The sequence below is a fragment of the Geotrypetes seraphini genome, chromosome 2 (assembly GCF_902459505.1).
Source record: "Geotrypetes seraphini chromosome 2, aGeoSer1.1, whole genome shotgun sequence".
Lineage (NCBI taxonomy): Eukaryota > Metazoa > Chordata > Amphibia > Gymnophiona > Dermophiidae > Geotrypetes > Geotrypetes seraphini.
This window is the reverse complement of record NC_047085.1, coordinates 518,977,803-519,092,757: the sequence shown is the minus strand read 5'-3', so window position 1 is coordinate 519,092,757 and position 114,955 is coordinate 518,977,803. Positions and strand designations below refer to the sequence as shown.

The following is a 114,955-nucleotide window of genomic DNA, read 5'->3' as shown; positions in this document are numbered from 1 at the left end:
ATATCCCCTCTACTATCAAGAAAACTGAACAAGCCAAATTATTACAGAATGCTACACAGAAATATGCTAACAGAATACTGCAGTCATACATGACAGGAATAGAGTTAGGGGAGTGCCCCCTGGTCAGAGAGAGCCCTAAGCCAGCTGGAAGCTAAAGATGCACTGCTTGGGCTTTGCAATCCCCAGTTATGTCTCTAGCAGGATATATATTTCAAATCTGATATATTGTAATGACAAAATAGAAATAAAATGATTTTTTTCTACCTTTTGTGGACTCTGCTTTCATCTTCTTTCCACTCTTCCTTCCAGCGTCTGCCCGTTCCATCCACTGTCTGGCCTCTCCCCCTTCCATATGTATCTGACTTCTTTCTATTCCCTTCTCCCCTTTCCATCCAGCCTGTGCCTCCTCTCTCCTTTTTACATCATTCATTCCAGCTTCACTGCTTTCTTCATTTTTATCTCTCCTACACCAGATCTAGCAGCTTTATCCCTCTCTCATTTCTCTGCTGACCCCATTTCCAGCATCAATCTCTCTCTACTTTCTCATTCCTGTCTCTCCCCTTTCCCTCCTCTAATCTCCCTGCCAGCTGTTTCCTTCCTTTTTACCTTCTCCCTTCCCTCCTCCCCCCTATCCAACAGTAGCTCTCTTCCCATCTCTTTCCCTCTTCCCCTCCCAGCAGCATCTCTCTTTCTACCTCTCTCCAGGTGCAGTAGCAGCTCTCCCTTTATCCATCAGCTTCCCAGCCTCCAGCAGTGGCTTCCTCTCCTTTCAGCAGCTCTCAGTACTTGCCTGCAGCAGTGATTTCCTTAGGCAGCCTTGAGTCTGTTGCCGCCTCTGAGGAAAGGGGAAGTTGCCAAAGTGAATCACTGCCCTGGTAAGTACAGAGCTGCTAGGAGAGGAGACAGCCACTGTGCAAGGCTCCCCATGATCTTACTCCTGCTGTGCCCTGCACATTCGCAACCCCCCCCCCCCCCAAGCCGGGAAAAACAGCTTTGCACCGCAGGCCCTGCCGGCCAAGATGAGCCGGAGGCCCCTACCCGCCGCATCCTGCACGTGGGCAGACTCTCAGCACAAACGCTGCTGATGGCCCCAATTGACCTCTCCTCTCTGCCTGCACTTTACCCGCGGCCCTCTTCGGCGGCTCGGCAGGGGCAGCGATCAAGACAGGCTGCCAATATCGGGATCTTTCCTCTCTGAGTCCCGCTTATTTTGTTTCAACTTCCTATTTCCGCATAGGCGAGACTCACAGAGGGAATGGCCAACGTCGGCAGCCTGTCTTGATCGCCCGAAGCTGGGAGGAACAGAAGATTTCTGCAAACACCACCGGGGCAGGAAATTTAACGGCGTCCATCTCGCCGGTCCTGTGTGGACCGGCAGGAATTTTCTGTGGACCGGCACCGGTCCGCGGACCGGCGGTTGAAGAACTGTGATGTAGAGGGTTCATAGTCATTCGTGCGTCGACATTGCAGCGCCGACAATTCGGCGCAAGACACCAGCGTGCCGGCTAAAAAGTGACTTTTAAAGAGCTCCGACGCGGGGTGTGAGTGGGGAACCCCCCCCAGTTTACTTCATACTCATTGCGCTGCCGTTGGGGGGGGTTGGAACTCTCCATTATAGAGTAAACTTAACTTTTTCCCAACTTTTTTAGGAAAAAAGTTAAGTTTTCTCTATAATATAGAAACATAGAAAAATGACGGCAGAAAAGGGCCAAAGCCCATCAAGTCTGCCCCCTCCAGTGACCCTTCCCCCATGAGTTTGCTCACCAACCTCCTGCCCTTACCTCATTAGAGATCCCACATGAATATCCCATTTATTTTTGAAATCTGCCACGCTGTTGGCCTCAATCACCTGCACCCCCACACTCCCCCCCCAATGGCAGTACGAACAGTCTGAAGTAAAGTGGGGGGGTTCCCCCCCACACCCCCATCAGAGCTCTTTAAAAGTCACTTTTTAGGCGGCATGCTGGTGTCTTGCGTCGAATTGTCGGCGCTGAAATCTCGCGCGCTTTTGTCCCATCACCGAAGTAGAGGCACCTGTAGCAACAGGCTCCAACAAATTGTTCTGCTCAAACAGTAACTAAACAGTACTATTAACCACTAACATAGGTTCCAAAGGAACTCAGAAACCACTCCCCAATAAATGGAAACATATATACAAATTCTTCCCAGCCGCAAAGGGCTGTCAGGCATCCAAGAATCAGCTTGGAGAAGCATAAACAGACTGAAAACTGTAAGGCACAGTAAAGACATGACAGGAGTCTAGAATGTCTCACCTATCTACTGGAAAATAGCTTACCAGGGTAAGTATATCATCTCCTTTTCCAGTGCAATAGGTGAGACATTCTAGACAGTTGGGAGATACAAAAGGAATCCCCTAAAAAATAGGGCAGGCTTGCTGTGCTAACCCAAAGTCAGAATCTTATCTTGCCGCCACGTCCACTCTGCAGAACTTGGCAAATGTGTGAAGAGAAGACCATGATGCCTCTCTGCAAATCTCCACATGAGAGACAGATCTAGCTTCGGCCCACAAAGAAGCCACACTCCTGGTCAAATGCGTCCTGATGGAAACAGGAGACTATTTCCCCAAAAGCATGTAAGCTGATGAAATGGCCCTACGGGTTCCATCTGGAAATTGTGGCCTTGAAAGCGGGATCACCCCGCTTAACTGATTGAGTCAGAACAAACAAGTGGTCAGAGAGATGAAACTCATGGGTGACCTCCAAATAATGCAGAAGAAATCTGCGCACATTCAGTTTCTTCCTGTGTCTTGGAACCTGTTGGTTGAAAGGCAGGCAAACATACTTCCTGATTGATATGGAAAGCCAAAACTACCTTCAACAGGAGAGCTGGCCCCCTATCCGCAGAGGGGCATCTATCAGCCTGACATTATTGAGTCTTTCTGGCAGAGGGTGCAGAACAGGAGGTGGAAGACTGGGAATGCCTGTAGCTAATGTATCGTCATCGGGAGCCCTGCGACATGGCATTTGCATACGGTCTGGAATGCTGGGAGCCACGAAAATTGGAGCGACCAGAACCCCTGGAGAGTCTGGGTCTACTATTGGGCAGAGTCTTAGGGCGATGGTCTATCACTGAATCCATAAGGTCGTCCAGTCCTTTGCCAAACAATAACTGCCCCTTAAAAGGCAGCCTGGCCAAGGTAGCTTTGGAAGTGGAATCACCAGCCCATTGTCAAACCCACAACATCCATCGGGCAGAGATGGAGTACGCTGATACCTTTGCCAAAACTCTGAGTTCATACAATGCATCTGACATATAATCTGTCCCAGCCATCAGCAGTTGAGGGGGATCCACTGCCTCGTTCTCCAGGGTGTGCAGGTGAGAAAAACAGGTGCGTGCCAGAAATGTTGCCGCAGCAGCTTTGATACCTAAAGTAGCTGCATCAAAAAGTTTTCCGAGGACCACATCCACTCGGCAATCCTGCATGTCCTTTAACACTGGGGAAAGAAGTGCGCCACCAAAGAATCTACCCTGAGCTGCCCCAAAAGCTGCTGACACTCCTGTGTCACAGGATACAAAAGAGACATAGCCCTAGCAATCTTCAGAGAGTCAAACCGCTCCGAGACCAAAACACTCATATCAGGGTGCCAAGGGAAGGTAGCTGACTGAGAGCACACATCCCAAAGGGAGGACGAAGTAGACAGAGCCACCTGCAAGACTATATTCCAAGGGTCCCCAAAGTCCCTCCTTGAAGGCCTAATCCAGTCGGGTTTTCAGGATTTCCCCAATGAATATGCATTAAAAGCAGTGCATGCACATAGATCTCATGCATATTCATTGGGGAAATCCTGAAAACCCAACTGGATTCGGCCTTCAAGGAGGGACTTCGGGGACCCCTGCTATATTCGATTCCCGCAATGACTCAGAAATAAGGTCTGGCAGGGCCACAAACTTAATTAAGTGCAAGACAGTAGAATCATCTACAGGATCTGCAAGTGCCGACTGGGATCCGCAGATCCGGCACCCAGCCCCAGATCTCCCGCTCTGGGACTTGCTGTACCTGCAAACAATGGATCAGTAAGGGTAACATCAGCATCTTGGTCCCCCTGATCAGGTAGCACAAAAGCCATAGCAGGCTGAGACAAGGACATGCCCAAAGGCACCATGCCACTAAGAGATTCCTCGGAGGCGGCTCGAGACTGTTCAGGGGGAGAACACTTGGTCTGAAACTCCGCCCATAAACATTTCAATAAATTTAGAAAAGGTTTCTACCTCCTGGGGTGGAAAATCACTCTTAGAGGACTTGCATTTACAGATGCCAGCTGCCTCGAGCCCCAAAAACAACGACGGGTACCCTGCCGGGCTAGCTGAGCTTTTGGTCACCTGCTTCATCAGGTGAGAATGAGTGATCATGCAGAAAATTAGACGAGAGCGCCTGAAGGGGCAAAAATGAGGATGCCCTGAACCCCTGGAAAGGCAGGCAGTGACCTGGACACTGGTCACAAGGTCATCCAAACCCTGGCTGAACAGCAGCTGTCCCTTAACCTTTTCCTATCGTAATAAATTTTACGTTACGCTGGTTCCAATTGTAATTATTTTAGCAAAGTTTTGTATTCACCGTTATCATTTACGGCTATTGTAAACATAATGTAAATAAGTCATAAGTCTGTAAATTCAAATATTTTGTGTTCCTGTCGTGTACTGTATGTCCCATGCCATGGGACATACGATGGCAACGACATTTTTGGAATGTCCCGTCATCCGGGACACACGATAAGAAAAGGTTAAAGGGCAAGCGGCCCAAGGTCGCCTTAGAAGAAGAATCGCCAAACCACTGCCGGATCCAGAGCATTTTTCGAGCTGTTGAAACGTAATAGGCAGCAAGCTTAGCAAAAACTTTCACGATGTCATACAAGGCATTAGCTATATAATCCACCCTGGAGATGAGAAAATCCAAGTGGCGAAGAACACAGTGTCAGGATCATGGTGCGGGAATGGCACGCCTGAGGCACGAAAGAAGAGGCCAATGCCACCTTAACACCAGCAGTGGCCGAATCAGATGTTTAAGGACAAAATCCACATGCCGGTCCTGAACATCCTGCAGGACCACTCCCCCTACACCGGGGAAGTGCGCTTAGTGACCTGTGCCACTGAGGCATGGGAGTAAGTATTGTAGGAGGTGGTGGTTTGTTTTTTCTAATGTGCACTTTACGCAGGACAAGGCAGTTCAGACAAGACTGTGTTTGCATGTATGTGTATTTGTGCTTTTTGCTATGTATATGTTTTTGGAACCCGCTTTGTATAAAGCGGGATATAAATAAAAACCATAACCCATAATCCACTTTCAGGGAAGCAAAGAACTTGTTAAAGGCATCCGCACGAGCACATTTCAAGGGACCCTCAGGAGTCTCCCAGATGTCCGTAAGAATCCAAACGAGGTCAGGATGATCAGGAAAAGAGGCAGATTATGGCCTCTGGTCACTCACATGGAAACATTCTGCAGTGACAGGCTGCTGAGACTGTAGCTTCAATTCCTGGAGAGATTCAGAGATCAAATCTACAAGGTGGGTGTGCTTGAAAAATCTGTGCACAGTGGGATCCTCCCCCAAATTGGGCTCCGCACTGATCCGGATCCTGGAGATCCACCAAATTTGCCACATCTGCAACTGCCGCAATGCCTCCCAGTGAAAGTAGCACCCCTAAAGGGAGACAAGAGAAAAGAATCCTGGTCCACCGGAGCAGGGACCTTTGTGATTGGCACAGAGGCCAAAGGAAGGGAAACAGGCAGAAACTTTTTAACTAAGTATGCCTGATAAAGCATATTAACAAAATCTGGGATAAACCCATCCTCCACGGCGGGAGCCGACCTCTGCACGTTAGCTTTTGACTGGAGGATTTACGAGGTTTATCGCCAGAGATGTGCTTGCGTTTCGCCGAAACATCGAAACTAGCGCACTCCCCAGGGACCCCCAACACCATTTTCACAGGAGTCAGGGCGGAAGGCGTTAGGAAACCCTCCTTGGAGGTCGAAGGCACCAAATTTGGACAGGCCGCTGCGCATGTGGGACACGGCTGCGCATCTGACAGCCCCTCCACCGCAAATAAGGCATGAATCCATCCCATCCTGCCCTGGGGAGGCCATCTATGTGGTTTTCTTTAAAAAATGAAACTTGGCAATATAAGAAATAAGTTTAAATTAAAATTTGGACAAATCCAAGATGACTGCTGTGGGTGCCAATTTTCACTAAAAAAAAGCCCAGGAAAATCAAGGAGAATCCTCAAAAATGGCAACTTTGGGATTTTAGAGGTGAGGAGGGGTAGGGCATGAAGGGAAACCACCCAAACCCCTCTTTTTAAGAACCCTCCCCCCCAATCACTGATTCAGGCTGTCAACCTGTACTCACTGTGACATGTGCTGAATGGAAAACACTGCAGACAGAGCTGAAACAGCTCACAGGGAGATCCACTGCTTCAGATAACTGGAAATCTGGATTTCAAATCTTCTGATTGCCCCACAGGCCTGATCTCCATGACCAGATACCTCTGCTATTCTCAGACATATTGTGCAGATGCCTGGCGGAGGAAGGCAGTCTGACTCCTATCCCAGGTGCACCTCCACGCAGCCTGCACTCTACCCACTAGCAGACGAACCTGGGGAAAGCAAACTCCCAAGGGAACTGACAAGCAAGGACACCCCCCCAACAGACTTTTCCATAGGTCTGCGATCTCCCGCAGTCAGGGATGTCCCCGCAGGGAAACCCCCCCCCCCCCCAATGAGGGCAAAAACCTTGAACGTAAAAATTGAAACGAGTCAGGGCTGCAGTAGCTGGAAAGCCCGAGCTGATATCTGTCCCATCTGGACTTTTGCCGTTGGGATTATTTCAAATATGCAGAGGCAACAGAGCTGCTTCAGGAAATTGGATTTCTGTCAGACTTATTTGACTTTGTTTTTCATTTTATTTTTCCAGTTTATGAATTATTTTAATTTTTTTTTTGCAAATCATTTTTATTAAAGTATTTTAAATTTTATTCCATTATTTTACCCCTATTCTTTTTATTTTATTAATTTAATTTCCCTGAATTCTATTGTTTATTGGTTCCTCCCTTCTATTCCTTTTTATATATTCCTTGAATTCATTTCGATATCATTTACATCAGGGGTGTCAAAGTTCCTCCTTGAGGGCCGCAACCCAGTTGAGGTTTCAGGATTTTCTCAATGAATATGCATGAGATCTATTTGCATGCACTGCTTTCATTGTATGCTAATAGATCTCATGCATATTCATTGGGGAAATCCTGAAAACCTGACTGGATTGCGGCCTTGAGGAGGGACTTTGTCATCCCGATTTACATTGATGGTGCTTCTATCTGTAAAGTTAGGAATTTCTATGAAATATTCGACATGCTTCTCTCCTCTCCACTCCTTCCTGCCCTCCAGGGTCCTCCCTACCCTCTTCTAACCCCTTCCTCTGTAGTGTCGCCTAGAGCAGTGATTCCCAACCCTGTCCTGGAGGAACACCAGGCCAATCAGGTTTTCAGGCTAGCCCTAATGAATATGCATGAGAGAGATTTGCATATGATGGAAGTGATAGGCATGCAAATTTGCTTCATGCATATTCATTAGGGCTAGCCTGAAAACCCAATTGGCCTGGTGTTCCTCCAGGACAGGGTTGGGAACCACTGACCTAGAGCAGTGGTTCTCAACCCTGTCCTGGGGACCCCCCTGCCAGTCGGGTTTTTGAGATATCCCTAATGAATATGCATAATTCAAATTCTTAAAACCAGCTATTAAATATTTAATACAAACAAGTATTATCTGAATCGATTCAATTTTAATCTTATCTCCCACAGTTCATTTCATTACAGTACTTTTACAACTTACCAATACTTAATTTATTAATAAATATCAGACTAATTTAGCCAGTGAATCTAATCCCCATCACTCACACTCACACTCACTTCCCAACTTTCACACACATACTACAGTCATTGTGATTATTTTTATCCAAAACTGGATCTTGGTTAGTTTATGAGTTCATTAGTCCATGATCATCTCTTATGCATATTCATTGATGTTTCAGTTCCTGTTTAGCTAATTCAGAGAGAGGTCCTGGTTTGGAGTTGTCTCAATGGTGTGAGGCTTATATATAATGTATAATGAATGACAAGAACATGTCTTAAAACTGAAGCTGAGAACAATCTAAAGCCCCTGACGCCGCTGAAGGGTGAAACACAGACTTGTGTTGTGTGTGTTTATTCAGATTTTTGAAGAAAAATGCAGTATGATGCATGAAGAAGGACATAGGCACGAAGGAGTGGAAGAGTCCAAATGAAAGACTAGTGAACTCCAGATATTTCACAAACACCCTTCCTTTATCTACTATAATAAAACGCTAAGCGCGCGTGCGCACTATTACCTGCGTGATCCGTGATCCGTAGGCCCCTGGTCGGCAGGAGTGTGAATGTGCGCTTAGCTGTGCCAATGGCCACCAGACATCTCCACCTCGCGCAGTTCTCCATCCAGGAAATACAGTCCTACCGGCCGAAGTTTATTTTTAACTTAAAAGCCGCTGCGGCGGCTCCTCTCACAAGCTGCACCTTCGTCGGAGAAGACTTCTGACATAGGCGGCGATCGTGAGATGATCCACTGTGGCACCTTTAAACTTAAAAATAAACTCCGACTAGGACAAGTTGAACTAATCCTGCAGGCTAGACCAAGGGAAGGGGAGGGGGGTGCGGCAAGGGACTAAGGGAGCAGGCCAGACCACGGGAAGGGAAAGAGGGGGAGGAGGAAATGCTGCTGCTGCTGCTGCTGCTGCACAGGGACGTGGAGGGGAAGAGAAATACTGCTGCTGCACAGAGAAGTGGAGGGGGAGGGAAATACTGCTGCTGTTGCTGCACAGGTAAGTGGGGTGGGTGGAGGGAAATGCTGCTGCTGCTGTTGCACAGGGATGTGGAGGGGAAGGGAAATACTGCTGCTGCTGCTGCACAGAGAAGTGGAGGGGAGGGAAATACTGCTGCTGTTGCTGCACAGGTAAGTGGGGTGGGGGAGGGAAATGCTGCTGCACAGGGAAATGGAAGGGGAGGGAATGCTGCTGCGGCTTCTGCACAGGGAAGTGGGGAGGAAAATGCTGTTGCTGCTGCACAGGGAAGTGGGTGGGGGAAGGAAATGCTGCTGCACAGGAAAATGGAGGGGGAGGGAATGCTGCAGCAGCTGCTGCACAGGGAAGTGGGGGAGAGGGAAATGCTGCTGCACAGGGAAATGGAGGGGGAGTGAATGCTGCTGTGGCTGCTGCACAGGGAAGTGGGGGAAAGAAATGCTCCTGCTGCATACGGGGCAGGGAGAGAGACAGATATAAATAAAGACAGACAGTGGGAGAGAGGGAGACAGAAAGAAAGGAAGAAAGACACAGGGGTAGGGAGAGAGACAGACAGACAAAGGGGGCCAGGGAGAGAGACAGACAGAAAGAAAGACAGCGGGAGGGAGAGAGACAGAAAGAAAGACAGACAGACATATATTCTAGCACCCGTTAATGTAACGGGCTTAAAGATTAGTTTTTCAATAAAACACAGACTCGACATGAGCATGTTTTGGCCAGACGACCTGCCGCAGGAGTCTCAACGGTTTGTGTAAAAGTGAACGGATTCACATCTGATGGTTACTTCAACCTCAAACTAGTAGATCAAAAGGAATACAATATAGATCCTGCTGTGAAAGACGTCACCATTAGCGATCTGCATACATGAAGAAGGACTACATCAGAAAGAATACAACCGACAAAGGAAATTTGATACAGTATTGAAGATAGAGTAGTAAATTATAAGAATAGTGTTGCGCTTTAAGAATGAACTTTTAGTGAGGAGTTTGGGCAGATTGTGCATGTTTTAATATATTTATTAGGTATGATTTGTAAGTACATAGGTTGCTGTATTGTAAGTTAAAAAAAAGTTAATAAATTTGTGAACACATTATTTTGGCAAGTGGCAATAGTTATAACATTTATGCTAACTGTATAGCTCTTTCTATTTATGGAATTATGTATATTCATTAGGGATATTTTGAAAACTGGACTGGCCAGGGGACAGGGTTGAGAACCACTGGCCTAGAGCTTGTATAGGTATGTGTGACGCACAAATGGAAGAAATAAAATAAATGACGTGAAATGAAACATGAGCAGAATAGACAAGCTCTGGCTTGTAGGGACAAAGACTGGGGTAGTGATGAGGTAAGAGGGGGGAGGGGTTTAGGTCTCTGAAGTTTGAGGATTCCACTGGTCCCGGAATAAAGTGAGATTATACAAGAAGCCAGTATTCTTTGGTGAGGGACAAGAAACTTTGGGAAATGAAGGGGGGTGACCTCCCCTAATTTATTTATACAATTTTCTATACCGTTCTCCCCAGGGAGCTCAGAACGGTTTACATGAATGTATTCAGGTACTCAAGCATTTTTCCCTGTCTGCCTCCAGCTCTAGCTCCTCCCTCCCATGACATCACAAAGGGGAGACGGAGCTTTAGAGTCCTTTCTTCTTGGTTCTATTCCTTCTAGTGCTGATTGGTCAGAATGGTCCCTGGGAGCAGGAAGAGTTTGAGTTGGAACTTCTGCTGGAAGGGAGGGAGGAGCCCTGGAGGGGAAGAGCAGCAAGTGGGCAGCAGTCTCCCCCATCAGGTTGGACAGACTGGATGGACCTTTTGGGTCTTTATTTGCCGTCATCCACTATGTATATGTACTGTCCCAGTGGGCTCACTATTTAATGTACCTAGGGCAATGGGGGGATTAAGTGACTTGCCCAGGGTCACAAGGAGCAGTGTGTGTTTGCACCTACAACCCCAGAGTGCTGAGGCTGCAGCTTTCACCACTACGCCACACACTCCCCTCCTCAAAAATAGCACCTCTGGAAGCAGATGTGAATCCAGATGTTGACATAATTTTGTATTTATGGTCAGAGAAGGTGGGTGAAAAAAGCCCCAAACTGCCCCTCAGGAGGGAGCCAGGGCTGGAGATCACCTGAGGGGGGAGACTGCTGCCCACTTGCTGCCCTGCTCCTCCCTCCCTCCCAGCAGAAGCTCCAACTCCTCTTCCTCTTCTGCCTCCAGAAACATTCTGACCAATCAGCACTAGAAGGGATAGAACCAAGAAGAAAGGACTCTGAAGCTCCGCCTCCCCTTTGTGATGTTATGGGAGGGAGGAGCTAGAGCTGGAGATCACCTGAGGGGGGATACTGCTGCCCACTTGCTGCCCTTCTCCTCCAGGGCTCCTCCTTCTCTCCCAGCAGACGCTCCAACTCCTCCTCTTCCTGCCCCTAGGGGCCATTCTGACCAATCAGCACTAAAAGGGATAGAACCAAGAAGAAAGGGACTCTGAAGCTCCGCCTCCCCTTTGTGATGTCATGGGAGGGAGGAGCTAGAACTGGAGGCGGTGCTGTGGAGATGTGCAACGAGAAAGGACAAACTCCTCCTCTTCCAACCTCCAGGATCATTCTGACCAATGAGTAGCAGACCGAGCCGAAGCTCCTCCTTTTTCCCCCTCCCTCCCCCAATCAGGGCTAGATGGCGGACCTTTGCACAACTCTCCCCGCCCCTCGTCCATTCTGACCAATCAGAACTGTGCGTCTCTCAGTAGCTTCAATTGTGAGAAGCTCCTTTTGTGACGTCATCAGCCTGCGCCGACCAGGAGTCCTCATGTTTCCTTCCTCCTTTGTTCCCGTCGTCCGCAGAGGAAGCGCAGATCTCCGGCTCCCGACCTCGCTTTCGGCCCTTCTCTCCCTCCCTCCAGCGCCGCAGGAGACAAATCCTGCCAGGAAGGAAAATGGCTGCAGGCGCTTCAGAGCAGGTAGGAGGAGTCGGGCCCGCCATGGTCTCATCTGGGCCCCCCAGGGCTGGACTCTGGCACTTGGGGACCTTCCTGGGAGATGGTGGAACTGCTGAGACTCTGAATCTTAGACACACACAAAGCTCTCCCTAGGCTCAGCCTAAATACACACAGAAACTGGTCCCTCTGCTGATCCCAGCTGGGAAGTCTCTTCCCAAAGTAATCTCACCCTAGGCTCAGCCTAAATACACATAGAAACCGGTCCCTCTGCTGATCCCAGCTGGGAAGTCTCTTCCCAAAGAAATCTCACCCTAGGCTGAGCCTAAATAAACACAGAAACCGGTCCCTCTGCTGATCCCGGCTGGGAAGTCTCTTCCCAAAGAAATCTGACCCTACTCTAAGCCTAAATACACAAAGAAACCGGTCCCTCTGCTGATCCCAGCTGGGAAGTCTCTTCCCAAAGAAATCTGACCCTATTCTGAGCCTAAATAAACACAGAAACCGGTCCCTCTGCTGATCCCGGCTGGGAAGTCTCTTCCCAAAGAAATCTCACCCTAGGCTGAGCCTAAATACACACAGAAACCGGTCCCTCTGCTGATCCCGGCTGGGAAGTCTCTTCCCAAAGAAATCTCACCCTAGGCTGAGCCTAAATACACACAGAAACCTGTCCCTCTGCTGATTCCGGATGGGAAGTCTCTTCCCAAAGAAATCTCACCCTAGGCTGAGCCTAAATACACACAGAAACCGGACCCTCTGCTGATCCCGGCTGGGAAGTCTCTTTCCAAAGAAATCTCACCCTAGGCTGAGCCTAAATACACACAGAAACCGGTCCCTCTGCTGATCCCAGCTGGGAAGTCTCTTCCCAAAGAAATCTGACCCTACTCTGAGCCTAAATAAACACAGAAACCGGTCCCTCTGCTGATTCCGGATGGGAAGTCTCTTTCCAAAGAAATCTGACCCTACTCTGAGCCTAAATAAACACAGAAACCGGTCCCTCTGCTGATTCCGGATGGGAAGTCTCTTCCCAAAGAAATCTGACCCTACTCTGAGCCTAAATAAACACAGAACCGGTCCCTCTGCTGATCCCAGCTGGGAAGTCTCTTCCCAAAGAAATCTGACCTTATTCTGAGCCTAAATAAACACAGAAACCGGTCCCTCTGCTGATCCCGGCTGGGAAGTCTCTTCCCAAAGAAATCTCACCCTAGTCTCAGCCTAAATACACACAGAAACCGGTCCCTCTGCTGATCCCAGCTGGGAAGTCTCTTCCCAAAGAAATCTGACCCTACTCTGAGCCTAAATAAACACAGAAACCGGTCCCTCTGCTGATCCCAGCTGGGAAGTCTCTTCCCAAAGAAATCTGACCCTACTCTGAGCCTAAATAAACACAGAAACCGGTCCCTCTGCTGATCCCGGTTGAGAAGTCTCTTCCCAAAGAAATCTGACCCTACTCTGAGCCTAAATACATTCAGAAACCGGTCCATTTGCTGATCCCAGCTGGGAAGTCTCTTCCCAAAGAAATCTCACCCTAGGCTGAGCCTAAATACACACAGAAACCTGTCCCTCTGCTGATCCCGACTGGGAAGTCTCTTCCCAAAGAAATCTGACCCTACTCTGAGCCTAAATACACACAGAAACCGGTCCCTCTGCTGATACCGACTGGAAAGTCTCTTCCCAAAGAAATCTGACCCTACTCTGGGCCTAAATACACACAGAAACCGGTCCCTCTGCTGATCCCGGCTGGGAAGTCTCTTTCCAAAGAAATCTCACCCTAGGCTGAGCCTAAATACACACAGAAACCTCTCTCTCTGCTGATCCCGGTTGAGAAGTCTCTTCCCAAAGAAATCTGACCCTACTCTCAGCCTAAATAAACACAGAAACCGGTCCCTCTGCTGATTCCGAATGGGAAGTTCCTTCCCAAAGAAATCTGACCCTACTCTGGGCCTAAATACACACAGAAACCGGTCCCTCTGCTGATCCCGGCTGGGAAGTCTCTTTCCAAAGAAATCTCACCCTAGGCTGAGCCTAAATACACATAGAAACCGGTCCCTCTGCTGATCCCGGCTGGGAAGTCTCTTTCCAAAGAAATCTCACCCTAGGCTGAGCCTAAATACACACAGAAACCTCTCTCTCTGCTGATCCCGGTTGAGAAGTCTCTTCCCAAAGAAATCTGACCCTACTCTGAGCCTAAATACATTCAGAAACCGGTCCATTTGCTGATCCCAGCTGGGAAGTCTCTTCCCAAAGAAATCTCACCCTAGGCTGAGCCTAAATACACACAGAAACTGGTCCCTCTGCTGATCCCGACTGGGAAGTCTCTTCCCAAAGAAATCTGACCCTACTCTGGGCTTAAATACACACAGAAACCGGTCCCTCTGCTGATCCTGACTGGGAAGTCTCTTCCCAAAGAAATCTGACCCTACTCTGGGCCTAAATACTCACAGAAACCTCTCTCTCTGCTGATCCCGGTTGAGAAGTCTCTTCCCAAAGAAATCTGATCCTACTCTGGGCCTAAATACACACAGAAACCGGTCCCTCTGCTGATTCCAGCTGGGAAGTCTCTTCTCATATAAATCTAACCCTACTCTGGGCCTAAATACACACACAGAAACCTGTCCCTCTGCTGATCCCGGCTGGGAAGTCTCTTCCCAAAGAAATCTGAGTCTACTCTGGACCTAAATACACACACGGGAACCTGTCCCTCTGCTGATCCCGGCTGGGAAGTCTCTTCCCAAAGAAATCTGAGTCTACTCTGGACCTAAATACACACACGGGAACCTGTCCCTCTGCTGATCCCGGCTGGGAAGTCTGTCTTGTCTTTCAAAATAAATCTGAGCCTAAATCCACACACAGAAACCAGTCCCTCTGCTCTGCTGAGCTCCAGCACCAACCAAGGAGACAGTCACCTCTGCACAAATAGCAACAGAACCCAATGGAGCAAAGCAAGACCCAGGCTGGCTCTGTTCTGAATTATAACCCCATTGTGTGACTGTGTCTTATGTGATTCTAAATTGGGTACACACAGCAAACCTTTTCCCTGCACCAGTGGACGCCAACATTGGATGATCTTTTGATCTCTGCGATTCAGAAGATTCTGAGTGTATTTCATGTATGTGTTTTCAGATGCGGGTGACGTTTGAAGACATTGCTGTCTCTTTCTCCCAGGAGGAGTGGGAGTATTTAGATGAAGAGCAGAGGGAGCTTTACAGGGAGGTGATGAAGGAGAATTATCAGACTCTGATCTCACTGGGTAAGGGATAATTTCACTTTTTTTAAGCACTATTGAGACATCAATAAAGCTGAAAAGATCACATAGCAGAACAAAAATATATTAATACTTAAAGATAATGTTGTGTAGAGGCACTCTTAGTTGATCAGCAATTGACAGTCTCCCATCATAAACTGCCACCTTCAATCTCAGATTTAAAAAAAATACGCCCTTTGTTAATTCTGTTAAACATGTTACATATATTAAAGGAAAATGTCTTCTCATGATAGTGCTTTAAACGATATAAATAGTGAAAATACTTTTAAACCCAGCTTTGTTCATAAGAACATAAGCAATGCCTCTGCTGGGTCAGACCTAAGGTCCATCGCGCCCAGCAGTCCGCACACGTGGCGGCCCCAACAGGTCCAGGACCTGTGCAGTGATCCTTTATCTATACCCCTCTATCCCCTTTTCCAGCAGGAAATTGTCCAATCCTTTCTTGAACTCCAGTACCGTACTCTGCCCTATTACGCCCTCTGGAAGCGCATTCCAGGTGTCCACCATACGTTGGGTAAAGAAGAACTTCCTAGCATTCGTTTTGAACCTGTCCCCTTTCAACTTTTCTAAATGCCCTCTTGTTCTTTTATTATTCGAAAGTTTGAAGAATCTGTCCTTCTCTACTCTCTCTATGCCCTTCATGATCTTGTAAGTCTCTATCATATCCCCTCTAAGTCTCCTCTTCTCCAGGGAAAAGAGTCCCAGTTTTCCCAATCTCTCAGCGAAAGAAAGGTATTCCAAACCTTTTATCAGACGCGTCGCTCTCCTCTGAACGCTCTCAAGTAACACCATGTCCTTCTTAAGGTACGGCGACCAATATTGGACACAGTACTCCAGATGCGGATGCACCATCGCCCGACACCACGGCAGGATAACTTCTTTCGTTCTGGTTGTAATACCCTTCTTGATTATACCTAGCATTCTATTCGCTCTCTTAGCAGCCGTTGCGCACTGTGCCGTCGGCTTCATTGTCATGTCCACCATTACCCCCAAGTCCCTTTTTTGGGTACTCTGGTTCAATAACATCCCTCCCATCGTATAGTTGTACCTCGGGTTTCTGTTTCCCATATGTAATACTTTACATTTCTCAACGTTGAAAAATCAAAATACAGGTTAGGATTGGGGTGCCCTGGATGGAACTATGCTATGCTATGCTAAGGGGGTCTTATATACCGTTTTATCGCCTTCTGGATTCGGAGCCGTTTACAATCAGATGATTGGATATACAGTATGTCTGATTTCCATTTATGGGCAAAATGCTCTTCAGAAAAATGCCCATTGTGACGCAGCCAGGGGTAAGCCTAGCGCTGGCAACCCGGCTCCCGCCCCAGGCGCAAGTATTAGCGCTCTTTGGAGGACCACTCTGGAAAAAGCACAGCAGTGGAAATAAAACCTTCCACCAATAATTGCCAGTTTCGAGTTTTATTATCCAGTTCAATTGCACTGGTTCTAATACAGCCACACCGGCTGATGATGCTTGGAAAAGATTGATCACAAAGTTCTCCTTTATAGCCACTTTTTGCATCAATCGGAAAAGAGAAAACCCCTCCCCAAAAACAATTCCCTTTTAAACCAGGTTTCTTTCTCGCAGTTCTGCTGCCGTGCTTTGCACAGTTCTGGGCAGCATTCTGGTTTCAAGAACTAATATACAAGAGCCCCTGTGGACCAGCTGGCCCTGGGTAGAGAATGACACGGGGCGAAAACCTGTCCCCATCACTGCCCTGTCCCCTTCACCGCCCCATCCCCGCAGCATCCACCCTTCCCTCTCACCACCCTTCAGCGGCCCGAGAATCTCCCTCCCCTGTCCCTTACCTTCGCGGCACTTTAGTAAAGAAACGTACTGAAGCCGGCAAAGCCGGCCTGCCTGCAGTTGCGTGTGTGTGGGCGGAAGCTTCTCCTCTGATGCAACCAGAAGTTGCGTCGGAGGAGAAGCTTCCGCCCACACACACGCAACTGCAGGCAGGCTTCGCCGGCTTCAATAAGTTTCTTTACTAAAGCGCCGCAAAGGTAAGGGGGAAGGAGGGAGATAGATTTAGCCAGAGGGAGGGAGGTAGGGGGCTGCGCCCACCTTCCCTCCCTTAACTGCAGGCACAGGGCCATTCACTGCTCCATGGAGCGGTGGATGGCCTTGTCCCCGTGCCCGCAGTGAGCACTTCTTTCCCCCCCACCGTTTTGGCGGGTTACCTGCGGCTAGCGGGTAACTGCCACCATGTCATTCTCTAGCCCTGGGCTTGAGCTCCATGCCTTCTAGGCTTGGCACAATTACTGTATTGAGCCCACTGTGTTTCTTCAGGAAGTTCTCCCCACCTGACTACCTGAATTATAAATACCCCCACTGACCCTTCTTATTTGTGGGCAGGGAACCATCCATCCTTGTATTAATGGGCAGGGATGTGAAATGTCAGGTCACTGAACCAACTCAGGGCTTTATTTCTCTTAGCATTAGCATTAGCCCATCCCCCACTCATTATGCTTTGCTTGCATACAGGGGAGGAAGGTGGGTTGCGAGAATATCTGCCTGCTGTCCCTGGTTAACACCTGTTACGGTAAGTAACTGTGCTTTATCCCGGGACAAGCAGGTAGCATATTCTCACATGTGGGATTCCCTAGTTTACTGCAATGGGATGGAGGGAGTGTTGGCCATTAAGAAAATACATTTTGGAATACTCTTTGGCCGAATTGATCATCCCATCATTCCAGACAGTAGTGAGATGTGAATGTGTGAACTGAGGACAACGTAGCAACTTTACAGATCTAATCAATGGGAGTGGAAGCTGCTATAGCTCAGATCTTAAGTGCTGTTACACGAGAGAGATCCACAGTGCATCTCTCCCACTCCCTCTACTGCCATATCCAACATTTTTCCCTCTCTCATCCCCCGGATCATGTGCGGCATTTTTTACTATTGCCCACCAGCCCCATGCCCAACATTTCTCCTTCTATCACCCCTCTCCAGCACCATGCCACACCTCTCCCTACATCACTTTGTCCAACATTCCTCCCCCTTGCATCACCTTCAATCTTTTCCTCTGTTCCCTCTCCACCACCATATCCAACATTTCTCTCCCTCATCCTTCTCTTCCCCATGTATCTCTACCTCATTCCTCTCTCTCTCTATGCCCAACAGTTTTCCTCTTTCACAGTCAACTTTCCCCAATCTCAACGTCAACCCTCTCAGACTCTTCAATTCATAGAAGCCCTGCTAGACACAATTTAACCCAGGGCGTTTCTACCTCAGCAAAGACAATTTGATTTAACTTTGCAATCAAGTTTATTATCTTTCGCCTATGGACTGGTGTCCTCCCCTCCCTGCCTGCCAACCTTTGTCCGTTTGGAATTATAGAGGGAATGATAAGACAGATAAGACCACCGATCTCGATGAGCCTGAAACAATAGGACCTCATTAGGCTGAAGAGTTGGCTGTTCTGTAGACCAGTGTTTCTCAACACGCGGTACATGTACCCTTGGGGGTATGTGGCATGGCTGCCGGGGATCCCTTCCTACCTGCTGCTGAAGCCATCTCCCTCCCTGTATGCCCGTCTGCTGCACCACCTCACACCCCCAAAGCCAACCCTGTTACTTTGTCGGAGCTGGACTGGCTCCCTTCTCTACCAGCAGCACTCCATGCAGGGACGTAGGCACAACTCACACTTTGCGTAGCTGACCCGTAACTTTCTCTCCAACATCAGAATTGACGTCAGAGGGAAGGATTGTGGGCCAGCCACCTGAAGCATGTGAGTCGCTGCATGTGTCGTCCCTGCAAGGAGTTGCTGCTGGGTGAGGATGACCCCCCCCCAGGACATAACTTCCGGTTTCAGAGGGAAGAGAAGGGAAGCCGGTACAAGCACATGTTAGCCCCCGAGCATAAATTCTCCAAGCCGGTTTTTTTTTGTTTTTTTTTAAATGTTGAGCAGCGGAGGAAGCAGCAGAATTCAGGAGCAGGCCAGTCAGGAGGGGAAAAAAGAGAAGGGAAGAAGGGAACCCGCTCTGCGATCGACTGGGGTCGCCTGAGCGAGCGACCTGTCGATCGCGATCGACGTGTTGGGCACCCCTGCTTTAAACAATATAGAGACCACCACCTTCTGAACCAATGACTCAAATAGTATGTATTAGGACATTTAAGGTATGTCTCTCACTCTAATATTACATCTGCAGGTCCTGTTTTTCAAGAATAAAAGATTCCCGAGTCTGATACTCCTGCTAATGGGTTTCTAGGCCTGTCAGCACCTCAGCATGTATTATTTCCTCTACATGGTGACCTAGTTCATGAATTTCCCTGCAGAGGTCTGCCGCCAGGACTTCCAATTTTGACCATACAACCTCGGTGTCCATTTTAATTTCATATTGCTGTTTGCTTTCCCCTCCATAAAATTATGCCAGCTCAAAAGATTCCTCGACAAAACCTTCGCCTTCCAGGCGGCTAGCCCAAATGATGCTCGAGGCCCCGACCTACCTTGACTTCAGAAAACTTCTCAAAACATACCTTTTCCACAAACAGGACCCTTAACCCTTATTCCCCTGCAACAAACCAACTCCTGCCCCACCCCCTCCTTTCTCTCCCCCTCCCCTCCCTTGGTTCCCTTCTCCCTCCCTCGTCTCTTCCAATCCAACTATGATAAACTTCTGCTAAAACCCCAATACTTCCTTCCTCGTTGCTTGTAATTCCTACAAAATGTTGTAAATCCGTGTTCAGACCGGATCCTAATTTAATTGATGTGAACTGCCTAGAACTCTTTGGGTATGGCGGTATATAAGAACTTAATAATAATAATAATACTCCATAACCCCTCTCCTCTTGTAGCTCTGGAATTAGTTTAAAGAAATGACTGGCACTTAGGAAATTGTGTTGTCTTTAATTTGAGGGAATCAAACAGTAAATTATTTTGGGAGATCTAATGCAATTTGCTTTCCCCAGGAACAGGCTTTCCTACCATCACTCCTGATATTATATCCCACATTGAACGAGGGGAAGAGCCGTACGTCAGGGATAAGCCAGGATCAGAGGAAAGAGAAACCGGGAGAAGCAACTGCTCAGGTGAGTGCAGAATAAGAGGGACTGGGGTAAAACTGCTGAGACGAAGGGTGAAACTGTAACTTTAATTTCCAAACCTGACTCATCTTTATCTTAGCACACAGTGCTGGATCGGGGCCTATTACAACTAAGTTGCTTTTTCTGCATGCTCAGATGGTGCTGTGGAACTTTGACATTGTGTGTTCCTTTGAGGTTTGGGTGAAGCTGAAGATTCTAGTTGTTAACTGCTCCATCCAAAATTACAAAGACTAGGGGCCACTCGAAGTTACAGGGAAATACTTTTAAAACCAATAGCAGGAAATTTTTTTCACTCAGAGAATAGTTAAGCTCTGGAACGCATTGCCAGAGGATGTGGTAAGCGGATAGCGTAGCTGGTTTTAAGAAAGGTTTGGACACGTTCCTGGAGGAAATGTTCCTAGTCTGTTACTGAGAAATACACGGGAAGCTACTGCTTGCCATGGATCGGTAGCATGGAATATTGCTACTGTTTGGGGTTCTAGAATCTTTTGTTACTCTTTGGGGTTCTAGAATCTTGTTATTCTCTGGAATTCCAGAATCTTGCTATTCTTTGGAATTCTGTATGGAATGTTGCTCCTCCTTGGGTTTTGGCCAGGTATTAGTGACCTGGATTGGCCACCGTGAGAACGGGCTACTGGGTTTGATGAACCATTGGTCTGACCTAGTAAGGCTATTCTTATTTTCTTAAATGTGTGGAGTTTTTTTTAAGATCCATGAAGCTGAACTGAAGTCTTTTTTTTTCTTCACATTTAAATTGTTGTTTTTCCCCCTTGTGAATGGTGGATTGGGTTTAAACGTTAACTGATGGTTGCAACGTTGATGTGATGAGCTTCCCCAACATTGACTGGATAAATGTTATGCTAGGGAATGCTAGAAAATTAAAATTCCTAGATGTCATAAATGACCGCAGCTTGGAGCAACTGGTCCAGGAACCAAACAAGAGGGGGATATATTTTAGATTTGGTCCTTAGTGGAATGTTGGGTCCGCTGAGAAACGGTTATCAATCACAACATGATCAAATTTGAGCTGATATCTGGAGTTTGTTTATGTTTATTGGTATATATAGACGGCTGTTCGATACATCGCCAAAGAAATCTACTGTGGCGGCATTTAATTTTTGAAAGGGCAACTTTGATGAAATTAGAAAAATGGTTAAAAAGAAGCAAAAAGGATCAGTTGCAAAAGTTAGGACTGTAAAGCAGTCATGGATGTTATTTAAAAATACCATTGTGGAAGCCCAGACCAAATGTATTCCACTTATTAACAAAGGTGGAAAGAAGAGAAAATGAGAGCTGGCATGGTTAAAAGGTGAAGTGAAAGAGGCTATTAGAACTAAAAAGTCATCATTTAAAGAATATGAAGAGAAACTTGCCAAAGAGGCAAAAATTCATAATAACATTTTTTAGGTACATCAGAAGCAGAAAACCTGTAAGGGAATCCATGGAACTGTTGGATGATTAAGGAGCAAAAGGGGCGCTCAGGGAGGATAAGAGCATAGCAGAGAGACTGCGACCAGGATTCTCAAAAAAAAAAAACGCGTTAAAAAGCAATGATCTGCTAATGCAGCCGTTTTGATAGCAAATCTAAGAAACCGAGACATTCTCAAAAAATCACACATGCAAATGAGGTCGGCAGACAGCAGCAAAGATTCGCTAAATTGACATGTGCCCATTGCTTGTGATAGTGAGGGGCACATGTGCGGAAAAAACGCTGTCAAGTAAAACAAACAAACAAAGCAAAAACACAACGGGATCGCCCTCCTCTCTCACTGCCCTAAAAACCCTGCCATGACCAGCCCTATGACCTCTAGAAGCAAAAGTTCTTCATCATCCCAGAAGACAGTTGCCATGACTTTGCCTGTAGATTTTTCTGTTTTGAACTTTTTTGGCATGGGGGATGACTTGTGCTTCCACTGCATTGACTCCATTTTGGACTCAGGAACTTTGTGATAGACCCAAGTCACCAAACAATTAAAAAAATTTCACTTGGTCTTCATAGAGAATCTCCAAATTCTCCAAACAGCACTGGAGCCTCGTGACCTCTGACATGGCGACAGCATTCTTGGAACCCATCTTGCACTAACCTTGGGCTTGCCCAACTTTTCATGAATTATTTTCCAAACTGTACCTGCTGAGATGCCCATTTCTTCAGCTATTCAGGAAACCTTAATTTGTCTGTCTGACAAAATCAAAATCCTCTACTTTCTTGCACGTTTCTGTGGAAGTTGCTTTCACAGGCCATCCAGTGTGAGGGTCATTTTTAATGGACTCTCTTCCCCACTTAAACTACTTACTCCAAATTTTTTTACTCTTTAGGATGATGGGGCAGACTCTCCATAAACTGCAGTCATGGATTTCCCTTGGCTTTTCCCCTTCTTTTGTGAGAAATTTTTATCTCTGAATGGTGCTCCAAATCTAGCAGTTTCTTACTTGATTCAAACAAGGACTCTCTTGACGTCCTATCCTTTGGAATGTTAGACTTGCACTGAGCTGCAACTGTGCATGAGTAACCTTGAGGCATGTCCACAACATACACAGACTTGTTTCAACACGCTTGCTACTGTCGTTCATATTCAGGTAGATAAATTATTGAATGCCCCTCGTATAAGAGCTGAAGGTAATTATATGACATTTAGGAGCCTGCTAAAAACATATTTAAAATTTTTCTGACTAACTGATGTACAAATTGTTCGATGGTTAATTGTTTAACTGGGTCTGTTCCTACTGAAGTGTTATTTTTGTAATCCGCCATGAGCTCTTTAGAGGTGGAATATAAATCATTAAGTAATATAATGTAATTCTTAAGGAGCTTATCATCCCAAATTTTCAGGCTTAAATTCCTGCAAAACTTTATCAAAAGCATTCACGATTATCAAACCATAAATGCGTTACTTGCAATCACATTATGATCACACACAAATAGAGAATTCAGAGAAGCCATCACCCCCCCCCCCACCCCATGACTACATAGCAATCCCTGGAGATCTATTGGTGTAGTCGGGGCAAGAGCAGGAGTGATCCCCAGTCATTATTGCTCATATTTGCTCAATTCTCAAAATGGCTGTCATGATCTTTTTGATAATTTCATGAGATTGAATTGGATTTTTAGGTATTTTGAGCTACCCTCTCTGTCCCGAACGGGCTCACAATTTAATTAAAGTACCCAAGAGAAGACATCACTTATATAACAGAGATAATATATTAAGAAGGAAGGAAAGAAGAAAATATAGAATATGGGTAACAAAGAACCCCAAAAGATCCAAGAAAATAAAATATTATGGTTACATTGTAAGGAAAAATAGAATAATTAACACGATGAATTTATAAATATCAGCATCAGAAAAACAGAAAAGATTAAAAAATTAAACTAAAGTAAACTCTGATCGGTTTCTAGGTCCAAGCTTCATTCCGGTCCAGTAAACAGAACATACACTTCAGATTGCTACGAGAGGTCATGGCAGCCATTTTGAGAGCATAGCCAATGCCTATACCCCTAGACCACCAGAGATTGTTAGATAGGCCCAAGGGGAGTGAGGGGAGAAGCAACTCCTGTTCAGAGGGGAGAGGGACGGTTGGAGCAGGGCAAAGCCCAAATTTTGGCTTCCACTGTAAACACATGGTCAATTTCAGCTGAAACTGAAACCATTGCCCTAGCCTTTGGCTGAAACCAGTAATGGGCGGAAAAAGGATTTTGGTCAGCTTCTACTTATGCCATTTCGAAGGAACATCTCGTCATTTCAGAAACCTGCTATGTGTGGAGAAAAAGGGATAGAAATCGAATTAAATAAATAAATATATTTTAACAATGGTTTGCAATTAAGAAATGGACCAATTCTTAAGCTACACATAGAAAATCCCAGTGTAAGTTACTTACCTGTAACAGGTGTTATCCAGGGTCAGCAGGCCGCTATTCTCACAGATGGGTGATGTCATCCACGGAGCCATATACGGACAATGCAAAAGTGTACTGTCACTAACTGCTTAGAAGTTTGACGACTGCCCGGTACGGATGGTCTAAAAGTGTAGTATCACTTTAACTCTTTAGAAGTCTCAAAATGGTCCATACTGTACATGCATGAGTGTCTTCCCGCCTGACGTTGACTTGGCGGGATCATCAGTTCAGTAAAAAAGCTGAGAAGCCAACTAGGGGAGGTGGGAGGGATTGTGACAATATCTGCCTGCTGTCCTTGAATAACACCTGTTACAGGTAAGTAACTATGCTTTATCCCAGGACAAGCAGGCAGCATATTCTCACAGATGGGACTCCCTTGCTATAAAGGATGGGATGGAGGGGGTGACCCGTGAAAAGAGCGCCAGACGAAAGCGTGCTGACAATCCCGTGCAGGACTTATGCACTCTGCCATAAAACAGTCCCTGTTTGCTCTCTGAGGGAGAGTGTGTGTGTGTGGGGGGGAACCCCACTAAACTTACAAGTGTTCGCACTCCCGTTGGGTGTGTGTGTGGGGGGAACTGCCAAATACCCAAAAACGAAGGAAACGGCAGTTTCCACTGTAATGGGGAGCCCTCCCCCACCCACTCCCAACAGAAGAACAAACACTTGTAAGTTTACTGGGGGGGGGGGTCCCCCCCACACACCCTCAGAGCACTAACAGGAACTGTTTTAAGTCCTGTGCGGGATTGTCAGCGCGTTTTTGTCTGGTGCGCTTTAGTTACGATACCGATGGAGGGAGTTGGCTATGTAATAGTGTTTTTATGTTTGTATTTTATAATTTATTATTTTTTTTTTTAACTGTGTGGCCGAACCAATAATCCCATCTGGAATAAGGCTCCTGACAACAAGGAATGGGAAATATGAAGAGGGGACTTAAGAATCTACTGCAGAAGATGCTAAGAAGAGAATGAAATGGGGGTAACGCTGGTAAAACAGGTGTTGGTTTATTTCTGCTCAGTGGGATCCTAGCCAGAGGATTGCAGCAGGAGTTGAGGTGCCTTTAGCATGGGAAGAACTACCTTTGGACATAGAAAACTATCTCGCCTGTTGAGATTGAATAAAGTAGAAGATGAGGTGTTGTGCAGACAAGGCATAGTGCAATGTAGGCCAGCAGTTAGAGCAAGTATCTCGGAACCTAGAGGATAATATGGCATGGCGAAGACTAGTGCCATTATAGAGGAAATGATGTGGATACGGGAGGGTACTTCTCGCAAAGTGAAAAAATTTGTGAAAAGAACCGTGTGTTGAAAAAGGAAGAGGAAAAAAATGGAACATGTGTGAGAAAAATACATATCTAGTCTTCGAGCCCATAGGAAATATTTACGATTGTGCAATAGTATTGATGTATGGTGCACTGAGTGCCCAGAATGAAATCCAGTGAAGCATCATGCTGTAGAGCAAAGGCCAGAAGCGGGGGAAAAATGGGAAGATTCACTGTGGAAGAAGATTACCAGTAGGGAAGAAGTAATTGGAAAAAGGTAGAGATGAGATTGAGATACCCTGAAGTTCTTGTGGAAGTTGAAGAAGGTATGGACAAACATCCCAACTGAAGGTGTTCCTAGACAGCTATAAAGAACCGATAAAAGGGAAGATAGGCGGGTTCTGGCATTGCTAAATAATGACTTATTAAATGTATCGCAGCAAAAGTCAGCATTTTGACTGGGATCATAACTGTTTCTTGTGGAGTCCTGGTCTGTAGACAATAGCAGTGGGGGTAACTGCTTCCACTGGAAACGAGAGAAGTGAACGAGTTGACGAAGCAATAAGGTCTCGCATGCAGTAAATGATATGTAACTAGTAGTAATGAAGTGGTAATGAAAGATAAGAATAATGGAGACCAGAATATAAATATAGAAAACTGCAGTTGTTGGTAGAGAGGAGGAGTGTTCAATGCATTGATCCTGGATGGAAGCAGATAAGGGAAAAACCTGCCGTAATAGAGGAATCCAAGGAAAAGTAAAAGTAGAGTATGTAAGTATACTTACAACTGTGAAGAAGAGGGTTGTAGCCCTGCCGGACAATAGGATAAGGGTTTATAGCACCCTGGCAGATAAGACAGCAATTGAGTAGTAGAAATGCGAAGAGCAATATGTTGATAGGTTTTTGGATAGTAGCTCATAGCCAACATGATGGAGTCATATCCTGAAGTTTTGAAGATATGGGATATGAAAACAAAGTTTTGAATATGTTGCCTAAGTTTTTTGAAACAGAATAGACGCTTAGGAAGTGCTTAGCATAGGAAGAACTGAAGAAAGGCGGAAAAGTAGAGGAAAATATTGTTTTCTGAATGATTTAACGAAGAGAATGAGTTGAGATTAGATCTCTTGGATCTGCTATGGGGATGTGGTAGTGGCCTCCTCCAACTCCCCTACGGCCATTCCCTGTCCTCCATACGAGTTGTTGTTAAAGAATGGAGGTGCGTGTAGAGATGTATGAAATAATCTGCAGATAGGCAGGTCGAACACAACTAAGATGGTAAGGAGATTTATCCTGTGTTGTGGAAGGGGAGTAGAACATATGGAAAAGCTGAACAAGAAACCACTGCGTTAGTGTTTCAGTGGTAGTAGAGTTGGGGGTAGCAAAACCTCATTAAAGTAGCATTTCAGGAGCGACTAGACACATTGGCAGTTCAGTGGTAACTGTTGAGTTGTGGCTCTCATATGGACCAAGTAAAAAGTCAATGAACAGATATTCAGTGGTAGCATTTTAGAGGCAAAGAGTGTGCTGGAGGCTACCATACCAATGAATTTGAAAATCCCATAAAATATATAGAAACGTTGGTAGTTCAGTGGCCATTGTACAACTGGACACAGCAGCCTTGTGAACAGAGAAGAATAGAACGTTTCTGACAAACCTCTTCCACATAAGCTACCTTTCAATCCCATCTATAAAATGTTCTTGGGAGCTTAGCACTGTGAAGTGTTACAGTTCTGAGCGGACAACTATGAATAAAGTTTTGATTTATTGCACATTGTTGATACCCAGCTTCTCAATTTGTATGTTTTCCACATACTCTGGACCCCTGAGGAAGGAGTGTTTCATATACGAGAACCACGATTGTGAATATCACAATGCATTTGCTTCAACAAAGGATCCTGCACTTTGTACATCACTTCTGCAGCTTTTTTCTTTTGTTGTTCATCGGTTGACTTTCAACTGCAGAACCGTTGGGTTGCTCTTGTTGTTTTGCTCTGGGCTAAACGATCCTGGACAGCTGGATCTAAGTCTGAGATGTGCAGACATTGCTGTAGACAATGCTTCGGCTGTCAGGTTAAATGCATCAAAGACTGATCTGGTCATGTATGTTGTAGTCAACATAAAGTTGTGGGTGATTTGTTGAAATTCCGGAAGATGAGCTGCCAGGATATACTGTTGAAGTTGAATAAGATGTTGTACCAGCTGTTTAAAATAAAACGTCATATGAAAATTATAATTCAAAACACGACTGGTGAGCATGGCGTTCTGAAAGAGGCGGTGGCCAAATCTATCCTAAGTTTGCCCTTCTCTACCCAGTGGTGCACTTGTGTGTGATCTTGAACTGGAAGCCTTTTTAAGCGCGGATTCCATAAGGAAGGACTGGTGCTGAAGTTGAGGCTGATGGAATCCAGGACAGGATTGTAGCCTATAGAGTGAGCCAGGGTGTCCAGGAGCCACTGGAATATGTAGAGAGATCTCCCAATTCTTTAACATAGTGTCCTGCAAAAGAGAATGAAATGGAAGTTTGAAGAGGGCTCTAAATCCAGAGCTTCAAGCAAGGCAGCTCTTGGGTCAGTGTCAGATTCTAGATTGACTGTAAAACTTGGCCCATCTGTTTAATAAATACCATAACGAATAAACTGGTTGAGATTGTCTAGTAGGAGGCAGAGAAGGGTCTGTAGGAATTCCGTAAAATTCTGCGGCCATTAAATCTGTTTCAGACCCAGTATGCATCAACAGATGGGGGTCCAGATAGCCAATCCTCAAAGATTCACAAGGAGAGGAAGGAGTCTTGCACTATGACACATGATGAGCATGACACTTATTGGATTGTCTAGAAGAACGTCTAGTAGACCCGCATTACCGGTCAGTTGAAGTAGATGTGGAACTGTAGTACCGGGAATGCAGAGAGTTCGATTGCCGATGAGGGAAACGAGATCTGGTATCATGAGGCCTCGATGAAACCTGCTTAGGCTGAGCCGGTAGCACAGGAGATAAAGGCAGTGGTGACTGATATGACTGCATCAGAACGGCCAGCTCATTTTGAAGCAGCTCCTGAAGTTTGTCCAGTATGGACTGTGCCGATATTGTGTTTAGAGCAATTGATACAGAAACGTGGCATGTTGTCGATGCATTGGTGACCTCGAAGAAGAGGCATTCCTCAGAGGTGCCACAGCCTTCACCAGTGGGGAGCACTTCTTGCATCAATGTTGTGACTGCATCGACATAGTCAATGCTGATTAAGTCAGCGATGCATGGTGTAAGGGAGAGGAATGTTGTTCAGCTTGTTTCTCCAATGACAGTACTAAGTAAAATGCCAAAGGCTGCGTCGATGTCAGTACCGATGGTATTGGTTGAGTAGAAGAATCCAATATAGAAGGCGTTAGCATCAAAGCTCTAAAAAGCTTTTCTTGTTGGATCCGACAAGCCTTTAGAGAACATGATTGTAGTATAAGACAGCATGTACAAGAGTCCACCCGATGGTGAGGACCAAGGCACTGAAGGCACCACTAAAAGGCCTCGACATCGAAGGAAAAACAGCCAAAGTAGGTAGTGCCATTCGTTTGAAAACCAGTTGGTGCCTGCCCAAGTAAAAGCAGGCGGGCAAAATGTAAAATAATCCTTTTTTTCCTAATTTTCGATCAAAGTAGAGGAAAACTGCAAACAAATATTGATGAAAAAGAAATTTAAAAAATTGCATGGGAAGGCACTAAAATGTGACAATATACGTGCTAGAAGAGATCAGAAAAACACGACTTCTTCGTTCCACGGAAAATGAAGAACTGGTGGTCACATGAGCTGACGTTGGGTGGGAAGGCACTCGCGCAATGTGTGGTACAGGCCATCCTGAGACTTGTAAAGAGTTAGTGAGACTGTGCTTTTTGACCGTCCACATCCGGCTCCATGCATTACATCACCCATCTGTGAGAATAAGCTGCCCGCTTGTCCTGGGATAACTAATCCTTCTTATTATACAAAGGTAATATCTTAGAACCCACCACTGTTTTCTAGCATATGATTAATGCCTTCTGTTTATATCCAACAGATCATCGGATCACACAAGAAAGGAAGAGAGAGAAAAAGCAAGGCGACGATCCTGTCGAAAGAGACCAAATCCAAAGACAATCAGAAAATGTCTGTGAGAATATTTCTCAGGGAACGGAGAGGCTTACCATCCAAAATTGTAAGCAAGAATCAAGGGACCAGATTGAGCCTACAGGAGACTCAATGGATGGACACCTGGCAGAGAGGCCCTTCCAAATTAATAATAGTGATAAAGTGACTTCTTCCTGGTGTGTTCTTCCTGTCCTCTTGCTGTGGTGCAATTTAGAACCTGCACCTAGTGTAGAAAAAGTTGTAGCTCCTCTTATTTGTCCGAAATGCGAAAAGAGCTTCCTCTCGTTTTCAGAACTCCAAATGCACACAAAGATTCATGAAAACGAGAAACCGTTTACATGTACCGAGTGTAATAAAAGCTTCCCTTGGCTTTCACATCTAAAAATTCACCAAAGGATTCACACAGGAGACAGGCCTTATACGTGTATTGAATGTAAAAAAAGCTTCACTCGGCTTTCACATCTAAAAAGCCACAAAATGATCCACACAGGGCACAAACCATATACATGTATTGAGTGTAAAAAAAGCTTCACTTGGCTTTCAATTCTAAAAGCTCACCAGAGGATCCATACGGGAGACAGACCATATACATGTATTGAGTGTAATAAAAACTTCACTTGGCTTTCAATGCTAAAATCTCACCAGAGGAGCCACACAGGAGCCAAACCATATTCATGTACTGAGTGTAACAAAAGCTTCACTCAGCTTTCAGGTCTAAAAGCTCACCAGGGAAGCCACAAGGAAGCCAAACCATTTGCCTGTACCGAGTGTAATAAAAGGTTTACTCGACTTTCATATCTAAAAGTTCATCAGAAGATCCACAAGGGAGATGAGCTATTTGCATGTACTGAGTGTAACAAAAGCTTCACTCAGTTTTCACACCTAAAAAGACACACAATGACCCACACAGGGCACAAACCGTATACATGTATTGAGTGTAATAAATGCTTTGCTGAGCTTTCACATCTAAAAATGCACCAGAGTAGCCACACGGGAGCCAAACCATATAAATATATTGAGTATAATAAAAGCTTCACTCAGCTTTCAGATCTAAAAGGTCACCAGAGGATCCATACGGGAGACAGGCCATATACATGTATTGAGTGTAATAAATGCTTCACACGGCTTTCAGGTCTAAAAGCTCACCAGAGGAGGCACACGGGAGACAGACCATATACATGTACTGAGTGTAATAAAAGCTTCACTCAGCTTTCAGATCTAAAAGCTCACCAGAAGATCCATTCCCGAGACAAACCATATACATGTATTGAGTGTAATAAAAGCTTCACTTGGCTTTCAGGTCTTAAAGCTCACCAGAGGCGCCACACGGGAGACAGACCATATACATGTACTGAGTGTAATAAAAGCTTTTCTCAGCTTTCACATCTAACAGTTCATGAGAGGATCCACATGGGAGACAAACCATTTACATGTACTGAGTGCAAGAAAAGCTTTACTCAGATTTCAAATCTAATAAGACACCAAATGATCCACAGAGGGTACAAACCATTTGCATGTACTGAGTGTAATAAAAGCTTCACTCAACATTCATGTCTAAAAAGACACCGAAAGATCCACAGAGCGAACAAGCCGTATTCATGTATCGAGTGTAATAAAAGCTTTTCTCGACCTTCAGATCTAAAAGTTCACCAGAGGACCCACATGGGAGACCAACTATATACATGTACTGAATGCAATAAAAATTTCATTTGTCTTTCACATTTAAAAAGACACAAAACGGTCCACACGGGAGCCAAACCATATACCTGTACCGAGTGTAATAAAAGCTTTGCCTGGTTTTCAAATCTAAAATCTCACAAAATGATCCACAGCGGGCAGAAGCCTTTTACGTGTACTGAGTGTAATAAGAGCTTTACGCGTCGTTCAGTCTTAAAAATTCACCACAGGATCCATAAGGGAGAAAAACCATATGCACTCACTGAGGGCTAAATTCTGTATATAGCACCCTGAAAATCGGTACTGGAAAAAGAGCTATTCTTTTTAAAAAAAAAAAAAATTTTTTTATTGATTTTCAAAATGCAAATGCAAGCGGTGTCTCACTTCCGGCTCACCACACGATTGTTTCCCACGTACTCCCCTTTATAGGACCCCCCAGGGACCCCTGAAGAAGACTTTTTGTCGAAACGCGGACCGTGTTGGGTCCTGTATCCCTAGGGGACTAGGTCCTTTAAGGCTCTTATGTGGATGATTTATTTTTATGTGGATGGAATTATTTTATGTAGATGATTTCAGTGTACCTTTGAACTTTGACGCTTTCAAATAAAGTCTATTTAGGAACATCGTCACTCCACAGAGTTTGTTTTGGCAAACTACAAATGCGCCATAAATAAATCACAAATATGTACAATTGTAAAATAAGCACAGCGAACTTTCAAATATTACTGCAACAAAGTAATTCCCCCCTCCCATCAAATATACAATCAATAAATCAAACCTTTCATAAAATTCCCTTCCCTTCCCCCCCCCCAGGATGTATACGTTCCTTGTTTATATAATAAAATTAATTAAATTATTCATCTTTACAATATTTAGTCAATGGCTCCCACATCTCCATAAAATTTTTCAATCTTCCCTGTTGCATAACCATACCACACTCCATTTTATATGTATAACATAGGAATTCCCACCAGAATATATAGTTCAACCTATCCCAGTTTTTCCAATTTCTTAAGATAAACTGCATGGCAACCCCTGTCATCGCTAATAGAAGCTTGTTATTCGTTGATAGTTGACTTTTGACTCTCATAAATAAAATGGTATCGTAAGATAAAGCCACTGGATTCTCTAACATGGTATTTATTTGAGCCCAAATAGACCTCCAAAACTGCATAATCAAAAGACAATAGTAAAGTAAATGATCTAAAGTTCCAGCTTCAAGATATCAATGCCAAATCTATTTGATTTGGAACTATCTAACTTATGTAAACAAACAGGGGTCCAGAAAGCTTTACATTACATTACATTAGTGATTTCTATTCCGCTTGTGCCTTGCGGTTCTAAGCGGATTACAAATTAGAAGACTGGACATTTCCAGTAGCGCTGCAGTACATAGAATCAGGAAAGTGTCAAGTTACAATTGTTAGTCTGGGCATTTCCAGAAGAAATTGAAAGCAAATAGTAGATAGTGATAGGTTGTTGTGATGAATAGAAATAATAAAGTCAGGATTCTGAAATATTGCTATGGTGGTGATGGTGGTGGTCATGAGAGTATTTTCTAGTGCTGTTGTGAGGTTATGATGATGGGAAGTGTTTTTTGAAGAGATGAGTTTTTATTTCTTTTCGGAATTCTTTAATGTCTATTGAATTGATCAGTAGATTGGAGATGGTGGCATCAATCTTTGCTGCCTGTGTCGCTAAAAGGCTGTCGTATATTTTCTTTCGTCTTGTTCCATTGAGAGGGGGGTAAATGAATAGGCTCTGAGTTCTCTTTAATCTGTGTGAGAGGTTACGGTGTAGTCTGTTGTTTAGGTAGCTGGGTGCTGTTCCGTGTGTTACTTTGTATAGTAGACAGTAGAATTTGAACTGGGATCTTGCTTTTATTGGTAGCCAGTGTGAGTCTAGGTATGCGTTGGTGATGTGGTCATATTTGCCAAGGGAGTAGATGAGTCTGAGGGCCGTGTTCTGAACAGACTGTAGTTGTTTTATCATTAGTTTGGGCATGATAGGTAGAGGCTGTTGCAGTAATCTACAATACTTAGTACTAGGGATTGTACTAATAACTTGTATTGATCTTTGTTGAAGAATTTTCTTATTTTTCTTAGGTTACGCATTGTGAAGAATGCTCTTTGGATGATTTTGTGGATTTGAGTCTGCATTGTGCAGTTTCTGTCTAGTTGTATTCCCAGAATCTTGAGTGTGCTTTGCATTGGGTACTTGATTGTATTTAATTCTAGTTCTGTGAAAGATGTTTTTTTTTCCTTCTCTAGTAGTAGGAATTTAGTTTTTTCCGAGTTCAGTTTTAATTTATGACTTGACATCCATTTTTCTACCGTTTCCATTATTATTTTCAAGTGGTTTGCGGATGAGGGGTCTTGAATGTTAAAGGGGAGGAGGATAGTTATATCATCCGCGTAGCTGAATGATACTGTGTTTAGGGCGTCTAGGGTTATGCCGAGGGATGCTATGAAGAGGTTGAATAATATGGGTGATAATGGTGATCCTTGTGGTACTCCACATGGGTTTGACCATGGATCGGATGTGTGCTCTTTTGACTTGACTCTGTATGTTCGAGTTTTTAGGAAGCTTTGGAACCAGTTGTGCACATTACCTGAGATTCCTATTGCGTCTAATATCTGGAGTATTGTGTGATGGTCAACTAGGTCAAATGCCGCAGAAAGCTCTATGTAATAAGAAAAACCAAGTTTGTCTCATAGTCCCTTGTCTCCTACAAACATTCGGAGACAAGGGAGGCTAAAATAGAATACATGGCCAAATCTGCAGCTGTCAAAGCGGCAGTCAGAGAGGCCAAGCACCGAGTTGAAGTAAACTTAGCAAAAAACATCAAGAAGGGGGACAAATCCTTCTTCAGGTACATTAGTGACAGAAAAAGAAACACTGATGGGATAGTACGTCTTAGGAAACCAGATGGGAATTACGCAGAATCGGATTCAGATAAAGCTGAACTACTAAATAAATACTTCTGCTCGGTCTTCACCCGCGAGGCACTGGGGTCTGGCCCACAGTTACAGGCAAAGCAATGTTCGGAAGACCCATATCGAAATTTCGAGTTTGCACCTGGTGACGTCTAAGAGGAACTATGAAGACTCGAGGTGAACAAAGCCATGGGACCAGACAATCTATACCCCAAAGTACTCAGAGAGCTGTGTGACGTCCTAGCGGAACCGTTAGCCGCACTCTTCAATCTGTCCCTAAGTGCGGGTAGAATCCCCTTGGACTGGAAATCAGCTAATGTTCCTCTGCACAAAAAGGGTTGCAGAGCAGAAGCTGCGAATTGCAGACCAGTGAGTCTCACATCGATAGTGAGTAAACTCATGGAAAAACTAATCAAACGAAAATTTGGCACGATTCTGGACGAGGAGAATCTACGCGATCCCCACCAACATGGATTCACCAAGGGTAGGTCCTGCCAATCCAATCTTATCAGCTTCTTTGACTGGGTAACAAGAAAACTGGATTTGGAAGAGTCCCTGGACGTTGTGTACTTGGACTTCAGTAAAGCTTTTGATAGTGTCCCCCACCGCAGGTTGTTGAATAAGATGAAATCGTTGGGATTAGGTGAAACACTAACAGCATGGGTCAGCGATTGGCTGAGTGGTAGACTTCAGAGGGTGGTGGATAATGGTACCCTCTCTAAAACGTGAGAGGTGACCAGCGGTGTGCCGCAGGGCTCAGTCTTGGGCCCAATTCTTTTCAACATATTAATAGGAGACCTGACTCAAGGGCTTCAAGGAAAAATAACGTTATTCGCCGATGATGCCAAACTCTAACATTGTAAGCAACAGCAAATTGCCTGATTGTATGATGCAGGACCTGCTTTTATTGGAACATTGGTCCTCGATCTGGCAGCTAAGCTTCAACGCTAAAAAATGCAAGGTCATACACCTTGGCAACAATGATCCATGCAGAACGTACACATTAAATGGAAAAACCCTGGCTAGGACTGCAGCGGAACGCAATTTAGGGGTGATCATTAGTGAAGACATGAAAACTGCCAATCAAGTGGAGAAGGCTTCATCCAAGGATAGGCAAATGCTGGGTTGTATCCACAGGAGCTTTGTAAGTCGGAAGCCCGACGTCCTAATGCCACTGTACAGAACCATGGTGAGGCCTCACCTGGAGTACTGTGTGCAATTCTGGAGACCACATTACCGTAAAGATGTACTGAGAGTTGAGTCGGTTCAGCGAATGGCCACCAGGATGGTCTCCGGGCTCAAGGATCTCCCGTACGGGGAAAGGCTGAACGAATTGCGACTATATTCTCTCGAAGAACATAGGGAGAGGGGAGACATGATTGAGACATTTAAGTATATCACTGGTCGTATCAAGGTGGAAGATGATATGTTCTCTCTTTGGGGACCCTTGACCACAAGAGGGCATCCGCTAAAAATCAGGGGCAGGAAGTTTCATGGCGACACCAGGAAGTATTTCTTCACCGAAAGAGTGGTTGACAATTGGAATGAGCTTCTAGTGCAGGTGATCGAGGCCAGCAGCGTGGCAGATTTTAAAAACAGATGGAATGCCCAGGTCGGATCTCTAGGAGGGTAGAGTTAAGGGGATGGGTCATCAGAGCACGATATCTCAAAGGGTAGCTAGGAGGGAGGGTCAATAGAGTGGGCAGACTTGATGGGCCTTGGCCCTTTTCTGCCGTCACTTTTCTATGTTTCTATCGTACATCTCATCCTCCAAGACCAAATACGTGGCCATTGAAACACAGTAATCTGATGCTCCAAATGTCACGAAGACCAGTTTTTGGTTTCTGATTCAAAAATCCAGATACTAATTTATACCACTGAGCGGCCTGGTGACCCAGGAAATCCACCTAAAAACACAAGACCGGCAAACTATATAGATTTGTAAGATTTTTCCATTCAAGCTTAAAGTTAGGCATGATTTATAAAATAGCTCTTGCACCTGGGAAGCCACATCAACAAAAACATGGTACAATGACATTGATTCACAAAAAAGGGAAAGATCCATCCACCTGTGCGGCTTATCGGCCCAACTCCTTGTTCAATGGTGACTATAAAATCTTTACTTAAAGTTCTGGCTTTGAGATTGCAGGCATATATGCTTCAATTGGCTCATACCAATCAGGAGGGTTTTATTTCCCGGCGACAACCCTTTGATACTATTCAAACAGCTTTGCACTTAATTTGGCATGTTTGGGAGGGCTCCCCTGCGCTAGTTTTATCCCTTAACGTGGAAAAAGCGTTTGATAGGGTGAGTTGGGTTTACTTATTTAAAGTAGTGGGTATTGAACAGAGATTTTAGGGTTAAGAACATAAGAAGTTGCCTCCACCGGGATCAGACCAGAGGTCCATCGCACCCAGCGGTCCGCACCCGCGGCGGCCCATCAGGTCCATGACCTGTCAAGTGTTCCCTGCCCTAAAAAAACCTATCCTTACTTCTATCTGTATCCCTCAATCCCCTTTTCCTTCAAGAATTTATCCAAACCTTCTTTGAATCCCTGTAGTGTCTTCTGCCCCACCACTACCTCCGGGAGTGCGTTCCATGTGTCCACCACTCTCTGGGTGAAGAAGAACTTCCTGGCATTGGTTCTAAACCTATCCCCTTTCAGTTTCTCCGAGTGCCCCCTTGTACTTGATGTTCCCCACAGTCTGAAGAATCTGTCCCTGTCTACCTTATCTATGCCTTTCAGGATCTTGAAAGTTTGTATCATGTCTCCTCTAAGTCTCCTCTTTTCCAGGGAGAACAGCCCCAGCTGTTCTAGCCTGTCGGCATATGAAAGGTTTTCCATACCTCTTACCATTTTCGTCGCTCTTCTCTGGACCCCCTCAAGCAATGCTATGTCCTTCTCAGTCGAAAATCAATGGTATCTTGTCGCCTCCTATCACTTTAGCTCGTGGAACATGCTAGAGGTACGCCCTTTCTTCCCTTCTTTTGCACTTTCCATGGAGCCTCTAGCGAGTTGGATCCGACATCAAGCGGGGATATTCGGGGGATTCAGTTGGGAACTTCAACATACAATTTTGCTTTATGCAGGTGATATTTTGCTGCTTTTGCGCAACCCAGAGCCATCTTTACCCGATGTGATTCGGGAGTTGTTGAAGTTTGTTCCGCTTTCAGGCTTTAAAGGAAATATGGCCACATCAAAGATATTAAATGCGATCTTGGAGGAGGGAGCGGTCAAGCGATTGCAGACTGCTTTCCCCTTTGCTTGGACCGCTAAATCTATTACATATCTGGGTGTCAATTTAGCAGCAGATCCTACGCAGTTCTATAAACTTAATTACCCAGAGCGTTTACATGCTTGGTTTGCTGATCTAGAGCTTTGGGAGGGGCTGAATCTCAGTTGGATAGGCTGGATTTTGGCTGTCAAAATGATGATCATACATCAATTATTATATGCTTTTCCGGCCCTTCCCATAGTTTTGCCTGATGGCTTTTTTCGCCTATTATTGCGTAAGGTTTTCGCATATATTTGGCGGAAGGGCAGAAGAAGCCACCATGGGTCTGCCGGAGTATTTTATATAGATCTAAATTGGAAGGGAGTACGGGGGATTTCCAATTTCCATTTGTTCTACCAGGCTGCCTTCTTACAGTAGGTGGTAATGTGGGTTACCTATGATGATTGCCCGTGGATTCACATTGAATAGAGCTTTCTCCCTGGGCCTTTGGATGTTGCCATGGGTTCCGGGAGACCGTTTACGAACAGCGTTGAAAACGCCTAATACTTTTTTGCAGGCTGTTCTTCAGAGTTGGTACGTACTTCACATAGTAACATAGTAAATGATGGCAGATAAAGACCCGGATGGTCCATCCAGTCTGCCCAACCATACATGTTCCATAAATTAATTTAGTTTAAATGGTCCCTTTTCTTAGTTATTTCTGGGCCAGAAACCCAGATCCCTGCCCAGTAGTGTGCTTAGGTTCCATCTACTGGAGTCTCCATCAAAGCTCACTCCAGCCCATCTTAACTATCCCAGTCATTAAAACCCTCCCCAGCCCGTCCTCAACTGAATGTCCATATATGGGACACAGGCCATGAAAGCCTGCTTAGTACTGGCCTTAGTTCTTTCAATGTATACCCATTATTTTCTGATTAGAGATCCTTCATATTCATCCCACGCTTGTATGAACCCTGTCACCATTTTCCTCTCCACCACCTCCCTCGGAAGCGCATTCCACATATCAGCCACCCTCTCCGTAAAGAAGAATTTCCTAACATTACTCTTGAATCTACCACCCCTCAACCTCAAATTATGCCCTCTGGTTTTACCATTTTCCTTTCTCTGGAATAGATTTTGTTCTATGTTAATACCTTTCAAGTATTTGAACATCAGCATCATATCTCTCCTGCCCCTTCTTTCCTCTAGGGTATACATATTCAGGGCTTCTGGTCTCTCCTCATACATCTTCTGGTGCAAACCTCCTACCATTTTTGTCGCCTTCCTCTGGACCGCTTCAAGTCTTTTTATGTCCTTCATCAGATACGGTCTCCAAAATTGAACACAATACTCCAAGTGAGGCCTCACCATCAACCTGTACAGGAGTATCAACACCTTCTTTCTTCTACTGATCACGCCTCTCTCTATACAGTCTAGTATCCTTCTGGCAACAGCCACCGCCTTGTCACACTGTTTCTTCACCTTTAGATCTTCACAGATGGATGGATGTTCCTGGAACATTTGTTCTTTTCCCAGATGGCAATTGTGGCATTGGCTGCTGCTTTGCCTGGTAGGGAGGGAGTGATTTGCCGCAAGTGGATTCCAGTGGGCCTCCGTACGTTGGGTCAGTTTTGAGAAAATATGCAAATGCGTCCCTTTCAAGACTCTTTTTTTATATAGGCGCTTGCGGATTTTCTTATCTCAATGGCCTTTTGGGAGCTATCCCTGGGGGAGACCTGGCTTGAGCAAGCTATTCGGGTGGGGGGGAAGTTTCCCGAGTATACCGAGCTTTGTTGAAATGGGAATCTCGTACGGATCCTTATAAAGAACAGTGGGAAGTGGGATCTACCTGGGGGGGTGAAAACTACCTAGTTGTGATTCTATCTATGTAAGGTTATTTAAATTAACATTATCCATTAATTATATAGAGAACGTCTGTAAAATGTACTATCGGTGGTACTATACCCCTGAGAGGGTTTTTTTCAATTTACCATGTGGGCCCTGATCGCTGTTGGCGAAATTGTGGAGAAAAGGGGGATTTAGTGCACATTTGGTGGACCTGTCCTGGAGTGCGGCCTTTTGGGCAGCGGGTGGGTTGCTCTTTGGTTAAGATCTTTCCGAAACATTGTTGGAATGTTGTTGACTAAATGTGGGCGTTCCTGGTTTGACTCCGCCTGAGCAGAAATTGACGGCATGTGTATTTACTGCGGCCAGGCTTGCCTTGGCACAGTGTTGGCGTACCAACAAAACACTCTGCACAGTCTACTCTCGTCTGGATTATCTTCAATTGATGTCTAAATTGACGGTGATGAGACATAATACCCTCTTAGCGTATCATAAGATCTGGGACCCATATGTACGATGGAGACAACACTCTACCGAGTTTTGTTTTACCGATTTATGCTTTTATTGCTTTTGGGTGGCTGGGAGGGAGGATTTGCATTTGTTCTGTATATGAACCAGTGGAAAAATGGATGATAGACCACAAATTAAAGCTGAACACGGACAAAACAAAATTTCTATTGCTCGAAAAGGACAAAACCTCATCCATTACAGAATTAGAAATAAATGCCACCAAATACCCAATACAGTCCGCTCTCAAACTCCTAGGAGTGATGATAGATCGATGCTGCGCCATGCAGGTCCAAATCAACAAGACTACTCAGAAAGCATTTTTAACCATGCGCAATCTACGAAAAATAAGAAAATTCTTTGAGAAAGAGCAATATAGGCTCATAGTCCAATCCCTAGTTCTAGGTCTAGTGGACTATTGTCTTCTTTGTAAGTCCCCCTTGTCGTATTGGCTCTTGTTTGCAAGACGCTACCGCGGCTCTTCTGCAACTCCCCTTGCTTGTATGGGTTCTTGTAAAATTGTAAATCACCTTCAACCTTTATAGGCGTAGAGCTATCCACAAATCCTAGATTAGATTGATCAGATGCCACTAAAGTATTCTTACAGCAATGGTGTCTACAAGGTTTAACTTGCGTGAAAGATTTAGTTACAGAACAGGGAGAAATGAAGTCTTTCACAGGATTGCAAGCAGATGGGATAGTACAAACAAGTGACTAGTATGCCTATAAACACTGGACTCGGACAGAGACTGGCTCTTGAAAATCTTCTTTAAGTATAAAGATAAATTTACCTACCATGCCCCGCAAACATGATAAAACAATTACAGACTGTACAAAACACAGCCCTCAGATTGATCTATTCACTAAGCAAATACACTTCTCCCTCGTCATGCGCAGGGGATACGGGCAGGGCCGGACCGCAAATGCCGAAAAACCGCGATTATCCGGCTCTGACCCACCCCCACCTCCCTGCTGCCTTCCCGGCCTTACCTGGTGGTCTAGAGGGCTTTCGGGGCAGGAGCGATCTTCCTACACTCCTGCCCCGTGCAGATCGCCATCAGGAAATGGCAGTAGGGAGTTCCCGTCGTAGTCTCGAGAGACTACGGGAACTCCCAGCAGCCATTTCCTCATGGCGTTCTGCACGGGGCAGGAGTGTAGGAAAGATCGCTCCTGCCCCGAAAGCCCTCTAGACCACCAGGGAAGGCGGCAGGGAGGAAAAAAAAGATGGATTTTTTTTTACATTAAGACTGGTTTTTTTAATTTTCCCCCCCTCCCCAGAAAAAATCGCAATTATATGAAACCGCAAGTGCAGGAACCACGAATGGGGAGGGGGAAGTGTATGACCACATCACCACTGCTTACCTAGACTCACACTGGCTACCTATACAAGCACGAATTCAATTCAAATTATACTGTCTAATATTCAAAGTAATAAATGGCACCGCCCCCACCTACAATCGCCTAAACCGGAACCTCATAACCAGACAAAGGAGAACTCAGTCCCCATTCAAAGGTACTCAGCACAAGAAGATGTATGACAACCTACAAGCGACGCAACCTACAAGCGACGCAAGCCCCTCCATCTCCAACTTGCTGACAGCACCGAGCGACTTCAAATCAATGCTTTTCAAAAAATGTATCCAGACATCATAACTCTCCCCCTTGTCCATCCCCTCCCCTGTAAAGTCTCTACCACTCTCGTCATTTCTCCTCAAAGTCTCAATTATGTAGACAGCTCCGTAAATTGTAATATTCCTGGAAATGTCCAGTTATCTTCTGTTGTAATTCGCCAAGGTACAGGCGGAATAGAAGTCACTGTTTTTGTTGCATGGGGGGATTTTGCGATGTCTGCTTTGTGATTCGCTTTTGTGTCTTTGAAAATTTAATAAAGTTGGAAAAAAAGCCATGGTTCAAATGTGTCCTAATTCTGTAATTATGTGTGGAACTTTATTTTTATTTATTCAATTTCCTATACCGTTCTCCCCAGGGAGCTCAGAACGGTTTACATGAATTTATTGAGGTACTCGAGCATTTTTCCCTGTCTGTCCTGGTGGGCTCACAATCCATTTAATCTACCTGGGGCAATGGGGAGGTTAAGTGACTTGCCCAGGGTCACAGGGAGCAGCGTGGGTTTGAACCAACAACCCCAGGGTGCTGAGGCTGTAGCCACACACTCCCTTATTTACCCTTAACCTTCCGATTTCCACACTTCTGTTTTTTTGACTCGCATGCAAATATAAGAACATAAGCGTTGCCTCTGTTGGGTCAGACCAGGGGTCCATCATGCCCGGCAGTCCGCTCCCGCGGCGGCCCCCCAGGTCCATGACCTGAAAGTGTTCCCTACCTAACCTAAAATATCCATACCCTATTCGCTCAATGTCCTGTACGGTAAACCTCTATCTTTACCCTTTTATCCCCTTCGCTTCCAGGAAGTCATCCAGTCCCTTTTTGAACCCCAGAATTGTACTCTGTCTTATTACCTCTCCGGGAAGCGCGTTCCAGGTGTCCACCACCCTCTGAGTGAAGAAGAACCTCCTTGCATTCGTTATGAATATGAAGCTTTGGATCTTTTTCTAAATACACGTGCATAACCCTTAATTTATTTAAAAGCTACAAGGGCTGTTTGCGGGGGATAGGGTGGCATGCACAACACGGCACAGGTATGTTACGAACTAGGGTGGGGATCAAGGGTGGTGTGGTGTCCTTTGGGGCATTTGCACTGGTACAGGGAGGTGGTCGGATTTAAACATCATATCGGATATGCCCCGCCATCTCTCTAGCAATGGGAACAAAACCATGTGCGGCTCTCCCAAGCCTGTCCAAGTGGCATAAATGACCACGGCCAGGATGATTAAGCTTTACCCTCACCAATATCAATACTACCCAAGAAACTGGAAGACATGCAAACATATATGTGTGTGTGTGTATATATATATATATATACACTAGTCTTTAAGCCCGTTACATTAACAGGTGCTAGAATAGATGTGTGTGTCTGTTTTTCTTTCTTTCTCTCTCTCTCCTTGGCCACTGTCTTTCTTTCTGTCTCTCTCTTTCATCGACTGTCCACCACCACCCCTTGCCTGCTCCCCCTGTCCAGCAGCAGCCCTTCTCCCTTCCTTTTATCTCCTCCGTCAGTCCCCATTCAAAGGTACTCAGCACAAGAAGATGTATGACAACCTACAAGCGACGCAACCTACAAGCCGCAAGCCCCTCCATCTCCAACTTGCTGACAGCACCGAGCGACTTCAAATCAATGCTTTTCAAAAAATGTATCCAGACATCATAACTCTCCCCCTTGTCCATCCCCTCCCCTGTAAAGTCTCTACCACTCTCGTCATTTCTCCTCAAAGTCTCAATTATGTAGACAGCTCCGTAAATTGTAATATTCCTGGAAATGTCCAGTTATCTTCTGTTGTAATTCGCCAAGGTACAGGCGGAATAGAAGTCACTGTTTTTGTTGCATGGGGGGATTTTGCGATGTCTGCTTTGTGATTCGCTTTTGTGTCTTTGAAAATTTAATAAAGTTGGAAAAAAAGCCATGGTTCAAATGTGTCCTAATTCTGTAATTATGTGTGGAACTTTATTTTTATTTATTCAATTTCCTATACCGTTCTCCCCAGGGAGCTCAGAACGGTTTTACATGAATTTATTGAGGTACTCGAGCATTTTTTCCCCTGTCTGTCCTGGTGGGCTCACAATCCATTTAATCTACCTGGGGCAATGGGGAGGTTAAGTGACTTGCCCCAGGGTCACAGGGAGCAGCGTGGGTTTGAACCAACAACCCCAGGGTGCTGAGGCTGTAGCCACACACTCCCTTATTTACCCTTAACCTTCCGATTTCCACACTTCTGTTTTTTGTACTCGCATGCAAATATAAGAACATAAGCGTTGCCTCTGTTGGGTCAGACCAGGGGTCCATCATGCCCGGCAGTCCGCTCCCGCGGCGGCCCCCCAGGTCCATGACCTGAAAGTGTTCCCTACCTAACCTAAAATATCCATACCCTATTCGCTCAATGTCCTGTACGGTAAACCTCTATCTTTACCCTTTTATCCCCTTCGCTTTCCAGGAAGTCATCCAGTCCCTTTTTGAACCCCAGAATTGTACTCTGTCTTATTACCTCTCCGGGAAGCGCGTTCCAGGTGTCCACCACCCCTGAGTGAAGAAAGAACCTCCTTGCATTCGTTATGAATATGAAGCTTTGGATCTTTTCTAAATACACGTGCATAACCCTTAATTTATTTAAAAGCTACAAGGGCTGTTTGCGGGGGATAGGGTGGCATGCACAACACGGCACAGGTATGTTACGAACTAGGGTGGGGATCAAGGGTGGTGTGGTGTCCTTTGGGGCATTTGCACTGGTACAGGGAGGTGGTCGGATTTAAACATCATATCGGATATGCCCCGCCATCTCTCTAGCAATGGGAACAAAACCATGTGCGGCTCTCCCAAGCCTGTCCAAGTGGCATAAATGACCACGGCCAGGATGATTAAGCTTTACCCTCACCAATATCAATACTACCCAAGAAACTGGAAGACATGCAAACATATATGTGTGTGTGTATATATATATATATATATATATATACACTAGTCTTTAAGCCCGTTACATTAACAGGTGCTAGAATAGATGTGTGTGTCTGTTTTTCTTTCTTTCTCTCTCTCTCCTTGGCCACTGTCTTTCTTTCTGTCTCTCTCTTTCATCGACTGTCCACCACCACCCCTTGCCTGCTCCCCCTGTCCAGCAGCAGCCCTTCTCCCTTCCTTTTATCTCCTCCCTGTCTAGCAGCAACCCTTCTCCCTTTGTTTTACCTCCCCCCCTGGCCAGCAGCACCTCTTCCCTGCTCCCCCTGTACAGCATTAGGCCTTCTCCCTTCTTTATACTTCCCCCCTGTCCAGCAGCACCTCTTACCTGATCCCCCCTGTCCAGCAGTAGGCCTTCTCCTTTACCTGCTCCACCTGTCCAGCATCCGCTAGCCCGGGCAGCCTCGGGGCTTTTGCTAGGCTGGCCCACCTCGCATTCTTGAAGTGGGCCGGCCTAGCAAATGCCCTGTGGCTGCTGCCTTTACTGGTGCGGGGGTGAGAAGAGGCGTCCCAGCAGCGCAGGAGTAAGACCGCCGCTGAAATCACTGCACACGCAGCCCCACACTCCTCCAATCGAATTCGGCACAGTGGCAGGGATCACAAAACCCGCGCTTAGTGTCTTATTATAGAGGACATATTTCTTGTACAATCCCACTGGTCCCGGAATAAAGTGGGATTGTACAAGAAATATGTCCTCTATAATAAGACACTAAGCGCGGGTTTTGTGATCCCTGCCACTGTGCCGAATTCGGCGGGCCGATCAATCTTCCTCTCCCCGACGTCAATTCTGCCTTCGGAGAGGAAGTTCGGGCCAGCCAATCGCTGCCTGGCTGGCCGGAACTTCCTCTCCGACGGCAGAATTGACGTCGGGGAGAGAAAGATTGATCGGCCCGAAGCAGAGAGAGCATGGGGCGTCGTCGGCTTTGGGGCCTGTTATCCATTGGTGGCGTTTGGGTCCTGTTCCCCGATGGCAGTGGCAGTGGCTTGGGGAAGGGCAGGGAGAAAGAAAGAAAGGGGCGCAGGCAGGGAGACAGAAGGAAAGAAGAGAAACAGGAAAAAAAGAAAGGGGGCATGAAGAGAGAAAGAAAGAAAGGTCAGGGAGAGAGGAAGAAAAAGTTGGGGGAGGGAATGAGGTTTGGAGGAGAGGAAGCATACAGGCTGAAAGAAAGATTGGATGCACAGTCAGAAGAAGAAAGTGCAACCAGAGACTCATGAAATCACCAGACAAGGTAGGAAAAATGATTTTATTTTAAATTTAGTGATCATAATGTGTCTGAATTTATATCTGCTGTCTATATTTTACAATATGGTCCCCTTTTACTAAACCGCAATAGTGGTTTTTAGCGCAGGGAGCCTATGAGCGTCCAGAGCAGCGCTGGGCATTCAGCGCAGCTCCCTGCGCTAAAAACTGCTATTGTGGTTTAGTAAAAAGGGAGGGGGTGGGTATTAGTCTATTTTTGTATAGTTGTTACTGAGGTGACAGTGCATAGAGTCATCTGCTTTGACCTCTTTGAAAAAATCCCGGAATAGGTATGATAATTAACAATTATATGCGTACAGTGTGCGTTGTGTTCTTTTTAAATTTTATTGTTGGTAGATCGTTTTGACTTGGTCATTTTAAAAGTAGCTCGCGAGTCAAAAAAGTGTGGGCACCCCTGGTCTAAGGATAGCTATTATCTCTTCCTCTCTCTAACACAGGGGTAGGGAACTTCGGTCCTCGAGAGCCGTATTCCAATCTGGTTTTCAGGATTTCCCCAATAAATATGCATTGAAAGCAGTGTATGCAAATAGATCTCATGCATATTCATTGGGGAAATCCTGAAAACCCAACTGGATTGCGGCCCTCAAGGAGGGACTTGGAGACCCCTGATCTACACCCTCCCAGCCGTCGAAGCCCTCCCCAGCCCTTCCTCCCTCAAACAGCCCTATACAGATACAGACTGTGCAAGTCTGCCTAGTACTGGCCGTAGTCCTTCACTATTTACTATTCTTTTCTGATTCTAGCTCAGGGGTGTCAAAGTCCCTCCTCAAGGGCTGCAATCCAGTCGGGTTTTCAGGATTTCCCCAATGACTATGCATGAGATCTATTAGCATACAATGAAAGCAGTGCATGCAAATAGATCTCATGCATATTCATGGCGGATATCCTGAAAATCCGACTGGATTGCGGCCCTCGAGGAGGGACTTTCACACCCCCGTCTCGGTCCTTGGTGTTTGTCCCACGCTTCTGTCACCGATTTCCTCTCCCCTCCACCTCCCAGAAATTGGTAAAGCCCAGCATGCCTTGGGAAATGACCTGACCTGAGCCCCACCCAGCAGAGGCTCCCCCAACTAAGCAGCTCTCTAGAACCTGGCCATCCCTGGAATTCAATTGGGGGGGAACAAGACCCCAAAAGGCCCCTGGGCTGAGGAGACTCTGCTGCCCCCTTCCGGCCCCTCTGCTAACTGCAGCCACTCTTTGGCCCACCTGGGCGCTCCATTTCCAGCCCAGGCTCCTCCCACTCCGCATAAGCTCCTCTTCGTCCCGCCCCCCCCAGCACAGTCTGCGCAATCAGCAGCAGAAGGAGCCGCCACGCGCTCTTTGCCCCCTCCGCCAATCAGGGACCGAGCGGGACCCTGCTTCTACTCTCCCCGCCCCAGGGACCGTTCTGACCAATCGGCGCTAAAAGGCCTCGAACGCCACGTCTCTCCTACAATGGGAAGCCACGCCCCCTAGCATGACGCCATCGGCCTGCGCCGACCAGGAGTCCTCATGTTTCCTTCCTCCTTTGTTCCCGTCGTCCGCAGAGGAAGCGCAGATCTCCGGCTCCCGACCTCGCTTTCGGCCCTTCTCTCCCTCCCTCCAGCGCCGCAGGAGACAAATCCTGCCAGGAAGGAAAATGGCTGCAGGCGCTTCAGAGCAGGTAGGAGGAGTCGGGCCCGCCATGGTCTCATCTGGGCCCCCCAGGGCTGGACTCTGGCACTTGGGGACCTTCCTGGGAGATGGTGGAACTGCTGAGACTATGAATCTTAGACACACACAAAGCTCTCCCTAGGCTCAGCCTAAATACACACAGAAACTGGTCCCTCTGCTGATCCTGACTGGGAAGTCTCTTCCCAAAGAAATCTGACCCTACTCTGAGCCTAAATACACACAGAAACCGGTCCCTCTGCTGATCCCGACTGGGAAGTCTCTTCCCAAAGAAATCTCACCCTAGGCAGAGCCTAAATACACACAGAAACCGGTCCCTCTGCTGATCCCGGCTGGGAAGTCTCTTCCCAAAGAAATCTCACCCTAGGCTGAGCCTAAATACACACAGAAACCGGTCCCTCTGCTGATCCCGGCTGGGAAGTCTCTTCCCAAAGAAATCTCACCCTAGGCTGAGCCTAAATACACACAGAAACCTGTCCCTCTGCTGATCCCGTCTGGGAAGTCTCTTCCCAAAGAAATCTCACCCTACTCTGAGCCTAAATAAACACAGAAACTGGTCCCTCTGCTGATTCCGGATGGGAAGTCTCTTCCCAAAGAAATCTCACCCTAGGCTGAGCCTAAATACACACAGAAACCTGTCCCTCTGCTGATCCCGGCTGGGAAGTCTCTTCCCAAAGAAATCTCACCCTACTCTGAGCCTAAATAAACACAGAAACCGGTCCCTCTGCTGTTCCTGACTGAGAAGTCTCTTCCCAAAGAAATCTCACCCTAGGCTGAGCCTAAATACACACAGAAACTGGTCCCTCTGCTGATCCCGACTGGGAAGTCTCTTCCCAAAGAAATCTGACCCTACTCTGAGCCTAAATACACACAGAAACCGGTCCCTATGCTGATCCCGACTGGGAAGTCTCTTCCCAAAGAAATCTCACCCTAGGCTGAGCCTAAATACACACAGAAACTGGTCCCTATGCTGATCCCGACTGGAAAGTCTCTTCCCAAAGAAATCTGACCCTACTCTGAGCCTAAATACACACAGAAACCGGTCCCTCTGCTGATCCAGACTGGGAAGTCTCTTCCCAAAGAAATCTCACCCTACTCTGAGCCTAAATAAACACAGAAACCGGTCCCTCTGCTGATCCCGGCTGGGAAGTCTCTTCCCAAAGAAATCTCACCCTAGGCTGAGCCTAAATACACACAGAAACCGGTCCCTCTGCTGATCCCAGCTGGGAAGTCTCTTCCCAAAGAAATCTGACCCTACTCTGAGCCTAAATAAACACAGAAACCGGTCCCTCTGCTGATCCCGGCTGGGAAGTCTCTTCCCAAAGAAATCTCACCCTAGGCTGAGCCTAAATACACACAGAAACCGGTCCCTCTGCTGATCCCGGCTGGGAAGTCTCTTCCCAAAGAAATCTCACCCTAGGCTGAGCCTAAATACACACAGAAACCGGTCCCTCTGCTGATCCCGGCTGGGAAGTCTCTTCCCAAAGAAATCTCACCCTAGGCTGAGCCTAAATACACACAGAAACTGGTCCCTCTGCTGATCCCGACTGGGAAATCTCTTCCCAAAGAAATCTGACCCTACTCTGAGCCTAAATACACACAGAAACCGGTCCCTCTGCTGATCCCGACTGGGAAGTCTCTTCCCAAAGAAATCTGACCCTACTCTGAGCCTAAATACACACAGAAACCGGTCCCTCTGCTGATCCAGACTGGGAAGTCTCTTCCCAAAGAAATCTGACCCTACTCTGAGCCTAAATACACACAGAAACCGGTCCCTCTGCTGATCCCAGCTGGGAAGTCTCTTCCCAAAGAAATCTCACCCTACTCTGAGCCTAAATAAACACAGAAACCGGTCCCTCTGCTGATCCCGGCTGGGAAGTCTCTTCCCAAAGAAATCTCACCCTACTCTGAGCCTAAATAAACACAGAAACCGGTCCCTCTACTGATCCCGGCTGGGAAGTCTCTTCCCAAAGAAATCTCACCCTAGGCTGAGCCTAAATACACACAGAAACCGGTCCCTCTGCTGATCCCAGCTGGGAAGTCTCTTCCCAAAGAAATCTGACCCTACTCTGAGCCTAAATAAACACAGAAACCGGTCCCTCTGCTGATCCCGGCTGGGAAGTCTCTTCCCAAAGAAATCTCACCCTAGGCTGAGCCTAAATACACACAGAAACCGGTCCCTCTGCTGATCCCGGCTGGGAAGTCTCTTCCCAAAGAAATCTGACCCTACTCTGAGCCTAAATACACACAGAAACCGGTCCCTATGCTGATCCCGACTGGGAAGTCTCTTCCCAAAGAAATCTCACCCTAGGCTGAGCCTAAATACACACAGAAACTGGTCCCTATGCTGATCCCGACTGGAAAGTCTCTTCCCAAAGAAATCTGACCCTACTCTGAGCCTAAATACACACAGAAACCGGTCCCTCTGCTGATCCAGACTGGGAAGTCTCTTCCCAAAGAAATCTGACCCTACTCTGAGCCTAAATAAACACAGAAACCTGTCCCTCTGCTGATTCCAGATGGGAAGTCTCTTCCCAAAGAAATCTGACCCTACTCTGAGCCTAAATACACACAGAAACCGGTCCCTCTGCTGATCCCAGCTGGGAAGTCTCTTCCCAAAGAAATCTCACCCTACTCTGAGCCTAAATAAACACAGAAACCGGTCCCTCTGCTGATCCCGGCTGGGAAGTCTCTTCCCAAAGAAATCTCACCCTACTCTGAGCCTAAATACACACAGAAACCGGTCCCTCTGCTGATCCCGGCTGGGAAGTCTCTTCCCAAAGAAATCTCACCCTAGGCTGAGCCTAAATACACACAGAAACCGGTCCCTCTGCTGATCCCAGCTGGGAAGTCTCTTCCCAAAGAAATCTGACCCTACTCTGAGCCTAAATAAACACAGAAACCGGTCCCTCTGCTGATCCCGGCTGGGAAGTCTCTTCCCAAAGAAATCTCACCCTAGGCTGAGCCTAAATACACACAGAAACCGGTCCCTCTGCTGATCCCGGCTGGGAAGTCTCTTCCCAAAGAAATCTCACCCTAGGCTGAGCCTAAATACACACAGAAACCGGTCCCTCTGCTGATCCCGGCTGGGAAGTCTCTTCCCAAAGAAATCTCACCCTAGGCTGAGCCTAAATACACACAGAAACTGGTCCCTCTGCTGATCCCGACTGGGAAATCTCTTCCCAAAGAAATCTGACCCTACTCTGAGCCTAAATACACACAGAAACCGGTCCCTCTGCTGATCCCGACTGGGAAGTCTCTTCCCAAAGAAATCTGACCCTACTCTGAGCCTAAATACACACAGAAACCGGTCCCTCTGCTGATCCAGACTGGGAAGTCTCTTCCCAAAGAAATCTGACCCTACTCTGAGCCTAAATACACACAGAAACTGGTCCCTCTGCTGATCCCAGCTGGGAAGTCTCTTACCAAAGAAATCTCACCCTACTCTGAGCCTAAATAAACACAGAAACCGGTCCCTCTGCTGATCCCGGCTGGGAAGTCTCTTCCCAAAGAAATCTCACCCTACTCTGAGCCTAAATAAACACAGAAACCGGTCCCTCTGCTGATCCCAGCTGGGAAGTCTCTTCCCAAAGAAATCTGACCCTACTCTGAGCCTAAATAAACACAGAAACCGGTCCCTCTGCTGATACCGGCTGGGAAGTCTCTTCCCAAAGAAATCTCACCCTAGGCTGAGCCTAAATACACACAGAAACCTGTCCCTCTGCTGATTCCGGATGAGAAGTCTCTTCCCAAAGAAATCTGACCCTACTCTGAGCCTAAATACACACAGAAACCGGTCCCTCTGCTGATCCCGGCTGGGAAGTCTCTTCCCAAAGAAATCTCACCCTAGGCTGAGCCTAAATACACACAGAAACCGGTCCCTCTGCTGATCCCAGCTGGGAAGTCTCTTCCCAAAGAAATCTGACCCTACTCTGAGCCTAAATAAACACAGAAACCGGTCCCTCTGCTGATCCCAGCTGGGAAGTCTCTTCCCAAAGAAATCTCACCCTAGGCTGAGCCTAAATACACACAGAAACCGGTCCCTCTGCTGATCCCGGCTGGGAAGTCTCTTCCCAAAGAAATCTCACCCTAGGCTGAGCCTAAATACACACAGAAACCGGTCCCTCTGCTGATCCCGGCTGGGAAGTCTCTTCCCAAAGAAATCTGACCCTACTCTGAGCCTAAATAAACACAGAAACCGGTCCCTCTGCTGATCCCAGCTGGGAAGTCTCTTCCCAAAGAAATCTGACCCTACTCTGAGCCTAAATACACACAGAAACCGGTCCCTCTGCTGATCCCAGCTGGGAAGTCTCTTCCCAAAGAAATCTCACCCTACTCTGAGCCTAAATACACACAGAAACCGGTCCCTCTGCTGATCCCGGCTGGGAAGTCTCTTCCCAAAGAAATCTCACCCTAGGCTGAGCCTAAATACACACAGAAACCTGTCCCTCTGCTGATTCCGGATGAGAAGTCTCTTCCCAAAGAAATCTGACCCTACTCTGAGCCTAAATACACACAGAAACCGGTCCCTCTGCTGATCCCGGCTGGGAAGTCTCTTCCCAAAGAAATCTCACCCTAGGCTGAGCCTAAATACACACAGAAACCGGTCCCTCTGCTGATCCCGGCTGGGAAGTCTCTTCCCAAAGAAATCTCACCCTAGGCTGAGCCTAAATACACACAGAAACCGGTCCCTCTGCTGATCCCAGCTGGGAAGTCTCTTCCCAAAGAAATCTGACCCTACTCTGAGCCTAAATAAACACAGAAACTGGTCCCTCTGCTGATCCCAGCTGGGAAGTCTCTTACCAAAGAAATCTCACCCTACTCTGAGCCTAAATAAACACAGAAACCGGTCCCTCTGCTGATCCCAGCTGGGAAGTCTCTTCCCAAAGAAATCTCACCCTACTCTGAGCCTAAATAAACACAGAAACCGGTCCCTCTGCTGATCCCAGCTGGGAAGTCTCTTCCCAAAGAAATCTGACCCTACTCTGAGCCTAAATAACCACAGAAACCGGTCCCTCTGCTGATACCGGCTGGGAAGTCTCTTCCCAAAGAAATCTCACCCTAGGCTGAGCCTAAATACACACAGAAACCTGTCCCTCTGCTGATTCCGGATGAGAAGTCTCTTCCCAAAGAAATCTGACCCTACTCTGAGCCTAAATACACACAGAAACCGGTCCCTCTGCTGATCCCGGCTGGGAAGTCTCTTCCCAAAGAAATCTCACCCTAGGCTGAGCCTAAATACACACAGAAACCGGTCCCTCTGCTGATCCCAGCTGGGAAGTCTCTTCCCAAAGAAATCTGACCCTACTCTGAGCCTAAATAAACACAGAAACCGGTCCCTCTGCTGATCCCGGCTGGGAAGTCTCTTCCCAAAGAAATCTCACCCTAGGCTGAGCCTAAATACACACAGAAACCGGTCCCTCTGCTGATCCCGGCTGGGAAGTCTCTTCCCAAAGAAATCTCACCCTACGCTGAGCCTAAATACACACAGAAACCGGTCCCTCTGCTGATCCCGGCTGGGAAGTCTCTTCCCAAAGAAATCTGACCCTACTCTGAGCCTAAATAAACACAGAAACCGGTCCCTCTGCTGATCCCAGCTGGGAAGTCTCTTCCCAAAGAAATCTGACCCTACTCTGAGCCTAAATACACACAGAAACCGGTCCCTCTGCTGATCCCAGCTGGGAAGTCTCTTCCCAAAGAAATCTCACCCTACTCTGAGCCTAAATAAACACAGAAACCGGTCCCTCTGCTGATCCCGGCTGGGAAGTCTCTTCCCAAAGAAATCTCACCCTACTCTGAGCCTAAATAAACACAGAAACCGGTCCCTCTGCTGATCCCGGCTGGGAAGTCTCTTCCCAAAGAAATCTCACCCTAGGCTGAGCCTAAATACACACAGAAACCGGTCCCTCTGCTGATCCCAGCTGGGAAGTCTCTTCCCAAAGAAATCTGACCCTACTCTGAGCCTAAATAAACACAGAAACCGGTCCCTCTGCTGATCCCGGCTGGGAAGTCTCTTCCCAAAGAAATCTCACCCTAGGCTGAGCCTAAATACACACAGAAACCGGTCCCTCTGCTGATCCCGGCTGGGAAGTCTCTTCCCAAAGAAATCTCACCCTAGGCTGAGCCTAAATACACACAGAAACCGGTCCCTCTGCTGATCCCGGCTGGGAAGTCTCTTCCCAAAGAAATCTCACCCTAGGCTGAGCCTAAATACACACAGAAACTGGTCCCTCTGCTGATCCCGACTGGGAAATCTCTTCCCAAAGAAATCTGACCCTACTCTGAGCCTAAATACACACAGAAACCGGTCCCTCTGCTGATCCCGACTGGGAAGTCTCTTCTCAAAGAAATCTGACCCTACTCTGAGCCTAAATACACACAGAAACCGGTCCCTCTGCTGATCCAGACTGGGAAGTCTCTTCCCAAAGAAATCTGACCCTACTCTGAGCCTAAATACACACAGAAACTGGTCCCTCTGCTGATCCCAGCTGGGAAGTCTCTTACCAAAGAAATCTCACCCTACTCTGAGCCTAAATAAACACAGAAACCGGTCCCTCTGCTGATCCCGGCTGGGAAGTCTCTTCCCAAAGAAATCTCACCTTACTCTGAGCCTAAATAAACACAGAAACCGGTCCCTCTGCTGATCCCAGCTGGGAAGTCTCTTCCCAAAGAAATCTGACCCTACTCTGAGCCTAAATAAACACAGAAACCGGTCCCTCTGCTGATACCGGCTGGGAAGTCTCTTCCCAAAGAAATCTCACCCTACGCTGAGCCTAAATACACACAGAAACCTGTCCCTCTGCTGATTCCGGATGAGAAGTCTCTTCCCAAAGAAATCTCACCCTACTCTGAGCCTAAATACACACAGAAACCGGTCCCTCTGCTGATCCCGGCTGGGAAGTCTCTTCCCAAAGAAATCTCACCCTAGGCTGAGCCTAAATACACACAGAAACCGGTCCCTCTGCTGATCCCAGCTGGGAAGTCTCTTCCCAAAGAAATCTGACCCTACTCTGAGCCTAAATAAACACAGAAACCGGTCCCTCTGCTGATCCCGGCTGGGAAGTCTCTTCCCAAAGAAATCTCACCCTAGGCTGAGCCTAAATACACACAGAAACCGGTCCCTCTGCTGATCCCGGCTGGGAAGTCTCTTCCCAAAGAAATCTGACCCTACTCTGAGCCTAAATACACACAGAAACTGGTCCCTATGCTGATCCCGACTGGAAAGTCTCTTCCCAAAGAAATCTGACCCTACTCTGAGCCTAAATACACACAGAAACCGGTCCCTCTGCTGATCCAGACTGGGAAGTCTCTTCCCAAAGAAATCTCACCCTACTCTGAGCCTAAATAAACACAGAAACCGGTCCCTCTGCTGATCCCGGCTGGGAAGTCTCTTCCCAAAGAAATCTCACCCTAGGCTGAGCCTAAATACACACAGAAACCGGTCACTCTGCTGATCCCAGCTGGGAAGTCTCTTCCCAAAGAAATCTGACCCTACTCTGAGCCTAAATAAACACAGAAACCGGTCCCTCTGCTGATCCCGGCTGGGAAGTCTCTTCCCAAAGAAATCCCACCCTAGGCTGAGCCTAAATACACACAGAAACCGGTCCCTCTGCTGATCCCGGCTGGGAAGTCTCTTCCCAAAGAAATCTCACCCTAGGCTGAGCCTAAATACACACAGAAACCGGTCCCTCTGCTGATCCCGGCTGGGAAGTCTCTTCCCAAAGAAATCTCACCCTAGGCTGAGCCTAAATACACACAGAAACTGGTCCCTCTGCTGATCCCGACTGGGAAATCTCTTCCCAAAGAAATCTGACCCTACTCTGAGCCTAAATACACACAGAAACCGGTCCCTCTGCTGATCCCGACTGGGAAGTCTCTTCCCAAAGAAATCTGACCCTACTCTGAGCCTAAATACACACAGAAACCGGTCCCTCTGCTGATCCAGACTGGGAAGTCTCTTCCCAAAGAAATCTGACCCTACTCTGAGCCTAAATACACACAGAAACCGGTCCCTCTGCTGATCCCAGCTGGGAAGTCTCTTACCAAAGAAATCTCACCCTACTCTGAGCCTAAATAAACACAGAAACCGGTCCCTCTGCTGATCCCGGCTGGGAAGTCTCTTCCCAAAGAAATCTCACCCTACTCTGAGCCTAAATAAACACAGAAACCGGTCCCTCTGCTGATCCCGGCTGGGAAGTCTCTTCCCAAAGAAATCTCACCCTAGGCTGAGCCTAAATACACACAGAAACCGGTCCCTCTGCTGATCCCAGCTGGGAAGTCTCTTCCCAAAGAAATCTGACCCTACTCTGAGCCTAAATAAACACAGAAACCGGTCCCTCTGCTGATCCCGGCTGGGAAGTCTCTTCCCAAAGAAATCTCACCCTAGGCTGAGCCTAAATACACACAGAAACCGGTCCCTCTGCTGATCCCGGCTGGGAAGTCTCTTCCCAAAGAAATCTGACCCTACTCTGAGCCTAAATACACACAGAAACCGGTCCCTATGCTGATCCCGACTGGGAAGTCTCTTCCCAAAGAAATCTCACCCTAGGCTGAGCCTAAATACACACAGAAACTGGTCCCTATGCTGATCCCGACTGGAAAGTCTCTTCCCAAAGAAATCTGACCCTACTCTGAGCCTAAATACACACAGAAACCGGTCCCTCTGCTGATCCAGACTGGGAAGTCTCTTCCCAAAGAAATCTGACCCTACTCTGAGCCTAAATAAACACAGAAACCTGTCCCTCTGCTGATTCCAGATGGGAAGTCTCTTCCCAAAGAAATCTGACCCTACTCTGAGCCTAAATACACACAGAAACCGGTCCCTCTGCTGATCCCAGCTGGGAAGTCTCTTCCCAAAGAAATCTGACCCTACTCTGAGCCTAAATACACACAGAAACCGGTCCCTCTGCTGATCCCGGCTGGGAAGTCTCTTCCCAAAGAAATCTCACCCTACTCTGAGCCTAAATAAACACAGAAACCGGTCCCTCTGCTGATCCCGGCTGGGAAGTCTCTTCCCAAAGAAATCTCACCCTAGGCTGAGCCTAAATACACACAGAAACCGGTCCCTCTGCTGATCCCAGCTGGGAAGTCTCTTCCCAAAGAAATCTGACCCTACTCTGAGCCTAAATAAACACAGAAACCGGTCCCTCTGCTGATCCCGGCTGGGAAGTCTTTTCCCAAAGAAATCTCACCCTAGGCTGAGCCTAAATACACACAGAAACCGGTCCCTCTGCTGATCCCGGCTGGGAAGTCTCTTCCCAAAGAAATCTCACCCTAGGCTGAGCCTAAATACACACAGAAACCGGTCCCTCTGCTGATCCCGGCTGGGAAGTCTCTTCCCAAAGAAATCTCACCCTAGGCTGAGCCTAAATACACACAGAAACTGGTCCCTCTGCTGATCCCGACTGGGAAGTCTCTTCCCAAAGAAATCTGACCCTACTCTGAGCCTAAATACACACAGAAACCGGTCCCTCTGCTGATCCCGACTGGGAAGTCTCTTCTCAAAGAAATCTGACCCTACTCTGAGCCTAAATACACACAGAAACCGGTCCCTCTGCTGATCCAGGCTGGGAAGTCTCTTCCCAAAGAAATCTGACCCTACGCTGAGCCTAAATACACACAGAAACTGGTCCCTCTGCTGATCCCAGCTGGGAAGTCTCTTACCAAAGAAATCTCACCCTACTCTGAGCCTAAATAAACACAGAAACCGGTCCCTCTGCTGATCCCGGCTGGGAAGTCTCTTCCCAAAGAAATCTCACCCTACTCTGAGCCTAAATAAACACAGAAACCGGTCCCTCTGCTGATCCCAGCTGGGAAGTCTCTTCCCAAAGAAATCTGACCCTACTCTGAGCCTAAATAAACACAGAAACCGGTCCCTCTGCTGATACCGGCTGGGAAGTCTCTTCCCAAAGAAATCTCACCCTAGGCTGAGCCTAAATACACACAGAAACCTGTCCCTCTGCTGATTCCGGATGAGAAGTCTCTTCCCAAAGAAATCTGACCCTACTCTGAGCCTAAATACACACAGAAACCGGTCCCTCTGCTGATCCCGGCTGGGAAGTCTCTTCCCAAAGAAATCTCACCCTAGGCTGAGCCTAAATACACACAGAAACCGGTCCCTCTGCTGATCCCAGCTGGGAAGTCTCTTCCCAAAGAAATCTGACCCTACTCTGAGCCTAAATAAACACAGAAACCGGTCCCTCTGCTGATCCCGGCTGGGAAGTCTCTTCCCAAAGAAATCTCACCCTAGGCTGAGCCTAAATACACACAGAAACCGGTCCCTCTGCTGATCCCGGCTGGGAAGTCTCTTCCCAAAGAAATCTCACCCTAGGCTGAGCCTAAATACACACAGAAACCGGTCCCTCTGCTGATCCCGGCTGGGAAGTCTCTTCCCAAAGAAATCTGACCCTACTCTGAGCCTAAATAAACACAGAAACCGGTCCCTCTGCTGATCCCAGCTGGGAAGTCTCTTCCCAAAGAAATCTGACCCTACTCTGAGCCTAAATACACACAGAAACCGGTCCCTCTGCTGATCCCAGCTGGGAAGTCTCTTCCCAAAGAAATCTCACCCTACTCTGAGCCTAAATAAACACAGAAACCGGTCCCTCTGCTGATCCCGGCTGGGAAGTCTCTTCCCAAAGAAATCTCACCCTAGGCTGAGCCTAAATACACACAGAAACCTGTCCCTCTGCTGATTCCGGATGAGAAGTCTCTTCCCAAAGAAATCTGACCCTACTCTGAGCCTAAATACACACAGAAACCGGTCCCTCTGCTGATCCCGGCTGGGAAGTCTCTTCCCAAAGAAATCTCACCCTAGGCTGAGCCTAAATACACACAGAAACCGGTCCCTCTGCTGATCCCGGCTGGGAAGTCTCTTCCCAAAGAAATCTCACCCTAGGCTGAGCCTAAATACACACAGAAACCGGTCCCTCTGCTGATCCCAGCTGGGAAGTCTCTTCCCAAAGAAATCTGACCCTACTCTGAGCCTAAATAAACACAGAAACTGGTCCCTCTGCTGATCCCAGCTGGGAAGTCTCTTACCAAAGAAATCTCACCCTACTCTGAGCCTAAATAAACACAGAAACCGGTCCCTCTGCTGATCCCGGCTGGGAAGTCTCTTCCCAAAGAAATCTCACCCTACTCTGAGCCTAAATAAACACAGAAACCGGTCCCTCTGCTGATCCCAGCTGGGAAGTCTCTTCCCAAAGAAATCTGACCCTACTCTGAGCCTAAATAACCACAGAAACCGGTCCCTCTGCTGATACCGGCTGGGAAGTCTCTTCCCAAAGAAATCTCACCCTAGGCTGAGCCTAAATACACACAGAAACCTGTCCCTCTGCTGATTCCGGATGAGAAGTCTCTTCCCAAAGAAATCTGACCCTACTCTGAGCCTAAATACACACAGAAACCGGTCCCTCTGCTGATCCCGGCTGGGAAGTCTCTTCCCAAAGAAATCTCACCCTAGGCTGAGCCTAAATACACACAGAAACCGGTCCCTCTGCTGATCCCAGCTGGGAAGTCTCTTCCCAAAGAAATCTGACCCTACTCTGAGCCTAAATAAACACAGAAACCGGTCCCTCTGCTGATCCCGGCTGGGAAGTCTCTTCCCAAAGAAATCTCACCCTAGGCTGAGCCTAAATACACACAGAAACCGGTCCCTCTGCTGATCCCGGCTGGGAAGTCTCTTCCCAAAGAAATCTCACCCTAGGCTGAGCCTAAATACACACAGAAACCGGTCCCTCTGCTGATCCCGGCTGGGAAGTCTCTTCCCAAAGAAATCTGACCCTACTCTGAGCCTAAATACACACAGAAACCGGTCCCTCTGCTGATCCCAGCTGGGAAGTCTCTTCCCAAAGAAATCTGACCCTACTCTGAGCCTAAATACACACAGAAACCGGTCCCTCTGCTGATCCCAGCTGGGAAGTCTCTTCCCAAAGAAATCTGACCCTACTCTGAGCCTAAATAAACACAGAAACCGGTCCCTCTGCTGATCCCGGCTGGGAAGTCTCTTCCCAAAGAAATCTCACCCTACTCTGAGCCTAAATAAACACAGAAACCGGTCCCTCTGCTGATCCCTGCTGGGAAGTCTCTTCCCAAAGAAATCTCACCCTAGGCTGAGCCTAAATACACACAGAAACCGGTCCCTCTGCTGATCCCAGCTGGGAAGTCTCTTCCCAAAGAAATCTGACCCTACTCTGAGCCTAAATAAACACAGAAACCGGTCCCTCTGCTGATCCCGGCTGGGAAGTCTCTTCCCAAAGAAATCTCACCCTAGGCTGAGCCTAAATACACACAGAAACCGGTCCCTCTGCTGATCCCGGCTGGGAAGTCTCTTCCCAAAGAAATCTCACCCTAGGCTGAGCCTAAATACACACAGAAACCGGTCCCTCTGCTGATCCCGGCTGGGAAGTCTCTTCCCAAAGAAATCTCACCCTAGGCTGAGCCTAAATACACACAGAAACTGGTCCCTCTGCTGATCCCGACTGGGAAATCTCTTCCCAAAGAAATCTGACCCTACTCTGAGCCTAAATACACACAGAAACCGGTCCCTCTGCTGATCCCGACTGGGAAGTCTCTTCTCAAAGAAATCTGACCCTACTCTGAGCCTAAATACACACAGAAACTGGTCCCTCTGCTGATCCCAGCTGGGAAGTCTCTTACCAAAGAAATCTCACCCTACTCTGAGCCTAAATAAACACAGAAACCGGTCCCTCTGCTGATCCCGGCTGGGAAGTCTCTTCCCAAAGAAATCTCACCTTACTCTGAGCCTAAATAAACACAGAAACCGGTCCCTCTGCTGATCCCAGCTGGGAAGTCTCTTCCCAAAGAAATCTGACCCTACTCTGAGCCTAAATAAACACAGAAACCGGTCCCTCTGCTGATACCGGCTGGGAAGTCTCTTCCCAAAGAAATCTCACCCTAGGCTGAGCCTAAATACACACAGAAACCTGTCCCTCTGCTGATTCCGGATGAGAAGTCTCTTCCCAAAGAAATCTGACCCTACTCTGAGCCTAAATACACACAGAAACCGGTCCCTCTGCTGATCCCGGCTGGGAAGTCTCTTCCCAAAGAAATCTCACCCTAGGCTGAGCCTAAATACACACAGAAACCGGTCCCTCTGCTGATCCCAGCTGGGAAGTCTCTTCCCAAAGAAATCTGACCCTAGTCTGAGCCTAAATAAACACAGAAACCGGTCCCTCTGCTGATCCCGGCTGGGAAGTCTCTTCCCAAAGAAATCTCACCCTAGGCTGAGCCTAAATACACACAGAAACCGGTCCCTCTGCTGATCCCGGCTGGGAAGTCTCTTCCCAAAGAAATCTCACCCTAGGCTGAGCCTAAATACACACAGAAACCGGTCCCTCTGCTGATCCCGGCTGGGAAGTCTCTTCCCAAAGAAATCTCACCCTAGGCTGAGCCTAAATACACACAGAAACTGGTCCCTCTGCTGATCCCGACTGGGAAATCTCTTCCCAAAGAAATCTGACCCTACTCTGAGCCTAAATACACACAGAAACCGGTCCCTCTGCTGATCCCGACTGGGAAGTCTCTTCTCAAAGAAATCTGACCCTACTCTGAGCCTAAATACACACAGAAACCGGTCCCTCTGCTGATCCCGACTGGGAAGTCTCTTCCCAAAGAAATCTGACCCTACTCTGAGCCTAAATACACACAGAAACTGGTCCCTCTGCTGATCCCAGCTGGGAAGTCTCTTCCCAAAGAAATCTGACCCTACTCTGAGCCTAAATAAACACAAAAACCGGTCCCTCTGCTGATCCCGGCTGGGAAGTCTCTTCCCAAAGAAATCTCACCCTAGGCTGAGCCTAAATACACACAGAAACCGGTCCCTCTGCTGATCCCGGCTGGGAAGTCTCTTCCCAAAGAAATCTCACCCTAGGCTGAGCCTAAATACACACAGAAACTGGTCCCTCTGCTGATCCCGACTGGGAAGTCTCTTCCCAAAGAAATCTGACCCTACTCTGAGCCTAAATACACACAGAAACCGGTCCCTCTGCTGATCCAGACTGGGAAGTCTCTTCCCAAAGAAATCTGACCCTACTCTGAGCCTAAATACACACAGAAACCGGTCGCTCTGCTGATCCCAGCTGGGAAGTCTCTTCCCAAAGAAATCTCACCCTACTCTGAGCCTAAATAAACACAGAAACCGGTCCCTCTGCTGATACCGGCTGGGAAGTCTCTTCCCAAAGAAATCTCACCCTAGGCTGAGCCTAAATACACACAGAAACCGGTCCCTCTGCTGATTCCGGATGAGAAGTCTCTTCCCAAAGAAATCTGACCCTACTCTGAGCCTAAATACACACAGAAACCGGTCCCTCTGCTGATCCCAGCTGGGAAGTCTCTTCCCAAAGTAATCTCACCCTACTCTGAGCCTAAATAAACACAGAAACCGGTCACTCTGCTGATCCCAGCTGGGAAGTCTCTTCCCAAAGAAATCTGACCCTACTCTGAGCCTAAATAAACACAGAAACCGGTCCCTCTGCTGATCCCGGCTGGGAAGTCTCTTCCCAAAGAAATCTCACCCTAGGCTGAGCCTAAATACACACAGAAACCGGTCCCTCTGCTGATCCCGGCTGGGAAGTCTCTTCCCAAAGAAATCTGACCCTACTCTGAGCCTAAATACACACAGAAACCGGTCCCTCTGCTGATCCCGGTTGGGAAGTCTCTTCCCAAAGAAATCTCACCCTAGGCTGAGCCTAAATAAACACAGAAACCGGTCCCTCTGCTGATCCCGGCTGGGAAGTCTCTTCCCAAAGAAATCTCACCCTAGGCTGAGCCTAAATACACACAGAAACCTGTCCCTCTGCTGATTCCGGATGGGAAGTCTCTTCCCAAAGAAATCTGACCCTAATCTGAGCCTAAATACACACAGAAACCGGTCCCTCTGCTGATCCCGGCTGGGAAGTCTCTTCCCAAAGAAATCTCACCCTAGGCTGAGCCTAAATACACACAGAAACCGGTCCCTCTGCTGATCCCGGCTGGGAAGTCTCTTCCCAAAGAAATCTCACCCTAGGCTGAGCCTAAATACACACAGAAACCGGTCCCTCTGCTGATCCCAGCTGGGAAGTCTCTTCCCAAAGAAATCTGACCCTACTCTGAGCCTAAATAAACACAGAAACTGGTCCCTCTGCTGATCCCAGCTGGGAAGTCTCTTACCAAAGAAATCTCACCCTACTCTGAGCCTAAATAAACACAGAAACCGGTCCCTCTGCTGATCCCGGCTGGGAAGTCTCTTCCCAAAGAAATCTCACCCTACTCTGAGCCTAAATAAACACAGAAACCGGTCCCTCTGCTGATCCCAGCTGGGAAGTCTCTTCCCAAAGAAATCTGACCCTACTCTGAGCCTAAATAACCACAGAAACCGGTCCCTCTGCTGATACCGGCTGGGAAGTCTCTTCCCAAAGAAATCTCACCCTAGGCTGAGCCTAAATACACACAGAAACCTGTCCCTCTGCTGATTCCGGCTGAGAAGTCTCTTCCCAAAGAAATCTGACCCTACTCTGAGCCTAAATACACACAGAAACCGGTCCCTCTGCTGATCCCGGCTGGGAAGTCTCTTCCCAAAGAAATCTCACCCTAGGCTGAGCCTAAATACACACAGAAACCGGTCCCTCTGCTGATCCCAGCTGGGAAGTCTCTTCCCAAAGAAATCTGACCCTACTCTGAGCCTAAATAAACACAGAAACCGGTCCCTCTGCTGATCCCGGCTGGGAAGTCTCTTCCCAAAGAAATCTCACCCTAGGCTGAGCCTAAATACACACAGAAACCGGTCCCTCTGCTGATCCCGGCTGGGAAGTCTCTTCCCAAAGAAATCTCACCCTAGGCTGAGCCTAAATACACACAGAAACCGGTCCCTCTGCTGATCCCGGCTGGGAAGTCTCTTCCCAAAGAAATCTGACCCTACTCTGAGCCTAAATAAACACAGAAACCGGTCCCTCTGCTGATCCCAGCTGGGAAGTCTCTTCCCAAAGAAATCTGACCCTACTCTGAGCCTAAATACACACAGAAACCGGTCCCTCTGCTGATCCCAGCTGGGAAGTCTCTTCCCAAAGAAATCTCACCCTACTCTGAGCCTAAATAAACACAGAAACCGGTCCCTCTGCTGATCCCGGCTGGGAAGTCTCTTCCCAAAGAAATCTCACCCTACTCTGAGCCTAAATAAACACAGAAACCGGTCCCTCTGCTGATCCCGGCTGGGAAGTCTCTTCCCAAAGAAATCTCACCCTAGGCTGAGCCTAAATACACACAGAAACCGGTCCCTCTGCTGATCCCAGCTGGGAAGTCTCTTCCCAAAGAAATCTGACCCTACTCTGAGCCTAAATAAACACAGAAACCGGTCCCTCTGCTGATCCCGACTGGGAAGTCTCTTCCCAAAGAAATCTCACCCTAGGCTGAGCCTAAATACACACAGAAACCGGTCCCTCTGCTGATCCCGGCTGGGAAGTCTCTTCCCAAAGAAATCTCACCCTAGGCTGAGCCTAAATACACACAGAAACCGGTCCCTCTGCTGATCCCGGCTGGGAAGTCTCTTCCCAAAGAAATCTCACCCTAGGCTGAGCCTAAATACACACAGAAACTGGTCCCTCTGCTGATCCCGACTGGGAAATCTCTTCCCAAAGAAATCTGACCCTACTCTGAGCCTAAATACACACAGAAACCGGTCCCTCTGCTGATCCCGACTGGGAAGTCTCTTCTCAAAGAAATCTGACCCTACTCTGAGCCTAAATACACACAGAAACTGGTCCCTCTGCTGATCCCAGCTGGGAAGTCTCTTACCAAAGAAATCTCACCCTACTCTGAGCCTAAATAAACACAGAAAACCGGTCCCTCTGCTGATCCCGGCTGGGAAGTCTCTTCCCAAAGAAATCTCACCTTACTCTGAGCCTAAATAAACACAGAAACCGGTCCCTCTGCTGATCCCAGCTGGGAAGTCTCTTCCCAAAGAAATCTGACCCTACTCTGAGCCTAAATAAACACAGAAACCGGTCCCTCTGCTGATACCGGCTGGGAAGTCTCTTCCCAAAGAAATCTCACCCTAGGCTGAGCCTAAATACACACAGAAACCTGTCCCTCTGCTGATTCCGGATGAGAAGTCTCTTCCCAAAGAAATCTGACCCTACTCTGAGCCTAAATACACACAGAAACCGGTCCCTCTGCTGATCCCGGCTGGGAAGTCTCTTCCCAAAGAAATCTCACCCTAGGCTGAGCCTAAATACACACAGAAACCGGTCCCTCTGCTGATCCCAGCTGGGAAGTCTCTTCCCAAAGAAATCTGACCCTAGTCTGAGCCTAAATAAACACAGAAACCGGTCCCTCTGCTGATCCCGGCTGGGAAGTCTCTTCCCAAAGAAATCTCACCCTAGGCTGAGCCTAAATACACACAGAAACCGGTCCCTCTGCTGATCCCGGCTGGGAAGTCTCTTCCCAAAGAAATCTCACCCTAGGCTGAGCCTAAATACACACAGAAACCGGTCCCTCTGCTGATCCCGGCTGGGAAGTCTCTTCCCAAAGAAATCTCACCCTAGGCTGAGCCTAAATACACACAGAAACTGGTCCCTCTGCTGATCCCGACTGGGAAGTCTCTTCCCAAAGAAATCTGACCCTACTCTGAGCCTAAATACACACAGAAACCGGTCCCTCTGCTGATCCCGACTGGGAAGTCTCTTCTCAAAGAAATCTGACCCTACTCTGAGCCTAAATACACACAGAAACCGGTCCCTCTGCTGATCCAGACTGGGAAGTCTCTTCCCAAAGAAATCTGACCCTACTCTGAGCCTAAATACACACAGAAACTGGTCCCTCTGCTGATCCCAGCTGGGAAGTCTCTTCCCAAAGAAATCTGACCCTACTCTGAGCCTAAATAAACACAAAAACCGGTCCCTCTGCTGATCCCGGCTGGGAAGTCTCTTCCCAAAGAAATCTCACCCTAGGCTGAGCCTAAATACACACAGAAACCGGTCCCTCTGCTGATCCCGGCTGGGAAGTCTCTTCCCAAAGAAATCTCACCCTAGGCTGAGCCTAAATACACACAGAAACTGGTCCCTCTGCTGATCCCGACTGGGAAGTCTCTTCCCAAAGAAATCTGACCCTACTCTGAGCCTAAATACACACAGAAACCGGTCCCTCTGCTGATCCAGACTGGGAAGTCTCTTCCCAAAGAAATCTGACCCTACTCTGAGCCTAAATACACACAGAAACCGGTCGCTCTGCTGATCCCAGCTGGGAAGTCTCTTCCCAAAGAAATCTCACCCTACTCTGAGCCTAAATAAACACAGAAACCGGTCCCTCTGCTGATACCGGCTGGGAAGTCTCTTCCCAAAGAAATCTCACCCTAGGCTGAGCCTAAATACACACAGAAACCGGTCCCTCTGCTGATTCCGGATGAGAAGTCTCTTCCCAAAGAAATCTGACCCTACTCTGAGCCTAAATACACACAGAAACCGGTCCCTCTGCTGATCCCAGCTGGGAAGTCTCTTCCCAAAGTAATCTCACCCTACTCTGAGCCTAAATAAACACAGAAACCGGTCACTCTGCTGATCCCAGCTGGGAAGTCTCTTCCCAAAGAAATCTGACCCTACTCTGAGCCTAAATAAACACAGAAACCGGTCCCTCTGCTGATCCCGGCTGGGAAGTCTCTTCCCAAAGAAATCTCACCCTAGGCTGAGCCTAAATACACACAGAAACCGGTCCCTCTGCTGATCCCGGCTGGGAAGTCTCTTCCCAAAGAAATCTGACCCTACTCTGAGCCTAAATACACACAGAAACCGGTCCCTCTGCTGATCCCGGCTGGGAAGTCTCTTCCCAAAGAAATCTCACCCTAGGCTGAGCCTAAATAAACACAGAAACCGGTCCCTCTGCTGATCCCGGCTGGGAAGTCTCTTCCCAAAGAAATCTCACCCTAGGCTGAGCCTAAATACACACAGAAACCTGTCCCTCTGCTGATTCCGGATGGGAAGTCTCTTCCCAAAGAAATCTGACCCTAATCTGAGCCTAAATACACACAGAAACCGGTCCCTCTGCTGATCCCGGCTGGGAAGTCTCTTCCCAAAGAAATCTCACCCTAGGCTGAGCCTAAATACACACAGAAACCGGTCCCTCTGCTGATCCCGGCTGGGAAGTCTCTTCCCAAAGAAATCTGACCCTACTCTGAGCCTAAATACACACAGAAACCGGTCCCTCTGCTGATCCCGGTTGGGAAGTCTCTTCCCAAAGAAATCTCACCCTAGGCTGAGCCTAAATAAACACAGAAACCGGTCCCTCTGCTGATCCCGGCTCGGAAGTCTGTCTTGTCTTCCCAAATAAAACTGATCCTACTCTGGCCTAAATACACACACAGAAACAGGTCCCTCTGCTGATCCCGGTTGGGAAGTCTCTTCCCAAAAGATATCTGACCCTACTCTGGGCCTAAATCCACACACAGAAACCTGCCCCTCTGCTCTGCTGAGCTCCAGCACTGGGTGTTCTGTATTATAGCAGCACTAACGAAGGAGACAGTCACCTCTGCACAAATTGCAACAGAACCCAATTGAGCAGAGTAAAACCCAGGCTGGCTCTTTTTCTGAATTATAACCCCATTGTGTGATTGTGTCTTATGTGATTCTAAATTGGGTACACACAGCAAATCTTTCCCTGCACCAACATTGGGTGATCTTTGCGATTCTGAGTATGTTTCTTATTTGTGTTTCAGATGCGGGTGACTTTTGAGGATATCTCTGTCTCTTTCTCTCAAGAAGAGTGGGGCTATTTAAATGAAGAGCAGAAAGAGCTTTACAGGGAGGTGATGAAGGAGAATTATCAGACCCTGATCTCACTAGGTAAGGGATAATTTCAGATTTTTTTTAGCAGTATTGAGACATCGTTATAAAGCCAAAAAGCAAAGGGCTGGGGGTCTCTTGAGAACCAGGGTCTTGGCCACCTATAATTATAGTCTGGAAGAGTTGCTGAAGGGGAGGGGGTATTTGCGGGGGGAGATCTTGTAGTTGTTCTGTTATGAAATTTGATGACGGTACAAATTGTTATTTAATATAATAAAACGGTATGCCGCGCATGCGCACTTCCTATGCGTGCGTCCGTTTTCCGTGAGATGTAGCACACATAGGAAGTGCGCATGCGTGGCTTACGATCTGGCCTCACAAGGCAAAACAAGTTGATGTCGGCCGCGGCGGCTGCTGACCGCCCGAAGCTCGCACTCTATCTCTTCCTCCCCCCCCCAGGCGGATGTCGAACGCGGCGGCCCGAGGCGGATGGCGGCCACCGCGGCTGCTGGCCGCCCGAAGCTCGCTCTCTCTCTTCCTCCCCCCCCCAGGCGGATGTCGACCGAGGCAGATGTCGGCTGCTGCGGCTGTCAGCGGCTGCAGGCCGTTAACATAAGTAGGCCATGGAGTTCAGCAGGAAGGTATGGGGGGAGGAAAATACTGCACAGGGAAGTGGGGTGGGAGGGAAATGCTGCAACACACAGAAATGGAGGGTCAGAAAAGGGGTTGATGGACAGGGGAACAAGTGCTGATTAACAGGGAGGGGGCAGAAAAATGAAGACAAGGGGAACAGGAAGGAGGTGATGATGGACAGGGGGAGGTAAAACAAAGGGAGAAGGGCTTCTGCTGGATTAGGTGAGCAGTGATGGGGTGGTGGAGGACACAGGAGAGGTAAAAGGAAGGGAGAATGGATAGGGGGAGCAGGCAAGGGGTGGTAGTGGACAGCCAAGGAAAAAAAAAAAAACAAAACAGACAGAAATACAGAAAGCGGCTAAGGAGAGAGAGAAAAAAATAAAGACAGACACACACACATATATTCTAGCACCCGTTAATGTAACGGGCTATAAGACTAGTCTATAATAAAACCTTTACCCACACATGCGCAGTTGACACAGCGTGATCCTTGCCGCTGTGATTTGTGCTTCCGTGCTGTTTTGCGGCGTGTGGCAACTTACGGTGCATGCAGTGTGCGGCGGCTTGTGGTGTGTGCGGCGGTGAGAGCAATGGCAGGGGGGTGTCCGAGGTGCTGTGAGGCATCCGACTGCTACTGCTGCACAGGGAAGTGAAGGGGGAGAGGGAAAAGGGGATGCTTTGGGAGGAAGGGGTGTGCTGGGGGCAGGCAGCAATCTTGGTTTGCTTGGAGGGACAGAGAGAGATAGGCGGGGGCCAGGGAGAGACAGATGGAAAAAAGTGGAGGGGGAGAGGGAAAAGGGGCTTCTTTGGGGAGAGGGGTGTGCTGGGGGGCAGGCATCATAGAAACATAGAAATAGACGGCAGATAAGGGCCACGGCCCATCTAGTCTGCCCACCCCAATGACCCTCCCCTACCTTTCTCTGTGAATAGATCCCACGTGTCTATCCCATTTGGCCTTAAAATCAGGCATGCTGCTGGCCTCAATAACCTGAAGTGGAAGACTATTCCAGCGATCAACCACCCTTTCAGTGAAAAAGAATTTTCTGGTGTCCCCTTGCAGTTTCCCGCCCCTGATTTTCCACGGATGCCCCCTTGTTGCCACGGGACCCTTGAAAAAGAAGATATCTTAGAAACATAGAAAGATGACGGCATATAAGGGCTATAGCCCATCAAGTCTGCCCACACTATTTACCCATCTTCTTCCACCTCAATGCGGCCCGTGAGATACTTGAATGTCTCGATCATGTCACCACTCTCTCTGCGTTCCTCGAGCGAGTACATTCGCAACTTATCCAGCCATTCCTCGTACGGTAGATCCTTGAGTCCCGGGTCGCCATTCTCTGGACCGACTCCAGTCTCAGTACATCCTTAAGGTAATGAGGCCTCCAGAATTGCACACAGTATTCCAGGTGGGGCCTCACCATGGATCTATACAATGGCATAATGACTTCAGGCTTACGGCTGACGAAATTCCTGCGTATGCAACCTATGATTTGCCTTGCCTTGGATGAAGCTTGCTCCACTTGATTGGCAGTCTTCATGTTCTCACTGACAATCACCCCTAAGTCTCGTTCTGCTTCAGTTCTTGTTAGGATCTCGCCATTAAGGGTGTAAGTCTTGCATGGATTTTGGCTGCCCAGGTGCATGACTTTGCTTTACTGAAGTCCAGGTATACGATGTCCAGGGACTCCCCAACATCCATTAGGGTGGGAGGGGGAGGGGGGATGAGAAGCTTTTCACTGTAGGTTCGTGGAATGTTAATGGGCTTAATAGTCCGGGTAAGCGTAGTATTGTGTGTAAAGAATTGGCTCGACTGCAATGGGATGTTTGTTTACTTCAGGAAACACACTTGAGGCCTCGAGATGTGGCAGTCTTACGTTCCCCCTCTTATGATCAGATTTGGACTCACCAGGGGTCGACCCCAGGGAAGAAGGTGGGGGGTTTGGGGCTTGTGGTTAATCAAGTTTATCGTGATGGTGCAGGGAGATGTTTAGCCCTTGTGGCTACTTTACAGGGTCGTACCATCACTCTTATCAACCTGTATGGCCCCAATGCAGACCAGGCCAGCTATTTTGGGTCTCTTAAAGCTGATCTGGTTGGTTTGGCGAAGGGCTCTGTTTACCTTGGTGGGGACTTTAATGTTACGCCAGATGTTGTTTTGGATCATTATTATTTTTAATGCATTAGTAATCCTAACTTGAGCAACAAAGCAATCAAGGCTTTGTTACCGTTTGGATCTTTTTTTTTAATTTATAAGATTATTCATTTATTATAACAAATTAAAACTAAGCAATTACAGAGAAGTTCCAGGAAACAAACAAAAAAAATCATACACCAACTTAAATTTCTAGTCCGCATTATTAGGACTGCTCTTAACCCAGTGGGGGAACACATATATAAAATAATTAATATAGAAAACGGGGGTTAGGGGCAGAGCTGGCCCGCGAATAATATTCGGGCTGGTTCTGCCCTTATCCCTGGCTTTCCACGACTATTTTTAGCCCTGTAAGCCCCCCTTAAGCCTTACCTGGTGGTCTAGTGGGTTTTCAGGCAGGAGCGATCTTCCCACGCTCCTGCCCCGTGCAGATCACTCACAGGCTCGAGAGACTACGAGAGCTCAAGGCAGCCATTTCCTGTGAGTGATCTGCATGGGACAGGAGTGTGGGAAGATCGCTCCTGCCTGAAAACCCACTAGACCACCAGGTAAGACTTAAGGGGGGAGGCTTACAGGGCTAAAAAAAAAAGCCCCAAAAATTACAATTTATTTTTTGGTCAAAAATCACGAATAACCAAATCCGTAGATACGGAATTCGCAAATACGGAGGGGGGGAAGTGTAATCGGTTGTCTACAGGCAGGGAATTATTCATCTTCTTAGTATAAATCATGTTTTATTGGCAAATTCATCTTCTTTTATATCTCCTCTTTTCAAACCTCTGTAAATTATCCAATTTAGATTTATCTTGCAAAAATGTCTCCAGTTGGGATGGATCAACAAAAATGTATTTATTGTTCTCGTATGTGACCAAGCACTTACAAGGAATTTGAAGAAAGAATAAAGCTCCCACAGCCAGGACGCGAGCCTTAAGCTGTAGGAACTGTTTTCGTCTTTATTGTGTTTGCTTGGAAACATCTGGGAACACATTTATATTTTGCTTGCAGAACAAGGTCTGTCTGTTTAAAAAATAAAGTTTAAGAACCGCTTGCTTCTCCAATTCGGTTTTGAAGGTGACCATCAGAGTAGCTCTTTTAGCAATATAGCCATTGGATAACTCCAGAAATTGTGATATACTTCTCCTTCCATATTTGCGGTGGATGCGAGCGGAAGATAGCCGCGAATATGGAAAAACCGCAAATAACTTTTTTTGTTGTTTGCCTTTTTTTGTAAAAGTTAGCGGTTTTAGTATTGAAACCGCGAATAGCGATTTTAAGCCTTATAGCAGGCAAGCGGCGATTCCCAAAGCTTTTAGGGCTTATGGCATGCAAGCAGCGATTCCAAAACTTATTTGGCTTATTGCAAGCAAGCAGCGATTCCCAGCGATTTTCAGAGTACAGTAATAGCGATTTTATCCACGCATGCTGCAAAGCAGCGTTTCTCTCTATGGATGCCGAAAAGCAGCATTTTTCTCTGTGCATGATTTTCAGGGTGAAAAATTTGAACCGGCGATTTTGTGGGGAAAGCATGTAAGCAGCGATTTTCAGAGCGAATGTTGGTAAGCGCTAAACTTTTTTATCGGTGCAGTAAAAGAAAAGGAACTTTATTCATGATGTAATTTTTTGGGGGGGTGGAGTCAGCATGCGAATAAGCGAAACGGCGAATACGGAGGGAGAAGTGTATATTGTGATAAGCAGACTATGCCTGCTAGGAGTGTCCCTAGTGCAAGTCCCAGTGCTATGCTAATCCAGACCCTGCCCATAATCTTCCTTATCCACCATTTTCTGTCTCTGAAACTGAATTTCCTTCTAGGGCCTGTAGAGGGAGTAGGAGAGTAGCAGTGGTAGGTTCCCATCCCCCTCTGTGTCCCAAAGTGAATCATTACATTACATTACATTACATTAGTGATTTATATTCCGCTTGTGCCTTGCGGTTCTAAGCGGATTACAATTTATAAGACTGGACATTTCCAGTAGCGGTGCAGTACATAGATTCAAGAATGTGTCAAGATACAATTGTTAATCTGGGTTTTTCGGAGGAACTTGAAAGCTAATAGTAGATTGTGATAAGTTGTTGTGATGAGTAGATATAATAAAGTCAGGATTCTGGTAGGTTGTTGTGATGAATAGAAATAATAATAATCACCGGAAATCCTTTCCACCTGAGGGTTGGGGGCGGGTCTGCAAGCTGCTATCCCTGAAGACTAGGCTCCTAGAGAATCAGAGGAGAGAGGAACAGCAGCAGGAGAGGTCACAGTGCTCAGGGCTGGGAGCTCCTGATAGCAGCCAAACTCCTGAGGCTATGGAGTTTTCAGAGGCTGGAGAAGAAGTACCTTCTAGTCTGTGTGAGGAACTGCTTGCCATGGAGTTGGAAATAAGCCCTGAAACTAGTGCTGTGCTGGCTCCTGAAAGTGCTCCCATGGAAGTTTGTCTCACAAAAGCAAGTATCTAAATGGTTGCTGAAGTGTACTGCAAGTTGTTTTTGCCTGCTTTGTTTCAAGAACTGCATAATTCTGTCTCATGCTAAAGAGTGAATTTTCTCTATGCTGAAGCTAAGCAAGGACTTTTATTTTGAAGTTTTGTTTTTTCCTTTCAAAAGCTTAATAGTGCTTTCTCTTGGAGGAAAGTGTACTGTGGTACGCGGAGACAGTGGGGGTTTGCCCCATGTTACGTGGTGGGATAGTGGGCCTAATAATTGGCAGTTAAGAGCACACTGTCTTTCCAGCATTCAGTTGCTGAAGAAGCCAGTATTACTGCACTGACTTGGAGTTTTGTTTTGGCTGAAAAGTTTTCCTTTCTTTTGTAATGGACTCTAACTGGACTATAATTTGAAAGAAAACTTACCTCTGAGGAAGAGAGATTTTTTGTTGTTGTTTGAATTTGAACTCTTTTTGGTTTCTCAACCAGAGACTGTTTATTAAACCTTGTTTGAACTGTGTATGGGAAGCCTGTTGGCTTTGGTATTTTGATCCTGACAAGCAAGTTACTGGTTTGTTTGTTTTTCTGCTTTGATCATTAAAAGTATTCCTTTCATTAACACTGTGCCTGTTACTTTTGGATGGTGTTCCAGACATTGAACGCTGAAATAACATATCCTTGTGCAGCCCGCAGCGGCTCACAAGAGTTTACTTGTTGCCAGTGATCCCGGGTACTCGGCCTGGAGCTTGCTGGTTACAATATTCAAACTTTGTGAGGATCCAAACTGATCCGTTCCTCCCTCCTCTGATAAAACCTTAGAGCTTCTAGGGATGTAATACAAATTGTCAAGGAGAAAACCTTCGGCCTGATTTTAATGAAGGATATCTTTTAAGGAAATTCTTAGAAGCTCAACTGGAGACAGATAATGGGAACCGTTTGGATCTTTTTAACTTTGCAAATTTGGATTTTCAGCTCTGATAGAAATTAAATTTAAAAAATGAGAGCGACTACAGATGGTGGATGATGATGTGCGGGTTTGCTTGTCGACTACTAAGCCGCATTTTGAGTTAATTTGTACTCAAAAAAACATCCATCGCATTGATTAGCAATTCTATTCAATCTACTTTAGTTTCACCGTTTTTACAATTACCCTTACATAGCTTAAAGAACTTTAAATAACTCTCAAATGTAATTTTTTGTTGGTTTTGCAAATTTAGAATTTCAATTATAATGTGCCACGAAAAACATTTGCTCCGTTTAGCGTGCCGGAGCTAAGAAAATGTTTGCGAGACACGGGTTGAAAGTAATGGCTGACACTTAGGAAATTGTGTGATGTCTTTAATTTGAGGGAATCGAACAATAAATTCTTTGGGGAGACCTAATGCAATTTCTTTTCCCCAGCGACAGACTCTCCTATCATCGATCCTGATATTATATCCCGCATTGAACGAGGGGAAGAGCCGTACGTCAGGGATGAGCCAGCATCAGAGGAAAGAGAAACCGGGAGAAGCAACTGCTCGGGTGAGTGCAGTAATAAGAGGGACTGGGGTAAAACTGCTGAAACTAACTTTAATTCCCAAACCTGAGCATGTGAAGATAAATCTTTTATCTTTCTTTTTGTTTTCTAAATTTTTTCAAACCATAAATCACATGTTACATGTTACAGTGTTCCCCCAGCGCATTTGCGGTTCGCCTCTTCCTGTAGTAAAGTCGGGCTACATCAGTGGTCTCCAACTCCAACCCTTTGCAGGGCCATATTTTGGATTTGTAGGTATTTGGAGGGCCTCAGAAAAAAAATAGTTAATGTCTTATTAAAGAAATGACAATTCTTTAGCACTCTCCAGACCAGTAGAGGTTAACTTTACGATTGGGTATATATCTAATCATGACCAGCAGGTGGAGACTGAAAACAAAACTTTGGGACAGTATATCCTAGCCCCTCCTCTCTATTTCCCTCAGTCTTCTTTCAGTCTCCAGCAGGTGTTGAGTGATCTGTACCCATCTCCCTTGGTAGGGCTGTTGGAATTTGTTTAGAGGTTTATTGTCCCTGTTTTTAGCCGGACGGAGCTTGGACGGACTCTGTTTGGGGGTTCGTCCGACCTCGGGGGTGTCAAACCCGGCGGGTCACGAGCGGGGTCCCTCCCCCCACTTCCTCCACCTCCCCATATTTTTTTAGAGGAGCCTCAGCAGTAAGCCTTGCCCCCTAAATCAAGCAAGGCATATTGCTTCGAGAGCCTGTGGAGTCTGTTCTGTGTAAAAAAAAAAAAAAAAAATCCTGAGGTAGTGCTGGTCTGGAGGGTTGTATCCCTTTAAGAAAACTGTATTTTACTGTATTTTTTCAACTAACCGGCACTTTTTTACAGCTAGGTCGCGTATGGAGCAATGAGCACTTCTAAAGGGAAAAAGTGCTCATTGTGCTCCAGACGCGAGGCACTCGCGGCCGGCCTGTGCAAGCGGTGTTCAGGCCGGTGCGGTGGAGGAGCTCCGTCGGCAGCGGCTGCAGGCGCCCAGAGCTCCCCGCCGATGGTGCCTCGCGAGTCGGCAGGGAACGGTGGAGAAGCCCGGTCTTCTCCGTCCGCCCACGGAGGGATTCCCCAAGCCGCCGACGGTCGGGTTTTAGAGGATTCCCTCTCAGCTGATATTTTGACAGCTGATGCCGGCTTGCCTGTTTTAGCGGCTGAGACTATTCAGGTCTCTCAGCCGCTGCAGGCTATGGAGGGAGCTGTTTTGGCGGGAAAGACGCCATCTTCTCTGTCTGGCCCCTCCATTTTGTCTTCCACCTCAGGTGACCTTCCCCCTGTTTTGGCTAAGCAGGGGCAGGTTTCTGCTGGGTCCCCTGCTGTGGCAGGGAGTCCCTTGGGACCCTCGGGGGGTTTTTCCCCTGATTTTTTCTTTTCATTATGCAAAGCCTATTTTCAGGCGGCTGGGGGTCCCGGTTGCGCCCAGGGGGTCTCGGGGGGTGGGGTTTCCTCCGCGCTCCCTGCGGCTTTGCCTCTCTCGTCTGACGTGACGTCCCCTCCGCCGCCTCTCTTGTCCAAGCGTCCGCGGGTGTCGTGGGACGAGGATTTGTGGTCGGAGGAACGTGTCGGTCTGGAGGAGGACCTGGACCCTTCTGAGGAATTCCAGGACCCTCTGGAGGGGACGGAAGCTGGCGGCGGGTTGTCGGGTTTCCCGTTCTCCAGTGACGAGGCGTCCGTGGTGCGCCTTTTTCAGAGAGATGAGCTGCCTGACCTTATTCAACAGGTTTCTTCGGCTTTGCGTTTTGAGGACGCGCCGCCGGAGACTCCGCGTGTGGGGGACCCTCTGTTACGAGGGATCCGTTCAGTTTCCCGCTCTTTTCCTATGCATCAGGATATTCGGGATATTATTCTTGAGCAGTGGAAAACGCCGGAGACGCCGTTTCGGCTGGCGCGCAGCATGGCTCGCCTGTATCCCATTCCTGAAGGGGATCGGGCTACGTTAGCTTCGCCAGTCGTGGATGCGGTGGTCTCGGCTAGTTCCAAGCGGCATACCGTGCCTGTTGAGGGCGGTTCTGCCTTGCGGGACTCTGAGGAGCGCAAATTGGAGACCATCCTTAAGCAAAATTTTCAAGTCTCTGCCTTTGGGGTCCAGGCGGCTATTTGTGGGGGACTGGTCGCTCGCGCCGTGTTTCGGTGGGCGGAGCGGGTCTTGGATCGCGAGTCTGACGACTGGTCTCTGGTGGATCAGGAGGTAGCGAAGATTGAGATGGCTGCCTCATTCCTCTCGGATGCTCTGTATGACTTGGTGCGGATCTCGGCTAAGTCCATGGCTTTTGGCGTGGCCGCAAGGCGTGTGTTGTGGCTGCGCGCTTGGGCGGCGGATGCTGCGTCCAAAGCTAAGCTTACTAAATTTCCCTTTCGGGGGTCGTTTTTATTTGGAGAGGACTTGGATAAGTTGATTCAGACTCTGTCGGACTCGAAAGTTCCCCGTTTGCCGGAGGACCGTGCCCGCCCGGCGTCTCGGGGTGGTGCGGCCCGGGGGCGTTTGCGGGAATTTCGCAAGTATCGCCCTGGGCGTGGGGCTGCTTCTTTCCAGTCTCCGGGGTTTTCCCGGGGTCGGTTCTTCCAGCGCATGCAGCCCTTTCGGGGGGCCCGTCGGGGGGCAGGGAACCCCTCCGCCGGTTCCCCCGCTTCCCGTCCTGCACAATGACGCCTTGCCGGCGCCCCCCTTGGTTCCGGTGGGGGCCCGGCTGCGCGACTTTTTTCCCAAATGGGCCGAGATCACGTCCGATCAGTGGGTCCTGGAGGTGGTGCGGGACGGTTATGCCCTGGAGTTCGCCCGCTCTCTGCCGGATTTTTTCCTCGCTTCTCCGTGTCAGACTCCGGGGAAGACGCAGGCTTTTCGCCAGACCCTTCAGCGCTTGCTAGATCTCAGGGCAGTAGTTCCAGTCCCCCCCCCGGAGTGGGGCACGGGCAGGTACTCCATTTACTTTGTGGTGCCCAAGAAGGAGGGGACTTTTCGGCCCATCCTCGATTTGAAAGGGGTCAACAGGGCTCTCAAGGTTCCCTCTTTCCGTATGGAAACGCTGCGGTCGGTCATTCTGGCGGTTCAGCCGGGGGAGTTTCTCACTTCTCTCGATCTGACGGAGGCCTACTTGCATGTTCCTATTCGGGCCTCTCATCAGCGTTTCCTGCGCTTTGCGATCTTGGGTCGGCACTATCAGTTCTGTGCGCTTCCCTTTGGGCTGGCCACGGCTCCCCGGACGTTCACCAAGGTGATGGTGGTCGTCGCGGCAGCCTTGCGGTCGGAGGGCATCCTGGTACACCCCTACCTGGCCGACTGGTTAATTCGGGCCAAGTCGTTGCAGGAAAGCTCCCGGGTTACGGCTCGGGTGGTGGAGTTTCTCCGGTCGCTGGGCTGGGTGGTCAACCTTTCCAAGAGTCGGTTGGTTCCGGCTCAGCGTCTGGAGTACCTCGGGGTGCTGTTCGACACCTCCTTGGGGAAGGTCTTCCTCCCAGAGGCCCGGGTGAGCAAATTGCAGTCTCAGATTCGCCTGCTTTTGGCGTCCCGGTGTCCTCGGGCGCGAGATTTCCTCCAGGTCCTGGGGTCGATGGCGGCGTCCCTGGACGTGGTGAGGTGGGCGCGGGCCCACATGCGTCCTCTCCAGTATGCTCTGCTCCGGAGGTGGTCTCCCCAGAGGCACGGGATGGATGTTCCGGTTCCCCTGCGAGGCTTGGCGCGCTGCAGTCTGCGTTGGTGGCTCCGGACCCCTCACCTAGTTCAGGGGGTGGGTCTGGATCTTCCGCAGTGGACGGTGCTCCTTACGGATGCGAGTCTCCTGGGTTGGGGGGCCCAGTGTCTGGGTCACTCAGCTCAGGGAACCTGGTCCACGGAGGAGGCCTCCTGGTCGATCAACGTGTTGGAGACCAGGGCGGTCCGGCTGGCGCTGTTGGCTTTCCACTCCCTTTTGTTGGGCAAGTCGGTCAGAGTCCTGTCGGACAATGCCACGGCGGTGGCTTATGTCAATCGTCAGGGGGGCACCAAGAGCACTCTGGTGGCGCAGGAGGCGGCTCGGCTCATGGTTTGGGCGGAGTCGCATCTTCTGGACCTCTCGGCCTCTCACATTGCCGGGGTAGAAAACGTTCAGGCGGACTTCCTCAGTCGTCACTTCTTGGATCCGGGAGAGTGGTGTCTCGGCGCCGAGGCGTTTCAGTTGCTAGTGCGTGCTTGGGGGCAGCCCCTGATGGATCTGATGGCTACAAGTGGCAACGCCAAAGTACCCCGCTTCTTCAGTCGTCGCAGGGACGGTCTGGCCGAGGGTCTGGATGCTCTGGTCCAACCGTGGCCAACGGAGGGGCTGTTGTATGTGTTCCCTCCTTGGCCATTAGTGGGCAGAGTGCTGCTTCGCATTGTTCGCCATCCGGGGCTGGTGGTCTTGGTGGCTCCGGATTGGCCTCGTCGTCCGTGGTATGCGGATCTGGTGAGGCATCTGGTGGCGGATCCTCTTCCTCTGCCTCTCGAGTGCGATCTTCTGACGCAGGGTCCCATTCCCATGTTCGACCCGTCTCCCTTTTGTCTTACGGCTTGGCTCTTGAAAGGGGCCGCCTGAGTAAGAAGGGATATTCCGTCAAGGTGATCTCTACACTTTTGGGGTCCCGGAGGCTTTCTACCTCTCGGGCTTATGTACGGGTTTGGCGTCTTTTTGAGGAATGGTGCCGAGCGCGGGGAGTGGTCTCCTTTCGCGCTTCTCTGCCTAACATTCTAGAGTTTTTGCAGGATGGCCTGGATAGGGGCCTGGCCTGGTCTTCTCTTCGGGTTCATCTGGCGGCCCTGTCGGCTTTTCGGGGGCTGGTGACAGGTCAGCGGTTGTCAGCCATTCCTGATGTGATTCGCTTTCTTAGGGCGGCCAAGTTGATCAGGCCTCCCATAAGGCCCTCGATTCCCTCTTGGGATCTCAATCTGGTTCTTTCTGTTCTAGTGCGCCCTCCTTTCGAGCCGTTGGATGGCTGTTCGTTGAAGGACCTTACGCTGAAGTCGGTCTTTTTGGTGGCCATTACTTCCGCTAGACGGGTGTCTGAGCTACAGGCTTTCTCTTGTAGGGCTCCCTTCCTGGAGTTTTCGAAGGAGCGGGTTGTTTTGCGGCCTGTTCCTTCCTTTCTGCCGAAGGTAGTTTCTCCTTTTCATGTCAATCAATCGGTGGTCCTCCCGGTCTTGGGTAGTCGGGAGGGTTCTTCTGAGCAACGACAGCTGCGCAAGTTGGATGTCGGTCGGGTCCTCCATGCTTATGTGCAGCGGACCCGGGATTTTCGGAGCTCCGATCATCTCTTTGTGCTTCTGGCGGGTCCTCGTCGGGGGGCTGGCGCTTCTAAGGCTACTATTGCGCGTTGGATCAAGGAGATGATTGCTTCCGCTTATCTTCTGAGTCAGAAGCCGGTTCCGGAGTTTCTCAAGGCTCATTCCACTAGGGGTCAGGCGGCTTCTTGGGCTGAGTCGTCGCTCGTGCCTCCGGTGGATATTTGTAAGGCTGCGGTTTGGTCCTCCTTGCATTCATTTGTTCGGCATTATCGGGTAGATGTTCAGGCGCGTCGGGACGCGGTGTTCGGTGAGCGTGTTCTGGTATCGGCCCTTCGGGGGTCCCGCCCGTGAGAGGGACTGCTTTGGTACGTCCCAATCGTAAAGTTAACCTCTACTGGTCTGGAGAGTGCTAAAGAAGGAGAAATTAGGTTCTTACCTGCTAATTTACTTTCTTTTAGCTTCTCCAGACCAGTAGAGGTCCCCACCCTGTCTGTTGTTGTTGTTGTTGGGGCTGTTGCGCGGGCAGTTTTTGGTTTTTGCTGCGGGTTCTAGTATTTTTCTAGGGCCGGGGAGAATTGAAGAACAGCGGCTGTGGCTCGGCTGGCTTAGCTGGCGAGCTGTGGGGACCTTATTCCTTCGGGAATTTCTCCTCTGCATTTTCCAACAGCATTTTTGGGTATGTTATTTGTTACTCCTTTCGGAGTATTGTTTTTTCTCTCTGTTGTTTTCCAGTTCTTGGTTCTGCTTGGCTATTCGGCAGACTGAGGGAAATAGAGAGGAGGGGCTAGGATATACTGTCCCAAAGTTTTGTTTTCAGTCTCCACCTGCTGGTCATGATTAGATATATACCCAATCGTAAAGTTAACCTCTACTGGTCTGGAGAAGCTAAAAGAAAGTAAATTAGCAGGTAAGAACCTAATTTCTCCTTTTGCATGAGGTAAAACTCTTTATAGTTTATAAATCTTTCCTTTTGGCCAAGTCTTAATCATAATATTGTCATTTATAGCTAAACAGACAGATGATCAAGAAACTGTTTTATTTTACTTTTGTGATTATGATAAACATACCGAGGGTCTCAAAATAGTACCTGGTGGTCCGCATATGGCCCCCAGGCCGCAAGTTTGAGACCACTGGGCTACACCAATCGGGAGCTGCGTGTCAAAGCAGTTTACTGATTGGTGTAGCCTGACTTTACTACAGGAAGAGGTGGTCAGAGCAGACTGCGAGTGATTTTCTTCACCCGCCGGTGCTCCTGCCTCCCCTGCAATTCGGAACCCCTGCGAATTTTGGGGGAGTACTGTACTTCAAAGCCATCCAACATTACCCACATTAAAGGCTACAAATTACTGTAACCACAGACGAGTGGTATATCAAATCCCATATGGTTTGTTTATGTGGGACTGAAGGAGTGAATGGTATAATGAAGAGCTCTCCCAACCTTAGAATTCCCTTAGAGGAGAAGCTTCCGCCCACACACACATGACTGCAGGCAGGCTTTGCCGACTTCAGTAAGTTTCTTTACTAAAGCGCCGTGAAGGTAAGGGGAGGGGGGAGGGAGATAGATTTGGCTATAGGTAGGTAGGGGGCCGCGCGCCCCTTCCCTCCCTTAACTGTGTGGACAAGGCCATTCACCGCTCCATGGGATTGTGGATGGCCTTGTGCCCGCAGTGAGCACTTTTTCCCCCCCACCATGTTATTCTCTAATACGGAGGGAGAATTGTACAGAAAACACTTTAAAAAGTACAACGGTTCCATTTTCCTTTTATGTCAACTTCTGCACAGAAAAGACTTTAATTTTGCCAAGATTTGAAAGATTTGCTATTTTAGATTTGTTTCTTTTGCAACTTAACAGGATACTTTTACAGTTCAGTGCTTTAATTTCACATTCACCTCATCGAGGGCACGATGCAGGCAAGTTACTACATTTGTGTTAACAAATTATACGAGTACGCACAACATATAATATGTTCATATAATGAGTCAAAATGTGTGATCGTGGCACCAAGGTACCCCCCTTTTTTCAAGGCTGTATTGTTTGTTCCCCTGATGAGCCAAACATTGGTGAAACAAGGTCGCTTGTTGGGAAGATTGGAGAAGACGTGACAGCGTCGGAGCTCAAGTCGTCTTTTGTCAGCTAAGTCCTTGAATGTGCCTCTGAGTGACTTTGCCCTTGAAAAGGCTGTATTGTTTGTTCCCCTGATGAGCCAAACATTGGTGAAACAAGGTCGCTTGTTGGGAAGATTGGAGAAGACGTGACAGCGTCGGAGCTCAAGTCGTCTTTTGTCAGCTAAGTCCTTGAATGTGCCTCTGAGTGACTTTGCCCTTGAAAAGGCTGTATTGTTTGTTCCCCTGATGAGCCAAACATTGGTGAAACAAGGTCGCTTGTTGGGAAGATTGGAGAAGACGTGACAGCGTCGGAGCTCAAGTCGTCTTTTGTCAGCTAAGTCCTTGAATGTGCCTCTGAGTGACTTTGCCCTTGAAAAGGCTGTATTGTTTGTTCCCCTGATGAGCCAAACATTGGTGAAACAAGGTCGCTTGTTGGGAAGATTGGAGAAGACGTGACAGCGTCGGAGCTCAAGTCGTCTTTTGTCAGCTAAGTCCTTGAATGTGCCTCTGAGTGACTTTGCCCTTGAAAAGGCTGTATTGTTTGTTCCCCTGATGAGCCAAACATTGGTGAAACAAGGTCGCTTGTTGGGAAGATTGGAGAAGACGTGACAGCGTCGGAGCTCAAGTCGTCTTTTGTCAGCTAAGTCCTTGAATGTGCCTCTGAGTGACTTTGCCCTTGAAAAGGCTGTATTGTTTGTTCCCCTGATGAGCCAAACATTGGTGAAACAAGGTCGCTTGTTGGGAAGATTGGAGAAGACGTGACAGGGTCGGAGCTCAAGTCGTCTTTTGTCAGCTAAGTCCTTGAATGTGCCTCTGAGTGACTTTGCCCTTGAAAAGGCTGTATTGTTTGTTCCCCTGATGAGCCAAACATTGGTGAAACAAGGTCGCTTGTTGGGAAGATTGGAGAAGACGTGACAGCGTCGGAGCTCAAGTCGTCTTTTGTCAGCTAAGTCCATGAATGTGCCTCTGAGTGACTTTGCCCTTGAAAAGGCTGTATTGTTTGTTCCCCTGATGAGCCAAACATTGGTGAAACAAGGTCACTTGGGAAGATTGGAAAAGATGTGACAGCGTCGGAGCTCAAGTCGTCTTTTGTCAATTAAGTCCTTGAACATGCCTCCGGGTGACTTTGCCCTTTTCTAAACCTGAGCAGTTCTGGAGTTGTTTTTTACCAGTGAAAGTATCAAAAGCAGTTTGGATTTGTACCTTTTGGTTCGATACTGCTACATTTAGTCTGAGGCTTTTTCTCCCTCTTTTTGGGTGCATGCTGGGTTTGAAGATCACATGATCACACAACATTTTGACTCATTATATGTTACTACATTTACACTTTTAACTTTCCTTATGGCGTTCAGGGCGTCTTGATGTCACAGGGAGTGTGGGCCCTACAGTTTAACTTTCAGCTATGGCACAGTGTAGGCACTTCGTTATGACGTTCATGGCGTCTTGATGTAACTGGTGGGGGCCATATTGTATGGAAAAAAAGCAGAGAATTCTATTTCTTTTTGTTGTTGAAATAAGGTATACACAGAGAAGCAGGTTAAACTAGTTTATGTTTAAATATCTTTATTAAAGTTTACAAAAAAAGGTGCAAGTAAAAAGTCATAGCAGTGTAATCCAAAAACTCTCACATGTGCACAATTCAAACCCCCACCATCCCTCCACCCCTACCCTCCCCCCTCCCACCCAAAACAGTAGTAACAACCTCCAATAGTCTGAGAAGTGGCATGTGACTCTCTTCACAAGTTCAATAATCGTCCACGGGCCTGGAGTGTAAGGTCCATCCAAAATCGTTCCCAAATCTGACAAGCGGCGACCCTGTCGTCGCTCCAAAGAGGCTTGCACTATCATCAACGATCTCCACTGACTATAAGGCTTGGGATCCTGTAATAACCAGTTTGTCAAGATGGCTTTCTTTCCCAAAAGCACCGTCTGCACTACAAAGGATGTCATCCCTTTCAATTTCGGTGCTGCAATTGTATAATAACCAAATAAAGCTCTGGGCATAGGAGACCAACGTCTGCCCCTTAGGGATGTGATATAGTTGCCCAGATCACGCCAGAATTGGAGAATCAAAGGACAAGTCCAAAGCATGTGACCCAATGAAGCATGAGCCTGTGCGCACTTGGGACAATTATGAGTGAGAGTAATTCCCATCCAAGCTGCCCTTTCAGGAGGAATGTAGAGCCGCAGCACCACCTTCAATTGTAATTCCCAGTGTGTAACATTGGGAGACACTCTCTTGATGGTTTTCAACACCTGTTGGATTTGTTGAGCTGTCAAAGAGCACTGCAGGTCTTCCGCCCAAGCGGCCGCCAAAATGTCCAGATTAGGTCCCACTTTACAATCTCGGAAGCCCATTAAATGAAATTTAAGAGGGATCCTCTGTTGAGCCGATAGACTAAAGAGCTCAGAAAGTGCTTCACGACTGTCCTCCGTAAGATGTTTGACTGGCAAAGACTGGACATAATGTCGTATCTGGTAATAAGCAAATATGTCTGTAGCTGGTAAGTCAAATGTACGACAAAGTTGGAAAGGAAGCCAAGATTCCATCCTCCGAGTACAACTGAAATAAATATCAGAGGCCCTTTACAGCCCATCGTTGAATTGAAACATTTTGCAGTCCCGGCAAAAAATGCACCATTGCCCTGAATAGGTAAATACAGAGAAACCACAGAAGACAATTTAGCATTTTTACAAATCCACTGCCACGTCCGCCTAGCCGGAGCAAAAATGGGGTAATTTGCTACTACCAGGCAGAGCGATGGGTCGGTAACATGTAACATATAACTAACATGATAAGGAGCCAATAATGACAGTTCTATTGGAGTTGCAGAAAAGTGAGAAGTGCCTCTAAACCAGCGGTCTCAAACACGCAGCCCGCGTGCCGCATGCGGCTCTCCAGGTGCTATTTTGCGGCCCGCGGTCTGGATGCGATCAAAATAGCATTTCTCTACCCCCTTCCCTTCCTTTTGGAGCAGCAGCGTGTCTGGCCAGCTCAGTCGATCATTCCGTTCAAAGCCGCGGGTTGGCGGCTCCCCGCGCTATCCACTCCTGCATCAAAAGCATCTCTGACGTCACAACATCAGAGAGGCTTCAGACGCAGACACGGATCTCGCGAGGAGCCGCCACCCGCGGCTTTGAACGGAACGATCAACTGAGCCGGCCAGACACACTGCTGCTCCACAAGGAAGAGAACGGAAGGGGAGGGGAAAGAGAAATGCTTCTGCTGCATAGGAAAGGGGGGCCCTAGGGAAATGCTGCTGCTGCTGCTGTACAGGGAAAGGGAGAGGGAGGGAAAGGGGAAGAGAAATGCTTCTGCTGCACAGGAAAGGGGGAAGGGAAATGCTGCTTCTGTTGCTGCTGCACCCAATTGGGGAAAGAGGGAAGGAAGGAGAAGGAAGACAAGGGAGGGGAGAGGAACAAGAGAAGCCAAGTTCATGGGAGGGAGGGAAGGAAAGGAGATATCAGACCATGGAGGGGGAGGGAGAGATGCCAGGGCATGGGGGAAGGGAAAGAGACAGATGCCAGACCAGGGGAAAGGAAGGAAGGAGGGAGGGAGGGAGGGAGAGAAAGGAAGGAAAGAGATGCCAGACCATGGAAATAGGACGGAAGAAGAGAGAGATAGGAAGGGAAGGTAAGACATGGAAACGTAGATTTTGAAAAGAAAGCAGAAAAATTGATCATTAAGTTAATGCCAAAGATGGATGCAAGGCAGGAAGTGAAGACGGAGAGAAAAACAGTCAAAGGACAAGAAGGCCCTGGAAACATAGTTGAAAGCACAGAAAAATAAAGTCACCAGACAACAAAGGTAGGGAAAATGATTTTATTTTCAATATAGTGATTGAAATGTGTCAGTTTTGAGAAAGAAAAGATATTAAACTTTAAAAGTGATGGCTTCAGAAAAAATAGTTAATGTCTTATTAAAGAAATGACAATTTTGCATGAGGTAAAAAACTCTTTACAGTTTATATATCTTTCCTTTTAACTGTTAGAGGAAAGTTTTATAAACTATAAAGAGTTTTACCTCATGCAAAATTGTTATTTCTTTAATAAGACATTAACTAGTTTTTCTGCGGCCCTCCAAGTACCTCCAAATCCAAAATGTGGCCCCGCAAAGGGTTTGAGTTTGAGACCATTGCTCTAAACCAATCATTAATGTCTCGCATCTGGCAGGCCAAGGCATACCAAGGTTAAACTAGTTTAAATGTACTGAAAGCAGAGCAGTTCTTGTACAATCCCTCTTTAATCTGAACAGTAGGGTTGTGCATCTCATGCAGCTATAATCTGTAGGGAACTCAAAAAAACAAACCTGAGCCCCTCCACTTGGTCCACCTCCTGTGACTTACTCCCTGAAGTCCAGTTTTGTTTCCTACAGCTAAAACTGTAGGAGCTCATCGTGTTTTTACTTTCTTAATATTTGACGTGGGTCTTGCCCTGGTGCTGCGGATTCACCCTGCGGGGACAGCAGATTTTATGGAAAAAGTCTGCATCTGAGGGGGTTACTCTCGGAAAAGCACACTTACTTACCGTAACAAGTGTTATCCAGGGACAGCAATCAGATATTCTCACGGATGGGTGGCGTCATCGACGGAGCCCCGGTACGGACACTTGAAAAGTGAATTGCAACTTTAAGCTTAGAAAGTTCACGATTAACCCGCACCGCGCATGCGCGAGTGCCTTCCCGCCCGACATAGGCACGCGGTCCCTCAGTTTTCTAGTTTCCGCGTTTTTCAACACCTGTTGAATTTTTTTCTCTCGCTTGCCTTCCTGCTCTCGCGGATTGTGATTTTTTTGTCACAGTTCTTTCGGGTTTTTAAAAAAATGTTTTTATCTGGATCAAGTTTTTAAAAAAAAAACCTCTTTTTTTTTCTTTTCTGTCACGGGCTTTTGCCCAGCGGGGGCTTATGGACTCTTTTCGTGAGCTGACGTGGGGCAGGAAGGCACTCGGTATAAGCCGTCTCAAGACTTAAAGTGATACTACATTTTTACACTGTACATACCAGGCTGCCTGTATTATGTCACCCGTCTGTGAGAATATGCTGCCTGCTGCTCCTAGGTTAACCAGTCCTTATAATACACAGAGGTAATATCTTAGAACCCACCACTGTTTTCTAGCATATGATTAATGCCTTCTGTTTATATCTAACAGATCATCAGATCACACAAGAAAGGACGAGAGAGAAAAAGCAAGGAGAAGATCCTGTCGAAAGAGACCAAATCCAAAGACAATTAAAAAATGTCTGTGAGAATATTTCCCAGGGAACGGAGAGGCTTACCATCCAGAATTGTAAGCAAGAATCAATGGATCAGAATGAGCCTACAGGAGACTCAATGGATGAACACCTGGCAGAGAGGCCCTTCCAAATTAATAATAGTGATAAAGTGACTTCTTCTTGGTGTGTTCTTCCTGTCCTCTTCCTGTGGTGCAATTTAGAACCTGCACCTAGTGTAGAAAAAGTTGAAACTCCTCTTATTTGTCCTAAATGCGAAAAGAGCTTCCTCTCGTTTTCGGAACTCCAAATGCACACAAAGAATCATGAAAACGAGAAACCGTTTACCTTCACTGAGTGTAATAAAAGCTTAACTCAACCTTCAACTCTAAAAATTCAGCAGCCTCACACCGCAGTAAAACCATATACATGTACTGAGTGTAATAAAACCTTCGCTGGGCTTTCAAAGCTACAAATTCACCAGAGGATCCACACCGGAAACAGACCATATACATGTACTGAGTGTAGTAAAACCTTCACTCGGCTTTCACATCTAAAAAACCACAAAATGATCCACACAGGGCACAAACCGTATACATGTATTGAGTGTAATAAAAGCTTCGCTCAGCTTTCACACCTAAAAAGACACACAATGACCCACACAGGGCACAAACCATATACATGTGTTGAGTGTAATAAATGCTTTGCTGAGCTTTCACATCTAAAAATGCACCAGAGTAGCCACACGGGAGCCAAACCGTATACATGTATTGACTGTAATAAAAGCTTCGCTCAGCTTTCAGATCTAAAAGTTCACCAGAGGATCCATACGGGAGACAGGCCATATACATGTATTGAGTGTAATAAATGCTTCATTCAGCTTTCACATCTAACAGTTCACCAGAGGAGTCACACAGGAGCCAAACCATTTACATGTACTGAGTGTAATAAAAGCTTTACTCAGCTTTCACATCTAAAAGTTCATGAGAGGATCCACATGGGAGACAAACCATTTACATGTACTGAGTGCAAGAAAAGCTTTACTCAGATTTCAAATCTAATAAGACACCAAATGATCCACAGAGGGTACAAACCATTTGCATGTACTGAGTGTAATAAAAGCTTCACTCAACATTCATGTCTAAAAAGACACCGAAAGATCCACAAAGTGAACAAGCCATATTCATGTACCGAGTGTAATAAAAGCTTTTCTCGACCTTCAGATCTAAAAGTTCACCAGAGGACCCACATGGGAGACCAACTATATACATGTACTGAGTGTAATAAAAACTTCATTTGGCTTTCGGGTTTAAAAAGACACAAGACGGTCCACACGGGGGCCAAACCATATACATGTACTGAGTGTAATAAAAGCTTCGCCCAGTTTTCACATCTAAAATCTCACAAAATGGTTCACACCGGACAGAAACCTTTTACGTGTACTGAGTGTAATAAAAGCTTTACACGGCGTTCAGCCTTAAAAATTCACTACAGGATCCACAGGGGAGAAAAACCATATGCACTTACTGAGGGCTAAATTCTATATATAGCACCCCGACAATCGATGCTGAAAAAGAGCTATTCTATAAGCGTAAAGATAGGCGTGGTTTATAAAGCACACTTACCGTAACAGGTGTTATCCGGGTACAGCAGGTAGATATTCTCACATATGGGTGACTCATCCACGGAGCCCGGCACTGACAGTCTGACAAGTGAACTGTCACTTTTTAAGTTTGAGAAAAATTTTGCGACTGCCCACACCACACATGCACGAGGACCTTCCCGCCCATCAAGGTGCGAGACCCCCCTCAGTTCCGTAAGCAAGCTAAGAAGCCAACCAGGGGATGTGGGTAGGATGTGAGAATATCTGCCTGCTGTCCCTGGATAACACCTGTTATAGTAAGTAACTGTGCTTTATGTTAGGACAAGCAGGCAGCATATTCTCACATATGGGACTCCTAGTGTACTGAAATGGGATGGCGGGAGAATTGGCCAATTAAGAGAATAAATTTAGTAAAAACTGCTTGGCCGAAGTGACCATCATGTCTGGAAAAAGATTCCAGACATTAGTGAGAGGGGAAGGTATGCACTGAGGACCAAGTAGCTGCTTTGCAGATTTCATCAATGGGAGTGGAATGCAAAAATGCTGCCAAAGCTTGGACCTTATGCAGCCCACCCTGAGCATAGCAAAAAGAAATATAAGCCACCAGCCATATAGAAATAGTTCTTTTGGTTATAGGCTTGCCCAGTATGTGTCAAAGGAGATGAACAGTTGAGGAGATGTTCTGTGAGATCAAGTCCTTTCTAAATAATAAGCCAAGGCTCGCTTATAGTCCAATGTATGAAGAGCGGTCTCACCAGGTTGTGAATGAAGTTTTGGAAAGAAAACTTAACAATAGAGTGGTTGAGATGAAACTCCGAGACCACTTTTGGTAGGAATTTTGGATGAGTGCGGAGAACCACCTTATGGTGAAAAACTGTAAAAGATGGGTCTGACATCAAGGCTTGAAGCTCACTCACTCGCCTTGCAGAAGTGATGGAGATTAAAAATCCACTTTCCAAGTGAGGAATTTAGATGAACCAATGACATTGGTTCAAATGGAGACTTTATAAGTCTGGAGAGAACAAACATTAAGATCCCAAGCCACTAAAGGTGGTTTGATGTTGAAAAGACCTCTCATAAATCTAGAAACAAGAGAATGTGAAGCCAAAGAATTTTTGTTGATCTGAATATGGAATGCACTGATAGCACTAAGATGAACACTGACTGAAGTGGTTTATAGACCCGAGTTGGATAAATGTAGAAGGTATTCCAACACTGAAGAAACGGAGGAGGATGAAGAGCACACCATGCTGAAAACCACATCCACTTCTGGTAACATTGCTGAGTGGAAGATCGCCTGAATGCATCTAAAATGTCTCTGACAGGATTAGAAAGATCATTGACCAATGGCCTTGTGTTTGGAGACCATCCAGATGAGCACTCCACGGATATATGGAGGAGTCCGTTGTGAGAACTTTCTGATGTGGCGGTATTTGAGATAATAACCTTCTGGAAAGATTGGAAGAATTCATCCACCACTGAAGAGGCTGACGCAGTGAAAGTGTGACAGTAATCTGGGAAAGAGGATCAAGAGCCTGAGACCATTGAGATGCCAGAGACCACTGAGCTGTCCTGAGAGAAGTCTGTGAAAGGAGTAACATGGACTGTGGAAGCCATGTGACCCAAGAGTCTCATCGTGTGTCTCAGATGGTTGGAAGATGAGAAACTTTATTGCAAAGTTGTATGAGGTTGTCTTGTCTTTGCTGGGGTTGAAATGCCCTGAGTTCAACAGTGTTGAGCAGGGCTCCTATAAACCGAAGAGTTTGAGAGGGTTGAAGTTGTGATTTGGGGAAGTTGACCTCGAACCTCAAAGGTTGAAGAAAAAGGATTGTTGACTGAGTTGCCAAGCACACACCTTGGGGAGAAGTGTCTTTTATGAGCCAATTATCACAATAAGGAAAGACTTGAAATCTTTGACTTCTTAGAGCGGCTGCTCTGATGACAGCACTTGGTGAAGACCCTTGGAGAGGAGGTCAAGCCGAAGGGCAGGATCTTGTATTGAAAATTGGATGATCTGGAACAATGATTGGATGATGAGCAGCATCGAGAAGAGGAATGACGCCTCACAGGAGATGATCAATGCTCCCCTGAATAGCTGGCATTGGTACCTTCAGGTCATAACACTATGCTCAAGCTGGGCCAGTACCGAGGGAATAGTACCGAAGCTGGGCCAGTACTGAGGCTGTCATCGGCAGCAGATTGAACACACTACTTCGCTCCCTCTGGAAAAACTCATCAAGTCTTTCCTGAAACGATGTCACTGGTTTCGAAGACTGAACAGCTGGTACCAATGGTGCAGCAGGTTGACTTGGTGTTGGGTGACCATGACAAGGAAGCACACCTTGGAGATGAGACAATCTGCAAAGCTAGGGAGCGGTGATGTCGTTTGGTCTGCATCGACTGACTCGATGGTGTAGAGACCTGTGACGCTTGTTGGGAAGTGGAAGGCTTCTTAGCAGGCTTTCCCGATACCGGTATATCCTGCGACGTCGATGACTATGTAAACTTGGCACCTTCCATGAACGTGCTGTAAAAACTGCTCTAGAAAAAAGAAAAGCACAAATGAAGCAAAAGAAAACTGAACTGAAAAGATAGCAACCCAAAGAAAGTCGATAACCCAACATGACGCCAAGAGTCCCTCACATGAAGAAAGGGGAGTGCCTCGACAGAAAGTTTTTCTTTTCTTTTGTGGTGGGTTTTTTTTAACCATGGACTGGAGAAAAAAGACGCGAAGCGTGAAGGCAGAAAAAAAAAAAACTGAACTAAGTTCAGGAAAAAAACAAGCTTCGCTCTGCAGAAAACGAAGAACTGAGGGGTCTCACGCCTTGGCGGGCAGGAAGGCACTTGTGCTTGTGTGGTACAGGCAGTCGCAAAGTTTTTCAAACTTAACGTGACAGTTCACTTGTCAGACTGTCTGTGGATGACGTCACCTGCTTGTCCTAGTATAAAATAGCATTTAACATCGGGGAACTGTGCCAACAGCAACACATTAACATGGTACAAATGCCCATTCCTACATATAGGTGCGAGTGCCTTAATTCTGTAATTATGTGTGGAATTTAAAGGAATGTCCCTGATCTACCCATGACCTGCCTATTTCCATGTAACTTTGACTCGCATGCAAGTATAGGTTCGGCTCCTGCTTCTAAAGACACGTGCAAAACCCCTAATTGATTCTAATTGACACCAATAATTATTTGTTAAAATGTCAATTAGTTCTACTTAGCTTGTTATTCAGTTAAATTCTGTATGCAGTTTTGGGGGATTTTTATAGAATTAGAGGACGAGTATAAGAAAAGCTGCACGAACTGTTTTGCGGGGGGATGCACACCACGGCACAGGGGTGTTGTGAGCTGGGGCGTGCTAAGTCGTATATCATATGAAGAAGCATTTTAGAAAGGGCGTCGGACTTGGAATATATGCTAGCAACCTGGAAGACATGCAAATGCTTGTGTGTGTGTGTATATATAGATATGAAGTGCTCAGACCAATACCCTTTGATTCAGTGATTTCACCAAACTGGGGTATATTAGGGACCATCACATCACTTCATTGTCCCTATCCCGCTCACTGCCACATTACTAATATAGCAAGAATGTTAAATATATAAAAGTCACTTATCTTGAAGAGCAAATAAGTGGGCTGGGCGGTCAAATCGTTGAACCTCCAGCGGTGTTGAAATAAAGTGCTTCGTGCAAATAAGTGCAAACCAGTGAAGATACTAAAATCCCATAAAGTGCTGTTGCTATGCCTTGCCCCCCGACTCGAGTTTCGGGTTCTTCGTCAGGAGGGGACTCTGTTAAAAATACAACTTTAATTAAAACCAAACTTAAAATCTAATTTCAAATGCCTTACTGAATCAACTCTCTTTATATAATTATCAGTATAACCTACATTATCAAACTTTAATACTTGAAAGGCGTTCTAAACCGGGAACGGCACCGGAAAAAGTGCAAACTAAGGAAATGCCCTACTACCGACTTTATATGTATCTTGACACCTCCCCAACTATGCTATCAAGTTACCCGGAAATGACATCAGTTTGCTCACGTCAAAAACTACTCTCTACATATTTAACCATTCGATTTCTGAATTTAAACCAAACTTATCTTCAAGATAAGTGACTTTTATATATTATGTGGCGGTGAGCGGGATAGGGACAATGAAGTGATATGATGGTCCCTAATATACCCCAGTTTGGTGAAATCACTGAATCAAAGGGTATTGGTCTGAGCACTTCATATTAAATATAGAGATTTAACTGAGAGCTGTGATTAATTTATGAATTGTATGATCTTCATCACAGAATAATATCAGTTATCTCCCCATTAATTACCGTAGTGTATATATAGATATACATATTTCTCTTTTTCTGATTGTGTGAAATAGGTTTGTCCTATCAAGTTTATGATGTTCCTTTTCTTTGTAATTATTTAATTATATTTATAATGTAAACTGCTTAAATCCGTGTCAGCTTTGTGGTGTATCAAATTTCAATAAATTGTAAAATTATAAATTTCTATTACAACAGACGCTCTATTCCTGAACCTGTGGTCATCAACCTCTTTCTCGCCAGAACTCTGGGAAGCAGCTTCATTTGCATACGTTTTTGCCCTTCTCCCTTACCGCTGAGCTGTCCTTTGACCCCCCCCTCAGTTGTCTTCCTACAAGCGAGATCACAGGAGCTTGTCTTTTCTGCTCGTGCTTTCATCTAAATTTGGATTTTTGTTGCCAAGTTTGCGAGGCTTTCGGTGCTGCAGAGGGCCTCCTTTGAAGGATAGCTCTGGCTGCGGAAGAGCGCAGACTGAGGTCGAGAGCCTGCTTTCAAAGGGCAGCCTGCACTAACAGGTCAGGGGCTCGGGGACCATTCCCTTGGGAGCAAGGCTTGCCCCAGGTTTGTTCACAATGGGCTTGGGCACAAGTTGTGTGGTGGCTTTTTCCAGGATCGAGGCCGACTACGTTTCTCCCCCTGTTTGAGTGCGCTTTCTCTTGTGGGAGCTGAGGTCTCCGGTCGGTGTGTTGGACTTGAAAGGCAGAAGATGGAAGCAGTCCGGATTCTAGGCTTCTTGAGGCAGAGTTCTCCTTGTAAGCTGTTTATGGTTTCCATTCTTGTAGCTCCTAGTTCACAGCATGGCACAGTGAGTAACAGCCTGACAAACCAAATTGGAGTTGTTTGGGGGGGAATGAGGATTCTGGGGTTAGGTTCCCCCACCTCTAAAATCCACAAATCACTATTTTTTCATTTTCAGTGTAGCTCCCCTGGGCCATTTTATGGTGATAAAATCGCTGCTGTGGCGGCCAGCTTGGATTTTCCGATTTGAATTTAAAAGCCTCTGTCTGCCTCAAAACACCTTGTTTTTGCTTAAAAACAGGTGAGAAGGACCCCTCGGGCCAGGATACTTCAGATTCATGCCCCATTTGTGGTAGATATAGAAGAAAAAAGGGGCTTCTTTATTTTGAAATCATCCTACCCAAACCACAATGTAATATGGAGCAAATAGGGTGTGTTACGGATGTTTCTAGAAATTGCCTAGAACAATTCCATTGACATATGAGGTAGTTATATGTGGAACATTAATGCATATTAAGCCCCCCATTGACCACTATAAATGCAGGCTTTTCCTAATTATGACAGGAGTAGCCATGTAACTCGCAATTGGAAAAATTGCGATCGCCTTAATTTTCCTTTTTGGTGGGCGAGTTTATGTTTATGCTATAGATATGAGAAGATGAATGCTGATATGTTGGGGCATAGTAATTGGTTTAAACTGGTTTGACATCTTTCATTACTTCGTTATAGTTGTCTTTTAATTTTTATTTCCACACACATCCAGGACGGGGGAGGGGAGATATCTCTTTGGTTTATTCTTTGATCAAATGTGTTAGAAGGGATGGGAGGGATATTTATTGATTGTTATTGATTGAATATAAGTGCTTATTTTGATTATTAATATTTATATAAATCTTGGCACTTTGTATTAGTTTTGGAAAATTAATAAAGATTAAAAAAAAAAGAAATTGCCTAGAAAATCTTCAAATCTTCAATGCCGGAAGCCCGAAGTTATAATGCAGTTGTACAGATCCATGGTGAAGCCTCATCTGGAATATTGTGTACAATTTTGGAGGCCACATTACCAAAAGGTGCTGAGAGTTGAGTCGGTTCAACGAATGGCCACCAAGACGGTCTCGGGACTCAAAGATCTCCCGTATGAGGAAAGGCTGAATAAATTGCAGCTATACTCACTCGAGGAACGCAGAGAAAGGAGACATGATAGAGACGTTTAAATATATCACGGGCCGTATTGAGGTGGAGGATGATATCTTCTTTTTTAAAGGTCCCTCAGCCTCAAGAGGGCATCCGCTGAAAATCAGGGGTGGGAAATTTCATGGCGACACCAGGAAGTTGTTCTTCACCGAAAGGGTGGTCGATCGTTGGAATGCATTTCCACTTCAGGTGATTGAGGCCAGAAGTGTGCCAGATTTTAAAAGAAAATGGGATACACATGTGGGATCTCTAGGGGGGTAAAATCAAGGGGGTGGGTCATTAGAGTGGGCAGACTTGATGGGCTATGGCCCTTTTCTGCCGTCATCTTCTATGTTTCTATCACAGGCTAACTCCAGCATTTCTGTCCTAGATAATATCTATTTCCATTATAGGTTAATATTTAAAAAAATCAGATAGATGCTGTGGTCCAGAAGAGTTATTATACCCTGTGGAAACTTCGCACCATTAGAGCTGATTTTGATGCTACTGCCTTTACACTCTTAGGTCAGACGCTATTACTGAGTATTCTGGACTATTGCAATATTGTATATCTGATAAGTGCAAAGAACAATTTGGCTAGGCTGACCTTGGTTCAAAACACAGCAATTAGAATGACTTATGAGCTGAGGAAGTATGACCATGTTACTCCTTATTACTGTGAGTTGCACTGGCTTGGGTGATTTTTAAATTGGGATGTTTATATTATAAAGTCCCGGATTCCCAATCAAAAAGCTACTGGGTCAAAATATATATATAACACTGTCCCCCAAAGAATAGAACCAAACAACTAACAAAACAAGGAGAACTTCATATATGAAAACACTTTCAACCATAGAGGTCTTTAATGTTTCAAATGTTTGAAAAAAACTTAGACTCCAGCCCGCTGGAGTGAGACTGCTTCCTATCCACCCGTGCAAGCTAAGTCTAACATTTGAAACGTGAAAGACAACATTGATTATAGAGTTTTATTATCACAGTTAATTTCATCTCAATTCTTTCTACCAACAAAGATGATGCGATGAAACACTTACAGGGGTTTGTCCCCGGTTTGTGATTTCACCACCTTTTTCAAGGTTCTGAGCACCTCTATAGTTTTCATATATGAAGTTCTCCTTGTTTTGTTATATTATAAAGTCGCCTTTGGTGTTGCCCCTCTCTATCTTGTTGATAGATTTGTTATTATGACTATGGGAACAGTAGAAAATCTCATGCCCTATTTACGTTCCCTTCTGTTAAGGGCTGTAAAATTAAGAAACGTCATGGGCATTGTCTTTCCTATCAAGCAGCTCATTTTGACAAAAGAATTTTGCCCATTATTGACCAGATCAACATCCTATAAGCATTATAGAAAACTTTTGAAAACTCTTCTTTTTTTTCTAAATTTATGGCTAGCTAATTCCTTGTATATTATATGATCTCTGTAACTACTCATCGCATAATCTTTTGTAAACCGCATTGAACTAAGGGTTATGCGGTATAGAAATCCGTTATTATGTTATGTTACAACCAGTTCCTCTGGCCCAGGGGAAGGGATAATGACCACTGTTGCCCCTCTAGAATAAAAGGAATTTGTTAAAAAAATATATGTATGTATGTGTGTGTGTGTAAAAACCCCTTGTCTCAGATATGTAAATGGAGCCTACTATCTCCTTACATGTAAACTCAAAAGCCCAAACCTCCCCAGCACTGTGAGGCTTCGAATGCAATTATAGAATCTAAGCTAACTTGCCCACTCAATGCTATTTTTCATCATTCGTGAATTATACATCCAACATGTTCCTTGGATATCTGTAGTTTCTCAGCCGATATTCGCTGATCTGTCGAAATCAGGTCAGGGACATGCCCAAAAATGTGCATAAAACTCGCCGCAAATTTAAATTTGAGGAGTATTACTCACCATAATATTCAAACCATTTCCGTTGAGATGTCACAGCGAGAAGCCGCATAATGCTGTTTCTTAAAAAAAAACTTCCTTTGAGGTTTTTAAAAACATATTAACCTATACAGTAGACCCTCATATGTGGGGGTTAGGGGCAGAGCCTGCCTGCATATAGGGAAAATTGCAAATAATATTTTGGGCAGGCTCTGACCTATCCCGCCTCCCTCCTGCGTCTCGAGTCTACAACGGGAACTCCTGGCAGCCATTTTGATGACTGCTCTGCACGCGGCAGGAGCGTAGGAAGATCGCTCCTCCACCGCTTTGCTGCTAGACTACCAGGTAAGGTCTGGGGGATGTTTGGGGCAGCATTTCTGAATTCAAAATTCAAGGGGCAAAAAAAAATCATGAATAACCGAATTTGCGATTGGGGAAACTGCGAATTGGGAGGGGGAGCTGTAATGGAAATTGATATTATCTAAGACAGACATGCTGGAGTTAGCCTGTGATAAGCATTTTAAGATTTTCTAGGCAATTTCTTGAAACATTCATAACATACCCCATTTGTGGTGGATGGCAGTCTGAGAAATATCCGCATGCCGCTCTGCACATGAAGGGTGGTGGGAGCCATTGGCTTAGCCTCCTCTGGTCTCTTGGGGGTTCCTACCAGAGGTTAGTTCACAGTTGGTCTGAGGACAAGGAAAAGTCCAACTTTGATCTGGGGAGCAGCGCAACTGTGCCCCAAATGAAACGCAGCCATGATATAGCAGGGGAAAACCCCCAAAAGGAGCTAAGCAGCATCCGCAAGGGCCATCTGGACTTCAGGGGCAGGAATGTCCCCCTGAATTTATTAAAATGATGTTTGAAGCTTATACTGTAAGCCCGTTACATTAATGGGTGCTAGACTAGATCTGTCTGTCTTTCTTTCTGTTTCTGTCTCCTTTGCCACTGTCTGCCTGTCTTTTTTTCTTTGTCTCTCTCTTTGGCCACTGTCTGTCTTTCTGTCTGTCTCATTCTTTCTGTCTGTGTCTCTTCCTGGCCCCTATCTGTCTCTCTGGCCCCCTGTCTGTCATTCTTTCTGTCTGTGTCTCTCCCTGGCCCCTTGTCTTTCTGTCTCTCCCTGGCCCCCTGCCTATCTCTCTGGCCCCCTGAGCAAACCAAGATTGCTGCCAGCCCCCCAGCACACCCCTCCCCCCAAAGCAGCCTGGCAGTCATGTTCTGGAACGTTGACCGCCTCACTGCTGTAGCCTTTCCTCACTGCCCAGGGCAGATTCACGGTAACATTTATTTATTCAATTTTCTATACTGTTCTTCCAGGAGAGTTCAGAATGGTTTACATTATTTTATTCAGGTACTCAAGCATTTTTCTCTGTCTCAATGGGCTCACAATCTATCTAATGTACTTGGGGCAATGGGACGATTAAGTGACTTGCCCAGGGTCACAAGGAGCAGCGTGGGTTTGAACCCACAACCCCAGGGTGTTGAGGCTGTAACTTTAACCACTGCACTGCACTCTCCCCAAACATCTTTAGGAGGAAATCCCAATGTTTCCATACTGCTTATCATTAGAAGGAATCTAGCTTTCTTACCGGGACAGGACAATAAGGCGTTTTGCCATTGGGAAGAGGCAGGATTTGTCCTGTTAGAACACTTACCTGGCCCTGACGGTAGTCTGCTCGCTTATGAGGAATTTACATACAAAGTGACACCCCGGGAGACTTGTTATGCATTTTGTCAACTAAAACATTATTTTCAGTCTCTGGACACATAGTAACATAGTAAATGACGGCAGATAAAGACCTGAACAGTCCATCCAGTCTGCCCATTGGTACATCCTACAACCCCCAAAGCAAAATAAACTGTGGAATTTTATGTTACTTATGCAGGCTTTATTGAAACAAGAAGTTAATCCACAACCTTTGAAACAGTGAAGTTCATCCACAAATTGAATCAATGAAGAGGACCCAACGCGGTCCGTGTTTCGACCTTTAAAGTCTTCTTCAGGGATCCTATGGGTATGAATATAAGGAAATATGAGAGTGTGTTGAAATTGTGCTCTACTTATTATATTTCGCTGAATGTCCAGCACTCTTGATTGTAAACCGCCTAGAAGTCGCAAGATTGTGGCGGTATAGAAGAATAAAGTTATTATTATTATTATTATTATATACCAATTGTGTATGTCATATAAAAGGTGAATTTCCAAACCACTAGTATAAGCTGTGCAAATATAAGGTGACCGGCATCTTCAACTGAGTGGCCAAGGTGAACATGATCAGAGTGTAAACCTAATTGTGAGATCTGACTTGAAAAGGGATAGTGGTAATTGTGAGTCAATGTGAACTTGTATACTGGATTTATGGTCCTTATACGCCATTTCTTTGATCTTGTTTCTATGGGGAGGATATCCACTTCGGCATTCGGTTAGCTCTATCAACAGAGGTCCCTCCTGCAGATCTTTCACCTTTGTGGCATAGATGGGAACAAGAACTGGGAGGTTTAGTGTCCAACTGAGATCCCAGGGCTAGTATAGGACATATCCTCACTGAGGTTCATAGTGATATGCTGAGGGAATGCACTTTTTGGGTAATTCATAGAGCATATATCATGCCCTCCCAAATGTAAAAAATGGGAGTCCAGGAGGCCCAATATTGTGTAAAATGTAATCTGGAGGCAGCCTTCTTGCTTTGCCCGGTTATACAGGCCTTTTGGAAGAGGGTGGAAGCCTACATCCTGCGAGTCTTGGGATGCAAAGTAGCAGTGTCGCCAAAGGTCCTTTTGTTGGGTATAAAGTTCTAGTGGCATTCAGAGGAGAGGGCCTAAACTCTGGATTAGGAAACTGGGTATTTTGGGGCAGAAAGCCATTTTGAAAGAATGGATCTCGGCTAACGCCCCCTCGTATTGGGGGTGGAGAGCCGGCATACTTGAACTCATGGGGTGGGAGGATAGAGATGTTCGGGGTTCTTGCAAAAAGCGAAAGCTCTTTCTAAGTATATGGGACCCTTATCGCAATTCCCTTCCACATAAACTCCGTCAGACTTTGAACTTGCTGACCTAACGAACTCATTTGATATGGGAGACATCCTACATCCACTCTGGGGAAAGAAGGCAACAGTTGAGTGTGTATCATATGGTTTCATCTTGTATATAGTTGTCCCAGGGGGGAGGGTGGTTTGGTTATAAAAAGAAAAATGGATGACAAGAGATGTACGGTTTCATTTTATTGCTTGTTGTATTTTTGTGTGGTCATCAATAAAATTGTTACAAACTAAAAAGGTATTACTTTTTATTTATTTCTAAATAGTACCTTGGAAGGGTTACAGAAACGTCATACACAATATGCCAAGTGTGTTGAAATTAGGGGTCAATATGTGGAAGAATGTGAAAGTTTCATGACTGTGTCATTTCCTTCTTGGCTGAGCTGAGAACTTTTATTATGTTTGGATGTTCTTTTACAAGGTTCTTTAAAGCTGGGAAGGGGTGGTATAAGGTGTATGGCCTGGGTCAAGGCTAGTAAATCCTGAGAGTTGTCTATATATGTGTAGCAAATCCTGGGATGAGTGGGATATGGGGAGGTTGGGTAGGATTATGAATTATAATGAATCAGCCAAATTCCCCACCAAACAGCGCTAGAGGAGGGGCAAGCCCTCACAACACAATCAAATTCTGCTGGAATCTAATTTTTCCATTTATAGCCAAATATCACCAATAAATATAAATACAGCAAGTTTCTACGCAATAAACCAGATACAAGAATAAGTCTGCTATCTTTTCTGGTCTGGCAATGGAAAATAAACCTGATGGAGCTAGTCCACAGTTCAAGAGACCAATTTAGGAAAGTTTAGAATCAAAGGCTAGAGTCAGTTTGAAAAGGCTCTTCCCTTTGGTATCAAAGTTAGCCAAAATGGGAAAGATTTTTTGGGGTTTTTTTGGATTGTGATGCTCAGCTTGCCTTGCCTCTCTGGATAAATCCTGACACGGCTCTGGTCCTCAACAAATTATTATTTGTGTCCCTTTCATCCCACCATCCTGGGCAGGGACTAGGCAGTGTCTAGCCTACTATAAATAAGAAGAGATACACCTGATTATATGAAGCCAAGAAATGAATGCCGTACACTGCAGTCCATACGGCAAGTGGGCATGATGTGGACATGTTTTCAGAGGAAACATAGAAACATGATGGTAGACAAAGGCCAAATGGCCCATCCAGTCCGCCCATTCACAAGAGCCAAAATATGCATTTCTAACTCTAATCACAGAAGGGGAAGGGATGTCTATGTCTAAAAAGATGGATATTTGTGCCTGGCACTTCCAGGTTACAGAAAGGTGCCCCGATTGAGCAGTTGCCAACTGGAGGGATTAAGCGATGATACCTCCTTATACCCCCACTTGTTGTTGTCCCTCTTCCTTTCCCCCAAATGTGAAACCAGCAAGTGATAAAAGATTCCATAACATCTTCACCTACTAGGGACATTATGAAGAGGACATAGGCAGCTCTGAGGAGTAGCCTAGTGGTTAGTGCAGTAGACTAAGATGCAAGGGACCCATGTTTAAATCCCACTTCAGCTTCTTTAATTTTTTTAACTCCAAGGACAGAAAAATACCTACTGTACCTGAATATAAAAGACACCCGCAAGCCTGAATGATATTGACATGGTATACGTTCAGGTATAGTAAGTGCCACACAGCTGTTCATGTCCCTTGTTTTCCCTGTATATAATTTTGGACGTTTGTTTGTAAAATGAATGTTTTTGCCAGAACCATAGTGAGCCATATGCAAGCAGTGTGACTACATGGTGCAAGGGAGGCAGGGGCTTGAAAATTAAGACCTATCTACTGTAATCCCTGCTTGGCTGTGACAAGCCCTAGGGGGCATAGGATGCATAGTATGTTCTTGGCTCTGGATGGTCCTGGTTCATGCTTGCTGTTTCCAGCACACGGATGTCTCTCGTGGATTTTAGAATAGGCTGTATCCTATTTGAGATGAATGTTCATTTGTGAGGTACTGACTTGGATTTCCATATTTTTAATTTTAAAATTTATTAAAATTTTATACACTACAAAACTGAAGTGGATTTAGGTAGTTAAAATAATTAAAAATAAATACCATAAACTAATTAATATTAAATACACATACAGGCAGTCCCCAGTTTAAGAACGCCTGACTTACATCAAACTCATAGTTACAAGCTGGGTCCTGCCTCTTCCTTCTTGTCAAGGCACCCCTTCTTTCTCTCTTCCAGTCCAAACGCAACTCTCCTCCTCCATTCACTGTCCTAATGCACCCCTCATTGTCTTTCCCTTCATTCTGCATCCCAAATTCGTGCCACATCCCTCTGGCCAGCTCCCTCCTCCCATTGCAGTTTACTTTGCAAAGCCTTGGCTCACGGCTGACAAGGCAGCATGACCCTTCATGCCTCCCACGGATGTTTATTTCCTCTGGCTGGTTCTCTCCTCTCAGTAGCACTTGTGTTCACAAAGCTGCGGCTGCTGGTTCCTGTACAAGGCTTGCGGCTTACCCGGAATCCTTAGAAACAATGGCTTTGCGAACAGAACTGCCACTGAAAGGAGAGAACCGGCTAGAGCAGGGGTGTCAAAGTCCCTCCTCGAGGGCCGTAATCCAGTCGGGTTTTCAGGATTTCCCCAATGAATATGCATTGAAAGCAGTGCATGCACATAGATCTCATGCATATTCATTGGGGAAATCCTGAAAACCCGACTGGATTCCGGCCCTCGAGGACCGACTTTGACACCTGTGGGCTAGAGGAAGTAAACACCCGCAGGAGACACAAAGGGTCAAACTGCCGTGTTAGCTGTGGCTTTGCAAAGAGAACTGTGATGGGAAAAGAGAGCCAGCCAGAGGAAGTAAACACCTGTGGAAGGCACAAATTTGGGATGCAGAATGGAGGGAAAGATGATGAGGGGTGCATTGGGACACAGAAGGAAGGATGAGGATCGCATTTGCACTGGAAGGGTGGAAAAAAGGGTACGTTGGCACAGGAAGGGAAAAGCAGTGCCGCTTTAAGACACAGAAGGACAGACGGGAGCACAAACCAGACAAAGGATAGAAGGAGGGAAGGAGGGAGCATGAACTTGGGAGATAGGATGGAACAATGGAGGGAGTGAAGGAAAAAGATGCTGATGTGGAGGGGAAGGAACACAAAGGGAAAGGGATAGTATACATGGGGAGATGAAGAAAGACGAGAATTGTTGGGCATAGGGTGGGAGAGGAGTGAAGTAGAGATGCATGGGGAAGAGAGATGAGAGGGAGAAATGTTGGATGTGGTGGAGAGGGAACAGTGGGACAGATGAAGAACAAAAGTAAGTGTAAACTAAACTAAACCTTAAGTTTATATACCACATCCTCTCCATAATTATAGAGCTCGGCACAGTTTACAAGAACTTAAAATAAGAAGGAAAAGAATAATGGGGTAGGAGGTTGAGTGCAGGGGGAAAAGGGCATTACAATTTTGTGAGAAGCCAAGTTTTCAGGTGCTTACGGAATAGTTGGAAGGAGCCCAGTTTCCTTAGTGGGACAGTAAGATTATTCCAAAGTCCTGTGATTCTAAAGAGAGATTTTCCTAATTTTCCTGCATGGAGAATACCTTGTAGCGAGGGGAAAGATAGTTTAAGTTTTTGGGTAGGCCTGGCGGTGTCAGGACTAGAAGAGTTACAAGATAATGGAATTAGGGGAGGGAGGATGCCGTGAAGGATCTTAAAGGCCAGACAGGTGCTTTTGAAGTGAACCCTGGAAATTACTCCTATCTTTCCTTTTTATTTAAACTACAGTAATTTATTTTGAGGACTGTTTCTTTAATGTTTTTATAGACTGTACTGTATAGGATCCAAGTTACATACAAATTAAACTTAAGAACGGTTTAAAAAAATGGAACTCGTTCTTAACCCAGCAACTGCCTGTTTATGTGTGTGTGTGTATATATAGAGTAAATTAAAATGTAAAGGCAAAATACAATTTTTGATACATATTTTATTAATATCAAATGGAGTCCACACCCAATGAAAAATCAAAACTACATTTGCACAGCCCCCACCCCTCATTCCCTTTATCCCAAATCAAAGAAACTGCTAGACTTCACAGACTCATGGAATCCCATCTCACTAGCCTGACCTGCTCTCCATGTTACCTAACAATCCCAGATTTTAGGATACATAGGTAAAAATTGATGGCAAAGAATCATGAGTTTACACATACGTTGTATATGATCTAGCCTCCTCAAGATATTACTACACGCTGACACCAATGCCCTGTGCCCTTGCCCGGAAAGAGCTATCCTGGCTGCTGTAAACACAAAAATCATTAAGCAATGTTCAGTTGCAGTATATCCAGGGGGATGCTGCATTAAGCAAGTGACACTCCAGGAGCAAAGGAAGGCGTTTGCCAGGAATGTTCACCAACAGCCAGGTGCCAGAACCACCAAATATAGCGGAAATCTCCCTGCTGACCACAGTTAGAGAATGACACAGGGAAAAAATTTGTCCACATCCTGTCAAGCACGGTCCCCGTGAGCTCGATCCCCATCCCATCCCCACAAACCATCTGATTCCATCCACACAAGCCTCAAATAGTTTTATACTTAACTTTTTTTTTTTTAAGTATAAAAAGAAACAATATTCTGAACAATTGTCATTTTATAAATCAAAGTTCTAGCTGCTGAACTAGAGAAAGAGATTTTCAGCTGGCAGGGCTTTGTTTATAAATTTTTATCAACACAACTAATATACTACTTTATCCTAAAGCAAAAAAAAAAAAAAATATATATATATATATATATATAAGTTTTTTTTTCTACTTTTGTTGTCTGGTTTCTGCTTTCCTCATCTTCTCCTTATTAAATTCCTTCCATCCACAATTTGCCTTCTCTCTGCCTCTTCCATATGCTGTTACTGTGCCTCTTCCTTCCATCTCTCCCTCCAGATTGGTCTGGCACCCATCTTCTTTCCTCCTCTCCCCCATAGTTTGGCATCTGTTTTCTTCCCTTCCAGCGTCTTCTCCCCCTTTCTCTTCCCCATTTCCCTTCAGCGTCTTCTCCCCACTCTCTTCCCCATTTCCCTTCAGCATCTGTTCCTTTCCACTCCCCTTCAGCACCCTTCCAGCGTGGTCCAGCAGCCCCCTCCTTCTCATCGCGGTCCAAGCATCTCCCTCCTTTCCCCTTACCTTCGTGGCAATTTATTTTCTTTCTACAAGCAGCTGGAGCCTTGAAGTCGCTTGCGTCTGTCGGAAGCTTCTCCTTTGACACAAATTCCTGTTTCTGGTTGCATCAGAGGAGAACTTTCCAGCAGCCACATGTGACTTCAAGGCTCCGGCTGCTTGCAGAAAGAAAATTAAAAATCGGCACAAAGGTAAGGGGGAGGGAGATGCCAGGACGGACGGAGGTGATCGTTAGGAAGGAGGGAGGGAAGGGGCTGCTGGACCGAGTGATTGGTGACTGCGCGCACTGCCTCCCTTAACTACGGACTCTGTAGAGACAAGTTACTTGGTTAAATCAATGCTTTCCAGCTGTTGTCTGCTTCGGTTGCAATTTCTCTACTGAACCAGATAATTTCCTTTCAAGTCTGAGGGCTAAGCAAGTTGCCAGCATTCCTCCCCAAGGGTCACCACCCTGATTTCTTTCAGAATGCAAGATCCCAATTTCCACCTACTTCTTTCGATTAGGGTGAGAAAAACTCAGTCAGATTCATCTCAACTTTGAATAGATTCATAAATTCAAGATAAGGATTAAGAAGACATTATTTGTAGTTTAGAAAATATGAGATAACTCCATTTTATCCTTCCCTCCAGTTAAAGGAATATGCAAATCATCCATTATGCAAATTAAATCTCCAACTCATCCTGAGTCAGGCAGGATTAGATGACTAAGTCATCTCCTTTTGATATGGACAATAAAACACTATTTCATAGGTTGGGGGTTCTTTTTCACTGAGAATGGAGAAAAGACAACCAAGAACACACAAAAACAACCTGGAGAATAATGAACAAATAATACAAACAAAAGCTAAAAGAAAATCATACTACACCAGTCAAATAGGCACAGAAATCCAAGACACCAAAAAACTTTTCAAACTACTAAAGGAACTCACAGCCACCAAACCCTACCTAGCCACCAAAACCAGCCCTCCCCTCACAGCAAACCAACTGGCTGAATTCTTCAGAAACAAAATCTCGATAGCCAGAAATACTTTCACTGGACCCCAAGCCATCTAGACAAAATCTCACTACCACCCATAGAAAAAGAGGCCTACGCAGCAGTCAGAAACATAGAAACATAGAAGATGACGGCAGATAAGGGCCATAGCCCATCAGGTCTGCCCACTCTACTGACCCACCCCCAAGTTTACTATCCTAGGGATCCCACTCCTGGTGACAGGTTCCCTTGGCTTAACCCTCTAAGGGATCCCACATGGGCATCCCATTTGCTCTTAAATTCTTGCACGCTGTTTGCCTCGATCACCTGCACCGGGAGCTCGTTCCAAGGATCAACCACTCTCTCGGTGAAGAAATATTTCCTGGTGTCGCCATGAAATTTCCCGCCCCTGAGTTTGAGCGGATGCCCTCTTGTGGCTGAGGGTCCTTTGAGAAAGAGAATCTCTTCTTCCATCTCGATACGGCTGGTAATATACTTAAACGTCTCAATCATGTCTCTTCTCTCCCTACGTTCCTCAAGTGAGTACAGCCGCAAATTTTTCAGCCTTTCCTCGTACGATAGATCCTTGAGCCCCGAGACCATCCTGGTGGCCATCCGTTGCTCCAACTCTACTCTTCAAACTTCCCAAACTTACAATGGTCCAACCTAGAAAGACTCTACAACAAATACATTCATGCAACCTGCGACCTCAACCACTGCCCCCCATATCTGTTAAAAGCAGCCAGCACTAAATTCCACACCCACCTCATGCGGTGGATCAGTTACATGCTCACAGATGGCAAATTTCCAAAAGACCTATTCAAAATCATCATAACCTCTATCCCGAAAGACCCAAAGGGAGCTACAGATCAGCCATCCAATTACAGACCTATAGCCTCCATATCACTATACGTCAAGCTAATGGAAGGCCTTGTAGCAAAACTTCTCAACGAATAGTTAGAAAACCACCCCTCACAATCAGGCTGCAGAGGCAACTACAGCACAGAATCACTACTAGTCTCCCTCCTAGACACAGCCAAACAACACCTAAGTAAAGGCAAAAAAAATGCTACTCATACAACTCGATCTCACAGCGGCATTTGACCTAGTAGATCACAACATCCTACAACAAACACTCGAGGCAATAGGAATCACAGGCAAAGTCTACAATTGGTTTGAAGGATTCCTCCGCTGAAAAAAATACAGAGTTAAAGCAAACAAGGAACAATCAGAATCCTGGAACAACCCCTGAGGAGTCCCCCAAGGCTCCCCACTATCTCCAACACTCTTCAATCTTTACATAGCCACACTTGGCACACGCTTAGACAAAATAGGCATAACTTCATACAGCTATGCAGATGACATCACCATCCTCCTGCCTTTCGACCAAACACAACACAATGAACAAACTACCCACTGCACTAGAAACAGTGTCAAAATGGATGAGAGACCACAAATTAAAGTTGAATCAAGACAAAACCAAATTCTTACTTCTAGAAAAAAACAAAACCCCAACCATAACAAACCTAGAAATAGACTCCATCACATACCCCATGCAACCCAACCTAAAACTGCACCATGCAACTTCAAATCAGCAAAATGATCCAGAAGGCATTCGCAACCATGCGCAACCTAAGGCAAATCTGAAAATACTTCAACAACGAACAATTCAAACTCTTGGTACACGCGTTAATCCTAGGACTCCTGGACTACTGTAACATCCTATACCAGTCATGCCCAACCCACACGCTAAAACAATTACAAACAGTCCAAAATACAGCTCTTATACTGATTTACTTGCTGAAAAACATGTCCACATTACCACCACTTTCCGAGATTCATACTCGCTCCCAGTGCAAGCACGCATACAATACAAATTCTACTACACCCTATTCAAAACCCTAAATGGAAACGGACCAAGCTATCTGAGCAACCGCCTAATCAGGAAAAACACATCCTGATCAAAGAGAACTCATGCACACACCCCCAATCATAGAAATATAGAAATAGACGGCATATAAGGGCCACGGCCAACCTAGTCTGCCCACCCTAATGTCCCTCCCCTACCTTTGCCCTGTGAATAGATCCCATGTGCCGATCCCATTTGGCCTTAAAATCAGGCACGCTGCTGGCCTCAATCACCTGCAGTGGAAGACTATTCCAGCGATCAACCACCCTTTCAGTGAAAAAGAATTTCCGGGTGTCACCTCGTAGTTTCCCGCCCCTGATTTTCCACGGATGCCCTCTTGTTGTCGTGGGACCCTTGAAAAAGAAGATATCTTCCTCTGCCTCGATGCGGCCCGTAAGATACTTGAACGTCTTGATCATGTCCCCCCTCTCTGCGCTCCTCGAGCGAGTATAGCTGTAATTTGTCAAGCCGTTCATCGTATGGGAGATCCTTGAGTCCCGAGACCATCCGGGTGGCTATTCTCTGCACCGACTCCAGTCTCAGCACATCCTTGCGATAATGCGGCCTCCAGAATTGCACACAGTATTCCAGGTGGGGCCTCACCATGGATCTATACAATGGCATAATGACTTCTGCCTTACGGCTGACGAAACCCCTTCATATGCAACCCATGATTTGTCTTGCCTTGGATGAAGCTTGCTCCACTTGATTGACAGTCTTCATGTCCTCATTGACGATTACCCCCAAGTCTCATTCTGCTACCGTTTTTGCTAGGATCTTGCCATTAAGGGTATAAGACTTGCATGGATTTTGGCTGCCCAGGTGCATAACTTTGCATTTTTTGGCATTGAAGTTGAGTTGCCAGGTCCTAGACCAGCGCTCCAGTAGGAGTAGGTCGTGCATCATGTTGTCGGGCATTGAATCTTCGTCCGTTGTGCATCTGCCCACTACATTACTTAGTTTGGCGTCATCGGCGAATAATGTTATTTTACCTCGAAGCCCTTCTGCCAAATCCCTTATAAAGATGTTGAATAGGATTGGGCCCAAGACTGAGCCCTGTGGCACTCCACTGATCACCTCCGTCATTTCGGAGGGGGTGCCATTCACCACGACCCTTTGAAGCCTACCTCCAAGCCAGTTCCCAACCCATTTCGTCAATGTGTCACCTAATCCTATAGAACTCATCTTGCTCAGCAACCTGCGGTGTGGTACGCTATCAAATGCTTTGCTAAAGTCCAGGTACACGATGTCCAGGGACTCCCCAATATCCAGCTTCCCTGTCACCCAGTCAAAGAAGCTGATCAGGTTGGACTGGCATGATCTCCCCTTAGTGAATCCATGTTGTCGGGGATCCTGTAGATTCTCCTCATCCAGGATCTTATCCAATTGGTGTTTGATTAGAGTTTCCATTAGTTTGCTCACTATCGATGTTAGACTCACTGGTCTGTAGTTTGCCATCTCCATCTTTGAGCCTTTCTTGTGGAGTGGAATGACGTTAGCCGTCCTCCAGTCCAACAGGACGCTGCCTGTACTAAGGGAGAGGTTGAAGAGCGCGGACAGTGGCTCCGCCAAGACTTCACTCAGCTCCCTAAGCACCCTGGGGTGTAGATTGTCCGGCCCCATTGCTTTGTTAACCTTGAGCTTTGACAGCTCACCGTAGACACTGCTGGGCGTAAACTCAAAGTTACTAAACGGGTCAACTGAGCCAACCCTTGTCTGTAGCTGAGGGCCAAGTCCCGGCGCTTCTCGGGTGAAGACTGAGCTGAATTATTCATTTAATAGTTGGGCTTTTTCCGAATCCTTTTCCACATAGTCTCCGTCTGGATTCCTAAGACGTACAATCCCGCCTGAGTTTTTACTTCTGTCAATGATATATCTGAAGAAGGATTTATCTCCCTTCAGGATGTTCTTTGCCAGAGACTCCTCCATGTGGAATTTAGCCTCCCTGACTGCTGTTTTGACGGCTTTTGATTTGGTCAGGTAGTCTGCTCTAGAGTCCTGTTTCCCCGATTGTTTGTAAGAGATGAATGCTTTTTTCTTCTCCTTGATGAGGTCTGAGATCTCCGCAGTAAACCACTGAGGCTTGTCGTTCCTTCGCCGTTTACTTATTAATTTAACATAGCGGTTTGTCGCTTCCTGCATGGTGACTTTTAAAGTCGACCACATTTCTTCCACGCTATTGGTTTCTGCTTGGCTTTGTAGCACCTGGTGAACAAAGGAACCCATGTCTTGGAAGTTTGTGTCCTTGAAATTGAGGACCTTGGTCAGTGTGGTAGATTTAGTGAAACCTTTCCTAAGATCGAACCATACCATGTTGTGGTCACTGGAGGCCAATGTGTCGCCCACCGAGACCTCTGTGACACTTTCTCCATTGGTAAGTAATAGGTCCAGTATTGCCTGATCCCTTATTGGGACCAACACCAGTTGCTTGAGATCAGCTCCCTTCATAGAGTTTAATAGCCTCCTGCTGCTGCCGGAAGCAGAGGTAAGTGTATCCCAATCCACATCAGGCATGTTGAAGTCACCTAGCAATACTGTGTCCCCACGCAAGGTGATATTTTCTATATCTCCGATTATTTCCATATCCAGGTCATCCTGTTGTCTTGGGGGTCTGTAAATTACGCCAAGATACAAGCATTTGTCCTTCCCTCTGGGTTAATTTGGCCAGAGGGAAGGACAAATGCTTGTATCTTGGCGTAATTTACAGACCCCCAAGACAACAGGATGACCTGGATATGGAAATAATCGGAGATATAGAAAATATCACCTTGCGTGGGGACACAGTATTGCTAGGTGACTTCAACATGCCTGATGTGGATTGGGATACACTTACCTCTGGTATAAAAAGCAAAAAAATATACGATGGACTATTAGCCACCAGAGCAGCGAAACTAGACCGCCACCTCTCCAATCTGCTGACTACGACGCCCAACTACAAAACTTTCAGGAAAGAACTTAAAACTTTTCTATTCAAGAAATTTGTCAAATGATCTAACTAAACCTGATCGACCCTCCACAGATCCTGATGCATACAACATCTATTAACCATGTATTCTCCCTAGAAATACCCAGGCCAACTCTTAATGTAAACCGCCTAGAACTGAAAGGTATTGGCAGGATAGAAGACACCAATGTAATGTAATAAGAGAGATGTTTACTACCCACAAAAATGATCACAGGGCTCTCCTTCCTCAATTTTCCCCTATTGCTCACTGGAGAAATTCAAGGTTACAGGCCTATCTCTATATCACTCTCTGGGTCCTCACCCTTCTCTATTTCTATAAGAATTTCCTTCCTTTTCACCAGGAGAGTCCCATATCATCTCCTCTTCCTCTGGAATGGTTCCCTTCCCACTTGACACTTCCTTACTGAATGGAAGGGTCTTGAAGGGACTCTCATACCAGGAGACCGGATACATCTTGTGTTCTCTGATCTCCTACCCTTCCCTCCTTGTAATTGTGGGATCTCAGGAAGATTCTCCTTGAAACAGGAGGGGATTTTCTTTACTCCCTCCATAGGTCCCCTATCTTCCTCATCATATATATATACACTTCTGAATGTCTTCCAGGGTACTAGCATATATTCTGGAGTCTTGATATCTTATCTAAAATGCTGCTCCATTGATTTTGGTAAGCATAAAGCTTAATCATCCTGGCCATGGTCCTTTATACCACTTGGACAGGCTTAGGACTGCTGCACATGATTTAGTTCCCATTACCAGAGACATGGAAGGGTATTTCCAATATGACTTGTAAATCCGACTAACCCCTATAACGATGCACAGAGGCCACTACATCACCCTTGGTCCCCAGGCCCACTCCAGCTCACAACCCATCTGTACTGTGTAATCTTCTTCCCCCCTCCCAAGCAGCCCTTAAAGCTTTATTGCACAATAAAAATTCCCCCAAACTACGCACAGAATTTGGTCATATGCATAAGCTAATTAGCAGCAGTAATTCACATTTTAACAAGCAATTAGTAATGATAATTAGAATCAGGCAGCTCAGGGGCATTCCTTTAAATTTCATGTATAATTACAGAATTAGGGCCGCTACTCCTAATTCAGGCGTAGGCATTTTCACTAAGTTTTCATTGGCACGGTGTTCTGCCACATGTTTATCTAACAAGGGTATGTAGAAGTCACCTCCAACAAAGCTTCAGAGCAATATGATTCTGTATTGCATAAACATCAGATAATATACAAATAATGCAGATAGACATCAGATAATATATAAGATATAAGCAGAGGATATCTATATACACCAAATAGAATACTTAACTATGTCTGCCATGCCCCTCTCCAATACTGATCGGGAATCTAGACGATCAAGGGAAAGGTACAGTCCACGGCTCTCCCACGGCTGCAGCAAGATTCAAAGTCCAGTCTATGACTCTCAGTCTTTTATAGCACAGAAAGAGCTGAATTTCTCGCACACACAGACACTGCTGTTTCTGCAGTAACAACAGGTGCCCCCCCCTAATCTCCTAACTCTCACAGATGGCATGTGCTCAGGCCCTTCCTAATTACAGTACCATAAGAAACCTTCCTCGGTCTTCCCAGTAAGACATGAAACAGTATAAGAGATATGACACAAGCTGATAAACAACTTGCTCTTATGAAAGTAAGTTGTAAGGCTGCCTTATTGTCTGGCACAGATATAAGACAAGGATTGCAGCTAAAAAGCAAGCAGACATGAAGATTCACACCTAATAGCCAATGTAACTAATTGCCATGCTCTGGCCAACCATGGGCATAACACACAGACAGAAGTGAATTGATTTTTCACTCCATCAAAAACTACAAAGACTAGGGGACACTCGAAGTTACAAGGAAATACTTTTAAAACCAATAGGAGGAAATATTTTTTCATTCAGACAATAGTTAAGCTCTGGAACACTTTGCCAGAGGTTGTGGTAAGAGCGGATAGCATAGCTGGTTTTAAGAAAAGTTTGGACAAGTTCCTGGAGGAAAAGTCCATAGTCTGTTATTGAGAAAGACATGGGGGAAGCCACTGATTGCCCTGGATCGGTAGCATGGAATATTGCTACTCCTTGGGTTTTGACCAGGTACTAGGGACCTGGATTGGCCATCATGAGAACATACTACTGGGCTTGATGGATCATTGGTCTGACCCAGTGGGGCTATTCTTATATGCTTTCAATGAAGCACTGTATGATCAACTACTCACATGTCCCCTGAGGAAGGCGTCTTCCTATGCCAAAACAGGGATCCTTGTAGGGACTATTAATTGCTTAATAAAGATCTTTATTATTGGTCGAAAAGACACCACCCTTGCCTTTTTTGTTTGACTGTCCTTTCTCGAAGGCGAGGTGCTCTTCTGTTGGCCTGTTCATGCTATATTATAATGGACCCATCGGGATTAATCTCACGACCAGAGGTTACACCCTGAGGCAGCATTATGCGAAACGCTGGCCACCGTTGATGTTTCGACCAAGCTTTACAAACTATTACATTGAAAAAGATAAGTTTGAGTCATTTTTACATTACATTAGTGATTTCTATTCCGCCTTTACCTTGCGGTTCAAGGTGGATTACATAAGAATTGTTGTGATATTAAGAAGTTCTTAAGGAATAGTTTTAACATTTCTAATCTGCTAAGGAGTAGTTTGTAATTGCAGGAGGAGTTCAGAACATGTGGAGGTTTTTTGCTGACGAGGTTCTCCACCTGAACACCTTATGCCACAGTTGTGGCGGAGGGAGAGCTTTGTCTGAGATGTTTCCTCCAAGTGGTGGTTCACTTGACTCGTTTTGTAGCTGTTTACACTTTTTACACAATCCATGTGAATGTATAGCTCTTTTTTTTCAGTGCCAAGTTTCAGGGTGCTCTATATAGAATTTATCCCTCAGTGCATGTATATGGTTTTGCTCCTGGGTGGATCCTCTGGTGAATTTTCAGATGTGAAATCTGAGTGAAGCTCTTCTTGCACTCAGTACATGTAAATGGTTTGTCTCCCATGTGGATCCTCTGGTGAACTTTTACAGGTGAAAGCTGAATAAAGCTTTTATTACATTCAGTACATGTAAATAGTTTGTCCCCTGTGTGGATCCTCTGGTGAATTTTTAGATGTGAAAACAAGTAAAGTTTTTTTGCATTCAGTACATGCAAATGGTTTGTACCGTGTGAATCTTTTGGTGAACTTTTAAGTTTGAAATATGAATGAAGCTTTTCTTACACTCAGTACACACCTGTGTGGATCCTCTGGTGAACTTTTAGAGCTGAAAGCCGAGTAAAGCTTTTATTACATTCAGTGCAAGTAAATGGTTTCTCTCCCGTGTGGATCTTCTGGTGAACTTTTAGATATGAAAGCTGAGTGAAGCTTTTCTTACACTCAGTGCATGTAAATGGTTTCTCTCCCGTGTGGATCCTCTGGTGAATTTTTAGATATGAAAGCTGAGTGAAGCTTTTCTTACACTCAGTGCATGTAAATGGTTTCTCTCCCGTGTGAATCCTCTGGTGAACTTTTAGATATGAAAGGTGAATGAAGCTTTTCTTACACTCAGTGCATGTAAATGGTTTCTCTCCCGTGTGGATTCTCTGGTGAACTTTTAGATATGAAAGCTGAATGAAGCTTTTCTTACACTCAGTGCATGTAAATGGCTTGTCTCCCGTGTGGATCCTCTGGTGAACTTTCAGAGTTGAAAGCAAAGTGAAGCTTTTATTACATTCGGCACATGTAAATGATTTGTCTCCTGTGTGGATCCTTTGGTGTGTTTTTAGATGTAAAAGTCGAGTGAAACATTTATCACACTCGATACATGTAAATGATTTGTCTCCTGTGTGGATCCTTTGGTGTGTTTTTAGATGTGAAAGCCGAGTAAAGCTTTTATTGCATTCAGTGCAAGTAAATGGTTTCTCTCCCGTGTGGATCCTCTGGTGAACTTTTAGATATGAAAGCTGAGTGAAGCTTTTCTTACACTCAGTGCATGTAAATGGTTTCTCTCCCGTGTGGATCCTCTGGTGAATTTTTAGATATGAAAGCTGAGTGAAGCTTTTCTTACACTCAGTGCATGTAAATGGTTTCTCTCCCGTGTGAATCCTCTGGTGAACTTTTAGATATGAAAGGTGAATGAAGCTTTTCTTACACTCAGTGCATGTAAATGGTTTCTCTCCCGTGTGGATTCTCTGGTGAACTTTTAGATATGAAAGCTGAATGAAGCTTTTCTTACACTCAGTGCATGTAAATGGCTTCTCTCCCGTGTGGATCCTCTGGTGAACTTTCAGAGTTGAAAGCAAAGTGAAGCCTTTATTACATTCGGCACATGTAAATGGTTTGTCTCCCGTGTGGATCCTCTGGTGAACTTTTAGATATGAAAGCCGATTGAACCTTTTATTACATTCAGCACATGTAAATTTTTCTCCTGTGTGTTTCCTCTGATGTTTTTTTAGATGTGAAAGCTGAGTGAAACTTTTATTACATTTAGCACAAGGAAATGATTTGTCTCCTGTGTGGATCCTCTGGTGTGTTTTTAGATGTGAAAGCTGACTGAAGCTTTTACTACACCCAGTACACATAAATGGTTTCACTGCTGTGTGGGTCTCTTGGTGAATTTTTAGAGCCGAAAGTTGACTGAAGCTTTTATTACACTCAGTGCATGTAAATGGTTTCTCTCCCTTGTGGATCCTTTGGTGAATTTTTAGATATGAAAGATGAGTGAAGCTTTTCTTACACTCAGTGCATGTAAATGGCTTGTCTCCCGTGTGGATCCTCTGGTGAACTTTCAGAGTTGAAAGCAAAGTGAAGCTTTTATTACATTCGGCACATGTAAATGATTTGTCTCCTGTGTGGATCCTTTGGTGTGTTTTTAGATGTAAAAGTCGAGTGAAACATTTATCACACTCGATACATGTAAATGATTTGTCTCCTGTGTGGATCCTTTGGTGTGTTTTTAGATGTGAAAGTCGAGTAAAGCTTTTTTTACATTCAGTGCAAGTAAATGGTTTCTCTCCCGTGTGGATCCTCTGGTGAACTTTTAGATATGAAAGCTGAGTGAAGCTTTTCTTACACTCAGTGCATGTAAATGGTTTCTCTCCCGTGTGGATCCTCTGGTGAATTTTTAGATATGAAAGCTGA

The 114,955-nt window shown here is 46.3% G+C and overlaps 3 protein-coding genes across 5 annotated transcripts in view; 2 read left to right on the top strand and 1 right to left on the bottom strand.

The window, feature by feature from the left end:
- The first annotated feature begins 11,596 nt into the window (after positions 1–11,596).
- On the top strand, positions 11,597–31,461 carry LOC117354667 (oocyte zinc finger protein XlCOF6-like). Of its 3 annotated transcripts, none has more exons than XM_033932516.1 (4): positions 11,618–11,788; positions 14,888–15,014; positions 19,951–20,064; positions 29,274–31,461. In XM_033932516.1, the coding sequence occupies exons 1-4, from the start codon at positions 11,765–11,767 to the stop codon at positions 31,292–31,294; spliced, it is 2,286 nt and encodes a 761-aa protein (XP_033788407.1). In that variant the 5' UTR covers positions 11,618–11,764; the 3' UTR covers positions 31,295–31,461. The 3 variants fall into 3 exon arrangements, with proteins under 3 accessions (XP_033788406.1, XP_033788407.1, XP_033788405.1); XM_033932514.1 differs by having other exon boundaries at positions 19,945–20,064; XM_033932515.1 differs by lacking the exon at positions 14,888–15,014 and having other exon boundaries at positions 11,597–11,788; positions 19,945–20,064.
- A 15,337-nt stretch (positions 31,462–46,798) lies between these two features.
- LOC117354666 (oocyte zinc finger protein XlCOF6-like) lies at positions 46,799–92,188 on the top strand. Its single transcript, XM_033932512.1, has 4 exons — positions 46,799–47,013; positions 66,724–66,850; positions 73,395–73,514; positions 86,005–92,188. Exons 1-4 carry the CDS (start codon positions 46,828–46,830, stop codon positions 87,600–87,602), a joined length of 2,031 nt encoding a protein of 676 aa, XP_033788403.1. The 5' UTR covers positions 46,799–46,827; the 3' UTR covers positions 87,603–92,188.
- A 19,712-nt stretch (positions 92,189–111,900) lies between these two features.
- LOC117354665 (zinc finger protein 585A-like) overlaps positions 111,901–114,955 on the bottom strand; it is a 9,686-nt gene continuing 6,631 nt past the window's right edge. Inside the window, exon 3 of the mRNA XM_033932511.1 lies at positions 111,901–114,955. This exon is cut by the window's right edge and continues 1,255 nt beyond it. Within this exon, the coding sequence (XP_033788402.1) occupies positions 113,059–114,955 (1,897 nt within the window). The 3' untranslated portion in view covers positions 111,901–113,058.

What these genes read in the sequence shown, in the direction of transcription:
- LOC117354666 (XM_033932512.1), top strand. Translation starts at nt 46,828, where the DNA reads ATGACGCCATCGGCCTGCGCCGACCAGGAGTCCTCATGTTTCCTTCCT. An exon ending in TCAGACCCTGATCTCACTAG is followed by an intron (nt 66,851 to 73,394) that starts GTAAGGGATAAT and finishes TCTTTTCCCCAG; the next exon opens with CGACAGACTCTCCTATCATC. An exon ending in CGGGAGAAGCAACTGCTCGG is followed by an intron (nt 73,515 to 86,004) that starts GTGAGTGCAGTA and finishes TATATCTAACAG; the next exon opens with ATCATCAGATCACACAAGAA.
- LOC117354667 (XM_033932515.1), top strand. Translation starts at nt 11,638, where the DNA reads ATGTTTCCTTCCTCCTTTGTTCCCGTCGTCCGCAGAGGAAGCGCAGAT. An exon ending in CTGCAGGCGCTTCAGAGCAG is followed by an intron (nt 11,789 to 19,944) that starts GTAGGAGGAGTC and finishes TGCTTTCCCCAG; the next exon opens with GAACAGGCTTTCCTACCATC. An exon ending in CGGGAGAAGCAACTGCTCAG is followed by an intron (nt 20,065 to 29,273) that starts GTGAGTGCAGAA and finishes TATATCCAACAG; the next exon opens with ATCATCGGATCACACAAGAA.